General features: G+C 37.1%; 1 protein-coding gene across 2 annotated transcripts; it reads left to right on the top strand.

Moving 5' to 3' along the window:
• The first annotated feature begins 16375 nt into the window (after positions 1 to 16375).
• LIN54 (lin-54 DREAM MuvB core complex component) lies at positions 16376 to 98366 on the top strand. 2 transcript variants are annotated; one of them, XM_007495765.3, is made up of 13 exons: positions 16376 to 16620; positions 42523 to 43255; positions 47763 to 47883; positions 51282 to 51424; positions 59573 to 59798; positions 72931 to 73007; positions 73303 to 73500; positions 75895 to 75986; positions 77087 to 77158; positions 78758 to 78860; positions 79842 to 79979; positions 89025 to 89227; positions 94054 to 98366. In XM_007495765.3, exons 2-13 carry the CDS (start codon positions 42557 to 42559, stop codon positions 94253 to 94255), a joined length of 2274 nt encoding a protein of 757 aa, XP_007495827.1. In that variant the 5' UTR covers positions 16376 to 16620; positions 42523 to 42556; the 3' UTR covers positions 94256 to 98366. The 2 variants fall into 2 exon arrangements, with proteins under 2 accessions (XP_007495827.1, XP_001376980.1); XM_001376943.4 differs by having other exon boundaries at positions 16384 to 16620; positions 72934 to 73007.
• The last annotated feature ends 14886 nt before the right edge of the window (positions 98367 to 113252 follow it).

Genomic DNA, 113252 nt, shown 5'->3' with positions numbered 1-113252 from the left:
ATTCTTGTTAGACCAAGTATCTCCATTGTTACAATAAGGAAATAACTAAAATCAAATCTTCTAAAGTACAGTCTGAGTAGTTTTTAAGATTCACAGATGGGAGATACTGGGTTCAAATCCGGCCTCACTGGACAAGTCACTAACTACATAACATCACCAATCATCTGCCTTGGGACCAATAAATTGATTCTAAGACATGTAAACCTTAAAATTTCTTAGACTTACGAATGTTGGAAATTTCCCCATTGGGAAATTTCATACTTGAAAAAATCTCCTACTGATAGTAAGAACTCTATTGGAATATGAAACTCCTTGGCATGGGAAGATCCTTCTCCTCCCTACTTAAGACTACTTTAGGACAGAAACCTTTTGCTAAACAATGGAAAGGGCTTTGACCTATGCTTAAGCATAGAACAGGAAGTTCTTTGAGTCATGATTGATTTTAGAATTGATACAATAGAGATACTTGGAATGACAGAACTACAATCTCCACCCTATTCAGAGTAACAGGATTTAGGAAGGGCTGCAGCAAAGATCAAGATTTAATTATTTGAGAATATGACCTTCAACAGACATGTGCAAAGGGGACAGACCTCTGGGCGGTCCTGGGTTAAGCTAGAGCCACCATTGGCACAGGGGAGACATTGACAGTGATTGGTAGATGTGAGAACTGAGGGGAGGGAACTTAGATTGTTTGGTTAAAGATAGCAGGGTCTGAGGACTGAAGGAGTTTTTTGCTCTGAAGGAGGTCTGAGAGGAGAGAGGTCCTGGAGGGAGAGCTCCTGGAGAGGTCTTGAAGGAGGCTGTGGAAGGAGAACTCAGGAGGAGTCAGGAGGAGAATTCTCTGGAAACATTTCTTGAAAGGAGGCTCTCTTGAAGGTGGAGCCTGAGGTTGGCATGAGAAGCCTTACCTAGAGAGATCTTGGGTGAGTGATAAAACCAACTGATTGATTTATTCATTCTTATTCCTTTCTTACTTTCTCTCTTTTTCTATTAATTAATCAGTGTATTATAAATTAAATTTCTCTATAAAACCCAGTTGGCTTGGGCATATTCATAAGTTGGGAATATATTCCCTGGCGACCATCTTATATTTATATAAAACCAAGACACAGTAGAAAACATATTTCAGCGGTCATAATTGTTATATATTTCCCTTGCTCCCAAAACATTTTAATTATCACATGGTCCGGCTTGTACTGCAGCTCTGGATTCATGAAGTTCACGCAGTTTGTGCTGTAATTTCTGTATATAGGAAGCAATAGTAGTATCTCCCCCTAATAGTGATGTATATGCTGGGGAGATGCTTTTTGGATATCCTGTATAGGCTGTATAGGCGGATATCCAAAAAGCATCTCAAATGGTGAAATATGTAAGTCTCCTCTAGACCTGCTTCTAAGATAAAATAGGGCCAGAGGGAGAATTTCAGGCCTTTTTAAATGGGTCTTAGTGCATAATTTGCCAATCAGAGTTTCAAGTTCTTTATTCTTCCTTTCAACTTAGCCTGAGCTCTGGGGATGATATGGAACATGGAATTTGGGAGTTATCCCTAAGCAAGAATATATCTGATTTCGGACAGAATCAGTAAAATGACTTCCTCTATCTGAATCAATACATTCTGGCAGGCCAAAGCGAGGAATAATTTCTTTTAAAAGTACCTTAGCAACAAAAGCCACTGTGGCTCGGGTCGCAGGAAATGCTTCCTTCCAGCCATCTGGTCAGTTGATCTACTATGACTAGTCAAAATTTATAATGTCCGGCCTTTTGCATTGTTATGAAATCTATCTGTAGATGCTCAAAAAGTGTGTAAGCCAGAGGACACCCACCAAAGGCTTTGCCACAAAAGGCATGTTGGTTATATGTTTGGCAGGTAGAGCAGGCTGCACACACTTTAGAGGCAATAGTAGTTATACCAGGGGCAATCCATGCTCTCTTAAGGGGTTGACTTCTAGATCACAGTAATTTAAGATTGTCTAACCCAAGGAACTGACATCTTTCCTTGGCAGTTGAGTAGTCCTAAGATCCTGAAAGGGAGTGACAGTTAATGTCCCTGGAGGAAGCAGAGACATAAGAAATCATCTTGCCTCTCAAGGACAGATTGGACCTCAGAAGCCCTGGGCTCCTCTTAGGGAGGCATTTTGCCATCTCCCTGAGGCATTCCCTCTCTAGTCTCCTGTCCTCCATTTCCCAGAAAACATAGGGAGAAATACTCCCCTTTCAAGGAGACAGGACTTGGCTTATCTCCCCCCAGAAGGAAGGGAGAAGAAAAAGAATCTCTTCACTCTCTCACCTCCATTCCCTCTTTCACCCCATCATCAACATCTCTTCTCCAAATCCTTTCATTACAGTATGTATTTTGGAGTGTCTAGAACAAATTAATTGCATTTATAATGATCCATATGGAAATAATTATCTTGGTTTTAATTTGTTTTGTATTTTGCCAATTGTTTTCAGACAGATTATCACAAAAACTGAAGTATCATTCTATTAGTCTTATTTATTTTATTTAATTAAAATTATTATATTAATATATGTTATATATTATTATATAATACATGTAATTATATTAATATGTAATATTTAAGTCTGAGATTTTCATCTGGGAATTTGTGAACCTGGGTGCTTATGAACTGAACCAACCTTGTTTGCATCAGTTGTGCAAAAAGAAGAAATAACTGAGGAGAGACTGAGAGAAGTTACACAAGCCAAGAATGAATAAAACATTTGAATGTACAAAGGGTCAGCTAGGTAGCAGAGTGGATCAAGGGATTTCCAAGAGCACTGGGGAACAACAAAAATTCCCAAAATACTTCATAAGAAAAACAAAATTCCTCAGAGAAAAAATTAAGAAGCAACAGTATAAAGGGTAGCTCCATGGCTCAGTGGATAGAGAGCCAGGTCTAGACAGGATGTCTGAGGTTCTTCCTAGGGCAAGTCACTTAGCCCCAGTTGCTTAGCCCTTTCTATAAGTTTTTCTGCCTTGGAACCAATACTTAGTATCAATTCCAAGAAAGAAGGTAAGGATTAAAAAAAAATGAAGCAACAGTGTCAGAATTGATCACTCAAAGCAGAAATTAAGAAAGAAAGAAAAAACAATGGTAGATTAGAAAAATCTTTATCCACAGAAACAAGAGAAAATAACAGATTTGGAATACAAAAATACTTAAGTGTAAGAAATTATGCCAAAGAGCAACAAAAGGCAACAAAATGAAAACAATACATATATAAGCCAAAGCAACTGAGTCAAAGAAAGACTATGCAGAAGTAACTTAAGGATCACAGATGTCCCAAAAGAATATAACGTAAAAAAAGAGAGATAATACAGGAGATAGTAGAACAGAATTGCTCAGAATTTTGAATACAGAAAATAAAGCACCAATTGAAAAAAAAAAACCCACAGGTTATCTCCAGAAGAAGAAGAAAAAAAAGAACTTTATTCTTCAAACTTTAAAATACCAATGTAACAATTAAATTGAACATTTCTGCTAACAAAGAATACATTCTGCAAGAACACTTCAAATATAAAGGAAAGAAAATTCAAATAGCATGAGACTATTACCCATTCACTAGAAACTGCAAAAGGGAATGAAATAATATATTCTGAAGAAAAAACAGCAAGCTTGAGATCCAACCCAAAATGATATACTCCAAAAAGCTAAACCTATTCCTCAAAAAGGAAAGATAGATGTTAAACAAAAGAAAAGCATTTAAAAAATTCCTGGAAAAACACACAAACACTACTAAGCAGATTATTCAACTTTCTAAAACCCTAAACAACAGAACACAAGAAAAAGAAATAATTATAATTGTAAAGTATTAAAGAAAATTTTGAGCACAAAAGCAGAAACAAATTTATTAATGAAATAAATTCTAAGCATCTGTTTTGAAAGACAAAAACCCAAGAGTCAAAGACCCTCATGTCTTTGAAAATCTTGTCAGGCCATTTCCACTCATTTCTAGTATTCTCAAATAAAAGTCAAAATTCTGCAATAAAATAAAACATGGTTCAGATAAAATTTTAATGAGCCATTCTGCTCAATCAAACAGAATACTAGCCACCTTACTTTTAACAAATCTTGAAGAATCATTTTCCTAAAATCATCTTCTCTAATTATGTTTCTTCAAACCTTGTCAAAGATGGACTGAAGAGATATTTCTATTAATTGTATTAAATCAAGACTTCTTCCTTTTCTTAGTTGGATGTACCTTAATGAAGTCAAGGCTTAGGGAAAAAGTTGTACTTTTAAATGGACTAATCAAGATCCTTGACAAATGACTATCTTAAATCTCAGGAGGTAGAGATGAGGAAGTAGATAGTTCAAAGCATGGATGACAGTCAGTGAAATCACTCAGGGTTGGGATATAGACTCTTGTTGCAAGGAACAGCAAGAAGGCTGGTGTCACTGAATTATAGAAAACCTGGATGTGGGAGTCTGGGGTGTAAGGTGTAAGGAGACTGAAGAGTAAAAAGAAGCTAGTTTATGGAGGGCTTTATAAGACAGAGAATTTTATATTTGATTCTGGAGGCAAGAGGGAGCCACTGGACTATGTTGAAGTGGAGGTGAGAGGCAATATGGTCAGACTTACTTAAGGAAGATCAGTAACAGATGAGTTGAGACTGCCTTGGAATGAGGAGACTCCAGCTAGAGAGACCCACCAGCAGGCTATTGCATTGGTGTCATAAGAGGAAAGGGGATATTGATGAGAGATCTTACAAGGGAGAAAGAACATGACTTAGCAACTGATAATTGGACAGGGGAGGTGAGAAATAACAAAGAATGAAGATAACACTTGGACTATAAGCTTGGGTGACTAGGAATATGGTGGTGCCCTTGACAGTAATTGGAAAATTAAGAAGAGGAGATTATTTGGGAGGAAAGATAAGCTGAGCTTAAGATGTCTACAAAATATCCAGTTTGAGAATTCAAATTCAAAGGCAATTGGAGATGCAAGACTGGAGGTCAGTAGAGAGGTTGTCTAGACAAAAAAAAAATCTGAAAATCATCTGGATAGTGATGAAAGTTGAATCCATGAAAGCTGAGGAGATCATCAGGTTAAATAGTTTAGACAGAAAAGAGATAAGAACCCAGCACAAAGTTCTAGGTTAATCCATGGTGAGTTGGTGTGACCTAGATAAAGATCCAGCAAAGGAGACTGAGAAAGGAGGAAGAGATGGGGCACCAAGAACAGTGACAGAAAATCCAGAGAGAAGAGAGTATCAAAGAAAAGAGGTGGATTGACAGTGCCAAAGGCTACATAGAGGTCAAAAGGGATAAGAATTGATTATATCTGGGCAATTAGGAGATCACTGATAACCTTTGCAGACAGCAATTTCATTTGAACAATAAAGTAAAAAACTAGGCGGTAATGAGTTCAGAAGAGGGAGAGATGAAAAGGGAATGGAAGCTTCTATTGTGGATAACCTTCTCATGGTCTCCAGGCACAAAAGAGAGAGGAAAATAAAGTTCCTTCCTGAACTTTGGCTTTTCCCCTCAGAATGGGTTACAACAACCTAGAAAGATTAATGAACTGATGAAAAGTGGGCAGAATCAGGAAAACACTTGTATAGAGTAATAAAAATATTGTATGATGATCAACTGTGAAGGTCTAAACTATTATCAGCAATACAAGGTTCCAAGCTAACTAAAGGGATTCATGATAAAAAATGCTCTCTACATCCAGAAAAGAGACTGTTGGAATCTGACTGCAGATCAAAGATGTCATCTTTCACCCTATTTCCTTCATGAGTTTCCTTTTTAATCATGTGTGTTATGTGTCTACTGTCACAGAATGGGGAATATAGAAATATGTATTGCATGAAAGCACAGGTCTAACTATATCAGATTATTAACAGCATCAGGAAGGAAGGGGTGGAGTGAGGGATAGAATCTGAATTCTAAAATGTCAGAAAACAATTGTCAAAAATTGTTTCTATATGTAATTGAGAAAAAAGTAAGATTGTCTCCCCTAGTGCCCAGAACAGTTCACATCAATAAACATTTATTAAGTTTAAAAGAAGTAGAAATGAGTTAGGATTTTGAAAAGATTGTTAAAAGTATTTTAATCTGGGACACTGATTAAATAAGATTTTCTAACAAGACACTTAAAAGCTGCATAACCCTGTGCAAGTCACTTAACCCTGTTTGCCTCAGTTCCTCATCTATAAAATGAACTGGAAAAGGAAATGGCAAACTATTCTAGTTGCCAAAAAGATGCTAAAATGGGATCATGAAGAATCAGACTGAAATGACTCAATAAATACCACTACTAGTACCAGACCCTGTGCTATACACTTTTAAAAAATCCTTACCTTTGGCAATGCTGTGTATTGGTTCCAAGGCAGAAGAGTGGTAAAGACTAGACAATGGGTTAAGTGACTTACCTAGGGTCACATATCTAGGAAGTGTCTGAAGCCAGACTCCAGGAACCTCCCTGGCTCTCAATCTACTAAGCTTCCTAGCTATTAACACTATATACTTTTATAAATATTATCTCATTTTATCCTCACTACCACCCTGTGAGGTTGGTGCTATTACAAACACCATTTTATAGTTAAGGAATTGAGGTAGACAGAGATCAAGTGACTTTCTCAGTGACTGAAGTTAGATTTGAACTCAGATCTGACTGATTCCAGGTCTAGTGCTCTATCCACTGCACCACCAGCTGCTTCCAAGTCATCTTGTATAGCCCCCTGCTGGTCATTTAAGAAATTTTGGGAGAGACAGAGTCAAGATGGCGGTGTAGAGGCAGTGAAAGTTCAGACCTCTGAAAACCTTTCCTTACTTATTACAAATTAAATGCTCCTAGGGGACTGAAAATCAAACCTAACAACAGGACAGAGCCAAGGAACCCTCCTACTGGACTCAACTAAAAAGGTACACCCCCAAAAGCCTGGATTTGAGAACACTCGGGTCTAAGGGGAAGAAAGAAGGAAGGTCCCAGGACCCCTCCCCCACCTAGAATGCTAAGCCTCCAGTGGCAGCTGGAACCTCTGGGAGGGCAAAAGTGCTGGTCTGGAGAGAGTACCTTGTGGGCAAAGCTATGCCAGGCTCAGAGCATTGAACACAGGTGGAAGAAGTGCAGAGCTCAGAGCATGAAGCCTAGTTGCAGCAGTGGAGACATTCCATATTGCTCTCCCCTCCCCCCCCCCAAGTATCAGCCTCAGGGAACATCCAACTCTGCAACTCAGCTGGGCTTAATTTCATCAAAGCTTTCAGAGAACAGGGAAGCTCAAGCTCCAACACGCCTTCCTCAGAGTCTGCTCTGAGAGATTTGCTGACAAAACTCCAAGGGTGAAGGCTGACAGAAAAGCCCAAACCCATAAAAATTAGAGGAGCAAAAGTGCAGGCAACTGCAGGGAGTAAAGAAGGGGTAAATATGAACAATCAACAGAAAAAGAAAAAAGAAATTACAATTGACAGCTTATATACAGGCAATGAACAAAGAGCAAACAGAAGAGAGGATAAAGGAACACCAAACAAAAACATAGAAACTCCAGCAAATTGGATAAAGGCTTTGGAAGAACTCAAAATACAATTCAAAACACAATTAAGAGAGGCTGAAGACAACTGGGAAAAGAACTTTAAATGTAAGATAAGTCATCTTGAAACAGAAAACAGTGTCTTGAAAGCCAAAATTAATCAGCTTGAAAATGAGGCAAAAAAGATGAAAGATGAGGCAAAGAAAATGAAAGATGAGGCACAGAAGATGAAAGATGAGGCAAAGAAAATGAAAGATGAGGCAGAGAAGATGAAAGATGACCTCCCAATGAAATCATTCCAGAAGGAGAATGACAACCAAAAAGTCAGGGAAAAAATCTAGTCTTTGATATCCAGAATACAACAACTAGAAGCAAGCGACTTCACAAGGCAGCAGGAATCAAGTACCCAGCAAAACTGACTATATTCTTACAGGGGAAAGTATGGTCATTTAACAAAATGGAAGAATTCAAAGCATTTGTAAAGAAAAGACCAGACCTGAACAGAAAATTTGATGCCCAAGTACAGAACTCAAGAGAATCATCAAAAGGTAATTAAGAAAGAGGGAAAAAAGAAAACCAAAACCAAAAAAAACCCCACAACTTTTTTTTAAGAGACCCAATAAGTTAAAATGATATGTATTCCTATAAGAAAAGAAGTCATTGGTAACTCTTAAAAAATGTTATTATCACCTGGGCAGCTAGAAGAATTACACTTGGAACAGTGACAAACTGTATAGGATGAAATGCCCAAACATAAATATGTAAATAGATATATGTATGCATAAATATATACATATATATATATATATACAACAAAAGCTAAAAAAAGATTAATACTAAAAGAAATGAGAAAGGAAACAAATGGGGGTAAGTCTTTATGTCACAAAGAAGCTCATAGCGGGAGGAGGGAAAATATCAATACACTGGAAGGGTAAAGAAGTTGGAGATAGAAAATACCCCACTCTTATGTGCATTGAAATTGACTCAAAGAGGAAAGAACAATCCAATCCATTGGGAGTAGAGAATTGATCTGTGCCCTATAGGGAAGTAGAAGGGTAACAAAGGAACTGATTGGGAGGGAAGAAGTACAAGGGACGGAGAGGGTGGGGGGGGGGTAGTTTAAAAAGACTGTAAAGAAAATAAGAGGGGAATAAGAAGGGGGGTAGAAAGGGAAATAAAATGAGGGTGGGAATGAGGGGGACTAATTAAAAACAAAACATTGGTGTAGAAGGAAATAGCGAAAGAAGAAAAGGCAGGAATAGAAATAGAAATCAAAATGCTGGGAAATACATAGTTGGTAATTATAACTCTGAATGTGAATGGAATTAACTCGCCCATAAGCAAATAGCAGAGTGGATTAGAAACCAAAACCCCAACATATGCTGCTTACAAGAAACACACATGAGGAAGGTAGACATGCATAGGGTAAAAGTAAGAGGATGGAGCCAAATCTATTGGGCATCAACTGCTAAAAAGAAGGCAAGAGTCTCAATCATGATATATCTAACTAGACTAATAGAGGGAGAAATAGACTAGTTAAACAACCCCATATCAGAAAAAGAAATTGAACAAGTCATCAAAGAACACCCTAAGAAAAAAATCCCCTGGTCCAGATGGATTCACAAATGAATTCTATCAAACATTCAAAGAACAACTAATCCCAATATTATACAAACTCTTTGACAAAATAATCAAAGAAGGACTTCTACCAAATTCCTTTTATGACACAAATATGGTAGTGATGCCAAAGCCAGGCAGGTCAAAAACAGAAAAAGAAAACTATAGAACAATCTCCTTAATGAATATAAATGCAAAAATCTTAAATAGAATACTAGCAAAAAGACTCCAGAAAGTGATAACAAGGGTTATCCACTCTGACCGGGTAGGATTCATACCAGGAATGCATGGATGGTTCAATATTAGGAAAACTATCCACATAATTGACCATATTAACAAGCAAACCAACAAAAATCACATGTTTATCTCAATAAATGCAGAAAAAGCCTTTGACAAAATACAACACTCATTCCTATTGAAAACACTAGAAAGTCTTTCCTAAAAATAATAAACAGTGTATATCTAAAACCATCAGCAAACATCATCTCCAATGGGGATGAACTAGAAGCCTTCCCAATAAGATCAGGAGTGAAACAAGGATCCCCATTGTGAATCTTCTCAGACTTGTGAATGTTAAAGATTCTCAGACTCTATTTTAGAACATTTGGTTAAGACCATTCCCCATTTTAAACAATGAAGGTACTTGATCAGGAATGTGAGAACACTATAACATTACGCCACCCATACTTAAGCATACTTTAGGGGAAGATAAAGTTGTAAACTCCTTACTGAACAATAAAAAGTACTTAACCCATACTGAAAGTGAAGCAAAAACCCTTAAGCTAAGTCTATTTTTAGATCTAATACAAAAAGGGTGCTAAGTACCTATAAAGGCCAAATTAATCTCTAAAAGGTCAGGCAACTTGCAAACTTGCAAGGGACAAGCTTAACAAAAGAGGTGTGAAGTTTTAGTCTACTCAGGTGTGAATTACTCAAAAGTTTAGTCTACTCAGGTGTGAATTAAGAATGGTCAGTCCTGTGAAAACATCTACTGTGATTGGTAGATGTGAAAACTTAGGGGAGGTGACATAGGAGAGAATTCTCTTTAAAAGAAGGCCAGAAGCCCTCTGAATGGCAAAGGCAGCTTGCCAAAGCTCAATTGGAGGGCTCAGTGGCTGAACTTAGTTGAGCTGAGGAGCTGAACTGGTGGGTCTCTCTGAACACTAGAATCTTGCTTGGGACAAATCTTGTGGTGAGTGGATTAAAGACTAACTGATCTCTCTCTTAAGGCTTAAGCATAGGCTGGCCTAGCCCTTTTCTCATTATTTCCGCTTACTCTTTCTCTCCCTTTCCTTAATTCCTTTATTTATATTAATTCAATCTCCATAAAACCCAGCTGACTTGAGTATATTTAATGTTTGGGAATTTTCCCATGGCAACCACCATATTTTTCATTTGAAGCCATTTTTCCGCAGTCACAGCTTAAGGCAACCACTCTTTTAACTGTTACACCATTATCATCTCTATTATTTAACATTGTACTAGAAACAATAGATTCAGCTATTAGAGAAGAAAAAGCAATTGAAGGTATTAAAATAGGCAATGAGGAGACCAAGCTATCACTCTTTGCAGATGATATGATTGTCAACTTAAAGAACCCCAGACAATCAACCAAAAAGCTAGTGGAAATAATCAACAACTTTAGCAAAGTTGCAGGATATGAAATAAACCCACATAAGTCATCAGCATTTCTATATATCTCCAACACATCTCAGCAGCAAGAATTAGAAAGAGAAATTCCATTTAAAATCACCCTAGACAACATAAAATACTTGGGAATCTATCTGCTGAGACAAACACAAGAACTATATGAACAGAACTACAAAACACTCTCCACACAATTAAAACTAGATCTAAACAATTGGGAAAATATCAGCTGCTCATGGGTAGGACAAGCTAACATAATGAAAATGACCATCTTACCCAACTTAATTTTCTTATTTAGTGCCATACTGTGAACCTTAAAACCTGCTCAGACTGTATCTTAGAAGATTTAATTTAGCTATTTTTATATTGTAACAATTGATATAATTGGTCTAACAAGAATTAAGAATGTATTGGGAACTTTTAAAATTATTCCACCCTACTCAGACAGTGCCTTAGGGGAAGATAAAGTTGTAAACTCCTGATTGAACAAAGAAAGTCCCTAACTCATACCTTATAGTAAAGCTAAAAGCTTAAGCTAGGTCTATTTTGAGATCTAATACAAAAAGGTGTTAAGTACTTTTAAAGGTTAAATTAGTACCTAAAAAGGTCAAATAACTTACAAAAGGCAAGCTTAACAAAGAGGTGTGAAGTACTCAGAAGATTTAATCTAACCAGAGAAGGTGAAAACCAAAGAAGGTGAAAACTAAGAATGGGCAGTCCTGGAAAAAAGTGCCTACTGTGATTGGTAGATGTGAAAATTTAGGGGAGGTGACATAAGAGAAAAATCTCTTTAAAAGGAGGCGAAGGAACAGTTCAGGGACAATTGAGTTCGGTTTGGAGAATAATTTCAGTTCGGAGTGGAAGAAGGTCTTGCTGTGAGTGATAAAGACTGACTTGCTCTCCCTTAGGCTCAGGCCTAGGCCATTTGGCCTATGCCTTTTAATACTATTTTGCTCAGTCTGAGCCAGGGCAGTATTAATTAATTCTCCCTCTTTCCCTTAAATTCTTTCTCTCTTTATTAATTAAAATCTCCATAAATCCCTAGCTGACGTGGGTATTTTCATATTTGGGAATTTCCCATGGTGACCACTTATTTAGAATTTAAGTCAAAACACTAAAATTATCATTATAGTTTTGGCATTCACAATACCCATTGAACTACCAAAAAGCTTTTTTACTGAATTAGAAAAAACCATTACAAGGTTCATTTGGAAAACAAAAGGTCAACAATATCCAGGGAAATCCTGAAAAAAAATACAAAGGAAGGAGGCCTTGTAGTCCCAGATCTTAAACTATACTATAAAGCAGTGGTCATCAAAACAGTTTGGTACTGGCTAAGAGACAGAAAGGAGGATCAGTGGAACAGACTTGGGGTAAGTGACCTCAGCAAGACAGCCTATGGCAAACCCAAAGATCCCAGCTTTTGGGACCAAAACCCACTATTTGATAAAAACTGTTGGGAAAATTGGAAGACAGAATGGGAGAGATTAGGTTTGGATCAACATGTCACACTCTACACCAAGATAAACTCAGAATGGGTGAAGACTTGAATATAAAGAAAGAAACTATAAGCAAATTAGGTGAACAGCAAATAGTATACATGTCGGATCCCTGGGAAAGGAAAGACTTTAAAACCAAGCAAGAGGTAGAAAAAAATCACAAAATGTAATATCAATAATTTGGATTACATCAAATTAAAAAGGTTTTGTACAAACAAAACGAATGCAACCAAAATTAGAAGGGAAGCAACATATTGGGAAACAATCTTCATAACAAAAACCTCTGAGAAAGGTCTAATTATTCAAATGTATAAAGAGCTAAATTAATTGTACAAAAAATCAAGCCATTCTCCAAATGATAAATGGGCAAGGGACATGAATAGGCAATTTTCAGTTAAAGAAATCAAAACTATTAAAAGCACATGAAAAAGTGTTCTAAATCTCTGATAATCAGAGAGATGCAAATCAAAACAACTCTGAGGTATCACCTCACACCTAACAGATTGGCTAACAAGGAAAGTAATGAATGCTGGAGAGGATGTGGCAAAGTTGGGACATTAATGCATTGCTGGTGGAGTTGTGAATTGATCCAACCATTCTGGTTGGATCTTTTCAGACTGGCTGCCCTTTGATCCAGCCATAGCACTGCTGGGTTTGTACCCCAAAGAGACAATAAGGAAAAAGACTTGTACAAAAATATTCATAGCTGCACTCTTTGTGATGGCAAAAAATTGGAAAATGCGGGGATGCCCTTCGATTGGGAAATGGCTGAACAAATTGTGGTACATGTTGGTATTGGAATACCATTGTACTCAAAGGAATAATAAAGTGGAGGAATTCCATGGGAACTGGAATGACCTCCAGGAATTGATGCAGAGTGAAAGGAGCAGAACCAGGAGAACATTGTACACCGAAACTGATACACTGTGGTACAATCAAATGTAATGGACTTCTCCATTAGTGGCAATGCAGTCATCCTCAACAACTTAGAGGAATCTTTGAGAAAAAAAAATTATTCACATTCAGGGGAAAAACTGTGGGAGTAGAAACACAGAAGAAAAACAACTACTTGAATCCATGGGTCCAGGGGATATGGCTGGGGATGTAGTCTCTAAATGAACATCCTAATGCAAACACCAACAACATGGAAATAGGTTCTGATCAACCCAATGTAGTACATGTACTACCCAATGAAATTGCATGTTAGCTGCGGGAAGGGGAGGGGGAGAGGAGGGAGGGAAATAATGTGATTTTTTGTAACCAAGGAATATAATGGTCTAAATTGACTAAATAAATTCAAAAAATTTAAAAATTTAAAAAAGAAAGATATATGTGAAGTGATAGATGTAAAGTGATAGATGTAAAGCGCTTTAGAAATTTTAGTGTTAACATTAATGAAACGAATAGGGTTGGATTAGCTTGACATTCTAGCTGTGATCCTTTCTACAATTCCAGATCTGTTTGGGGTTCCTGGAAGGTGGACTCTTTTTCCTCCACTGCAAGCAATTTGGCGCCTAGAACACAATGCTTTGTCGCGTTTATTACTATTAATCATCCTTCTCCACCTTCCTTATGTCAATTGCTGAGCTGTCAAGTGGGACATAGCCAGGGAAGCCTTCCTTAAAAGGGGAAGGGGGAGCAAGAATGGTCTCTTCCATCTGGTATATTCCCCTCCTTTTCTCTCACCCACATGGAATCTCCCATCTGAAAGCTCGCAAGGGAGCGCACGCTCCTCATCACGTGGTGACCCCACGTCCACCGCAGTGACGGCGTTGCGGCTGGGTTGTTGAGGGGGTGGTAAACGACGACGACGGCGAAGGAAGGCGGGGGGGGCCGAATGGGCGTAGGGCTCAGCCTATTATGGGATGCGGCGGTAGAATGGCGCTGGGCGCGTGATTTTGAACAAACCCGGGTCTGTGTTTCACAGGCGCCGCCGCTGCCGCCGCCACGGCTGCCGGGAACTGAGGGAACGCGGGGCGAGAAGGAGGCGGCAGGGCCGCCAGCTGTGGTGGGGGGGGTGAGTGTCAGTCCCTAGTGGGAGGGAGGGGAGGCTAAGAAGATGGGGGAATTATGGAGGGGGAGACCCCGAGGCTGTTTAGGGTGGGAGTGAGGGGCGGTTCCGCGCGAATAGGCGGGGAAGGTGAGCTGTCAGTGGAGGCTGCCTCCAGCGCGTTTGCGCGGTCGCGCTGGGCCGGGCAAGGCTGGGCAGGGCAGCGAAGCGGAGCGGAGCTGCGCTGCGCCCACGGGAGGGAGGAGGCCCAGATACTCGCCCCATACTCGGGTCCCTTTGTGTGCGGCGTCTCCCCTCCCCCGCCCGGGGCCGGTAGGCTCATTCCCCTCCCCTCTCCCCTATCTGAGCCACGGGAGCCGAGAAATGACAGCTTCAAGTAAAGTTTGGGAAAGCAACACTCCCCACTGGGCGCGAGCCTAGCAGCGAGCACTGGATTGGGGTCCCTGCTGAGGATCCTAGATAACCTCACCGGCATTCAAGGAGCGCTGTTCCCAGCCCTAAACCGTGATTTGTACTTTACCTGTTGAGGTAGTGCACCGGAAAAAAAGGGAATGACACGGCTTCTGACAGCCCTTCCCTGTTCCTCCCTGCTTCCCGACCCCCGACTATCCGGAATTCGGAAGGTGTCGGTGGGGAATGGCTAACTTTGGAACCTTCTTATATTAGTAATAATTATGCTACTAGCTAAAATTTATAATGGCGCTTATTTTGCCAGACACTGTGCTGAATGCTTTACAATTTATACGCCCACTTCTGTATATGTATATAACCAACTTATACAGTGCTTATTATGTACCAGGCATTGTGATAAATGCCTTACAATCTGTAAACACAAACATATAAAATAGCTAACATTTATATAGTCCTTGGCTATGTGCCAGGCATTGTGCTAAGGTTTTAACAATTTTATATACATATACACACATAGGACTATATATATTCATATGTACGCCTATGTGTATGTATATCCATATATGCACAGCTATGTATACATGTATTTTATTAAATATATAATTAAAACATTTTGTAAATGTATTTTACTCATAAAGCATCTGCCATATGCCAGACTCTTAATAATCCAAAAACACTTCTACTGAATGTTGTAATTCAACATCATTTTTTTTAGGTTGTATTTCATAAACTTTGAAGCTTATGTAATAATCTCTTTTGATCATTTCCAATTCATCCCGTATAGATTTTGTTTTGAACATAGTTGTTTTCATGTAGTCTCCCCTGGTAAGACTGGGAGCTCCTTGAAGGCTGAGACTGTTTTGCCTCTGCCTTTTGCTGTGCATAGCTCATAGCAGTCACTTTTATCACAATTTATTGCCTTATCTAGGCTAAAGCCCAAAGAATGTTTCTTTGTATTTTAGACTATCTTAGGACCAATTTCAGTAATCGATGCTAATTATGCGCAGCTGACATAAGCTGAAGATTTTGTTTACATTACTGTAGCGGTTGCAAATTTATATTTTAAGTTGTTACTATGGAAATTTTGGTAAATTTCAGATAAGGGCCGACTTCCTTTTTTTTTAAATTAACAATGTTAACAGCTACATTTCAGCTACTGAATCAGATGGCAACTAGGTTTACTATTTTTTTTTTTGAGGTCCTAAAAGGTGTACAACACATCGAGTATTGAAACAGCTGGATATAGTTTGTAGGGGCAGGAATAAGCAAGTAAAAGGAAATGGACCGGAAACTTAGGGCGTTAAATGTGCCTTTTAAAGATCGGACTTTGGGATAAACTGTTAGAACAAGCTTTTGGCAAAGATGTGCATGGATCTCCCCACCTCTCCCACGGAAGGCCAGGGATGAGGAAGGCCGTCTTCTAAGGGGACGTAGGAAATCTCGACATTTAAGGGGTGCCGATCTAAACTAGTAAAAAAAAAAAGGCCAAAGCTGTGGTCGGCTTTTCCTCTGGGACAAGATGAAGTTATGGGCGGGGAGATCCCTCCCAGCCTTCCGTCTTTCCTGATTCCATAACAAAAGCCAGGAGCTCCGAAGTCGGCGCTGGTGGGCAAGCCCCGCGGTGCGTTTGAAGGTTGGCGCAGCGCAAAGGCGTGGCTAGGCAGGGGGGCGTGTCCTGGGTAAGGCGGGGAAGCGCGCGCGCGGCGGGGAGAAGGGGCGGAGGAGGGGGAGGCCGCAGAGCCGCTGCGGGCCCGCGCCGTGCCGTGCCGTGCTGCCGTCGCGCCGTCGCGCCGCCGCGCCTCTGATGACGATGTGAAAATGGCGGATCTTTCGAAATCCAATCCCGGCCCCTGACATCCCGGCGGCGGCGGCGGCGACAGCGGAGGAGGAGCCGGGCCGCTCCGCGAGCTGCTGGCCCGGGCCACCGGAGATCCCGCGGCCCGAGCTGCCCGGAGGTGAGGACGAGGCGGTGCCGCTGCCGGGCTAGCGCGGAGGGGGAGGGGAGCGGAGCGGAAGGGACCGGGCTGGAGGCCCCGAGCTGCGGCCAGCTCCGCGCCGTGCAGGCGAGCTGGCGGGCTGGCTAGGGGCCCGCTGTCCGCGTCCTGCGGCCCGGGCCGCTCTGGCAGCCTCGACTTTCGAGCTCTGCAAGTCTCTTTGTGGGTTGTCGTCGTCGTCGTCGTCGTTGTCGTTGTTGTTGGCTAGGGAGCGGGACGTCAAGTGCGCGGCGGGGGGTGGGGTTGGGGGGGCCACGGCGTAGTGACGGTACTTCTTGAAGTCGGGTTTTGGGCTGGTGACCTTTCTTAAGTGCTCGGGCTATGGACACACTGGAGGCGTAGCGGGGCGTTTCACTGGCCCTGCTACTCCTGTGCCCTCTGCTCTTGGGATCTGCTGGTCCCAGGGGCTCTGCCTAGGGGATCAAGATGAATAGGAACCTTAGCTTCTATTCTATCTTGGCAGGTCATTGTTAGGTATGGGGAACTTAGCCAGGTCTAGTCTTTTATAATATATATTACCTAAAAAATCTGTAAAATTCACTCTTCTCCAGGTCGTGGCCCTAGGGTCCTTTACAAGTGTGCCTCACTTTACACTTTTGAGTATAGTTCTGAAAAGCTATAGGTGAATCAGATTTTTGAACACTAATTTGTATTAGTCCCCGAGAGTTACTCTACTGCTCTCTTTTACCAGGGATTCGTTTACAACTCTAGACTTATACAGAGTTTAGTCAATGATTCTACTTGGTTGAAAAGAGTGTGTTCCAATAGATCTGTCAGTTCAATGATGTGGATATTCTTTTACAGTATTGTTGATAGCAACCCATCTTTGCTGGTCCATGCTATTTGACTTTTGTTTATATCCAATGTCTCAGTCCATGAGAAGAGGAATAAAGAAGTTCAAAGTTAAATTACCATTGACCACTTAAGAGTTAAATCCCACTTATTTTATTGCAGCTCTTCCTTAGTTATAAAGATTGTGATATAGCTACCAGTAATATGATGAGGACTTGGTATAGAACATCAGCTGCAGAAGGAGAGGATTGTACAGGAAGCTGAATCTCTGATGTAGAATTTGCTTCTCTTTTCAAGGACCTTGATTTTTAAATGTGATTTCCAAGGATAAATTTTATGTCATGGTGCTACTCCTAAACTAAATAAACTTGGATGCATTGATCAGAAAAGTTAGGCTGGAAATTGTAGATTATGTCAAAAAATTTTTTATTTTATACTAAATGTCCTATTTATGTGTATGCATAATATGTTATAAAACTTATTTTTAAAACTATATCCAAATTTGTGTGCATATATTATATACACAGGCACCTGAACATGCAATTTATTTTTTTCAATTTATTGATTTTTATGAGCTTTTATTATCTCACCCAGGCAACTCCCTTCACTGACAAAAGTACAAAAAAACCCTCACAGCAAGTACACATAGTCCAATAAAACAAATTTTCACGTTGCCAATGTCTAAGAATATGCTTATTCTCAATTTTAAACCCATCACTTCTGGTTTGCATGATTCATCTTCAGACTTCTGAAATTGTAGTTTGTGTTTGTACTAATCAGTTCTAAAGTCTGAAATATTTTTTTTCTCTCTGTAATGCCATTATGTAAATTAGTTTTGCCACTTCATTTTGCCTCTCTGACTACTTGGATTTCTTTACTGAATCTTCATTGAGGTCACAAGGGCTCTGTCCTAGACTCTCTTCTACCTTTTATTTTACTGGTGAACTCTTCAACTCCCAGGGATACAGTTATCTCTAGGATGATTATCAAATCTACTTATCAAGCCTAAACTATCTGCTGACTTCTAGTCTTGAATCTTCAACTGCCTGTCAGACATCTCTAGTTCTAGCTATTTTCTAGATGGAATGTTCTAAATATTTTCAACTCAAAATGACCAAAAGTGAACTTGTTATCTTCGGAAGCCCCTCTCCTCCCATTACTCTGAGGCCCCCTCCTCTCCTCCCAGTCCCCCCGGCTCACAAACTAGGGTCACCTTCTCTTCCCTCTTATCCAATCTGTTGCCAAGTCTTGTCAATTTCACCTTTGCAAAATCTGCCCAGCAGCCCTCATGTCTCCTCTGAAACTGATAGCCATCCTGGTGCAGGCCTTTATCACCTCACCCCTGGAATAACACAATAGTTGCTAGTGGGTCTTCCAGCCTCAGTTCTTTCACCACTTTAGTCCCTCTTCTATTCAGCTGCCAAAGTGATTTTCCTAAAGTACAAATCCAACCATGTCATTCAGGTAACTCCAATGGCTTGCAGCCATCCAAGATCAAATATAAAATCTGTTTAGCCTTTAAAGCTGAAGGTCTTTACCTGCCCTTATACCCCTCCTCCCACTCCCACACCTTTCCAGTCTTCAAAAGGAGAAGGGAGCAAGCCATGTTTTAGGCACTGTGTTCAGTGCTTTGCAAATATTATCTCATTTGATCCAACAATTATGGGAGATAGGTGCTAGTATTATCCTCATTTTACAGATGGGGAAGCTGAAGCAGACAGAGGTCTTTGCCCTGGGTCACCATGCTAATCCGTGTCTATAGCTAGATTTGAACTTCAGTCTTCCTGACTCCAGGACCAGCACTATATCCACAAGGTCACCTAGCAGCTTGTATCTCCTGACTGGAAGTTTTCAATGAATGGCCCTTGTGCCTGAAATGCTTCCTTCCTCACCTCTGCCTCCTGGCTTCTTTCAAATCCCAGGTAAAATATCACTTTCAACCTGAAGACTTTCCAGATCTTCTAATAACTTTCCTTTGCTGGTTATTTCCTGTCTATCTTGTAGATAGCCTATTTATAGTTTTTAGGGTATTCTCCGGTTAAAATGTGAGCTTCTCTGTATTCTCACTCTTTGTACAATGCCTAGAACATAGTAGGCACTTACAGCTTATTGACTGTTTTTCATCAGATCATAGAGGTCTTCCTAGGTTTAGTTTCCTGTGAAAATATGCATTTTGTCATTTCTGATGGCACAATTCTTTCATAGTTGAAAATTTGTTTAAATAGGCATACCTTTAGTTTTCTGTTTTGGGGCACATAATCTTAATGGTATAGAAACTGCAAATGTGTAAACTCCAGTGATTATTCTTGCCACCCATTGTTTTTGAAGTTTGGGCTTCTTCAGATGGGATAATTTGTGCCATTTCATCCTTGGCTGCCACATTTGTAGCAAGGCAGGAAGAAAACAGAAAACATGAGGAGAATGTAACTCAATGCCTCATCTCTTCAGTTGAATTCAACAGATATTAAGCCCCAACTGTTATTTGCAGGTGATAGAAAAAGATAAATGAAAATGAAGTGTCAAATGAGATAGATTGTTGAGGTTCAGGATTATTGGAGTCTGAGACAGTGATGCTACCAAAAAAAAAAAGACTTGGTTTTGTAGATAGAAAGTTAGCTTTGGATTAAGGAGGGGGAAAAAACTAACCTTAATTCAAATCCTGCCTCTGACACATAGTATCTAGATAATATTGGTTAAGTTCCTTAACCTCTTAGTGCTCCAGGCAACTCTCTTCAGGCTCTAAATTGTAGGGTAGAAGGAGCTCCCTTGTTAGAATAGAGGAAGCTTCCTTACCTGAAGTTCATTATTTCCAAAGAAATTAAGGTTCTGACCAAATAAAAGTCAGACCTGAAGGCTCATAAGATAATGACTATTATCAGTATAAGTATATATTCTATGATAGGGCTCGTTTTAGGTTATTCTATAAATGGAGAGATTTTTAATTAGAATTTGTTTATTCCATTCTGATCATGCTCTATCCCAGTGATGGCAGACCTTTTAGAGACAGAGAGTCAGATTCTACCCCTTACCCCAGACAGGTGAGGGAGGAAGTGTTCCCATTGGGCTGCTGAGCAGAGGGGTGGGTGATGTGAGAAATGTCCTCAGGTGTGTGGAGAGGGGGAGGGGAACAGCTTCTCCCTGAATCCCTTTGGCTTTCTAGTAATGAACTCTGGCTGGGGACTGCAGACATGTCCACAGAAATGACTCTCTATGCCCTTTTTGGCACACGTGCCATATGTTTGCCATCATTGTTCTCTTATTAGTAGCGATATGAAAAATTAATTTTTGTAAAAGAATGCTTTAAATTATTGTAGTAGGTTAATCAACATCTATTAAGGGCTAATTTAATGTTCTAGATCCTATGTTATAGGTAGGTGATATAAAGAGTCAAAAACATTCCCTACTCTCAAAGAGCTCACAGTTTAATGGGAGAGAAGCAAAAACCTGTACAAACAGTAGAGTAAATTGGGGGGCAGCTGGGTAGCTCAGATTGAGAGCCCCTAGAGATAGGAGGCCCTAGGTTAAAATCTGATCACAGACGCTTTTTGGCTATGTGACCCTGAGCAAGTCACTTAACCCCCCTTGCCTAGCCCTTACCACTCTTCCACCTTGGTACCAATACATTGTATTGGTTCCAAGGCATAAAATAAGAGTTAAAAAAAAAAAAAGAGAGTAAATTGGCAATAATCTAAGAAGGAAGATATATAGTTATGTATGTATGGAATAAGGTATGGTTAGAATGTAGAATTATAGAATTAAATCCAAATAACCAAATGAGTGGCAATCTAAAACTCTGAATGGATATCCTGTTTTTAAATGAAATTAAGTTTGCCATCTTCAACATGATGCACAACCATTAAACTCTTTTCTAGAAAAATTGAATGCTAAATATTTTCATATCCATTCTTCATTATTTCCCTCCTTTATTTCAAAAAACTTACGTGCTGTCTTAGAATTGATGCTAAGTGGTAAGGGTTAGAAAGTTACTTGCTCAAGGTTACATAGCTAGAAGTGTCTGAATCCAGATTTGAAACCAAGACATAGCATCTCTGGGCTTGGCTCTCAATTGCTGAGCCTTCTAGCTGTCCCCTCCCCCTATCCATTTTTTCAATAAAAGACTAGCTTTCTTTCTTTTTAACTCTTTCCTTCTATCTTGGAGTCAATACTGTGTATTGGCTCCAAGGCAGAAGAGAAGTAAGGGCTAGGCAATGGGAGTTAAGTGACTTGCCCCAGATCACACAGCTGGGAAGTGTCTGAGTCCAGATTTGAACCTAGGACCTCCCCTCTCTAGGCCTGACTCTCAATCCACTGAGCTACCCAGCTGCCCCACTAACTTTCTTTTAAAATAAATTTCATTAAGAAATTTGACAAATATCAACAAAAATGAATTATTTCAATATACAAAGATCAAAACAAGGGTTATATATGAAATGGCTTCTTTTCCGTAGTTAGGTTGTAATAGTTTATATTAAATTTAAGATAGGAAGAAAATGGCCTTGCTTTTCTATGTCCCTTTCTGAGCTTCTCTGCTCTCTTGTATATGTTTTTTATTTTTAATTTATTTTTATTTTTTTGCTAGTTATCCTTCCCTTGAAGTCTTTATTTTCTTTCTTTTTTTCTTTTTTAAAAAAATTTATTTAGTCAATTTAGAACATTATTCCTTGGTTACAAAAATCACATTATTTCCCTCCCTCCTCTCCCCCTCCCCTTCCCGCAGCTAACATGCAATTTCATTGGGTATTACATGTGTCCTTGATCAGAACCTATTTCCATGTTGTTGGTGTTTGCATTAGGATGTTCATTTAGAGTCTACATCCCCAGCCATATCCCCTGGACCCATGTATTCAAGCAGTTGTTTTTCTTCTGTGTTTCTACTCCCACAGTGTTTCCTCTGAATGTGGATAATGTTTTTTCTTGAAGATTCCTCTAAGTTGTTCAGGATCACTGCATTGTCACTAATGGAGAAGTCCATTACATTCAATTGTACCACAGTGTATCAGTTTCGGTGTACAATGTTCTCCTGGTTCTGCTCCTCTCACTCTGCATCAATTCCTGGAAGTCATTCCAGTTCACATGGAATATCTCCAGCTTATTGTTCCTTTGAGCACAATGGTATTCCAATACCAACATGTACCACAATTTGTTCAGCCATTCCCCAATTGAAGGGCATCCCGCATTTTCCAATTTTTTGCCATCACAATGAATATTCTTGTACAAGTCTTTTTCCTTATTATCTCTTTGGGGTATAAACCCAGCAGTGCTATGGCTGGATCAAAGGGCAGACAGTCTTTTAGTGCCCTTTGGGAATAGTTCCAAATTGCCCTCCAGAATGGTTGGATCAGTTCACAACTCTACCAGCAATGCATTAATGTCCCAATTTTGCCACATCCCCTCCAGCATTCATTACTTTCCTTGCTGTCATGTTAGCCAATCTGCTAGGTGTGAGGTGATACCTCAGGGTTGTTTTGATTTGCATTTCTCTGATTATAAGAGATTTAGAACACTTTTTCATGTGCTTATTAATAGTTTTGATTTCATTAACTGAAAATTGCCTTTTCATGTCCCTTGCCCATTTATCAATTGTAGAATGTCTTGTTTTTTTGTACAATTGATTCAGCTCTTTATAAATTTGAGTAATTAGACCTTTTTCAGAGGTTTTTGTTATGAAGATTTTTCCCAATATGTTGCTTCCCTTCTAATTTTGGTTGCATTTTGTATATGTTTTTTAAAGTGTTTCACTGATGCTCATTTCCTTCACAGTCACTACTGGCCTCTTTCACTCTCCAAAGAGGTTTTCTCTTGCTTTAAAAAAGGGGGTAATAGGAATCATATAGTCAAACAAAACAAATCAGCACACTGAAGTTGTGTGAAAATGTATGTCTTGTCCTGTCTTATTACCTTGCTGCCTAAGAAGCAGGAATGGTGATGCTTCATTAGAAAGACTCAAGAAATTTTCATTACTGAAGATAGTGTCTCTAAGAAAAGGTTTTACAAATTTAGTACATAAAAAGTAGCTGAATGGGGCAGCTAAGTGTTTAGTGGATTGAAAGCCAGGCCTAGAGACAGGAGGACCTGAGTTCAGATGTGGCTTCAGACATTGCCTAGCTCTGTGACGCTGGGCAAGTCACTTAACCCAAATTGCCTAGCCCTTACTGTTCCTCTGCCTGGATTCTAAGATAGAAAGTAAAGGGTTTTTTAAAAAACACAATTTTTCAAGTATTTTGTTGGCTTTCATAATGTGGTTTCATTATTTTATTTGAAGTGTTGTGATTTCCTAGTACAATGAACACAGCTCTGTTGAACTCTGTTGAAATGGAGGCATAAATAACATTTCAGAGCAAAATAGAAATGATTCTTGAATTATCTGTGGCATCATCCCCTTTTACTGCTCTGGATAGAGTCTAATAAATAGAAATTTGAAACCACCTTGAAGTCTTGAAAGCAGATGTACCGATTGACATGATATTTATTTTAATGGCTTACTATTAACTCAGACTTGATTGTCTTGTTATCTTCATTATCCTACAGCATTTTTCCAGAACTTTTGTTAACTAAAAATATAAAATAAAAGTTTTTTAAAATTTTATTTAATTAGATGATTTAGAATAATTTTCCATGGTTACAAGACTCATGTTACTTCCCTTCCCTTCCCCTACCCCCCCTCCCGTATTTGACACGAAATTCCACTGGGTTTACAATGTGCCATTGATCAAGACCCATTTCCTTATTAATATTTGCACTAGAGTGATCTTTTAGAGTCTACTTTCCCAGTCATAGCCCCACCGACCCATGTGATCAAGCAGTTGTTTTTCTTGTGTTTCTTTTCCTACGGTTCTAACTCTGGATGTGGATAGTGTTCTTTCTCATATGTCCCTCTGAATAGTTCTAGATCATTGCATTGCTACTAGTAGAGAAGTCCATTACATTTGATTTTACCACAGTGTGTCAGTCTATGTATAGTGTTCTCCTGGTTCTGCTCCTTTCACTCTGCATCACTTCCTGGAGGTTGTTCCAGTCTCCATGGAATTCCTCCACTTTATTATTCCTTTTAGCACAATAGTATTCCATCACCAACATATACCACAATTTGTTCAGCCATTCCCCAATCAAAGGGCATCCCCTCATTTTTCCATTTTTCCTTTTTTTTTTTGCCACCACAAAGAGAGCAGCTTTGAATATTCTTATATATCTTTTTCCTTATTATCTCTTTGGGGTACAAACCCAGCAGTGCTATGACTGGATCAAAGGGCAGTCTTTTAGTGCCCTTTGGGAATAGTTCCAAATTGCCCTCCAGAATGGTTGGACTACCAGCAATGCATTAATGTCCCAATTTTGCCACATCCCCTCCAGCATTCATTACTTTCGTTGCTGTCATGTCAGCCAATCTGCTAGGTGTGAGGTGATACCTCAGAGTTGTTTTGATTTGCATTTCTCTGATTATAAGAGATTTAGAAAATGTTCTCATGTGCTTATTAATAGTTTTTATTTCTTTATCTGAAAATTGCCTATTCATGTCCCTTGCCCATTTATCAACTGGGGAATGGCTTGATTTTTTTTGTACAACTTATTTAGTTCTTTATAAATTTGAGTGATTAGACCTGTCAGAGGTTTTTGTTATAAAGATTGTTTCCCAATTTGTTGCTTCCCTTCTAATTTTTATTGCGTTGGTTTTGTTTGTACAAAACCTTTTAATTTAATGTAATAAAATTATTTATTTTGCATTTTGAAATTTTTTGTTACTCTTGCTTGGTCTTAAAATATTTCCTTTCCCAAAGATCTGACAAGTATACTATTCTGTGTTCACCTAATTTACTTATTGTTTCCTTCTTTATGTTCAAGTCATTCACCCATTCTGAGTTTATCTTGGTGTAAGGTGTGAGATGTTGATCTAAATCTAATTTCTCCCATACTGTCTTCCAATTTTCCCAGCAGTTATTATCAAATAGTGGATTTTTGTTCCATAAGCTGGGATCTTTGGGTTTATCTTAGGCCATCTTACTGAGGTCACTTACCCTAAGTCTATTCCACTGATCCTCCCTTCTGTCTCTTAGCCAGTACCATATGGTTTTGATGATCACTGCTTTATAGTACAGTTTAAGATCTGGTCCTGCTAGGCTACCTTAGTCTGCATATTTTTTCATTATTTCTCTTTATATTCTTTTTTTTCTTCTCTGTTTACTTCTGTTCCTGGGAGTCTTTATTTTCATTGGATATTCCCCACTTTATTTCTCCTCAAGAATGAACAACAGAAAGCCAGCCTGCTTAAATTACACAACTTATGAATCTAAAGGCCATGAACAGAAAAATCATGAGGCCAATGTATTAGTAGAGACATTAAGGAAAGAAATAAAAGCTTTAGCTGAAAGATTTTAAAAAGAGAAAGCAAGTCAAGCAGTGGCCATTGACTCTTTGCAGGAATCCAAAAATCAATCATTTACATGTCATTCTGTGCAAAAAGGGGTCTCATAATGATGAACTGTAAGAAATGGAATCAAGCAATTAGAAATAATAACAATTATAGAAATAATAATCCAAATGTGGCAAATGATAACTCACACCAAAATACCCAACAACAATATATCCAAAGTGAGGCTCATCCACTCTGTAATCAGGGTAAAAATGCCCCTCATTGTGGGGGATCCCAGGGGAATACCCAAAGATCTTTATGAAGGTGGAGGGGTGGGCAAGGGCACTAGAATCAAAGAGTAAAACCTTTGGTTTCCCAGACCCTGATGTTTTAATGCCAGTTATCCCTATTTGCTCCCCCCCCCCCCCATAATAATGAATCTCATGTAACCCTGAAAGTTGGAAATCTATATTATGATTGCCTCTTGGACACTAGAACCTCCAAATCAGTATTAATGAGTATACTTGATTCTGATTGTGATTCCATTTACTCACTAAATGTAATTGGGGTTTCAGGGCCCCAAAACTTTTGCCTCTAATGGTGTCTATAGGACCCTTATCAATAGAACATTCTTTCCTTCTAATGTCTAACTCCCCAATAAATTTGCTAGGGAGAAATCTTTTATCCAAGCTTAGAGCCACATGCCCTCCAGATGGCTCTATGTCAGTAGAATTTCCTGAGCAATCCTTAAATTTGTTCCCTGTATTTTTTTCAGACAATCAGGAGATGAAGGAGCTTTTGAAATCCCAGGTGATATACCTGAGTTTCTCTGGACCACATGATCTTCTGATAGTGGCCTACTTAAGTCATCTGTTCCTGTTCAAATTAAGACAAAAGCTGGCCCATGTCCTTCCATCCCACAGTATCCTCTATCAAAAGATACAATTGAAGGAATTACCCCAGTGATAGATTCATTAATTGAGCAAGGAATAATAATTCCATGCAAACTTGAATATAGTACACCCATCCTACCTGCAAAAAAATAAAATAAAACAAAACAAAATTAGGCCCTTATGTGAAAACGGTCTATAGATTTGTACAAGATTTAAGGGCTGTGAATAATCATTTGATAAAGCGACATCCTGTGGTTCGAAACCCAAACCAAAGTATCTCCTCTATTCCTAGCACAGCCACATACTTTACTGTAGTAGACTTGTACTCAGCATTTTTCTCAATACCAGTTCATGAGAATCCAGGAATATATTTGCCTTTACCTGGAAAGATTCTTAGTGGACCTGATGTTGGCTGCCATAAGGGTTCATGGATAGCCCTACGTTGTTCTCACAAATTTTGAGCCAAGATAAAGATAATATTAAAGAATAGCCGTTTAATTCAGTACATCGATGATTTGTTCTTGGCCTCACCAAGTGCCACAGTGTACCAGGAAGTTAGCAAACATCTCCTTTTAGAGCTGCATAAGAGAGACTACAAGGTCTCAAAGACAAAGGTTCAGTGGTATCTCCTCAAAGTAAAATATTTAGAGTTTATTTTAACTACTGTTGTGAGCTTCATTTCCCCTAAGTCCATTGAAGGTATTAAAAAATTGAGTTTACCCTCCACTAAGAAACAGTTGAGGGAAATTCTTGGGGCAACAGGGTTTTGTAGGCAGTGAATTCCATGCTATTTTTTATATTCTTGATCTTTTGTTCTTCCAAATAAACTTTGTTATTGTTTTTTCTAATTCTGTAAAAAAGTTTTTTGGTAGTTTGATGGGTATGGCACCAAATAAATAAATTAGTTTAGGTAGGATTATCATTTTTATTATGTTAGCTCACCCTACTGATGAGCAATTAATATTTTTTCCAATTATTTAGATCTAGTTTTAATTGTGTGGAAGTTCTTGTAGTTTTGCCTGGCAATATTAGAAACATAAGGTGGTATTTATCTCTTATGTAAAAGTTTTCAGATCAACACTTTTCTTCATGGAAGGGATAGTACAAATGAAAAACTGACTGCCTTTGTTCTTAAGAAGTTACATGTTAATTAGGCAGGGATTCTTTATCTAGAATCTTTGAAATTTAAAAAAATTATAACCATTTCAATTTAATTATTTTCCTGTGTAATTGTATGTTTTTCTGAATTTAAAAACATTTTTAGGTAGAATGCATGAGCTTCACCAGTCTGTCAAAGGGGTCCGTGATTTAAAAAAAGTTTAAAAACTATGTTAAGGAAGTGGGAGAAATCCAATTTATTTCTATGGTTTCTAGAGAGTTGTGTGTGTGTGTGTGTGTGTTTGACTTTTTTTTTTAAATCAATTTAGAACATTATTCCTTGGTTACAAGAATCATATTCTTTCCCTCCCTCCCCTCTCCCCACCCTTCCCATAGCCAACACTCAATTCCACTGGGTATTACATGTGATTTTGATCAGAACCTATTTCCATGTTGTTGATGTTTGGACTAGGATGTTCATTTAGAGTCTATATCCCCAATCATATCCCCTTTGACCCATGTAATCAAGCAGTTGTTTTTCTTTGGTGTTTCTACTCTCATAGTTTTTCCTCTGAATGTGGATAGTGTTCTTTCACATAGATCCCTCCAAGTTGTTCAGGATCACTGCATTGTCACTAATGGAGAAGTCCATTACATTTGATTTTACCAGTGTGTGTCAGTCTATGTACAGTGTTCTCCTGGTTCTGCTCCTTTCACTCTGCATCAATTCCTGGAAGTCATTCCAGGTTTCTAGAGTTTTTAATAAAAAGGAATATTAAGTTTTCAAAATCTTTTGATGACATAGTTTTCATTACTTATATTAATAACATGATTTATTATATTTATGGTCTTTATGTTGAACCAATCCTACATTTCTGGTATAAACCTAGTCATGGCATATAATCATTATGATAATGTTGTGGCCTACTAGATAATATTTTAAAATGTCACATCAGTGTTCATTATTGGTCTCTAGTTTTCCTTCTTTGCTTTGTCTTTCCTTGGTTTGGATATGAAGACTATACTCTTACCATAAATGGGGATTAAAAAGGGTGCCTTTGATTAAAAACTCTCAAAATCATAGAAATAAACGTTTTCTTAATAAATAGTATTAAAACTAAGAACAATCATTACTTGTAACAGAGAAAAGTTAGTTACCTTTCTATTTAGATCCTGGATAAAGCAAGGATTCTCATTTTCTCCACGACTATTTTAGCACTAGAAATGCTAGCTGTAACAATTAGGTAAGAAAAAGAAATCTAAGGAATAAGCATAGGAAAAGAGAACACAAAATTATCCTTTTTTTGCAAATGTATTTAGAGAGTTAATTAAAATTGATTGCCCTAATTTCAGCAAAAATGCAGACTTTAAATCCTATGTATCATCAGCATTTCCTTATATAGTCAGTAAAATACAGCAAGAGAACTCAAAAGATAAATTCCTTGAAAAATAATTATAAAAGCTATAAAATACTAAGTAGTATGTCTTTCAAAATTCATCCAGGGACTCTGATGCAGACTATAAAATACAGAAATAAAGACAGACCTAACTAATAGGAGAAACATTAATTGCTCATGGGTAGGTTGAGCTGATATAATAAAAATTAAAATTCCTAAAATAATTTGCTTACTCAGTGCTATACCAGTCAAGTTCCCTAAAGAATATTTTATAGAGCTAGAAGAAAAAAAAAATTTATCTGGGGAAACAGAAAGTCAAGAATCTTAAGGGTAATAAATGAAAAGATAATAAGGAAGGAGCTTTATCAATGTCAGCTCTCAGTCTGTACTACAAAGGTACAATCATGAAAATAGTATGTTTAAAAAAGGGAGGTTAATTTGTGTAATAGATTCTGTATATGGCATAGTGAAGCCAATAAACATGGTAGTATTGTATTTGATAAGCCCAAAGACTCCAATAACTGGACAAAATGACTGATGATAATTACTGAGAATACTAGATAGCTAGCTACATGGTAGAAATTAGATTTAGACCCAGCAACTTATGCCATATTATCAAGATAAGCTTCAAATGGGGACATGACTTAAATATAAAAAGTCACACCATAAATCAGGACAATGTTTATCTTTATTTTGGATCTGTTGAGAGTAGAAGAGTTTGTGTTGAAACAATAGAGAAAGTCACAAGATAAAATGGATAGCTTTAATTATAGAAAATTTAAAAGTTTTTGTACAAATAGTTCTAATGCATTAAAAATTAGAAGCCAAGTCTTAACTGGGAAAAAAAATCTTTGAAACAAGTTTCTCTGATAAAGGTCTCATTTTCAGGATATATAAAGAACTGATTTAAATGTGTAAAACTAAAGGCCATTCCCAAATACATAAATAAATGGCTAAAGGATATGAATAGGTAGTTTCAAAAGAAGAAATTCAAACTACCAACAACCATAGAAAAAAAGCTAACTAATTAGACAAGTGCAAATTAAAGCGGCTTTGAAATTCTACCACAAACCAATCTAACTGGCAAAGATGACAAAAGATGAAAATGACATGATGAAGGGCTGCAGGAAATCTAATTAGAATACTGTTGGAGCTATGAATTGGTCTGACCATTCTGGAAAACAATTTGGAACTATCCTCCGAAAGTTACCACATTGCAAGTTCCCTTTCATTCAATTATGCCACTACTAGGCTTATACAAGGAGGTCAAAGAAAGAAAGAAAGTGTTTAAGTACAAAAATATTGATAGCAACTCCTTTTGTGGTAGTTCCAATTCATAAACTGAGAGCCTTTCTTCCTAATGGGGAATGGCTAAACAAATTGTGATATATGAGTATAATGGAATAGTAGGTGGCCTCAGAAATGATGAAATGAATTAAAATTTCAGAGAAAACTAGGAAGACTTTATGAACTGATGCAGTGAAGTGAGCAGAATTAGAACAGTTCTTTCAATGACATTATAGAGAAAACAACTTTGAAAGAATGCTGATCAGTGAAACAATAAACTACAATTCCAAAAGAATGACAGTACCATTTACTATCTGCCAAAGAGGCAATGAACTTAGATGAGAAAAGAAGCAGTTTGTACATGGATAACATGGGAATTTGCTTTGCTGAACTATGTAGATATATATTGAGTGATTTGGGTTTTTTTGCTTAATTTTGTTTTAATTAAAAATTATTCAGTGGGAAGACCATATTTTTTTTTTTAACCCTTACCTTCCTTCATGGAGTCAATACTGTGTATTGGTTCCAAGGCAGAAGAGTGGTAAGGGCTAGGCAATGGGGGTCAAGTGACTTGCCCAGGGTCACACAGCTGGGAAGTGTCTGAGGCCAGATTTGAACCTAGGACCTCCCATCTCTAGGGCTGGTTCTCAATCCACTGAGATACCCAGCTGCCCCAACCATATTTTTTAAATTAAAAGTTTTAAAAATTATTTCCTTTTGATTTTAAACATACATTCCTAAAATTATAAGATCCAAATTCTCGGCTTTCCTGATATGATAAGCAATTACTTCTGAATGGTCCACATGTGATCGTGTAAAACCTTTCCATATTGGTCATTGTTGTGAGAGAATACTCATAAAACCAAAACCCCAAAATAAAATAAAAAATAGTATGTTTTGATCTGCATTTAGATTCCAACAGTTCTAAAAGTTTGGGTTGTGTGTGTGTGTTTTTTTAAATGTTCTTTTAAAAGAAAATTAAGGGAGCAGCTAGGTGACTCAGTGGATTGAGATCTAGGTCTAGAGATGGGAGGTCCTGGATTCAAATTTGACCTCAGACATTCCCTAGCTGTGCGACTGTGGGCAAAGCACTTAATCCTTGTTGCCTATCCTTTACTGCTTGGAATCAATATTTTATATTGATTCTAAGACAGAATGCAAGAGGTTTTGTTGCCATTGTTGTTTTTGTTTTTAAAGAAAGTTAAAAAACTCTTATAAAAAGATACAACATATATATGGGAAGCTTCAACTTCACAGCTATTGGAAAGAACCAGTGGTTGTTGGTGTGCAAAGGAAAAACAGATGGCAGATGGTGGTACATTTTAAATTATAATAGCTGATTTAATATAGCACTTTAAGATTTTAATATAGCTCCTTACATGTGTTATCTCATTTGTGCCTCACAACATCCCTGGAAGGAAATTGATATTATTATCCCTATTTTCCAAGTGAGGAAACTGAGACTGAGAGATGTTACGTGACTTGCCTAGGATCACACAGGTAGTATCTGTCTGAGGTTATATTTGAAGTCAGATCTTCCTCACTTCTGATCCAGGCTTCAAACTACTGTACCACCAATTGCTTTAATCTTGGTTCTATTGAAGTAAGATATATCATCGATTTTGAACCATTTGACACTGAAGTTGCTTTTCTGGATTTTTAATGATGCACCCATAGAGGCATCTACCTACTCAAATCTCTATAAAATTTTGGTCCCCTGACTGCAGGGCCAACCTGGAAGTGGGTTGGGAAGGGGGAAGATAGAAGCTTGGGCCTAGGGTCCTATGCATGTACAAACTTACACACAATTCTTTGAAAACCTTGAAAGAAAGATGCTATAATAAGAATGACACATTGGAAGTATTATTGGTGAGACCTTCAGAAATCAGTACTATTTGCATGTAACTCAGTAAAAACTCAGTAGGGAGGGATTTCTTACCTCTGCTGTTTAACAGCTAATAGGATCATTTTTTTTATAATCTAGTAATAAGTATGTCGACTGTTCTGATTATTTTTCTCCCTCTAAAATCCACAGGTCATTTTCATGTGGAAGAAATGGAGATATGTAGGCCAAAAGATAAGTTAGGATGAACTGGTTGAATGGTCAGTTTCCAAGGGCAGTCATGAAGGGTTTGCTATTCTTTTTGGAGATGAATCCTGTGACAAGGAAATCACTTTGAAAGACTGATATATATTAATTTAAGGTCTCCAAGGAATTCAGCTATTCCTAATTGAATTCAGCTAATTCCTAAATGAAAACTCAAGTCAGCCGTCAACCTTTTATAGAGTTTAATTACAAACAGGAGGAAGAAAGGAATTAGAGATAGAGAGAGAGAGGGAGAGAGAAAGGGGAGAGAAGGGAATAGGGCTTAAATACCCCTTCGGTTTAGGCTGGGCCAAAAGGCCCAAGCCCTTAGATAGCTGGGGCAAAGAAAGGAGATCAGTCCCTATTACTCACGTGACCAAAATGGAGAAACAGTCTCAGGGGCCTCAACCTCCAGCTTCCTTCAGAGCAAGTTTCTCAGAGCACCTCTCCAACCACTCAGAGCCAAAACTCTCCAACCACCCCCCAGTCCTCAGACCCCTCTCTCTTTTAGGAAACCATCCAAGTTCCCTCCCCTCAGTTCTCACATCTACCAATCACTGTCCATCATTTTCCCTGTACCAATGGTGGCTCTAGCTTAACCCAGGACCACCCAGAGGTCTGTGGCTTTGCACATGTCTGTTGAAGGTCATATTCTCAAATAATTAAATCTTGATCTTTTGCTACAGCCCTTCCTAAATCCGGTTACCCTGAGTAGGGTAGAGATTGGAATACTTAAATTTTGATCTATGCTGCAGCCCTTCCTAAATCGTGTTAGGACTGAGTAGGGTGGAGATTGCAATTTCCAAGACCTGGTTCTGTCATTCCAAGTATCTCCATTGTATCAATTCTAAAATCAATCATGACTCAAAGAAATTCCTGTTCTATGCTTAAGCATAGGTCAAAGCCCTTTCCATTGTTCAGCAAAAGGTTTCTGTCCTAAAGTAATCTTAAGAAGGGAGGAGGAGGAACCTCCCATGCCAATGGGGTTCACATTCCAATAGAGTTCCCACTCTCAATAGGAAATTTTTCAAGTATGAAATTTCCCAATGGTGAAATTTCCAACATTTATAAGTCTAAGAAATTTTAAGGTTTACAACCCCTAGGTTCTAGACTCATCCTTTTGCACATTGATGTTTTTATCAATGGTTTGGGTAGTCATGCCTTTCAAATTTGCCCAGTGTTTGACAAGGTCCGAATTCAAATAATGTTGGATTGAATCTAAGAAGACAAAATGTAGTAGAGCCGATAAACTTGGTTTCTAAAAATCAGTAATACAAAAAAAAATCTGAGGTAGGTATGATTAGTCAATTGTTTTTTTTTTCCTAAAAACCATCGGTCTTATTACTAATACAAGGAACAAGTGTGCCAATTGATCCAAAACTTTTATTATAATTTTACTTTTAAAAATTCATCCTATTTCTGTTTGCTCTATGGGTAAAAATTCTTAAATTCTTGCCCTCTTGCTAGGCTGTCAAGATCTTATTGAATCCTGTTTCTTACCCAGTTTATCTGAGGATCTGATTTTTAAAAAATGCTTGCCGTCTGTGTCTTTTATTGATTTGTAACTGCTGAAGCCTAAGGACATTTGGTGTTCCACTATAGAGTACTTTCCAAGTTAATATCTAATCATTCATAAACTGTTCTTTAGGTCTGGCCATTCAACTAAATCCACTTAACTGTCAAGTCCACATCTTTCCATTTTCCTTACCAGAGTAGTATTTATCAAATGCTTTGCTAAAATTTGTCAGACTAGCCTAGCTAGCCAAAAATAGATGTCCTATACTGATGAATCTGTCTCTCTCTATGCACAACTTTGTTCTCAATGTTCACCAACCATCCCTCCAATAATCTCTTCTAGAATTTTGAAGTCAGATGCACAGGCCTGCAGTTTGTTTTTAACCACAGCAATATTTGCCTCTCACCTTTCCACTCTCCCAAACATTCTCCAAGATTTTTCAGAGATAAAGGACAGTGGCTCAAGTATCATATTATCATATCCTCCGGTTTTTTCAGTACTCTGGTGTATATATAGATGTGTGTGTGTGTGTGGATATAGTTTGATATAGTTTGTTTAGACCTGGTGACTTGATCTCTTCAAGGACAAATTAGGTGTTTTCTTACTGTCTCCCCTCTGAGAAGGAAATCTCTCAGTAAATGGGGATTCTTTGTGTTTGTATCTCTAGTGCATAGTAAGTACCTAATACATGTTTATTACTTAGTTATTCCAATTCTCTGTTAACCATTGTTGGTCCTTTTCTAGTCTAAAGGTTTATTTATTTTTAGCAAGGAAACTAGAAGCAGATTAAAGAGTGAATTTATCTTAATCCATCTGGGACTTCATTAATGTGGTATTAACTACACTCACATAGATGACTTATCTCTACATTTGTCCATGTTCTCTCATACATTACTGGCAGACATTCTTATTTCCTATGCTACATCTTCATCTTAATCTCTGCCTTTCTTGTGTACCAGGGTAGAACTTGAAATAGTCTATTATTCTTTGTCTTTTCTACATCTATTACACATATATTCAGTGAAATCCTTTATGCTATTTCTAGTGTAGTGAGGTCTTCATTGGAAATGTATTAGAATATATGTATATTCAAAGACATTTTTCTTTGAAGCCATTTTACAATCTGAGATTCTGCGATTTTATGTCTATTTCAGATTCTCCTCTGCTATAGGCTCCCAAGACTCATTTAGTTGTGTTTGCCACCTGAGTATTTTACCAAATGCTCTTGTACAGGTGGATTAGATATAAATTGAATATGCTGTCATCAATCTAGTCTCTCCTTTTTGTTCAGGCTTGGGTAGGTTGTGCTACTGAAAATGAAGTTCTTTTTATTCAAGATCCTTTCAGATTTTCATCATTCTTGAACAGAGTAATGACCAGCTTTTTTCCCCAACCCCCAAAAGCTTTTTCTTCTGTTGGTTTGTTACAACATAGGAAGTAAGAGAAAGGGGGAGGAAAATAATTTTTGTTTTCTTCAACCTCAGAAATCTGAAGTGCTTGCAAATAAATATCCAGAGAAGATCCAGACCTCATAAACATCTATTTGACACAGTTTTGGGACTTATTAGATTGAAGGTTTGGCTGATTTTAGTTGTCCATCCACAAACACATCGAAGCCCTTTCTGTCTCCTTATCCTGTGCAAGTTTTGTCCATATTCTATTTTAATTGGAAAATAGTAAGGAATTACAGCAGAGTACAATGCAAAGAACATTAGATTAGGAGTCAGAGGAAATCCTAGAATGCGAATTCAAATTATTCCCTGCTACTAAGTATCTTTGTTACTTCGGGTAAGTAACTTAACTTCCTTGGGCCTCACCATTTTACTAGGGGAGTGAATGAAATGGCCTAAATCTGATCCTGAAACTAAATTGTGTCTAGCCTGTAACAGAAAGCAGTCAGGGCACTTGAGTCTTTTGGACACTGATATTTAGTAACAGAGTAATATCCTCTATTTACAAAACATTCTAACTATACTTGCTTAAAGATTTCACTTTCTCAAGGTGGGAAATAATATGGTAGACATGACAACAATGTATTTTAGGACAGATCTCTAATTATCCCTTTCATGTGTGGAGTGATCTTTCCTTCCTTCCCTCCAGGTAAGACTACAAAGAGGAGAGGGGAACAGGAAGAAGACTCCCAACTTCTCTCAGGATGACTGTGACATGAAGGCTGCTCTGCCATTAGGCCTATTGGTGATGTCCACTTACCAGGCCAGGGCATGCAAGCTATGGAAGTTCAATTTTCCACTCAGCAGTGTCTGTACCCTGGCCAGTTTTCAAAAGGCATATACCTGAGAGCAGTATTCTCTCTTGGCCTTTACTCTATTTGTGTTATCATTGTAAGCTAGAATTGGGGGAAACACAGTTTTCCCCAGATGATAGCACACAATCTCTGTTAAACTTAATTTTAATGCTAGATATATCATTTAAATGAACCCATATTTGAAGACTCTAGATTTCGGTGTAGCTAGTTTCTAATATCAATTATTTTTGTAATAAAAGATTATCTTTAAATTTTTTAATTTCAAAAGATTATCTTTTCTACAACTAACTTAACATTTCCCTTTTGAAAAATTGTTCTCAAAGTTTTTCAATTTGTGATTAGTTGAAGTTTAAAAGATATTCCATTTGTTAATTAAACAAATATTCTTTGAGCTTTACAGACATATGCCTTAAGTCCTGATCTAGGTTTTTAAGAGACAAAGATAAAAGGGAAAAACAATCCCTGCTCTCAGAGAGCTGACTTTTTTATACAAGATGGACAACAAAAAAGTAAGTCCATGTTAATTTGAAGAGGGAGAGAGCACCAAGCACTAGGAAATTCACTTCTGATTTGCCATGGTTGATGAATGAAAACTTGAAGGAAGGCAGGGGTTCTAAGAGGGAGCCAGAGGACAGAGAGTATTCCTGGCATGACATGCAAGGAGATGGAAGGTGGATGTGGGGAGAACCACAGTGGACCAGTTTGGCAGGAATGGTGAGTGAATGAAGGGGAGTGATACCTGCTTAGGTAGGCAGGATCCAAGTTGTAAAGGGCTTTAGGAGTTTGCACTATCTCCTAGAGGTGATTGGTAGCTCCTGAAGATTCTTTTAGAAAAATGGTTTTGGCAGTTTTTTTAGCAAATGGATTAGGAGAGGGAAAGAGTCTAAGCCAAGAGGAGACTGTTGTAAAAATAGTCAGGTAAGAGGTGGGGGGCTGAACTAGGATGAACTACCTCAGGAAGAGGAAAGAGGGTTGATTTAAGAGATAACAGAAGTAAAATTGACCAAACTTGACAACTGTTTAACTCTTTCACCACCAGAACTCACTACCTTTCCCTCCCCTAATTCTCTTAGCCCCATTATATCTCAGCAACCTCAAGCATGTTCACTTTATCTTCCTTCATCTTCCTAACCACATTTTCCCTGCTCTACCCCACCCCCAATTCTGAAACCACAATCCAATCAATACTACCCTTACCCTACTACAAGAAAGGGTGTGTCAATTTAATTCTCCCAGAGGTCCACTCACCACCCATGTAACTTTCCCATGTACTTCTCCCTGGCTATGGCTACCTTATATGTATTGTTTCCTCATATTAGAATTTGAGCCTCTTGAGGACCAGTACTATCCCCACTTTTGTATTTTTGTCCCCAGCATTATCACTATTCTTAGCACATATTAAGTGCTTAAATGCTTTTTCATTCATTCATATGAGGAATGAAGGGAAGAGAAGAATAAAAGACAACTTAGTTTGTGAATAGCTCAAAGGATGCTGATGCCCTCAATAGAAATAGAAAAGACTGGAGGAGAGTTAGGTTAAGTAGGAGTTGTTAATCTAGGAGTCTAGGAACTTGCCTTTTAACTCCCTTTCAGTATAATTGGTTTACTATAATCCTATATATTTTATATTATGTATTTAATAACATAATTCTGAGAAGAGGCCCATAGTTTCTTTGTACTTGAATTGCTTCTTACTGACTTTATTGTTGTTCAATCATTTCAGTTGTGTGACCCCATTTGGGGTTTTGTTGGCAGATACTTAAGTGGTTGCCATTTCTTTCTCCAGTTCATTTTACAGATGAGGAACTGAGGAAAACAGGTTTAGGTGACTTTCCTAGGATCATATACTAGTAAGTATCTGGGCCATATTTGCACTCAGGAAGATGAATCTTCCTTACTCCAGACCTGGCACTCTGGCCCTCCTGAATAGTTGAAATATTTTTTTCCTTTGAGGTAGAATTTCTAGATTTTGACTGTAATGTTGCTAGGGCTTTTTCTTTGAGGCTCCTTTAAGGGGGTGAATGATGGATTCTTTATGGTTTTACCTTGCCTTTTGGTTCCAAAAGATCTGGGTAACTTTGATTTCTTGGAATACACTTTTTCTGGGGGCAGCTGAGTGGCTTAGTGGATTAAGAGACAGACCTAGAGATAGGAGGTTCTAGATTCAAATCTGGTCTCAGACACTTCTTAGCTGTGTGTCCTTTGGCAAGTTACTTAACCCCAATTGCCTAGTCCTTACTACTCTTCTGCCTTAGAACCAATACACAGTAGCAATTTTAGGACGGAAGCTAAGAGTTTTTTAAAAAAGAACGAAAGAAATAAAAAGAGAAATATAGTTTTCTGCTTTTTGGGGAGAGAGGGAATTATGGTTTTCTGAGAGTCCAGTGATTTTTAAATTAATCTGGAAGTCTGTTAATCCGGGAGTCTAGGAACTTGCCTTTTAACTCCCTCTCAGTATAATTGGTTTATCCTATATATTTTATATTATGTATTTAAAAATATTTTCCTTGACCTGTTTTTCAGTTTGGTTATTTTTTATGTCAGATATCTTCTATTTTCAGTCTTTTTTATTTTGATGTTATATTTCTTTCCTAATGGAATCATTATTTCTGTTTGATCTCTTCTAGTTTTCAAGCAGTCTATTTTGGGGATGAGGTTTACTTCTTTCTCTTATGAGCTTTTTATCCCCCTTCCAATTATTTCCTGCAAAGAGGTTGATCTCTTAATCTTTATGTGCTTCGAGCAACTCTCTAGGTCTTATATCTCTGTCGATAGGAAGAATTCTCACACCAGGATTTCGTTACCCAACCAAATCAAAGCTCTTTAGGATGCATTTCCTCCTAACATATTTTTTTTGATCATTTCATCTTAAAAAAACTTAATCCAAATAAAACTATAGAAATAGAATAGTATTTTGCTTTTATAACATTTCTAAACTAAGTCTTTTTAGTCTCCATCTTTCTTCACCTTTGTTTCAGATGTTGTTCAGTGACAAAATCATTTTTTCCCAGGGTTTGTTTTTGTTGATGAAACTCTGTTAGTGTTAATAATTTATAGTTCTTTTTGAATAATGATGTCATGATGTTTCCCTTAATCAGAAAGTATTTATTAGACACTAGGCCCAGAGATTGCAAAGCCAATAATCAAATGGTCCTTATTCTTTAGGAGTATGTATCCTATCAGGGAGAAAAACTTGTATACATAGAAGTAAACTAGTCAGTTAATAAACTTGTGTTAAAGTTCCCACCTTGTATGAGACCTTGTGTAATGAGTTGAATCTATCAAGATAAAATTGAAATAATCTCTATTACCCAGAGTTTACAGTCTAAAAACACACAGGCAGAATCTTTAGGTGACTGGAAGAATGGGCACTAACACTTAGAGAGAAGGAACCAAGGCCAGTTGTCTCCTGAAAAGCAGGATAAGTTATTTGGTTGGAATTATGTTATTGTAAATAATGCTTATCTATAGACTTTCAAGACATTTCTCTCCAGAAGCATTTCAGTGGCCTCTGGACAACAACAGGTCCAGATTGGTGAAGACTGTTGGTCTGTTCGCTTACTTTGCCCTGAGGCCTGGAGATTTCTCAATCTGGGCAGTTGAGGTGGCTGATGAGTTAGAGATGAAATCTAACCAAACAATAAAAATTTTCTGCATTGGGAGCTATATAACCAAACTGATTTCAGCCTAATCTATTTGACCTGTTCAATGAGTGAATCAAAAACTACTTATTAAGCATTTACTAGTTTGCCAGGTACTCTGACCTTAAAGAATTTATGTTCTAATGGGGAAGGCAACACATATATGGTAGTGGTGGTCAGGGAAGAGGTATTTTGGTTTGACTATATCTCTGGGATAGTAGGTAAAATCATAGGGCAAATACTGACACAATGATTGTGTTAATTTGATTTCTGTGCCTGGAACAGAAGGTGGAAAGGAGTTGGAATGAAGTGTGGTCAGTCAGTCATGGTGAACTTTCAATTACAGGAGCACAGCCCTAGGGCAGGTGGGTGAGCACCCTGAGCTGGAGAATTGTGGATATACAGTATAGCAGCAGCTGGCAGCATAGATTTGTATTGGGATTTCTCCATTAACTTATTTAGTACCCATATGGAGATGGGCGTGTTATTGACTTGGTTATACTGGGAAATATTTTTAAGTTATATTAAGCAGATAACATCTTCATTCTTAAATCACTTACATTCATGTGTTTATATACTACGTCATCAGCTTCTGTGAAAGGCACAAAATGTTCCTGGGAAAAGATAAGTGACATATACTAGGTATGAACATGCACATCAAGAAATAATAAGGCTAAGAAAAGTATACTCTAAATTGTGTAAAGTGGCATTACCCTCACCAGGTCTACGATCAAAAGAAAAGATCAATGAAAGGAGTAAATTCTTACTGTTGGTGAAATTGAATTGATCCAGCCATTTTGGAAAGGAGTTTGGAATTGTGCCCCTAATGTCACTAAACTGTGCATACTCTTTGTTTATACTCACAGAAAGAAAAAGACCACTATGCACAAAAATATAACAATGCTTTTTGTAAAAGAACTGGAAACAAAAAGGGTGTCCATCGGTTGGGGAATAGTTGAACAAATTATGATTTATAGATGTAATGAAACATTTATTGCATTGTAAGACGTGATGAATGAACTGATTTCAGAGAAATCTTAGAAGAGTTATGAACTGATTGCGGAGTGAAGTGAGCAGAAAAGGAGAGAATGTTTTACATAAAGTCATTGTAAAGAAAAGCATCTCTGAAAGACTTAAAAATTCTGATTAAAGAAATGACCAGCCAAGATTCCAGAGGACTGAGAATGAAAGAAGTGTTAAACTTATGTTGCAGAACGAAACATGCATTTGTTTTGCTCAGCTATTTGTTACATGAATTTTGTTTTTCTATTTTCAGTTTGGGAGGAGAAGACTAGCAGTAAGATTGTGTTTGTTTTTAAACACTTCTGTCTTCAAATCAATGCTATATATTGGTTCCAAGGCAAAAGAGCAGTAAGGGCTAGACAGCTGGGTAGCATCTGAAACCAGATTTGATCTCAGGACCACCTGTCTCTAGGCCTCGCTCAAAATCCACTGAATCACCTAGCTGCCCCAATTCAGTTTTCGTAAAGAAAAGGGTCATTGAAGCATTTACAGAAGAAGACAAAAGGAAGATCAGAAGAAAATGCAGTCAAGTGAGACAGCTTAAAAGCAAGCTGGTATATATACAAGAAATTCATGGTTTCATGTATAGTTCTCATTTCTGTTCTACTTTGCATTTAGAAATGTACATTTTATTTGGTGTTTGTGAAGTTCAGAATAACAAAAAATAAAATTGATTAAAAAAAACATAAAACCGTCTACAGAGTCCTGAGGAAAGAGTTCTTCATTTTGCTGAGATTATTATATTCTGGGTCTGCATTTATGACTCAACAGCTTAGGGTAAATGAACTCAAATTATATGGTTAATGTTGGGCTACCTAGACATTTGTAAAAGTTATTAATAAAATCAGAATCATGAGTTTCTCTCCCATTTACAGTTTAGTGTTGTCAGCATACAACTCCAGCTATTTTAGACAAGAATTACCTAGTAGTTATAGACTAGTCATAGGTTTTGTGTTTTGTTTTCCTTTAAATGAAATCAAGAATTAAGAATAGTTCAAGTAGATAAATCATGTAGGACAGCCATGCCAACTGAAGGTACAGGGAAAGGGGAGAATTGAAACCTCACTATCTTGTCTGATTTTGGGAACTGACAGTGGTAGATCCCAGTCATACTCATAGCTTTTGCTGTTAAACAGAAGCTGTGACTCTTGGAGCCACGCTGCATCTTCCTGCTCTGACCTCTCATGTCAACATTGTCATGGGCCTCAATTTCTCCAGCTGCCATTGTGCTGCTTTCCCCTTTCCAAGTACCCCCTGGAATCTCAAACTCAAACTCCCCACAGGAAAGGCAGGAAGGGGACTTGCTTTGACTGGCAACTACAATTCCCAGAAGTCTTTGGTGTCAGGTCTCAGAGCTTTTCCCTACATAGAGGGAAAACTGATCTTGAATACCCAGTTAAATTGGCAAAAACATTTTCCCTTTCTCTGTGGGGTACAGTTTTTTGGCAAATGATCATTTCAGTTTTGGAGCTTCATTGCTTCTTTTAGCTGATGTTTTTCTCTCATTTTTGTTCTAGTACTGATCATCAGCTTCCAGAGGGAAGAATTATCATGGAGGTGGTGTCAGCTGAGGTGAACAGCTTACTTCCAGAGGAGATCATGGACACTGGTATAACTTTAGTGGAAGATGATAGTATTGAGGCTGTTATTGTTTCATCCCCAATGGGAGATTCAATTCCCATGGAAACAGACCTGCAAGAAATTGTCAGCATAAATTCATCTAGTGATTCTGCAAGCACAGCCATGTCTATTACCACAGAACCAGTCACAGTGTCTAGTAACCACACTAACAAAGTTGTTGGGAATACTTTAGTTGCAAAAACGGATTTGAATACTGTAAAAACAGCCTTTCCAAGTGGCCTTCAAAAACTTGGTGCCCAGACACCTGTGACTATATCAGCCAATCAGATTATTTTAAACAGAGGATCTCAGACATCTGATCTTAAACTTGGCAATCAAACAATTAAACCAGATGGACAGAAGTTAATTGTAACAACTTTGGGCAAGTCAGGCCCACCAATTGTTTTAGCACTCCCCAATAACCAGCTGCCCCAAACTCAGAAAACCACATCTCAGACACAGTCTGGAGACTCTAAAGTGCAATCTCAGCAAATTAAAGTAGTTACTATTGGAGGAAGGCCAGAGGTGAAACCTGTCATTGGTGTTTCAACACTGACACCTGGAAGTCAACTGATTAATCCTACAGCTCAGCCTTCTGTTTTACAGACTCAACAACTAAAAACAGTGCAGGTAAAAAAAAAAAGTTTCTCTTAAAAATGCATGATCGTAAAACATTGATCAGTTGTAGGTATGTATTTAGGGTGGTTTATATCCAGATTCTTAACAGATCACTTTTGAATGTTGCTTTTAGTGTATACATTCAAATAATGTTGTCTATCATATATGAAGATTTTCAGCATGTAAATTTAGCTAAAGAACTGTTTCGGTTGAATTTCATTTTCAGTATTTAAATATGTATTTGGTGTATGTGTGTACTTTTAGCCTGTGGGTATATCTTGGTGGAAATTTTTTATGCATGAGAAGAAGCACTCTTATCTAACCAGTTACCAAAGATTCCTTTGCAGGAATGGAACAACATTTTGTATTCAGACAAAGTCTGCCATGCCAGAGATCACCAGATTTCTTTCCCTAGACTGTGGATTACTGGGAACCTTAGCTTTGGAGATCCACTGACATGGCACCTTTTTTTCTGTGTCACTGGTGAGACACTAAGGTGGAAGGTAATCTATATAAGGTGAATGAGATTTTTTTTTTTAAACCCTTACCTTCCGTCATGGAGTCAATACTGTGTATTGACTCCAAGGCAGAAGAGTGATAAGGGCTAGGCAATGGGGATCAAGTGACTTGCCCAGGGTCACACAGCTGGGAAGTGTCTGACGCCAGATTTGAACTTAGTACCTCCCATGTCTAGGCCTGGTTCTCAATCCACTGAGTTACCCAGCTGCCCCCTGAATAAGATTTTACTTTCTCTTTGGTAAGTTGCACCTATCACTGCCCTGGAGTCATTTTAGGTTTTGTTGTTATCCATTCACATTCATACCCACTCTCATCTCTGAAGCCTTAGTAAATAAAATCCCCTCAGATTTAATCTTCCAAGTAGGCCAGAAAGTAGAAACTGGAAATGAGGCATAGAAAAAAGGTCAGGTACACTGCATGACCTGGCTGATAGATAATAGGGATTTTTTTGGGTGATGTTTTGTACCTGGAACCTCCTTCTCTTGAATCACTATGATGGTGTTGTTATTATTAGACTATCTTTTTGTTCCATATTAACACCTGTAAGGAAACTTCCAAATTGGAGGTAAGCCAAAATATTTAGACCTATGGAAACTATCAGTCACAGTGATAAAATAATAATCAAAGCTTGTATTTACATAGATCTTTAAGATTTGTAAAGTGTTTTACTTAAATTATCTCATTTGATCCTCACAGGAACCTTGTGAGGTTGATACTATTATCCCCATTTTACAGATGAGGAAACTGAGGCTGAGAGAGGTTCAGTGACTACACAGCTAGTAAGTGTCTGAGGCAAGATTTGAACTCAGGTCTTTCTGACCCTGTATCACTTAAGCTGCCCTGATGTCTAAAGCCCATGTGCTTTATTTTATCCCTTTCCTTTTTCAGGTATATGAAATATTGACCATTTCACACAATTCCTGATTGTCTGGTTTTTCCTAGCAACCTAAAGCTGTTTTCTAGGATAGGGCAGAAGTCCAATGGCTTTTGGTTAGTGGACTAGGGAGAGGGGAAAGTAACTGAGTGTGGAGTATGGCACTCTCAAGTTTTAGTTATACCCAGACCCAGAGATAGCCCCCTACATTGCACAGAACAACAGGTTTTTTTTATGCAGAATATAAAATGTAGAATGACTAGAGCTGTCTGGAGCAATTTAGAGTTTCAGTAGTCCTACAGATAATACCATAGGACCTCTGAGGTAACTGTTGCATGATAATCACTATGATTATCTTTAAGAAAAAATTGAATTATGGACAGTTTACTCTGGCAGTATGTTTGCAAAGTGCTTTATGTAAAATTATTTCATTTGGTTCTCACCAAAACATCCCAAGTTATAGCTATTCCAGACATTATTTGCATTTTATGGATAAGAAAACTGAAGCCCTGTACTCCCTTATTTGTTTCAGCCTCTGAATAAAAGATAGCCCTTCTCATTAAGACCAAACCTTTTCTCTTTGTGCCTTTGATCCCATCCCCTCCTAGCTTCCTGGAACCCAAGACCTGAGTTCAAGTTCTTCCTCTGACACATATTGATGATATTTTCTCAGGCAAGTTGCTGAGAGTCTCAGTGCCCTAGACAACTCTCCAAAGAATTGCATTAGTAGAAGGAATTTACTCATTTGGAGTTACACTAATGAATCATTGGTCTAGACCCGTTTTTAAAAATTGTTTAAGAAGAAAGAGAAATTTGTAGCAGGCTTTTAATATTCTATTTTTAATCAATTTATCAATTACATGTAATATCAAATTTCCACACAACTTTTCCTAAGTTATATGATTGAACTTATTATTGAACTCCCTCCTTTCCTTTCCCCCTTCCAGTTACAGGCAAGTGATTTTATCTGGGTTATATGTGTATTATCATGCAAACATTTCCATATTGTTCATTTTTGTTAGTAATCTTATAAAACTAAGACCCCAAAACATAGACCCAAATAAACAAGTGAAAAAAAATTTCCACAAAAAAATTATTGAAATACTTTTTATCCTTCAGTTATCTGTAACATTCACTTTTCCAAAGTATCACATTCCAGATCAATAAGACTTAAGATGAAGAAAGAACACATTAAATGATTTATTTATTATTAATAATAACAGATGTTTACATAGCACTTTGTGGTTTCCATAATCTCATGTGAACCTCTTATGATTTTATTTCCACCCTTTTCTTGTAAGTGCTCTTTTTCCAATTTGAACACCCAGCATTTCTAATTTGGCTACCTCTTCTCCAGATTTTCTTATTGGTGCTTTTGTTCCATTTTCCCATTATAAAATTAAAGATCTTTTGTGTAGCAATCTTCAACTATAGAGGAAAGATAAGACTTTACATTTATTCATGAAGTTTTTAAATTTTGGGAACACTTTTTTTAAAAATGTTATTTAATTGGATGATTTACAGTGTTTTTCCATGGTTACAAGACTCGTGTTCTTTCCCTCCCCTCCACTTACCCCCTTCCCATAAGGGAACACTTTTAAATTAAGTTTTTTTGATACTTTTTTTTTTTTGATCAAGGTAATTTCTGGAAATTTTTTACTCTTCCCTAATAATTGACCATAGAAAAAGAGAAATTTCCAATATAGTGACCCTGTCTAATGGTGTATTCAAGCAGTTTGCCCCAGTAGTCCCTGAACCTCTCTGATGAGAGGAAGGAGGTATAACAACTTAATATTTTAAACATCTGATTTGAAAATATTTATGTTAGCAAACACTATAGATAGAATAGAGTTATAGAAAGTATGAAGACCTAAGTATTACTTATATTAAGAAAGGCAAATTATTTATTATTAATTTTTAAAGAACTTCAGTATATGATACCTTTTCTCATACATGAAATCCATTACTATTCAGCAGGTCAGTAAAATTCTTACCAGTTTTGAAATTTCATGTTTTTTAAAGCAAACAAGGGCTACTTTTCATTTCTTGCTACTACCATTAACCTGGCATTTACTTGGAGACTTTGCTTAAATCCAATTATGAACTCTAAATTGTTTGTAATATCAGTCACATTGTTATATTTTGTGCTCCATTTTCTGTTTTCTGCAGTTTTCCCAAAATGGGATTTTGCATTTATAATACAAAACACATTTCATTGCAGTGGTTCAGTTTGGATTTTGAGCCTCCAAAATAGGAAATTTTATCTATGTAGTGTCTAGTATATTGCTGTCTAATTTTTCTCATGATGCTTATTTGTTGTCATGTAGGATGTTATAAAAACATCTCTTTTTTTTTCCAGTTAGCTGTAGTTACTTACTATTATAGGAAGAGGTTTTCCTTAAAAATTAAAATAATTCCTTAACATATTTGTATTATGTATAGGCTTTTGTAAGCCCAAGTTTTCATTTATTTAGTTATCTAGTTAATTTTTTATAGCCTTTACCTTCTGTCTTAAAATCATTACTATGTTTTGATTCTTTGGCAGAAGAATGGTAAGGACTAGGCAGTAGTGGTCAAGTGACTTGGCCTGGGTCACACAGCCAGAAAGTTTCTGAGGTCAAATTTGACTCCAGCCCTGACTCTCTTATCTACTGAGCCATCTCAGTAGATGCTTCCCTGAATAATTATTTAAAACTGACTTCACTATTGATTAAAAATAGTATTTTTAGGAGTAATGGCTTTAGATTCTTTCTCTAAAGTGACTCCTGATTCTACCTCATTTTTTCCTTTTAACATTTCACTTCATATTTTTTGGGGGGAGAAAGCCAAATGAGTGTTTTACTTTTTATTAAATATGTTGTTAATCTGTTGGTGATTGAACATAAATTTATTCCAGGAATTTTAAAGATCATTCTAGAGGACAATGTAAAGAACTATACAATTTTTTCAGTTGGGGAAGGGATGTGACTATTTTAGTGATTGAAATTTATTACATCAGATTTTAATTTTCTCTTGTTACTGTTTGTGTTTTTTGCTAAGTAAATGGTTGTTATTTGCTAGATCTATCTGTAATGCCAAGTAAATGAGTGATGTATAGCCATCTACACAGTTATTTATACATTTCAGATTGCTAAGAAGACAAGAACACCAACTTCTGGTCCAGTGATCACCAAGTTAATCTTTGCAAAACCAATTAATAGTAAAGCAGTTACAGGACAGACAACTCAAGTATCACCAGTCATTGCAGGTTGTATTTATTTATTGTTTCCTAAGCTACATTTTTGCCTTCATCTTGTATGGATTTACAGGGAACTGTTCTTCATTCCTTTGGAAAGGCAGCTGACTTTAGCTTCAGTTAATTCTCAAGGAGTTATGATTGTGCCACACATCACAGAATAATATTGCTCAGCAGTGAAAAACTAGCTTGTTACCTAGTCTTCTAAATCAGAATTAGATTCCTCAAATAAAAATAAGAGAAACATTAGCAAATACCCACCTCAGAGGGCTGAATACATTTAAAAGAAAAAATCATGGTCCTTCCTGCCCTTGGAGAAGGTGGAGCATAATGCTTATGTAATAACATAAATGTTATGTGGTTGGGCTTGGGAGCAGAGTATTTCACTTAAAAATTAAAGGTCTTTGCTTTGAATTTTTTTCGTTAATTTTATTTGCTGCATCTTCTTTGGAGTTCATATCGCAAAAACTGCACATAAAAACTATTGCTAACTTGTCACATAGAATTTTAGAAAAAGTTGACCATTTTTGGAAGTATGCTTTATTTTCATATAATTCAGATTGCATTCCAATGAAGTCTCCATATTTTTTTAGACTAGAAAATTTTCATTTTGCATGTTGCTCCACCGCACATTGCCATCAGCTTTCTACATAGATGTAAAGAAGGTTTGCTTTTTCTTTAGCTAACAGGATTACTTTTAGCAATGCAGATTTTATTTTAGTACTTGGCAGTGAAACAAACTACTCTTGAAAATCATTAGAGGTCCTTCTAGTTCTGATTTCCCAATAGTCTTGTTCTTGCTTTGGTTGTTATAGTAGGAGTTATACTTGAGTTTTTAATTGAAAAGATATGATTTAATTTAGTGCTGAACCAATGATAATATCACTACATGTAACTTACTAATGGAATAACTAATAATGGAAATAATAGAACATGAGACTTAGAAGAGATCTCATTGGTCTTCTAATCTAATCCAAGAATGAAAAATCTCTACTATGTGTGAACTTGGAAATTACTCCACCCTACTCAGACAGTGCCTTAGGGGAAGATATAGTTGTAAACTCCTGATTGAACAATGAAATCCCTAACTCATACCTTATAGTGAAGCTAGAACCTTAAGAAAGGTCTATTTTTAGATCTAATACAAACAGGTGTTAAGTACCTTTAAAGGTTAAATTAGTACCTAAAAAGGTCAAGTAACTTACAAACAGCAAGCTTAACAAAGAGGTGTGAAGTACTCAGAAGATTTAATCTAACCAGAGAAGGTGAAAACCAAAGAAGGTGAAAACTAAGAATGGGCAGTCCTGGAAAAAAGTGCCTACTGTGATTGGTAGATGTGAAAATTTAGGGGAGGTGACATAAGAGAAAAATCTCTTTAAAGGGAGGCGAAGGAACAGTTCAGGGAATTGAATTCAGTTTGGAGAGTAATTTCATTTTGGAGTGGAAGAACCCAGCTTGGAGACGGTCTTGTGGTAAGTGATCAAGACTGACTCACTCTCCCTTAGGCTCAGGCCAAGGCCATTTTGGCCTAGGCCTTTTTCTACTACTTGGCTCAGCCTGAGCCAGGGCAGTCTTAATTAATTCTCTTTCTCTTTCTCTTTTTTTCTCTCTCTCTCTCTTTCCTTTAATTCCTTCTCTCTATATTAATTAAAATCTCCATAAATCCCAGCTGACTTGGGTATTTTCATAGTTGGGAATTTCCCATGGTGACCACTTATTTTAGATTTTAAGACAAAACACTAAAAATTATCCTTACAGTTTTTGCATTTACATATGATATATCTGTTTCTGCTTGAACACTTCCAAAGAGGCAGATGGAGGGCTGAAGTGAGGAAGACCTGAATTCAAATTTTGCCATAGGCTTTTAGCTGCAGAATTATGGAGCCTCTTTCAGGCATAGTTTCCTGTCTATAATACAAAGATCACAAGGTTGTTGTGAGAATCAAATGAGAAAATCATTATCATTGTTGCTGTTATTACATACATATCATCATTACTGATAATATTATTGTCATTATAAAAAATAGTAAGAGAGAACTGACTTTGCTGAGGAAGCCTTTTCCAATTTTTGTTGACTTGAATTGTTAAGAAGTTTTCCTGATATCAATCCTGAATTGGCCTTTTTGCAGCTTTCTTCCACCCCATCCCTGTTGCTGCCCTCTGGGCCCCACCCTTACATATGTAGTTCCTTCTTTTGAGGTCAATTATCATGTCTTCCCTGAGCCCTCTCTTCTTCAGGCTAAAAATGCCCCATTTCCTTCAACTGAGCTTCATACAACACACAACTCAGGCCCTTTGCCCTTTGCATGGCCTTCCACTAACCACCACTTTTTTATCCTTAAGTTTTCAACAACCCAAATAAATGTTAGAGTCAAAAATGTGAAAAAATGTGCTGTTTATTTTTCAATTCATGGTCTATATATAAAAAATGGAGAGGAAGATGACTTTTTTGGAAAAACTGTGTACTTTGTCTTTGTAACCGTAATCAAAGTTAAGTGCCATTTTCTCCTCCTTTTTCTTTTTCCTCCTTCCCATGAGCTCTATATCTGTGAATAAAACAAGATGAAACTTAAAAAAAAAAAAGCAACTAACCCACCAGATTATGGCATCTTAGATTTGAAGTTGGAAAGAGTGATTGTGTTAACACAGAATAAAAACATTCACTATTAGACTGGTTTAATATGCATTTAAAAAAACAAACTTTGGGATAATCCCAGTTGAATATTATTGAAGAAAGAAATATTTGCAAGTGTTAATACGAAACAAAATTTACCTCAGGCCTTACAAGTGACAAAAATGTAATGGCAACTTGTTTCCTTTTTTTTTCTTTATTCTTACCATCTGTCTTAGAATTGATACTAAGTATAGGTTCCAAGGCAGAACAGTGGTAAAGGCTACATAACTGAGGTTGAGTGACTTGCCTAGGGTTATGCAGTTAGGAAGTGTCTGAGGTTGTATTTGAATCTGGGACTTTCTAGGCCAGGCTCTTTATCCACTGAGCCAGCTAGCTGCCCTGCAGCTTGTTTTCAATGGCCACAATAAGAATTCATCAAATGAAATTCTGGGTCTATCTACTCTCATAGCACGTGTTGAAGTTCAGGGACAAAATTTTTTAAATTTTTTTAGTTTGTTGGGCAGCTTCTGATACCCAGATACCCAGATACCCAGATCCTGTTTAATTTCTTGCATGGTTTTTATTCACTTCTACAGATTTGGGGTTAAATGTGATAAATAAAAGTCATCAACTTATTGTTTGCTTATCCCTCTACTTGAGTTTATTCCCTTTGTCCATAGAACTTATTCAGGTTCTCCATATTGAAATAATATAAATATGGTGAGTTTTCAGGGAATGTGCTACAGAATACATCAGGAAGGTTCACAATACTATTTGACCTTCTTTTCCTTTGCAGGGAGGGTTCTATCACAATCTACTCCAGGAACTCCCCCAAAGACCATAACAATATCTGAAAGTGGAGTTATTGGATCAACTCTCAATTCTACAACACAGACACCAAACAAAATAGCCATCTCACCTCTGAAATCTCCCAATAAGGTAAAAAGATTATTTGGTGCGTTTTCTAATTCTAGATGCTGTGATAAATGTCATAAGGTTTGTTATAGTGTCATTTTTACTTTTCTATACCTAGCACAGTATCACAACAGGCCTCAGTGTGATCATAGAGTTCAGTTCTTAAGCTTTCCTGAGCCTCAGTTTTCTCATCTGTAAAATAGGGATAATAATGCTTGCATATCATAGAGTTGTTGAGACAATAGCTTAGTAAACTAAAATTCAACTTAATGTGTAGTACTCATGACCATAAATTGCAATATATAATATTTGTTGGTCTGGGTCTTCAAAAGGAAGCAATACCTTCTCAGTAATAGCCCAAGGCACACCTGCAGCTATCCTGTGTTTGATTCAATCAGCTTCCTCCTCCACAGGGAAGGGATTGGGGTCATTGCAGCCTTGCCCTTCTGCCCGCCATAAAGCTGTGTTGGTCCTCATTTCTGGAGTGCAATAACAGGCCCTTTCAGGGTGCATGCCATTGTTCACCTTCTTTATGGCTATAGTGCTTGTACTCTTTAGACACTGAAATACCTCCTTTTCTGTCCCCCACAACCCCTTAGTTAGCAGGTGTGAATTTCAAAACTACTCAACCCTATTCAGACCATTCTTTTTTGCATTTCTTTTTTTATTTTTTATTTTTATTTGGTCATTTCCAAACATTATTCATTGGAAACAAAGATCATTTTCTTTTCTTCCCTCCCCACCCCCCCCTTCCCACCACCTCTCTCATAGCCCACACGCAATTCCACTGGGTATCACATGTGTTCTTGATTCAAACCCATTGCCATATTGTTGGTATTTGCATTAGTGTTCATTTAGAGTCTCTCCTCAGTCATATCCCCTCCACCCCTGTAGTCAAGCAGTTGCTTTTCATCGGTGTTTTTACTCCCACAGTTTATCTTCTGCTTGTGGATAGTGTTTTTTAGATCCCTGCAGATTGTTCAGGGACACTGCATTGCCACTAATGGAGAAGTCCATCACCTTCGATTGTACCACAATGTATCAGTCTCTGTGTACAATGTTTTCCTGGTTCTGCTCCTTTAGCTCTGCATCACTTCCTGGAGGTTGTTCCAGTCTCCATGGAATTCCTCCACTTTATTATTCCTTTTAGCACAATAGTATTCCATCACCAACATATACCACAGTTTGTTCAGCCATTCCCCAATTGAAGGGCATCCCCTCATTTTCCAATTTTTTGCCACCACAAAGAGTGCAGCTATGAATATTCTTGTACAAGTCTTTTTCCTTATTATCTCTTTGGGGTACAAGCCCAGTAGTGTTATGGCTGGATCAAAGGGCAGACAGTCTTTTATCACCCTTTGGGCATAGTTCCAAATTGCCTCCAGAATGGTTGGATTAATTCACAACTCCACCAGCAATGAATTAGTGTCCCTACTTTGCCACATCCCCTCCAACATTCATTACTTTCCATAGCTGTTATGTTAGCCAATCTGCTAGGTGTGAGGTGATACCTCAGAGTTGTTTTGATTTGCATCTCTGATTATAAGAGATGTAGAACACTTTTTCATGTGCTTATTAATAGTTTTGATTTCTTTGGCTGAGAACTGCCTGTTCATGTCCCTTGCCCATTTATCAATTGGAGAATGGCTTGATTTTTTTGTACAATTGATTTAGCTCTTTGTAAATTTGAGTAATTAAACCTTTGTCAGAGGTTTTTATGAAGATTATTTCCCAATTTGTTGCTACCCTTCTGATTTTAGTTACATTGGTTTTGTTTGTACAAAAACTTTTTAATTTGATGTCAAAATTATTTATTTTACATTTTGTAACTCTTTCTAAGTCTTGCTTGGTTTTAAAATCTTTCCCTTCCCAAAGGTCTGACTGGTATACTATTCTGTGTTCACCTAATTTACTTCAGACCATTCTTTAGAAGATGGGATTTAGCTATTTCCTGATCAATAACAATAGAGGTACTTGGAATAACAGAATCAGGTCTTGGAAACTACAATATCCACCCTACTCAGGGTAACAAGATTAGGAAGGGCTGCAGCAAAACTCAAGATTTTATTATTTGAGAATATGGCCTTCAACAGACATGTGCAAAAAGGACAGACCTCTGGGTGGTCCTAGGTCAAGCTAGAGCCACCATTGGCACATGTGAGACACAGGAAGTGAGGTAGAGGATAGCTCAGGAGTTCTTGTGACTTCCTGGGAGGAGGGAGAGAGTGAGTTGGAGCCTGGTGCTTGGAGATGGAGGAACCCACAGACTGTTTTCTCCATTTTGGTCATGTAAGTGATAGGGACTGATCTCTTTCTTTGCCTTGGCTATCCAGGGCCTTGGGCCTGCTTTGGCTCAGCCTAAGCAGAGTGGATATTTAAGCCCTATTCCCTTCTCTCCCCTTTCCCTCTCTCTTTCTCTCCCTCTAATACTTTCTTCCTCCTGTTTGTAATTAAAACACCATAAAAATTGGTAGCTGACTTGAGTGTTTCATTTAGGAATTACATAGCTGAATTCCTTGGCGACCTTAAATAAATCTATATCAGTCTTTTAAGGTGATTTACTTATCACACAGGATGATGTGTGACTTCATTCCCTAATAGTTTAGTTGGGTCATGCACATCAGGGTCCAACAAGATCTTCAGGAGTTATTAAGCAACAATTTCTGCTTATGCCTGTGATCAGTACAGTGCTGGGCCCTTTCTGATGGGCATCTGTGACTTCCCACAGTGGATAGATCCGATGAGGCTTTGTTGGTGTTTTTTCATATGTCTTATCCCCCTCTATGGACTTCAGTCAGCTGCCAATTTTGTACATGCTCAATCCCTGCCCAGATGGCAAACTTGTCTGTACTGGTCCATGGGATGGAGGAAAGGATCACCTTCGGTACTTCTTTTTTTTCTCATCAGTTTTGTAACATGAGGCTGAGCCCTCTGCAGTGAAGAAGCTTTTCCTTGGCTTTCAGTGGGTTTGATGGCAACAGCATCTGTGGCTTTTGTGTCTCCATATTGCCAGGCAGAGCTGTCTGTAAACTAAGCCTTCCCTACTTATTCCGGCATCAGACCAATATCTGCAGGGAATTATTTGGCTATCAGGGGTAATGCTGGACTCCCTGATTGTTTATCTTCTCTTGGTGGCATGGAACCACCCGATTGAGCAAAGAGCTAGTTCTGGCAGGTATACCTTTGCCTGCTCATTGAAAGATCCATTTCTGTGTAATGATCAAGAGCTGTGGTACCTACTCTATTATTGTTTTTTGTTTTTTTTTTATTTCTTGGTATTTTTACATCAATAGGCAAAGGAGATAATTATCTTTTTTTTTTTTAATCTGGACACCCCATGTTTTCACAACCAAATTGATAAAATCACTTCATAGCAACACTTGACAATCTCCTTATTCTCATTCTCATTAGTCCCCTCTAGAACAAAATATAAAATCTTCTGTTTAACTTTTTAAAACCAATTTCAAGCCTCATTGAACATTATTCCATGTTTGGTATGTACTTGCTTCTCATAGAATGTAAGCCCATCATGAGTAGGGAGCTTTTCACTCTGTATTCCCTGTAACTATCACTGTGTCTGGTAGGTGCTTAATAATTCTCATTGATTGATTTTTTAGTTTTTACCCACCATTTATGGTACCAGTACCCCCAACCTCTGGTTAGAACCTCCTATGGCAGATCTTTGCATAGATAATAACCATGATGTTCCTTTAAAGAAGAATGAAACATGGGATCTCAATTGGAAAAGGCAGCTTTGTTCTAGATAAGGCATAAAAAGCCCAAAAAAGGCATTTGTAGATCATGTAAATACAATAAAGATTAATTTGGGCATAGCTCCCTGGCCTCTATACTCACCATTGAGGTGGGCCTGGTCACAAGTATGTATCAAGTGTAGAATAGAAACCTCTCATTCTTCATGCTCACTTTTGTACTTAGGTGACCAGGAAGCTGCATCAAAGGAATGAGTGACCCTTAGATTTCCAATGTGTGTCTTCTTGCCTTATGTATCCCATGCTTACCCCTTGAGTTGCCTCTGAAACTCAGGACTTGATTCTTTTTATTTATTTTTAACATTCATTTAAAAATTTTTGAATTAAAATTCTTTCCCTCCCATCCATAAAGAAGGCAAGTAATATGATATCAATTATACTTATGAAATTTTCGATTATAATGTCAATAACTAGTATTTACATGCTAGGTATTTGAAGTTTGAAAAGCACTTTAAATATCATCTCCTTTGGCATCTTCACAACAAAACAATCCCTATCTATGTGACATTAGTGCTATTATCATGCCCATTTTACAGATTGGGAAATCATGGCAGAGAAGTTAAGTGATTTGTCCAGTCACACAGCTACTAAATGTGTAAAGCAGAAATTGAATTCAGATCTTTCTGACTTTTGAGTCCAGTGCTTTATTCACTTTGCCACCCAACTGCCTCTTTAAAACCCAGAACACAGTCATGTGTCTCTAGTAGTCAAATATCCAAAACATTTATTTATTTATTTTTATTTATTTATTTATTTTTTTAATATATTTTATTTGATCATTTCCAAGCATTATTCGTTAAAGATATAGATCATTTTCTTTTCCTCCCCCCACCCCCCATAGCCGACGCGTAAGTCCACTGGGCATTAGATGTTTTCTTGATTTGAACCCATTGCTTTGTTGATAGTATTTGCATTAGAGTGTTCATTTAGAGTCTATCCTCTGTCATGTCCCCTCAACCTCTGTATTCAGGCAGTTGCTTTTTCTCGGTGTTTCCACTCCCACAGTTTATCCTTTGCTTATGAATGGTGTTTTTTTCTCCTGGATCCCTGCAAGTTGTTCAGGGACATTACACCGCCACTAATGGAGAAGTCCATTACGTTCGATTATACCACAGTGTATTAGTCTCTGTGTACAATGTTCTCCTGGTTCTGCTCCTCTCGCTTATCCAAAACATTTTAATCCCCCAGAGTTACCTTTCTGGTATGAGGTCTTTGGGTGTATACAAGATTCCCAAATCTCCACATAGCTTTTCCCTTTGTCCACCGTGATGACATTTAGCTCCATTAGTTTCCTGACATTGAAGTGTGTGCTATTTCAGGTTTGAGTTTGGAATGTAATGAGATGTTCCTTTCATCTAACAATGAACAGATGGAGGTTTACCTAGCAATAACTTAGAAAAGATGTAAAGGACACAGCATTGATGGAGTTGGGCACAGCTTCACTGCTCCATAATTGCCATGTAGATGCAAGGCCTCAAGGAGGAGCCCCTGACTTATATTTAGTCTACCAGGAAGGTATTCAAACCTCAGTTCCTATTCCAAATAAATTTTTATTGATATCTTTTAGTTTTTTCCCAGTATCCCTCCCCTTGAGAGCCTTCTCACATAAGAATATTTTATAAAGGAAAAAAGGGAGAAGAGAAAAATAGCCAAATCAATTAATACATTGTAAAAGTCAGGAAATATATGTATGCAATATTCCACTCTTGAGGACTTCCCACCCCTGCAAAGGAATAGAGGAAGGCATCTTCTTGTATTTATTCTTTGAGGCCATGCTTGTTCTTTGGAATTCATTGTAGTGATTCTTCCTATTGATATTGTTATAGCTGTCATGTATACTGTTTTCTTGAATCTTTGTACTTCATTCTGTATCAGTTCACATAAGACCTTTTTTGGTTCTCTGTATTCATCATTTCTTATAGCACAATAATATTCCACAATAATAATTATATTAATGTACCATAATTTGTTTAGCTCTTCTCCATTTCATGGAGAGCTACTTTGTTTCCGGTTCTTTGCTACTTCAAAAGAATGGCTATGAATATTTTGATCTATATGGGGACTTTCTTATCAATGACCTCCTTGGAGTATATACTTAGTGTAATCTCTGATTCAGAGAATGCTTATTATAGCCATTTTATTTTCATAGTTCCAATATCCTTCCATTATAATTATACTGTTGAATGAGAGTCTTGTCATAAGCTTCCAACATTCCATCTCTTGTCATATTTGCCAATTTTATGGGTGTGCAATGAGACCTCAGGATTGTCTTAATTTTAATTTCTCTATTAGTAATTTGTAGCATTTTAAAAGATTAACTTCATATCCTTTGGCCAGTCACTTATTGTGGAATGGCTTTTACATACTCTCTCTCAATAAACCATTATCTGAGACATTTGAATTTTGATGTTTTGTCATTTGAACTCTGTCCTTCTTTCAGTTTCTACGTTGCCTTACAATTAGGTCCTGAGTACTGTGAATAATGAATCTTGTGAATTGGTTACACAATTTGGATTCACATTATTTGAAGTTACAATTATATGTAAAATATAGCGATTGGTTCCAGCCCAATGGAAATAGGCAGTGTAAGTTTAAATAATAGGACCTGGCTTTTCCATAATTTGTTCATCCATCCTCTAATTGATGGATATTCCAGTATTAAAGTTTCCAATATTTTGCCATTACAAAAAGTAATTACTTTGAATATGTATGTGTCCATGTGGCCCTTTTCTTCTTTCATCTTTTTGTGACCTACAAGTCATATAATTAGGTCAAAGAGTACATATAATTTAATATCTTTAGGAACATAGTTCAAAAATGCTTTCTAGAAAAGTTGTACTAATTCACAGCTTTACCAAAAATGCACGGATAAACCTAGCTAATCTGCTGTACACCTTTCAGTTATTGTTTTCCTTTTTTTGTCAGCTTTACCAATCTGAGGTGTGTGAGGAACAACCTCAGAGTTGTTTTAATTTACATTTCTCTGTTATTCATTCAGAGCATTTTTTCATATTGGCTATTGATAGATTGAATTTCTTTCTATGAAAACTGCCTGTTATTATTCTTTTACCATTTTGTCATTTAGGGAATGGTTCTTATTTTTATTAATTTTAATATCTTTCTCATATGTATCTTGGAAAGAACCTTTAGCAGAAATTTCCTGCAAAGATTCTTCTCTCATTTAACCTTCTTCTCTTCTCTGAATTACATTCAATCTGTACCCTCTTTTTTTAATCTCATTTATTTATTTATTAATATTTTTCCTTGGTTATGTGATTCATGTTTTTTCCCCTCCCCCTTCCTGGAGCCAATAAGCAATTCCACAGGGATATACAAATGTTATCACTCAATATCTATTTCCACATTATTCATTTTTGTAATAGAGTAATCTTTTAAAAACCAAAACCTCAAATCCTATACCCATATAAACAGGTGATAAATCATATATTTTTCTTCTGTGTTTCTACTCCCATGGTTCTTTCTTTCAATATAGATAGCATTATTTCTCCCAGGATTGAGTCCCCCAGGATTGTCCTGGATCATTGCATTGCTATTAGTAGCAAAGTTTGTAAAGTAGCAAAGTAGCAAAAAAAATATAATTCCACAATATTTCACTTTCTGTGTACAATATTCTGGTTCTGCTTATTTCCACATCAGTGCATGGAGGTCTTTCCACTTCATAGCACATTAGTATTCCATTACCATCATATACCATAATTTGCTTAGCCATTCCCCATTCAATGGACACCCCCTCATTTTCCAACTTTTTGCCACCACAAAGAGCATGGCTATAAATGTTTTTGTGCAAACATTTTTCATTATTATCTATTTGGGGTACAAATCCAGTAGTGGTATTGCTGGATCAAAGGGCATATATTAAAAAAAATTTTTTTTTCCTTTTAAAGAAATATGCTTAGTCAAGAAAAGCAAATTTGTACCTTAGCTGTAACCATTCCCCTCTCCATTAAGAGGTATGAGTAGCATGTTTTCATCATGAGTCCTCTAGAATCCTGGTTGATCAATGCTTTCTTTTCCCTCTTTTTATGTTGCTCCCAACTTCTCTGTTTGTAGTTTCCATATAGATCTGGATTTTTATCAGAAATTCTTGGGAGACCTCTAATTCATTAAAAATTCATATTATCTCCTGCTCCTTCCCTTCCTTCCCCTCCTTAGCATTATGCTCAGTTTTGCTGGGTGAGTTATTCTTGTTTACAAGCCTAAATCCTTTGCTTTCTGGAACATCATAGTCCTAGCTCTCTCCCTTTTCTCTTCCTTTCTTTTTGAACAGGCTGATGATGATGTACAGTATGCTAATGCTTGTGAGGGATAGAGTGGAATAAAGGCCAACAGTGCAAATATTAAGTCTCTGATTAATGATAACTGTGTTATGTTTATTGCATAGGCAGTGAAGTCAGCTTTGCAGACCATCACTGTTGGAGGAGTGAGTACATCTCAGTTTAAGACTATTATTCCTCTGGCAACTGCCCCTAATGTTCAACAGATACAAGTGCCTGGAAGCAAGTTTCATTATGTTCGACTTGTTACAGCTACAACTACAGCTACCACCAGTAGTTCAGCCCAACCATCTAGTCAGAATCCCAGTGCAAACACTCAGCCTCTTCAGCAAGGTGAGTCCTTCTGTGGCCGCAGTGATGGCCTTAATGGTTTTAAAGTCATGTCATCTTTTTCTCGCTAAAACCATGATAACATAGTATTACTTTGTTGATGGAGTTGTGAAGTTGTTGAGCAGGAAAATATGACATTATAATTGCTACGCAGTTGTTAGAACCTTGAAGGGCATTGGAACGCTAGCTATTTCATACTTACTACTATGTTTTTAGACTCTTTGTTGCCATTACCATAAAGGACCATTCTGTTTTAATTTTTGGTGACTTGGATTCAGATGGAGCCAACTTCCCATTTTATTGTTTCATATATGCTGTTAAGGTCCTTGAATGTCTGAACTTCAGATCATCTTCAGCATCACTTAATTTTAAATCAAATATCTCATAAAAGACATTTAAATGATCAGGTTTGTCATTTTTTTCCAGGTATAAAACCTGTCACCATTATGTGTCTGTTTCATCACGGAATTTGTGTGTCTAATTCTTCTCTTTCTCTGGGGTCGATGAAATAGGGAATTTTGTAATATTATTCCGTTAAGCTAGGGAAAAATTTTCTTTATAAAGGCTATTTTCATGGATCCTCTGAGGGTCTGTTAAAAGCAATTGAAAAATCCTTAAACTGTTCTTTAGGAAATACTGTGATGAAAGTAAGTGGAAATTAAATTTAGTTTGTACTTCTTGCAGTTGCTTTTTATTACATCAATAAAGTCTGTGATTTCATCAGTTCATCACTCTTCTCTACCAGCACAGATAAAGTCCCTCTTAACCTTAGGACATAAGTCCTAGCAACCTGGCCTGAAGCACATTACTATCCTAGCAACTTGGCCTGAAGCATGATGGGCAGCATGTCTATAACTAATTGTCTTCTTTAGTTGCCTAGGGCACTAAGAGGTTAGAGTTCATATAGCCAATACCTGACTCTAAGACCAAGCTCTTCATGCATAGTACCTCATTATTATCTTTTAAGAGGAGTCAAGGTAAAAAAAAGTTTTCATTTTCTTTCTCAAAATTGAGTACTTGAAGAAGAGGAAAAAAAAGTATGAGAAAAAAGAAGGAAGGAAATCAGTATTTATTAAGCTTCTACTAAGCACTTTCCAAATATTATCTCATTTGATCCTTATAACAACCTTGGGAGGTAAGTACTATTATTATCTCCATTTTATAGTTTAGAGAATTGGCAGACAGGGATTAAGTAACTTGCCCAAGCCCAAGGTGAGATAGCTGATAAGGATCTGAGGCCATATTTGAATTCAGAGTCTTCTGATTCCAGGCCCAGCACTCCATCTGCTATGTCACCTAGTTGCCTTACATGAGTATTAGGGCAGACTTCTGTATCAGCTGTTACTCATTCCTTGGAGTCTAGTTTGAGACTTTATTTAGGCCTCTGTATCACTTATCCATCCTTTTCCCCAAAAGCAGTGTTAGAAGCTTCACAGCACTATCAAAGGCTAGGTGACCACTCCTCCTGAGACATGCAAGTTTAAATATTGGCTGTACTTCCGTCCTTCCTGAAATTGACAGTAAAATGTATAGAATACTTTTAAAGGCAAGAAAACTATTTATGGTAAGACTTGGTGTAGGCCCCACAAAGTCAACTTTTCAAATTTTCATTGAATTTTTGTGTAGATTTACTTTGATAGTCTTCTATTCATAAAGTTCTATGAACTCCTACTTTAACAGCAAACAAGCATTTATTAAGTATCTATTATGTGACAGGCACTTTGCCAAGTTCTATCTAACCATTAGTCTCCTATCTTAACACCTTTTTCTTCCATCCTGCCTACCCCTGCCTCCTCAAGCCCCAGATACCTAGTTTCACTGCCTCAGAAAAAACTGCATGTCTTTTATGCCTCTTCCTAAACCTTTATACCTTTTTTTTTTAAACCTTTGCCTTTTCTCTTAGTGCCAGTTCTAAAATAGAAGAGATGTTAGGACTAGGTGACTTGCCTAGGGTCACATAGCTAGGGATTGCCTGAGGGTTGATTTGGACTTTGGTCTTTTCAACTCTAGGTCTGGTGTTTTAATCCACTGTGCTATTTAGCTGCCCTCCTTCTTACCTATCCCTCCCAGGGCTCCTTCTGCCTAACTTTCAGTCTTCATTTTCTCTTCATCTCCTATCATCATCCTCAAGGAGTTGAATATTCATGTTGACAACTCTTCTGACAACCATGTCTCTTAGTTCCTTAATCCCTCTGACTTAAGTGACTACTTTCAACTGATTATCTCTCTATTCACTGACTTGTTCATGTTATAAATGTTGCCATCTCTGATATTGTACCACTGCTGCCATTTAGAACCTCTTTGAATTCTACCCTCTACCCCTTGTCCTCCCAGCCTTCTGCCTTACTCTGTCATGCACATTAAATGTATTCTCTCTTTTCATAACAGAGTTCTTTGACCCATCTCTGTTCTCCCAGGCTGGTTTCCTCTCTCTGGTTTCACTTGACTTTATACTCAGCTTTGAATCCATTTTAACATTTCTTGGATAAATCTCCTTGTATATTCCTTGTTCCTGCTTTAGGGCTACTGAAAAATCTGTTGGAACAAAAAAATCATAGTCTCCAGATTTAACTGCAAATTGTTCTACTAACTTGAGAAGGTGATTTTTTGCTATTACTCCCCTTCCGCCATTCCTTAAGATTTCTCAGCATCTTCTTCCTTCTCTCTGGTCACATAATAGTTCTTTATGGAAGTTAATTCCTCCAAATGTACTCTTGATCTCATTTCTTTACTGATCGCATATTAAATCTTACTAAAAATAATTGAGGCCAGTGGTCATGAATCCCCATTTTCTTCTTCCAGTCATGGGAAAAAATAGGCATTCTTTTTGACAAAATCAACTCTCTCCTGGCTCCTTCAGAAGTTTGCCCCTTTAAAAAAAAAAGAAGTTTGCCCCTATAATCATTTCTTCTCTATTTTTTACACTGTCAAATCACTTCTGTATTTTCAATTGAAATGCATAGTTTTACATTGACCCATCCTTAGCTTCAAACTTATATCATTGTTCTTATCATAATTCCTAAGCTTTTCAGATTTTTTTTGTTTTGTAAAGTAACTATATTGGAAGGATTTAGTTTGATTTACTTTCAGAATTTTGAAGTAAATACTTAATTTGATTTTATTAGGAGGTTAAGTAGTCCCTGCTCCTGGGCCCTTTCTCTTGTTTTGACCCTTGCAACCACTTTATTTGATTCTTTTCCTGACTTTTTGAATGACGTTAAGTCTCCTTTTTTGGATGTTATTCTTTCAGCCATCACATGTGTGAGAAAGAAGAGCTCTTTCCTGGATGCTCTTCTTTCTTTATATTCGTCCCTGTGATTTGTTAATCATCTTTGGGCAGTTGACTGCCACATCCACTTCCTTCCCTCTGGTCACATAATATTTCCAATGAAGTTAATTCCTCCACATGCCTCCTTGATCCCATTCTTACCTAAAAAATCCTGAACGAATTTCTTTTCTAAACTGTGATTCTTTATCACCTCTACTTTGATGCCATGTAAGAACCTTAGACTTGACATCCAAAATAGAACTGTTTACTTTTCCCCTCAAATTCTCTACCCTTCTCTAGACTTCACCATTAATATTGATCACACTATTACTTTTCTTCTTGGACTCTTCTCTCTTATTCCCACAACAGGTCTTGCGATTCTGCCTAGAAAACATCTTTCTCCTCTTTCCTCCACTAATATGGCTTTTTCTTTGCCTAGTTGAGGCTCTTGATGATTGCAGTAGGCTTCTAATTGGACAGCCTTGTCTCTAGGCACTTCCTTCTCCAATTCCCATACAATTTCCCAATTAATATTAGTAAAACAGAAGCTGACCATATCATAGCATCCTTTACTCAGAAATCTTAATCAGATCCCTCTGTTGCCTCTAGGATAAAATACATAATGTTCAGCTTGGTATTTAAAACTCTCTTATTTCTTAATACTGTGCTTCTTTATTCCATTTAAATTGCTCTTTTGTCTGTTCCTTGTATAAAACATTCCTAGCCAAACACCTCTTTGCCTTTGCACAAATGGTCTCCCAAGTCAGGAATGCATTCCCATAAAACCTATAGCTTTGTTTAAAATACAATTCAGGTACTGCCTTCTCTGTGGGATCTTTCATATTTTTAATTCTCCTCTATTTGTTTGCATCCTCCTTTGAGAAAATCTTTAGAACTAGTTGGGATGGTTGGACTAAAAAAATTAGCCATTAATAGTTAACAGTGTTCTTGGCTCTGTATTGTTTAACATTCTTACCAATGACTTAGATAAAAGGTATAGATGGTGTGCTCATCAAATTTGCAGATGATACTAACTTGGGAGAAATAGCTAACACACTGAATGACAAGGCTAGTATCCAATAAAACCTTGACAAGTTAAAGTTTCGGGTAGAATCTATTAAGATGAAATTAAAGATGGATTAAATATAAAACCTTACACTTAGGTAAAAAAAATCTTTATGAGTATAAGATGAGGTAGGTATGGTTAGACAAACTGTCTGAAAAAGATCTAGGGTTTTTCTGTCTAAAATCAAAAGCTAACATTCTATGTAATGGGTATAGAAGCTTTCACATTAATAGTCCTAAAAATAATTCAGTAGTAGAAAGGTGAGTGTGACATTTAAGGTGCAAAAATTGTTTTGTTTTGTTTTGTTTTTTAAACCTTGCCTTTAGTCTTAGAATGAATACTTTGTATTGGTTCCAAAGCTGAAGAGTGATAAGGGCTAGGCAATGGGGGTTAAGTGATTTGCCCAGGGTCACACAACTAGGAAGTATCTGAGGTCACATTTAAACCCAGGACCTCCACTGAGCCACCTACCTTCCCCGTGCAAAGATAGTTGAAGAGGATGCAAAACCATCTCTTTATTTTTAAACCCTTACCTTCTATCTTAGAATTGATACTAGGTATCAGTTCTGTAATGGTTAAAAAGTCCCCAAATTGTAATAATTAAAGGTTCGTCAAATTGTAATAATTAAATTTAAATTATGAGTCTGTTATTCGCTTTAACAATTTAGTTTTAATCAAAATAGAGATAGTAAATAGAAGGAAATGTAGGAAAGAGGCTAAATACCCTAATTGCTTTCTGATGGAAAGCACCTCCAACAAAGTCTCCTTCAGGTCCAATCTCCAGTCAGAAGTCAGGCTCTTCAGCAAGAGGCCCCAGAATAAGTATCTCCCTTCAGCAAGAGTCACCAGCACAATAATGTCTCCAGCAACAATGTCACCAATGCAAGAATGTGTCCAGCAAGAGTGGCACCAAAGCAAGAATGTGTACATTTAGCCCTCTGAAAATACCTTTATAAGCTGTTTTCTTCCACCCATTGGCTCTCCCATGTCACATCTCAGGAACCAATCATAGTTCCTTAATTTGCCTGGTACCACCCAGAGGGGCAGTGTTTATGAAATCAATTTTCTGTCTCTTTGGTTTCAACTTCCTTTCACTGTGGGCGTGTGTATCCTTGCACATCTCAAAGGACCTCCAAGTCCCTGATTGTTTAAATTAAAACAAATTCCCTTCTCACAGTTCCAGTGGGAGTTAAGTAACTTGCCCAGGGTCACACAACTAAGACAGATTAAAATTCAGGTCCTCCTATCTCCAGGCCTGGTTCTCTATCCACTGAGCCACCTTACCTTCCTCTCATATCTATTTGTTGATGATGTGATGGCTTAGAAAATCCTAGGGAATTACCAAAAAATAATAGTACTAACTTTCATAAAATAACAGGTTTAAAAATAATGCTTGCTACCCAATAAATAAATAAAATAACAGGTTACAAAATAGTTGTGTGCAACAATAAGAAAGTCCAAGAAGAAATAATTGAAGGATGTCCCATTCAAAATAATTACCAAATAAATAAAATATTTTGGAATCAGTCTACCACAGAATATTGAATACCTGTATCAATAAAGTTTCAAAATTCTCCTTAAAAAAATAAAAAGAATATCTTAAGTAGTTAGAGGAATAAGGGATGTTCAGTGCTCACAGCTAGGCCATGCCAATATAATAAAAATTACAGTACTAACAGAAGTAATTTAAAGATTTGTACTATCCCAAGCAAATTACCAAAAGGGTACTTTACAGAAATAATCAAAATAAAAGTAAAATTAATTTGGTGATACAAAAGATCCAAGTTGTCAAAGAAAATAATGAAAATAAGAGTTATATTTTCAGCAAAATGTGCTCAGTGCTTTGTAAGCTACAGCATAAATAATCATCATCATGATGATGATGTAAGTGTCCACAGGACTCATGTTTTTGGTGGGCTTTACAGTCCAACTGTAATATATTAAGTGGCACTCTTGTAATTAGTGTCTGACTTTCTTCAAGGGAGTGACTTTGTTCTAAGAAGAACCTTGGACGTTTATATTTTATCCCGTTTGGTACATGAGCATATGCATCTTCAAAAACATCATTCATGGTGGTTGCTTCCTCGTGTAAGGATGATACTAGAAAATAAGTATTGTTTTATTAGTTTAGAGATACAAAGTAAAGTGGCTAATTTGAGAAAAGAATTGTAGTTTGAAGCAGAGTTGAGAGAGCATGTGAATTTCAACTGCTGACAGTTATAACCATTTTTCTATGTCAATTACTGTCTCTGGCAGTTGGGAGTTGGTTTCTGGCAGTTGGCAGAGATATACTCTCAGAGACTCTCTCTCAAGGCTGGAGGAGGTAACATCTTTGCCTCTCTCTCCGTCTAAGGGGTCTAGAAGCATTTCCCAAAAGAGAGTAGCATACATATAAAATCTGAGTGCCCCTAAGACCAAAAGCCAACTCAGAGCTATCTTAGGAACCACAGGTTCTTTCAGACAGTGCATACCTAATTATGGTGAACTTACAAAACCACTGACTGCTTTAACAAAAGACACTGAAAAAGATCCACTGAAGCTAAAACTAGAGCATTTGCAAGCAATTGCAAAGCTAAAAGAGGCAATATTATCAGCTCCTGCTCTTGGTATCCCTAATTATTCAAAACCATTCTCACTCTATGTCCATGAGCGAAAGGGAATAGCTTCAGGAGTTTTGACTCAGAGCTTAGGACCAAACCAATGTCCTATTGCATATTATTCTGGTCAACTAGATCCCATAGCTGCAGGAATACCTCCATGCTTAAGAGGGGTGGCAGCAACTGCATTGCTTGTTACCAAACCTGTAGATTTAGTGTTAGGCTACCCATTGACAGTTTATTGTTCACATGAAGCTACATTATTACCTGATTTACCAGCACAGAGGGAACCATTGCACGATTATGAAACTGCTGTAGTGCAATTAATAGAAAGGCCTCGAGAAAATCTGTTAGACACACCTCTTGACAACCCTGACCTGATCTTATTCACAGATGGATCATCATATATGCAGAATGGAATAAGATTTACAGGTGCTGCAGTAGTAAGTGAATATGAGACCCTATGGTTTGCTTTACTACCCAGGAACCTAAGTGCTCAGGGAGCAGAATTAATCGCTTTAAAACATGCATGTGAACTTGCAAGAGACAAACATGCAAATATTCATACTGATTCCAAATATGCATTTGGAATTTGCCATGCTGTCGGTTCTCTCTGGCTTCAGAGAGGATTTTTAACATCTAGTAAGGAAAGAATTGCTCATGCAGAAATAATTCAAGAATTACCGTCATCTCTCCAACTACCAAAAGAGTTGGCAGTGATTCACTGCAAAGGGTATTCTTTAGGACAAGATTTAGTTGCCAGAGAAAATCGTATGACGGATATGGCTGCATGATATGCTGTGCAAAATGCTCCAGCTTGCATTATGAATCTCTCTGTTATAGATACCACAGATTTAGAAAAAGCATGCAATAACAAAGAGATTCAGCAGTGGGAGCAAAATTTTGGAACTAGAAAAGAAAATGGGATTTGCATAGTGTCAGTGGGAAAACCAATTCTTCCCAAAGCATTTTACTCATATCTTCCAAGCTATACACAAAAAGGGTCATTTTGGGACTTAAGCATTAATTGATAGTGTTAAAAGAACTTGGTTAGCTCTGGGAATTAGCACTGTGACAAATAAGATCTGCTTAGCTTGCTCTGTGTGTGCACAATTTAACCAAAGCATATTTAAGCAAAAGGCTTTTGGTGGTCGTCCACTGTTCACACACCATTTAAGCATTTGCAAATAGATTATGTCAACATGCCCAAATCAGGACAATTTAAATTTTGTCTCATAATAGTGTACCAACCAACTAGATGGCCAGAAGCTTTTCCATCTAGTAAAACCACATCAAGCTTTGTAGCCAAAATCTTGTTGAAAGTCAAGATCATTCCAAGAGATGGTATACCACTAAGAGTATATTCTGACATAGGGAGCCATTTTACAGAGTCAGTTCTAAAACAAGTTTATGAGAATCCGGGTATCACATCAAAATTTCATGTCCCATATCACCCCCAAAGTTCTGGGCAGGTGGAAAGTTTAAACAGAGAAATCAAAACTATGGTTGGGAAATTATACATGGAAACTCATTTGAAGTGGCCAGAGATGTGCATATCTCACCGTATGAAATGTTATTTTGACATTCACCATTGCAGGCAAAAAGGGTTTTTTAATTTAATTTTATTTGGTCAATTTCAAACATTATTCCTTGGTTACAAAAAGCATATTTTTTCCCTCTCTTCCCTCCCCTCCCCCTTCCCATAGCCGACGCACAATTCCACTGGGTATTACATGTGTCCTTGATCAGAACCCATTTTATGTTTTTGGTGTTTGCATTAGGATGTTCATATCCCCTTGACCCATGTAATCGAGCAGTTGTTTACTTGTGTGTTTCTACTCCCACAGTTTTTCCTCTGAATGTGGATAGAGTTCTTTCTCAGATCCCTCTAGGATGTTCAGGAACAATGCATTGCCACTAATGGAGAAGTCCATTACATTCGATTGTACCACAGTGTATCAGTCTCTGTGTACAATGTTCTCCTGGTTCTGCTCCTTTCGCTCTGCATCACTTCCTAGAGGTTGTTCCAGTCTCCATGGAATTCCTCCACTTTATTATTCCTTTTAGCACAATAGTATTCCATCACCGACATATACTACAATTTGTTCAGCCATTCCCCAATTGAAGGGCATCCCCTCATTTTCCAATTTTTGTAGGCAAAAAGTTTTAAAACAGCTTATGTATCTAGGCTTGGAGAGGGTCTTGCACTTGCTGAATATATAATGGAGTTATAAAACAGGGTTACAGAATTACAAGAAATGGGAATTTTAACTCATTCATTAGATTATACACTCCATTCGATAAAACCTGGGGATTCCGTTTACATAAAAAAAAAAAAAACTTTAATAGAATTAGCACAACACAACCATCATGGGTAGGACCTTTCCATGTTATTTTCACAACACCGTCAGCTATTTGTGTATTAGAGAAAGAAACATGGCTTCATTGCTTGCATGTGAAAAAAGAAGCAGCAGCAGAAGAGATTACTTCAGACAACATGGCTGCAGTCAAAAAGATGAAGAAGGTGAAGATAATGACGACGACGACAGAGTTTAAAGATCAAGACAAAGGAGAAAACATAGATGACAGCAAAAAGAACAATTGAACTGTACCAAAGACAATGCAGAAAAAAATCAACACAGAAAAGAGGAACACAGACTGATTATGGACATGAACTGTAAGATTTTTGATCCATTATAACACTACACACTTTCACTATGCTTGCAAACAAACACTACATATTAACAACATGAAGACAGAAGACAGTAGCAGAGGAGGTAACTTTAAAAATTTAGTAAGTATTCGCTACAAAATAACATATACATATAGCACACATTTCTCATACACTCTGCAACATCATAACCGGGTGATGAGTATCCATAGAAATAAATAAATACATATAAATCACCTTGGGAAAATAATAATTCTACACATTAAAATACTGAGATATTATCTCACAGGAAGACTTTATGTGTTCCTTGGAGATAAAATCAAGAAAACATAACTTTCTAAAGAAAATCTTTAAGGTTTTCTTAGACTATCTTAAAGGGGGAAATTTATTTTCTTCCTACAACATGTAAATAGTTTATACATAACATATACACAGCTATAGAAATTGTACAGTGTTGTCGTGAAAATTTCACCTTTTAAGATTGTTATAATATTGAACAATGGCCACCAAGGAATTTACTTATGAAATTCCTAAAATGAAACACTCAAGTCAGAATGGAGTTTATGGAGGTTTAATCACAATGGGAGTAGGGAAAAGGAGAGGAGAAAAGGGAAAGGGGTTACTCAACCTCTGACCAAGGCAGAGGGAGATTAGGCCCAAAGGGCCAAGATGGAAAGGAATCAATCCTTGACTCACGTGACTGATCTGAAGGGAAGCTGTCTGTGGGCCTCCTCCCTGTCCAAGCTTCTCACACGAACTGGCTTCTAGCCCTGTCCACAGGAAGTGAGCGAATTTCCGAGGCTGCTCTCTCCATCACTTCCTGTGCCTCACAAGTGCCAATGGTGGCTCTAGCTTGGCTTAGGACAGCCCAGGTGGGCAGTTAGTTATTTCTGATTTGTCATTGACTAGCACATGCCCGTGTAGTGTTTGTGTGCACAATTTTGGGTGCTAGACCAAGATGGAGATTTTAAAATTCACAACAGATGTGTATATTTATATAGATGTGTATATAGTTATATTATTTAAAAGTTTTTATTTTATTAGTATAGTAAGTTGATTTTGAGTTTTAATGTTTTGGTTTTCTGTATTAAGAATAGAATAAGGTCTTAGCATAGTAAAAAGTTTCATTTGAATTGTTCAAATAGGATTTGTAAAATGAAGTTTGCTTGAGTTTTGCAGTTATTATTTTAGATAGACTTCAGTTTCTTGTAAAACACAAGTTAGTTTGTAACTGTATTTTGTTTCAAAGGTTTTTCAAAAGTTTGCATTTTGTATTTTCCATTTTGAATTTCTGTAATTGTATGTTTTGCACTTGAATTTTTACAAATATGTTTTCATTGAAATTTTCTTTTCTTTCATTTATATCCCTACTACAGGTTAGCATAGATAAAGTGTAGCAATAAGAATAGTATAAGATAAGCATAAGATTAAGACTATTTTTAGGAAATATAATAATAATGTTAGGTATAGCTTTAGAATTACATAGTATAGTGAGCATACAGGAGAGATTTTTCATCTCGCCATATGCTTGAAGGGGGGGGAAATTATAAGGATGATATTAGAAAATAAGTATTGTTTTATTAGTTTAGAGATAAGTAAAATAGCTGGCTTGAGAAAAGAACTGGAGTTTGAAGCAGAGCTAAGAGAGCATGTGAATTTCAACTGCTGACAGTTATAACCATTTTTCTGCATCAATTACTCTCTGGCAGTTGGGAGTTGGTCTCTAACAGTTGGGAGAGACACTCAGAGACTCTCTCTCAAGGCTGGTAACATCTTTGCCTCTCTCTCTGTCTGATCTGAAGGAGCTCAGTGTTTTCCTTTCCCAACTTGGGAACACTAGTGACTATCTATTGTGGTTACCTGAGGAGACCAAAGAAAGATCTGGTCTTTGGTTTGGACTCTGAGTCTGTTAACTGAATTCTTGATGATACTCAACCAGCTAGCCTTTGCTATTTTACAATTTGAAGGCAAAGTTAAGATTTATAAGGAAAATAGTGGTAGTTTTTATTTAGATAGTATAAATTTAGGTTAGTCAGATCGGGGAGGAGTAGTGTAGCCTGTGAAACAGAGAAGTGGTTCCTTGCGGAACCTGGGAGTTTATTTGGGTGGATTTAGAATCCCTTAGAATTAGAAATCCTTTATTTATCTGTATATATTTCAATAAACATTTTATGTGTATAATAAGAGTCTCTTTAGCATCCTTGCGCCTGGCCCTGAAGTTCACATTTGAGCTTCACTTCATCACTGAGGATACTTTTGATTACTTCTATCAAAAGTATCTGAACAGTTTGAACCTGATTGGCGAGTTAAACAGTTTTGAAAAGTTTTGAACCTATATTGAAACAGTTTTTCCATCTAAATATTTTATTTTTTAACTCGCTAAATTTACTTTTACACTTAACAGCCAACTCCACATCTGGACATCTCAGAAGAATGCTTGTAAGCCTCATTTGTACACAACCTTTTACAAACTTGAAGGGGAAAAAAAAGAAGTATTCTAGTTTAAAACATTTTAAAGCCCAAAGACTGCATAGATAGCATTGTGCTGTATCTGGAGACTGTAGTTTGAGATTACATTGTGCCTCAGCATACTGTTGAAGTACAATGATTAGCATTGAGCCTTTAGCCAAAAGAAATGGCATTGGCCTTTTTCCTATGAAAACTGATTAACAGAGTGAGCACTGAGGGTTAATATATATTTGAACAGAACAAAATAGTACAGATACATTTAATTTAGTATATTTAAAAATACAGAGGAAAATTCTATTCACATTAATGGGTGGCTAGCAATTCCTTTTTATTTAGAATTTCCTTTCATGCAGTTTTAATAGTAATGTATGTTTATTCCAAATAAAAGTTAGTTGTTTTTAGTTCCTATGCATAAGTTCATCTTTATTTTAATCTTATTAAAATTAGTTAGGCTTTCCCACCAGGTGGGAAAGATGGCAAGGTGGTGCAGTGGATAGAGAGCTGGGCCTGGAGTCAGGAAGAGCCTCTTCCTGAATTCAAATCTAGCTCAAGCACGTACTAGCCAGGTAACCCTGGGCAAAGCACCTAACTCTTTTTACCTCAGGTTCCTCATCTGCGAGATGAGCTGGAGAAAGAAATGGAAAGCCACACAAAAAAAAATACTGATTTTTCACCAAGAAAACCCCAAATGGGATTATGGAAAATCTAATATGACTTTAAAAATGACTTTAAAAAACAACAACAAAAAAGGCATTCCCACACATAAATTTAAAAGATCTATTAGTCTAAATTTTATGTTCCTGTGGCAAAATGGATTGGTGACTTAAAAAATGACTTGGGGCAAAAAAGAATTCTAGGATCTTTTGTGAATGTAACTTGAAAGTTATTAACAAAATATTCCGAAGTGATCTTTAAGAATGTAATCTTCAAATAATGAATTTAACCATTTAAGTAGGTATAAGGCCATTTAGGAAAAAACTTTTTTTTAATGATCATAACTTCTACAAGGAATTACATGGCATTGATAAAAAAAGAATTAACTCTTCTTTTTTTTTTCTTTATAGCAGCAAAACCAGTAGTGGTCAATGCAGCCCCTGTTCGGATGTCAGTTCCAATCGTTTCAGCACAAACTGTCAAACAAGTGTGTATCATATGATTTTTTTGTTGTTGTTAAAACTAAAATATTGCTCCAAATGTTGCTGTTATACTAACTTAATAATGAATGGCTTTGGTGCATCATACCTTGTGACCTTAAGCAAATCATAAAACCTTTAAGCCTCAGTCTCCTGTGTTGGGATAAACAATCTCAAAGTTCACTTCCAACTTTAAATCTGTGACACTATGATCTTTGAGATCTTCTTGAAAAAAAACTTCTCTTTGAGAACTTTTTGAAAATTAATCTTTAAATCTCATGCTGCTTTTTTCCTTCATTTCAGGTTGTTCCCAAACCAATCAGTACAGGCTCACAAATAGTTACCACTAGCCAGCCCCAACAACGGCTCATTATGCCAGCCACTCCACTGCCACAAATCCAGCCGAACCTCACTAACCTCCCCCCAGGAACTGTTCTTGCACCAGCCCCTGGGACAGGCAATGTGGGCTATGCAGTCCTCCCAGCTCAATATGTCACTCAGGTATGTTGTAGACCTTTAGCCATTTGGATGGATCTGTGATCTTATTGCAGGGGTGGGATGGGGGAGCTAGTGTTCCCTCCAGTACTATAGACCCTCTCCTCCTGCATAGTTCTTGCTCACTTCAGCCCATGAATGTGACAATGCACGGTGTGCCTGGGCTCTTTGATAGGTGTTTTGACAGTAGAACCAACAGACTACCCAGTTATCCATCACTCTTTCTCACTGTAAGACTGATCTGACCATCCTTTCTATCACTCATCTTTCCTATTCAGCCCCTTCCTTCCACTTACACAGCTATGTCTGTAGTTTAGGCCTTCACTGTTATTTCTCACCCATGATGGCAAATACCTTCTAATTGGTGTCACTTCATCCATTCAGATCTGACAGTGCCACTTCCCTAACACAACCAATGCCTGTGGCTTCTCATTTCCTCTTGAATCAAATATAAACTCCCCTGGTTAGCTTTCAAAGCCATTCACAACCTGACTCCAACCTGTCTTCCTGAACATTCCTTCCCTGACCTTCTCTATGTTACCACCTGATGCTCAATCTCCCATCTCTTGAGCCTTTTCACTAGCCATCACTCTAAACCTCTTTCTTCCTGGAGCGCCCTTCCCCTCTACCTCCTCCTCAGAGAGTCCCCTAATTCCTCCAGCTGCTAATGGTCCTTTCTTTCAGACTATCTTATAAATGTCATCTTTGCATTTAGTTGTATTTATTCACTTTATGTTTAAGGTGGAGCCATTTTTATATGTTATTTAAATAAGAAGAATGTAAGCTCATTGCTGATTAGAATTATTTTGGTCTTTATATTGAAATATCCAACACCTCTCATAGTTCTTGACAAAAAGTGCTTAATAAATGTCTATTGATTGATTTTTCTTTTTTTACTTCTGTTCAACATGGTACCTATGGTGCCTACTTGTTTTGAAGATGAGGTGGACAGGGAAGTATTTAATAAGTAATTTATCCATTGACTGAAAAGAGCTTAATGCTTACTGAAATAAATTGTATTGAATTGCAGGCAACAAAATTGTGAGGTCATTGAGGGATTAGTTCTCTGCTATATAAAAAAGAGAAAGATACCAAAGGTATGATAAACATCTTGGACCGTATTATTAAAAAAAAAAAAGTGATTAAGAGTATATTAAAAGTATATACCTGTTTTCCAATCTACTAAATTTTAATGAATATAATCTACATTCATCAAAAGTATTTTTGGTGAAGGTATCAGTAGGGAATAGACAGGCTTTTTTATAAGCAGTATTCCCTAATAGAGCACCTATCTACCATCCTTCAGTTAACTGAGAGAATACCAGATCCCACTGTTATTGTGTATTGATTGTAAAAAGGCATTGTATTGGAGAAAGCAAAACATTGCCTTTGAGGCTCTCAAACAAACACATTGACAATCATACCTCATGCACACATTATAATTATTTGAAATTAAAGATGAAGTGACATCTTTGTTAAATCCTCCAATCATTAATTAGGTAATTAGGTAAGGAATAAAATAAGAAGACATATTTACCAAAGGTGTTTGATCTATGCTGGGAGAGGTCTAAAATAGTTTCCAAGTTGGAAATGGATTCCCTATAGATGATGTTTTTCAGATGACTGATTACATTAGCTGTTGAACATTGCAAAGCCTCCTGGTTAAAATCCATCACTATTAAAAAAGAGTGTGCTCTAACAATATTTACTCAGAAAAATCCAAATGGATGAAAAATGCCTGTTGTCCAGAAAATTAGGCAAGCAACATATGGAAAATATATGTATATACCCCTTAGATAGATTATGTAAACAAACAATGATTTGGGCCCAGGATATTGCAAAATTCTTCTAACAACCCCAAATTTCTCCTTGAAACATTAAGACTCATCTTTTTGAGATCATTATTATTCTGGAGTTATAGTTATATCACTATGAGGTGTCTAACCCTAAAGTCCCTAGAGAAGTGAAAATGAGTATAATGACAAGGGTAAAGAAAGGTGTGTGTTGGCTGTGAGTGGGCTTGAACACATTACAGATAGGTAATTACATAGGTGAACCAGAGGAAAAGATGAATCTAAGAAATATAAATGTGAAAAAGAAGGGCTAGTAAGAGGAGGATAACCAACAGACAGTGCCTTTGCTCCTTTGATGTCTTGTGATAACAAGAAAAATTGGGGCAGTTCCCCCATGTTGGGTGGGTGGAGACCCTTTGACAAACTGGCAAGAGTCCAGGGAAAGAAGGGCAAGATTTTCAGTGAATGGGTTGGGATCTACGTCACTGAATTGAGAACCCACTGATCATTGAGATCAGGAATGCACTCTAGTAGCTAACATTCTTTTTACTAAATTCATTGTCCATTTTTATGAGTCTTATTAAAATCCATCATTTTGTTTTGTTAGTTACAGCAATCTTCTTATGTGTCGATAGCAAGCAACACTAGTTTTACTGGGACGTCTAGTATACAGACCCAGGCAAGACTTCCATTCAATGGGTGAGTATCCCAAAAAGAATAACTTATTTTTAGTTGAAATTTAGTATCTGTTTAATATAACAGTTGATATATCAAGATAGATCCTAGTTGAGGTCATATACAAGTAAATGCCAGGCACTGTGCTAAATGCGAGAGATACAAAGAACAGCTTAAAAAAAAGTGGGAGTGGGGAGGTAGGATTAGATCAAAATTTCCATACCCTACAACATGGGAAAGCCACAAATTTTTGAACCATTGTTTAGGCTAATTAGTATTGAGTTTGTCTAGGCCCATGTTGGCAAAGGCAGGGCACGGGTGCTAGGACAGCACAGGGAGGGCTGCTCAATTCCCCATCTCTACAGCTCCAGAGGACATTTTTTGCATGGCCCACCTCTCTGTCCAGCTGCCTAAAATCAGTACTTCCTCCCTTCACGTCTGGAGTAATGCTGAAGGCTTACAGACAGCTTGAAGTTGCAGTTTGAGCATGTCATCTCAAAAATGTTTACCAGTCCTGGTTTGGGCTATCTCAGATACACTTCCTCTACTGTAATTTTATTTGATTTTTCCTATTGTAGATAGAAATTTTAAAAATCATAGCTTCTTAACTTTTCTTAACTGGTCAATCCTGTGTTTTTTTCTATTCATTTAATATATTTGTTTAACAATTTCACATGCCCTTTTTATTTTATTTATTTGTTTGTTTTAAAGCTCTTCCCTTCCATCTTAGAATGAATATAGTGTACTGGTTCCTAGATAGTGGAGGTTAAGTAACTTGCCCAGGGTCACACAGCTAGGAAGTGTCCGAGGCCAGATTTGAACCTAGGACCTGCTTGTCTCCAGGCCTGGCTTCCTCTCCACTGAGTCACCTAGCTGTCTCTTACTCTCTTTTTGCAATATAGATAGTTTTTGAAAATATTATAGAGGAGCTCCTTTTCCTTTGGCTAAATTGGCTATAAGCCTTCATGAATTTAGCTCTACTTTTCCTTATACAACAGACATACATGTAGATGTTCCCTCATCACTTTCCATCTTAGAAGGCTATATAGTTATAGTTTTACTAGCATTGCCTTCAGGAACCCAGGTCAACAAATAAAATAAAATATTTAACATTTCTTGTTTAGGATAATCTCATCAGAATCTGCAAACAGGCCCAGAAAGCCCTGCAATTGTACAAAGTCACTCTGTTTGAAATTGTAAGTGTGTTTATACATAAAGTTGGGGGTTGAGGTTGGAGGGGTGAGTTGGATAGTTAGTGTTTTTCACTTAAAGCAAAACCAGAAAAGTTTCTTAAAAATAGTATTAACTTAATGTTCTTGCATACAAATTTTCTTACAAATTATTTTAAATTATATTTGCAAATAAACTCATGCTTTCCCTCTTAAGTGTGATGATGGTATTAGTTGTTTTTCTGTACAGTGAAATTGTCACATGGGTGATTTTCATATTACTAAAATGCGTGATTATAATAATAATAATTAGCATTTACATAGCACTTTAAATTTGCAAAATACTTTTTCATATATTATTTTATCCTAACAACTACTCTGTGAGGTTAATGTTCCTATCTTCATTTTACAGATGAAGGAACTAAGGCTAAGAATCCTGAGGCAGAATTTGTACTCAGGTCTTTCTGACTCTTTAATATTCTGTTTCTAGTACTATACTGTATTTTGGCACCAAATAATTAAGGGAATTGCTTCATTAGAGTATAAAAAGAATCTCTGTAGCTCAGTCCAAATTTGATTAATTTTCCCAAAATCATTTCTAGCAACTCCTTGTGATAGATTGATCTGATTGTGTACGATATGCCTAGTATGTCTTCTGCTGGGCTTCTCTCTTAATGGGACAACCGTTTTTTTTTTGTTTGTTTGTTTTTTTAACCCATACCTTCTGCCTTAGTATGGCAATACTTAAGTGTCAGTTCTAAGGCAGAAGAGCAGTAAGAGCTAGGCAATTGGAGTTAAATGAACAAGCTCAGGGTCATATAGCTAAGAAGTGTCTGAGATCATATCTGAACCCAGGGCATCCTGACTCCAGGCCTTATCCTCTACCCACTGAGATACCTAGAAAACTTTTTTTCTGCAATACATCATAGAAACATATGAATGCTAAAAAGGCTAGACAGTAATTTATAAAACTTCTCTCAAGTCACTATGATGACTTGTAATAAAAATTTCCCAAAGAAGTAGAAAGTGGTAGCAATCTCACTTGGAAATCATTTATCCAAGAAGCTGGCTGAGAAAGGATATTTCTTCTAGTTACTATTCTATCGTTTTTTTCAAGTGGCATGATGTGACAAGAGACTTCTCTTTCTACTTAATTGTGACCAAGAGAAGAAATGACAATGGCCTGATTGAAGGGCTAGGGAAATTCTTGTTTTGATCTAATGCTAAGAAGAGCCAGAGGCTTCTTGCTGTAGGGAGCCCAGGGGCCTCTGGATTCTACTTGCTGTTGCAATTGGCTCAGACATGCTTTTGAAGGATTGTAAGTCTAATTCTTACCTCCAGCTGTTCCTTTTTTTTCTTTTTTTTCTCTTAAGCTGACTTCAGAATCTGAAGTGACCAGATAGCCTTGTGGTTGTGAGCAGCTGGTTGAGCTGAGTTACTAGGCCAGCACTCCATTAGCCTTGAGGTTTGAGCATATTATAAGTGCTTGATTAATGCTAACTCATTAATGAATAGCTATAAATGTTTTTCACAAAATGATTAGCATATAGTTGCAAATTGTTCAATCATTTCTAGTGCAAACTACAGCAAATTCATGGGCTATGTTTTATTTTTCTCACTTTTCAGATACTGTGATTGCTTTGCAAATGGTGAGTTCTGCAACAACTGCAATTGCAATAATTGTTTTAATAACTTGGAACATGAAAATGAAAGGCAAAAAGCAATAAAGGTGATTATTTCTTTATTTCGTCAAAATTGAAAAACAATTCTTATTTCATCTTTTATAAAAAAAAGCCCTTATATCTATAATTGACAAAAGCCATAGGGATATTCAACAAAGAATAACTAGAGTGATATACATGTAAAATATCCACGTTAGCTAAATCTTTAAATTATACTATAGTTTTGAGGTTCAGAATTTCATTAACAAATTAATTTCAGATAAAATTGTATGTGGAAGGAGGTACTTTAGAGTTTTTGAAACCCCAACTACTACAATATTTTTAAATTAATTGTTATTGATAAACTTTTGTATTGTATTTCCCAATGTGTTCCTTACACCTCCTCTCTCCCTCAAAGAACCATCCCTTATAACAAAGAATGCAAAAGAGGAAAGAACAATTTCCCAAATTAACCAACATTGTCAACATCTGACACTGTATTCCTGTGGTCCACATGGTCCTGTACCTCTGCATCAAAGTGGAAAGGAATGCCTTTTCACATCTCTTCTTTGGGACCAAGCATGATCAAACTCATCTGGTTTAAGTCAGTTTTGATTGTTTCAGTGTTGTTCTAGCACTGGATTTATTGTTTGCCTGATTCTGTTCATTTTACTTTTCATCCATTCATATAAATCTTCCCATGTCTCTCTTTATTCATCTTAGTCATTATTTCTTCAAGCATAATGTTTCATTATATTCATATACCAAAATTTATTTAGCAGTTCCCCAATCAATAAGCCCCTACTTTGTTTCCAGCTCTTTGCTACTGCAGGTGTTGTCCTAGGTGTCACACATAAGTGTACACAGCCCTTTTTTGTCTCTTATCACCTTGGAGGATATGCCTTGTAATGAAATCTCAGAGACAAATATCTGGTCCTTTTAGTCGCTTTTCTTGGAATGTTTACAGATTATTTCCCAGAATGGTTGGACTGATATTCAGCTCCATTAATGTGACTACCAATTTATTAATGCTTCTTCTCTTTTAATAGGCATGTCTTGACAGAAATCCTGAAGCATTTAAGCCCAAGATAGGGAAAGGAAAGGAAGGAGAATCTGATCGCCGTCATAGCAAGGGCTGTAACTGTAAACGGTCAGGATGTCTTAAAAATTACTGTGAATGTTATGAGGTAAGCAAACTACATTCTTCTGTAGGGTATACTAAATAGTGCACAATTTTTAAAATCTGCTTATAAATTGTAGGAATAGCTTCAGTTCACAGTTAATCTTTTTATTATGAACATTAGAGTATATTTTAATCTCTTATGTAGCTAATTAACATCTGTGTCTATAGTACAGTTAGCATTCCAGATACTTTAAGAATTGGATATAAAGCTTACTCAACACTAGTTGGGTCTGGAATAGTGACATTTCATATTTAATTCATTTGCAAGTTATTAATATGACCTTAATATCAAGCCATGAGGAGGCAGCTGGTGATGGGGGGTCCTGGCTTCAAATCTGCCCTCAGACACTTCCCAGCTGTGTGACCCTGGGCAAGTCACTTAACCTCCATTGCCTAACCCTTACCACTCTTCTGTCTTGGAACCAATACACAGTATTGTTTTCAAGATGGAAGGTAAGGGTTTTAAAAAAAAAAAAGCCATGAGACTGGAGAATCATTTGATTTTATTTTATAATAGCATATCATTATTAGTGATGCCCTTTGTGGTTTATTCATAAATTCATATTCTAGACTTATAATCAGTGCTTTTGCAAAATAAAAGAATGGACATTTTAAAGCAACAGCAGACATGTACTTTAATGTCTCTTTTTCATGCTCCCTAACTTGTTTCAGGCCCAGGAATCCCTGTTGCTTCTGATGAATCTGTAAATGAGCATTTTTTACTTCTCTAGGCTGCAGTCCACAGTTATATAAAAACAGGTTTTCAAAAATATATCATTTGTTGTAATTAATACAAATGGGGGAACGTCATGATGTAATGGATAGAGCTGAAGTTAGGAAGACCTGAGTTCAAATTATACCTTTCTACTCTTTCACTTAACCTTTCTGAGACACAATTTCCTCATCTGTAAAATGGGAATAATAATCTCACTTACCTCATAGAATTGTTAAAGCAGCTATGTAACCGTGAGCTGCTATTATTATTTTTGCTGTTGTCATTTGAATATTCTCTTTTTTAATGGGGTTCAGCATGAAATAGACCTGTGAAAAGTCACTAGTGTGTTAGTGATCTTCAGATTACTGCACAAATGGGTAAAATAATTTTTTTGTACTTGAGTAAGTATTGGGAATCCGGACTTCCGAGTAAGCATGGCTGCAGAGTAGACGCAGCTCACTTCCTCTCCTCAGACCCAACGACACAGATGACTGCAAAAGACCTCCCCCGCAAAAAACAAACAAACAACCATCCTCATAAGAAAGGAGGGACCCCACACTAAGGCACAGCACTGAAGGTAGGTGGGATTCCGGCATTTCCACAATATAAGGGAACAAAAAGCCGACCTACTCTCCCCCACCAACCACCCCACCACACCTTCAGAGCCAGAGTTAAAGTCGGCACTGGCCAGAATCAACAAGTGAGAGAGGGGCACCCCTGGACTGAACAACGGGCAGCCCCAGGTCTAGGGACCTGACTAAGACCACCAAGGACCTACTCCTGTGAGTAGTAACACCTGAAACCCCAGCAGGCAGGCAAGGGAAACTCAGATCTCGGGCGCCCAGAACCAGCGCGCTATAATCAACGAGTGTGCGAAGGGATCCCCTGAAGTGAGCAAGGGGCACCCACAGGTCTTGGGAGTTAACTAAGACCACCAAAGACCTTCACCTGAGAGCAGTAACACCCGAAAAGCTGGCAGGCAGGGGAGGGCAGACCCTGGACTCCCCCAGGAAGACAGCGTAGCTGCGGAGAACCGAGAATTTTCCCAAGGCTAAAGCCTCGATCATTAGACCCTTACACTGAGAGCAAGCCCTCCTCACCCGGATTTCTGACTGGAAAGGGGAGAAAATAAAACATAGAGATGGCAAACAATGCTCAGGAACCACAACACCCCAACACCAAGAAAATCAAAAAGAAGGGTGTGACTTTGGATACATTTTATGGAGGGAAAATACAGAATACAGAGGAAATAGAAGAGGAAACACAAACAAATGCTTCCAAACCTTCCAAAAGAAATGGAAATTGTCCACAAGCTCTTGAAGAATTTAAATTGGAAGTTATCAAAAAGATGGAAGCCTTCTGGCAGGAAAAATAGGAAATAATGCAAAAGGAACTCAGCGATCTGAGGGACAAAAACACGCAATTGCAGAATCAGCTTGAAGCCTCAAAAAGCAGGACAGACCAAAGTGAAAAGGAAAACCAATCTTTAAAGGTCAGAATCAGGGAACTGGAAGACAATGATCTTGCAAAAGAACAAAAATTAATAAAGCAAAGTCAAAAGACTAAGGAATTAGAAGATAACATAAAATATCTCACTGAAAAGGTGACAGACCTGGAAAACATAGGAAGGAGAGACAATCTGAGAATCATTGGTCTACCAGAAAAACCGGAAATAAACAGTAATCTTGATATAATACAAGATATCATCCAAGATATGCCCGGACTCCAACTGCCCGGAGATTCTAGAACAAGGGGGCAAAGTAGCCATTGTAAGATTTCCAAGTTTTTGTAAAGAAAAGACTAGAGCTCTGTGGAAAGTTTGACATCCAAACACAAAGAGCAAGAGAAACATGAAAAGGTAAATATGAAGGAAAGGGAAAAGGAGAAAAATATTTTTTTGTTTTTTTTTTATTCAAACTCTCTTCTATAAGGACTACATTTATATCAAACTATGTATATTAAAATGTGGGGAAAATGTAATGTGTAACTCAAAAATTGTATGTATCATTAGAGTAGTTAGAATCACACATAGGGAAATATTGGGGCATCAAGACGATATGGAAAGGGGGGGAATCGTTGATGGTACTAAGATATACTTCAAGAAGTAGAAAAAAAAACTAAATGGAAAAATTTTTCTCACACAAAGATACACATGGGAAGGGGAGGGGAAGAAGTCTCCTATAAGAAGGAGAGGAAGAGAGTGCGAATTGGTATTACTTAAACCTCTTACTCTCAATGAAATCAACTCTGAGAGGGAAGAACATCTAGATCCATTGGGATCTTGAATTCCATCTTATCCAAGGGTAAGAGAGAAGGGGAAGTTAAGGAGAGGGAGGGGGAAGGGAGTATAAAAAGGGAAGGAAGGAGAGGGGGAAGGGAAGTTGGGGGAGGGAAGTTAACAGACCCTAAAAAAAGAAAGAAACAAAAAAAAAACCCAAAACCAACCAACAAACAAAAAGGGAGGGGCTAGAAAGGGAAATATATCAAGGGAGGGGACTAGGGGGACTGATTTAAAGCAAATCACTGGTAGGTCAGATTTAGGGGAGGATATCAAAATGCCAGGGAATCCAGAAGTGACAATCATAACTTTGAACATGAATGGGATGAACTCACCCATAAAATGTAGATGAATAGCAGAATGGATTAGAATCCAAAACCCTACCATATGTTGTCTTCAAGAAACACACATGAGGTGGGTAGATACTCACAAGGTCAGAATTAAAGAATGGAGTAAGACCTTTTGGGCCTCAACTAATAGAAAGAAGGCAGGGGTTGCAATTATGATATCTGACAAAGCCAAACAAAGCAAAAATAGACCTGATTAAAAGGGATAGGGAAGGTAAATATATTCTGTTAAAAGGGAGTATAGACAATGAGGAAATATCACTAATCAACATGTATGCACCAAATGGTATAGCACCCAAATTTCTAATGGAGAAACTAGGAGACTTAAAGGAGAAAATAGACAATAAAACCATAATAGTGGGAGACCTCAATCAACCACTATCAAATTTAGATAAATCAAATCAAAAAATAGATAAGAAAGAGGTAAAAGAAGTGAATGCAATCTTAGAAAAATTGGAGTTAATAGACATGGAGAAAAATAAATAGGGACAAAAAGGAATACACCTTCTTCTCAGCACCACATGGCACATTCACAAAGATTAACCATACACTAGGTCACAGAAACATGGCATACAAATGCACAAAAGCAGAAATAATAAATGTAGCCTTTTCAGATCATAAGGCAATAAAGATAATGATCAGTAAGGGTACATGGAGAGTCAAATCAAAAATTAATTGGAAATTAAATAATATGATACTCCAAAATCGGTTAGTTAGAGAAGAAATCATAGAAACAATTAATGATTTCATTGAGGAAAGTGACAATGGTGAGACATCCTTTCAAACCTTATGGGATGCAGCCAAAGCAGTACTCAGAGGAAAATTTATATCCGTGATTGCATATATTAACAAATTAGGGAGGGCAGAGATCAATGAATTGGAAATGCAAATCAAAAGACTTGAGAACGAACAAATTAAAAACCCCCAGAAGAAAACCAAATTAGAAATCCTAAAAATTAAGGGAGAAATTAATAAAATCAAAAGTGAAAGAACTATTGAACTAATAAATAAGACTAGAAGCTGCTACTTTGAAAAAAAACAAACAAAATAGACAAAGTACTGGTCAATCTAATTAAAAAAAGGAAAGAAGAAAAGCATATTAACAGCATCAGAGATGAAAAGGAGGACCTCACCTCCAATGAAGAGGAAATTAAGGCAATCATTAAAAACTACTTTGCCCAACTATATGGCAAAAATATACCAATCTAGGCAATATGGATGAATATTTACAAAAATATAAATTACCTAGACTAACAGAAGAAAAAATAGAATTCTTAAATAATCTCATATCAGAACAAGAAATCCAACAGGCCACCAAAGAACTCCCTAAGAAAAAATCCCCAGAGCCTGATGGATTCACAAGTGAATTTTATCAAACATTCAAAGAACAGCTAATCCCAATACTATACAAACTATTTGACATAATAAGCAAAGAGGGAGTTCTACCAAATTCCTTTTATGACACAAACATGGTACTGATTCCAAAACCAGGCAGGTCAAAAACAGAGAAAGGAAACTATAGATCAGTCTCCCTAATGAATATAGATGCAAAAATCTTAAATAGGATACTAGCAAAAAGACTCCAGCAAGTGATCAGGAGGGTCATTCACTATGATCAAGTAGGATTTGTACCAGGGATGCAGGGCTGATTCAATATTAGGACAACCTTCCACATAATTGACCACATCAACAAGCAAACCAACAAAAATCACATGATTATTTCAATAGATGTGGAAAAAGCCTTTGATAAAATACAACACCCATTCCTATTAAAAACACTAGAAAGCATAGGAATAGAAGGGTCATTCCTAAAAATAATATACAATATATATCTAAAACCATCAACTAATATCATCTGCAATGGGGATAAACTAGATGCATTCCCAATAAGATCAGGAGTGAAACAAGGATGCCCATTATCACCTCTATTATTTCACATTGTATTAGAAACACTAGCAGTAGCAATTAGAGAAGAAAAAGGAAATGAAGGCATCAAAATAGGCAAGGAGGAGACCAAGTTATCACTCTTTGCGGATGATATGATGCTTTACTTAAAGAATCTAGAGAACCAACCAAAAAGCTAATCGAAATAATCAACAACTTTAGCAAAGTCGTAGGATACAAAATAAACCCACGTAAGTCATCAGCTTTTCTATTTATTTCCAACATAGCTCAGCAGCAAGAATTAGAAAGAGAAATCCCATTCAAAATCACCTTAGACAATATAAAATACTTAGGAATCTATCTCGCAAGACAAACACAGGAATTATATGAACACAACTACAAAACACTCTCCACACAACTAAAACTAGACTTGAGCAATTTGAAAAACATTAACTGCTCATGGGTAGGACGAGCCAATATAATAAAAATGACCATCCTACCCAAACTTATTTATCTATTTAATGCTATACCCATTGAACTTCCAAAAAATTTTTTTACTGATTTAGAAAAACCATAACAAAATTCATTTGGAAGAACAAAGGATCAAGGATATCCAGGAAAATAATGAAAAAAATACAAAGGAAGGTGGCCTTGCAGTCCCAGATTTCAAACTCTATTATAAAGCAGTGGTCATCCACACAATTTGGTACTGGCTAAGAGAAGAAAGGATCAGTGGAATAGACTTGGGCTAAGTGACCTCAGCAAGACAGTATATGACAAACCCAAAGTCCCCAGCTTTTGTGACAAAAACCCACAATTATTCAAAAACTGCTGGAAAAACTGGAAGACAGTGTGGGAGAGATTAGGTTTGGATCATTACCTCACACCCTACACCAAGATAAACTCAGAATGGGTGAATCACTTGAACATAAAGATGGAAACTGTAAGTAAATTAGGTGAACACAGAATAGTATACATGTCAGACCTTTGGGAAGGGAAAGACTTTAAAACCAAGCAAGACATAGAAAGAGTCACAAAATGTAAAATAAACAATTTTGATTACATCAAATTAAAAGGTTTTTGTACAAATAAAACCAATGTAACCAAAATGAGAAGGGAAGCAACAAATTGGGAAATAATCTTCATATCAAAAGCCTCTGGCAATGGTCTAATTATTCAAATTTATAAAGAGCTAAATCAGTTGTACATAAATCAAGCCATTCTCCAATTGATAAATGGGCAAGGGACATGAACAGACAGTTCTCAGCCAAAGAGATCAAAACTATTAATAAGCACATGAAAAAGTGCTCTACATCTCTTATAATCAGAGAGATGCAAATCAAAACAACTCTGAGGTATCACCTCACACCTAGCAGATTGGCTAGCATGACAGCAAAGGAAAGTAATGAATGTTGGAGGGGATGTGGCAAAGTTGGGACATTAATTCATTGCTGGTGGAGTTGTGACTTGATCCAACCATTCTGGAGGGCGATTTGGAATTATTCCCAAAGGGCACTAAAAGATTGTCTGCCCTTTGATCCAGCCATAGCACTGCTGGGTTTGTACCCCAAAGAGATAATAAGGAAAAAGACTTGTACAAGAATATTCATAGCTGTACTCTTGTGATGGCCAAAAATTGGAAAATGAGGGGATGCCCTTCAATTGGGGAATGGCTGAACAAATTGTGGTATATATTGGTGATGGAATACTATTGTGCTAAAAGGAATAATAAAGTGGAGGAATTCCATGGAGACTGGAACAACCTCCAGGAAGTGATGCCGAGCAAAAGGAGCAGAACCAGGAAAATACACTGTGGTACAATCGAACGTAATGGACTTCTCCATTAGTATCAATGCAATGTCCCTGAACAATCTGCAGGGATCTAGGAGAAAAAACACTATCCACAAGCAGAGGACAAACTGTGGGAGTAAAAACACCGAGGAAAAGCAACTGCTTGACTACAGGGGTTGTTACAAGGGAATCACTTTAAAAGACTGATATATATTAATTTAAGGTCGCCAAGGAATCAGCTATGTAATTCCTAAATGAAAACTTAAGTCAGCCGTCAATCTTTTATGGAGTTTAATTACAATAGGAGGAAGTAGATAGAGAGAGAGAAAAGGGAGAGAAGGAAATAGGGCTTAAATACCCCTTCTGTTTAGGCTGGGCCAAAAGGCCCAAGCCCTTAGATAGCTGGGGCAAGGAAAAGAGATCAGTCCCTATTACTCACGTGACCAAAATGGAGAAACAGTCTCAGAGGCCCCCACCTTCAGCTTCCTTCAGAGCAAGCTTCTCAGAGCCCACCACGAACCACACCGACCAACTCCTCAAAAACCCCTCTGGAGTCTTCAGACCCCCTATCTTTAAGGAAACCCCAGTTGCCTCCCCTCAGTCCTCACATCTACCAATCACTGTTCATCAATTTCCCTGTGCCAGTGGAGGCTCTAGCTTAACCCAGGACCGCCCAGAGGGTTCTGGCTTTTGCACATGTCTGTTGAAGGTCATATTTTCAAATGATTAAATCTTTGCTCCTTTGCTACAGCCCTTTCTAAATCCTGTTAACCTGAGTAGGGTAGAGATTGGAATAATTAAATTTTGATCTAGGCTGCAGCCCTTACTCAATCCTGTTAGGACTGAATAGGGTGGAGATTGATTCCAAGTATCTCCATTGTATCAATTCTAAAATCAATCATGACTCAAAGAAATTCCTCTTCTATGCTTAAGCATAGGTCAAAGTCCTTTCCATTGTTCAGCAAAGGGTTTCTGTCCTAAAGTAATCTTAAGAAGGGAAGGGAAGGAACCTCCCATGCCAATGGGGTTCCCATTCCAATAGACTATCAGTAAGAAATTTTCCAAGTATGAAATATCCCAATGGTGAAATTTCCAACATTTATAAGTCTAAGGAAATTTGAGGTTTACAGGGTTAAGGGGACATGTCTGAGGAGAGACTCTAAATGAACACTCTAATACAAATACCAACAACATGGAAATGGGTTTGAATCAAGGACACATGTAATACCCAGTGGAATCGTGTGTCGGCTATGGGTGGGGTGGGAGGAAAAGAAAATGATCCTTGTTTCTAATGAATAATATTTGAAAATGACCAAATAAAACAATGTTTAAAAGGGGGGGGGATAATAAATATAAATATAAAAAGCTCTTAAAAAGTATTAGGAATCTGCACATTCTCTGAAAGCATCTTGAGCATAAGTCCTGAAGTAGATGGGAAATAAACAAAGACATAAACCTTATCTTACTTCCACATGCCTTTGATTCCTTCTACTACTCTTTTGGAAAATTTTCATTCTGTGTAATTGGGAGTTTAGGAGTATTTAGTGTGGTCATATCTTCTTGAAAATGTTGTTAAACATGTAGGGATCTGGACTCTATTCCAGTGGCTTTGGGCACTCTCTTAGATTCTATTTCCTTTCTTTTTCCCTTTTTATCCCTTAGGGACGGGAAAATTTGTTTTACTTTGAGCTCTTCCTTTCCTGATGGAATTTTCCCTCCCCACCTTGATTCCCCATTGAATTTGGCCTGGAGAAGTTCAGTGATTTGCCTTGGGTTGTCACATAGCTAAGGAGTGTCTGAGGCAGAGACCTGGGGAGCATTCTCACTGACTAGCTAGCTTGCCCCTCATTTGTATTTTAGTTATATTAAGTTGGGAGAGAGCTAACTAAGTTGATTGAAATAAGTGCCTGATTTTTAAAATTAGTTTAATTAGTCAGTTCCATAGTAGAATCTGCAGTCCTGTTTGCCTTGCCAGTTTCTTGGTTCTAGAAAATTAATGAGATAGCCATAACTTTTCTTTTTTTGATCTTTTAGGCGAAAATAATGTGTTCCTCCATATGCAAATGCATCGGATGTAAGAATTTTGAAGAGAGCCCTGAACGAAAGACATTGATGCATTTGGCAGATGCAGCTGAAGTCAGAGTACAACAGCAAACAGCAGCGAAAACTAAGCTGTCCTCTCAGATTTCTGACCTCCTAACAAGACCAGCACCCACCTTAACTAGTGGAGGGGGAAAGTAAGCTAATGTTTTCTTTTTTGATGGCTTATTTGAAATTAATAGTAACATGATAAGGAAGGAAGAAAAGAAACACATAAAATGCCAGGCACTCACATTTGTTGTGTGAGAGGTAGATAGTATTATTATCCACATTTTACAGTTGAGAAACACAAGTAGACAGAGGTTAATTGACTTGTCCAGAGTCACACAGCTAGCAAGCATTGGCGAAGGGTTTTCAACTTGAATCTTCCCAACTCCAGATTTACTTTTTTATCTAACTACTTAAGAAAATGTAAGGTGCTGTATTTGCTATAAAAAACAAGTTATATGGACAACAGGAGAGATTAATTTAAGCATCATTAAACACCCTGAGAACTTTGACCAAGCCAAAAAAAGTATAAATAAAAATTTCCTAGAACTGGGCATAGTAAAAATAGAAACAAACCCCAAAATGACAGTTCCTAGGAATGTCATGGACAAAATTCAAGGCTTCCAAGTAAAAAAAAAGAAATAAAACAAAGATTAAAGTATTGCAAGCAACCAAGAAAAAATTGTTTAAACACACCAAGCAATAAAGACTTGGCAATAGCAATTTCAAATGAGGGAAAATCTTGGAATTTAATATTCTTCTTTTTTTTTTTTTACCAATTACACATTATAACAATTTTCCGCTTAAGTTTTCCTAAGTTTATATGATCAAACTTATCTCTCTCTCTCTCCCTTTCCTTCCCCTTCCTGGTGCTGGCAGTTGATGTAATCTGGGTTATACCTGTATTATCACACCAAACATATTTTGGAATATAGTACTCTAAAGGGCCTATATCTAAGAATCAACCTTTAATGGAAATCTTTCAAGTATTCCTTATGAACAGATCACAACTAAATAGAAACTTTGAAATACACACACAAGAATAAAGAGAAACCTATGCATTTACATTTCTTTGAGCATAGATTTGGAGGAAGTTAGCAAAAAGTACTTTCTAATGGGGCAAGAATAGGGGGGCAGCTGGGTAGCTCAATGAATTGAGAACCAGGCCTAGAGACGGGAGGCCCTGGGTTCAAATCTGGCCTCAGACACTTCCTAGCTGTGTGACCCTGGGCAAGTCACTTGACCCCATTGCCTAGCCCTTACCACTCTTTTGCCTTGGAGCCAATACACAGTATTGACTCCGAGATGGAAGGTAAAGGTTTTTCAAAAAAGAAGAAAAAATGTGTCTTTGGAATCCTAATTTCTCAAAGATAACAAAGTTAAATTAGACACAAAGCTGGGGAGTAATTTTGTTAGAAGAGAGAAGAGGAAAGGAAAAAGGAATACATTAGAGAAAAAAATGAGTAAGGGAGAAGAACTTGAGTATTACCCATAATGAGGGTATGAGAGATACATGTCAAAATGGAGGGAAGGATCAACCAAACAACACAAGAACCTCTCTCCAAGCCAAACCAGAAAAAGAGAGGATTCATGTAGCCATCAGAAATTCAAAGAATTGAGTATGTGAAAATGAGTATGAGAAATGTGTTTTTCTCACCAGGGAAGGAGGTGGGCATAGAGGGACCAAAAGGGGTAAGAGAACCAGGGAAGAAACAAGGCAAAACAAGCCAGTTTCCAACTGGAGAGCAAAGTGATAAAAAGTTAAAGGAGGATATGATAGGCAGAATTAATAACCATAACTGCAATGGGATGACCTCACAATCAATAAACATTAATTAGGTGCCAGTTATGTGCCAGCCACTGTACTAGTAGTCTTTGGGAAATTTGGAGATTTGAGATATTAGGAATGGTGTTAGTAAACATTGATGCAATACATACTCTTTGCCAGGCCCAGTGCTAAGGGCTGGAGGTACAAAGAAAGATTGTGCCTGCTCTCTAGGAGTTCTTAGTCCAGTGAAAGAGACAACATGCATTTCATGTCAAGGGGGCTGCATACAACGAGACTGTCATGTGTCAGGAACAGAAAAAGGCCTTGTTTGGCTGGGTCACAGTGTATAGGAGGAGAGAAAAGATCAACAAGGCTAGAATGACAGAATCATGAAGGGTGAGTTAATATTTGATCCAAGAGGCAATAGGAAACCACCAGTCATTTACTGAGTAGGAGAATGACCTGGTCAGACCTGCACTTAAGGGAAATCCCTTTTAAAGCCATGCAAAGGATGAACTGGAATGGGTAGAAACATAAAACAAGGAGACCAGTCACAAGGCTGTGGGAGTAATCTCCGTGAGAGACAACAAAGTTCTGAGTTTAGGTGGCAGCTATTTGAGTGTGGAGTTAGAAACAATGAGATCAGCTGGGCATGTGGGGCAAGGGGGAGTGAGGGGTCAAGGATAACACTGAGATTTAAAAACCTGGGAATCTAGATAAATGGCACCACCTTTTGCAGAAATAGAATGGAGAATTACTGGCTAGGGACATGTGAGTTTTTGATATTTCTAGGACATCCAGTCTGAAATGTCCAGTAGGCAAATGGTGATGTAAGTATGAATCCCAAAACAGAAACTGGATCTGGATCTATCCATCTTTAAGTTATCCATTCAGAGAAGATAAGACTGTGAAAGTTGATGAACTTACCAAGAGAAGGGGTTGCAGAGTAGGAGGCGTCGAGCAGTGCCTTGGGGGCTGCCCACAGTCAGGAGAGCTTGATCTGTAAAGTGAAGCAGCTTAGGGTGTTTTAGATAGGCTAGAAGAACCAGGAGAGTTTGGGTTCTGAAAACCTAGAGAGGAGAGTGGTCGGTATTATCCAGCGTTGTAGAGAGGTAAGGGTGGGTGGGTAGGGGAGCAGAGTTGTTAGATTTGATGAGTAAGAGATCACTGCTACCTTGGGGAGAGCTGTTTGAGACTAGGGATGAGGTAAGAAGCCATACTGAAAAGGGCTGAGAAGTGAGAGAGGAGAAAGGTGAGTGTGAACACTTGTTTTTTCCCCCCAAGGGTTTGAAGAACATAGTTTGAGAAGATGGGGGTGGGAATTGAAGGCTTTTTAAGGATGGAGGAGATTTGGGCATGGTTGAAAGCACTTGGGAAGAAACCAGTTGCTAGGGAGAAGCTAGAGATTATGGGTAAGAGAAGGAAGAGATTGAAGGCACTGTCTGAAAAGGGTGAGATGGGATCAAAAACATATGTATAGGGACAGGTAGGCAGCTCAATTGATAGAGTCAGGCCTAGAGATGGGAGGTCCTAGGTTCAAATATATGACCTCAGGCACTTCCTAGTTGTGTGACCCTGGCCAAGTCACTTAACCTCCATTGCCTAGCCCTTACCACTCTTCTGCCTCGGAACCAGTACACAGTAGTGATTCCAAGATGGGAGGTAAGGGTTTAAAAAAATGCAGAGAGTGCCCATACCAAAAACAAAACCTCTAAACTCCTAATCCCATTGATAAGTCCCTGAACTTGGCTGGCGACACCTGTAATTTCTGTATTATTATTGATTCCAAGACAGAAGAGCAGTTGGGGTTAAGTGATTTGCCTAGAGTTATACATATAGAAAGTGTCTGAGAACAGTTTTGAATTCAGGTCTTCCCAACTCAAGCCCTGGATCTCTAGGTGCCCCCATAACCCAGAATTTCAAAGCCATAGGCCTACCTGGGCAGTGGGAGAGAAGTAATGAGGACTAGTGATGGGAAAAGGGTAGTAATCTGCAAATGAGGTTTGAGCTTCTAAGACAGAAGTAAGGGTTTTTTTTTTTAAATAAAATAAATTGGGTTCTGTATTGCTTTTTTAGCAAACAGCCTGTATTTAAGGATTTGAGTTTATGTTTTGCTTCTTAGTCACTAGTCAATAAATACTGAAGCCTTGCTATGTGTCACACATTTTGCTAAGCAGTAGGTACCATCTATTCAGCCTCAGAAAGAGCTTAGAAACAGATCAACACGTGCCTGAGTGTGACAGAATACATTTTACTAAAATTAAAAGTCAATGTTTAATGAAGCTTTGATGGGTGGAGTTGTATTTGTTTTCAAAGCAGTTTTCATTTTTTCCAGAAGATACTGAAACACGTAAAACTCTTCCCCTTTTCATGTATTTTAGCAAAAACTATTAGTTGTTTGTACATATCACCGTTCACTTAGCACAGTTTCATTGTATCACCTGTTTTTGTTTTTGTTTTGTTTTTTTAATATATCTAATTCTGTATTGAGGAGTTAATTTATCACAGCATACTTTTGGCCGATGGAATGAAAGGTGACCAACCACAGTGCTGTGTTCTTTATCCTGGGCATTGATTGACTTAGTGACTGTAGGTTAATAGGAGTGTCCAAAAGGTTATAGGAGAGTGGGAAGGGTTTATAAAACCTTAAAATATATATAAATAATAAAATAAATATAACACCACCTCTTCACGGATTTTCACCTATCATGGGCATCTCTGGGATGTAACTCCCGTGATAGGTGAGGGATCACTGTGCTTCCTAAATGTTATCTTAATTTTAAAATTTAAAGGACTTTTTCATTATGAGAATTTTTTAGAATCTGAAATTACTATAGTAAACTCTCTTATCTTTCATTCATTCAACAATTATTTGTTTTAAATGCCCACTGTCTCTACCAGCCTTCCCCCTTCTACACCCAAACTTGATATTCTGCAAGGCAGAAATTAGAACTTACTTACATTTATAGCCTCAATGCCATGCAGAGAATAGCAACTAAAGAATCAATGAATGACCAGTTCTTATTTGTAAAATATTATGTTTTGATACTGAACACAATTTGATCTTTGATTTGCAAGTTAATTCAGAAGCATCTGTTTATTGTTTTGATGAAGTGCAGTCTTATTGATTAAAAGATGATTTCCATCCACTGTTAGACCAAGCACATTTTGCATCATTACTAATTTGTTTGTCTCTTGCCATTTCAGATTACCATTTACATTTGTGACCAAGGAAGTAGCAGAAGCAACATGTAACTGTCTTCTTGCCCAGGCTGAGCAGGCAGACAAGAAGGGAAAGTCAAAAGCAGCAGCTGAGCGGATGATCCTGGAGGAGTTTGGACGATGCTTAATGAGAGTCATCAACTCTGCAGGAAAGGCCAAGAGTGACTCTTCTGCCATGAATTGCTAACTATTGCACAAAAATGAACAGTGAGGAACACTTATGGCAAAGGGACGCTGGGTTTTTCAGGAGAGAAAAACATGACTGCATTGTGAATTCAGTGCTCATTTTAAAAAGTGCTAGAATTCATAATACTGAAAAAGAAGACATTTTTAATGAGGAATTCGTTCTTTTAAATTAGGTAAACCTACTTAGAACTCTCTAAATTTGAATTTTTCTTGTGTTGTTTTACTTTTGAATTTATTTGCTTGAGTTTCTTAGAATTAGATCGTCTGTCATTCTGATTTCTTTTACCTGAAGAGCATTTATAAATTATCTGTTATTTATAGTGAATAGTCTTGCATCACTTTATTCAAATGGAAGTTGAAGAAATATTGGTGAGAAATACTTATTTGGTCAAAGGCTTGATCTTAGAACATCCATTTAAACTAATTCTGAAGAAAAATTCTCAAGAAACTATTTTGTTACAGACATGTCAGTACTACCTTTTAAAAATCAGCTCTGTCAGATAAAGAGTGGAGTAATGCCCTGTTGCCACTTTTTAAGTGTGAGAAGGATAATAATCCACCGGTACAGCTTTTAAAATGAATATAAATTTGTTTTTAAAAAGATCTTATAATGTATTAATAAAAATTGTAAGCTAAATATCAGAGGATGGGTAATATATTTCTGTATAATGGGACTGATTAACAAGTGCTCTGGGATTTCCCTAGTTTCTTTTTCAAAGGGGTGGTTATAGATTTAGAACAAGAATAAATGGTCAGTATGTTTCCTAGATATTAATATGGAAATACTAGACATGATTAAAAGTGAACATCTGTTCATGTCACAAACTAGTCATATTTACATGTGTTCATCAAGTATATCTTTTGCTGAGGGTTGACAGATCTAAATATCAATACTTCTGAATATTTGTCTTTTCTCTGTGGAAAGAGAACTTTTCAAACAACTTTTTGAACACTGATCTGTCGATCTGTTTTACAGATGTGTATGCCTCCTAACAAAGCTATTGTAATTTGTGTTTCTTTTAAAAGATAAATTTAATATGACAGATGTTTTTATCCAAGATGTTCTAGTACGTTGGTAAAGAATCAGGATTATTATCTAAACCAAGTCTATCATTAAGAAATGGTAGCATGATGCCTGAAGGTCTGATTTTTTTCATAGAATTACTAAAAACATAAAAATCATTTTCTGTAACTCAAAACCCTTTTTTATTTAAGGATCTGGTTCAATAGAACTCTAGGTTTTATGAAAAGAAATAACCATGTTGGAATTCAGCCATTTTTTAAGCTAGCTTACCTCCTCGGTAATTATTACATGTACATGATTGTTATATTTCTTACAATGGAATCTGTAGCATGTGTGAAGTACATACATATGTGTGAGCATGTCCACTCAACAGATAGAAGATAGACATTAAATAATCCTTAAGGGGATAATCCGTTATTCATTAAAGTATCTTCTTTTTCTTAGTTGGACTTTCAAAATTACAGTGCAGTAACTTTAAATATAGATAGTGCAACTATTCTTATTAGCACATCAAACTAGTATGTTCAATTTAAATTTGTATAAATGTAAATTAGTGTAAGTGGATAAAATAATACATAATCAAGTTATTTTTAAAAAGATTACAGTAATTTTTTGTCTACAACTAAATCTCTGTGTTCATTTTGTACATATTCTATGTTTGATTCTAATTGCACCTTTGTGATGTGTATTTATATATATGTATGCAGAAAATGTTTGTGAAATTTGGTTTATAATTGTAGATTATGTATGATGGCATTGTTGAGAATGTTTTTCTTCTAAAGAGTTGAAGGTGCAATCAATTGCTTTTAGTTTCTCTGGTTTTTCAACAAGCTATCAAAAGTATTAAGATTTTTTTCCTCCCCATATAGTACTTCATAAATGTTTTCTTTTGTATTTAGCCATTTGCCTCAAATTGCTCAATAAGATTAATAATCACACTCATTCAATTATTTTAAAAAAGAATATTTGGGGTGGGCTGGGTATATCATTTTCTAGTTCTATTTACATCCAAAAGTAGAAAAGAATAAATTTATATTTACTAGAGCTATTCAGAAAATACACTTTTCTATATTGTAAAAATAAAGCAGCAAGATAAATCATAAGGAAAAATAAACATTTATACTATTCTGTAAAAAAAATTTTGATTTTGCATTTTTCTTTAGTTTCTTTAAAAATACTATATTTTTATTACATTTGACAGTTTAATAGGTAATAAAGCTTTAAAATATGTAGGTGATATTTATTAAAAGTAAAAATAGCTTTTACTTTTTAAAGGAACCCACAAGTCAAAATCTATCACTTTGCTTAATTCTTTAAATCAGATTATTGATTGTGAAAATTATGATCATTGTCTTTTTGGCTTTTTCCCCCCCCAAATGATAAAACTCACAATTTTAGTGTTTTCTAAATTGTGATAGCCTTATTAAGTACCTTGGTGCCCCTTTCTCTTACAAACTAATGTACCTTCCCAATATCTTTGTGATGAAGAATCTACTTTTTTTACCCTTAACATACCAGAGGCTACAAAAGACAAATCACTGCTAAAGCTTGCATTCTTAGGGTTATTTCCTAGTCACTAAATATACAATCTCCTAATAAATAATCATCATTATTTTTCCTGAATCTTTTCTTCCCATTTCCTTAATTAAGGGAGCAATCTGTGATTTGGATGGTAGACAATGGTTCAAATGATTTTGAGCTGTATATTATAACTCTATGGGGTATTTTTAAGTACCTACATCTTCCCCTGAATGATGTATTTTATTAAAAGACTTAAAAACCTTTTGGAGTTTCATTGCATAATATTGTTAAATGAGTTTGACAGCAGCACCATTCTTGCACATCTTAATTTGGAGTTGAAATATTAAGTACATCATAATGACTCCGTGAAGTATAGCTTGACCTGGCTGAGACTAAGTGAAGCTTGGGCCCAAGCCTAAGATTTTTACAATCATGACCCCTTTTACTTTTTTTCCTTTGAACAAATAAGCAAAGTAAAGCAAAACAAATTCCCACTTTGGCCATGTCCAAAAAATAGATATCTCAATCTACACCTCAGTTCATGATCTGTGTCAGTGTGTCAAGAGGTAGACAGTATGTTTTTCCTTGAGCCCACTGGAATCATTTTGAAAGTTTTTCAAAGTTGTCATTATGGTGTGGTTTTTATTATATAAATTGTTCTCTTGGTCCTGCCTATTCCACTCTGCATTAGTTCATACAGTCTTTCCAAGTCTTTCTGAAACTATCCCATTTTTTCCCCATTGCATTTACATACCACAATTTCTTTAGCCATCCAGCAGTCAATGTTTCCAATTCTTTGTCAACATGAAAAGAGCTGCTATAAACATTTCTGTATTCAGAGTCCTTTTGCTCTTTCTTTTATACCAGTAGAGGCATACTAGTAGTGGTATCACTAGGTCAAACAGTAAGCACTGTTTAATAACTTCTGGGGCATAGATCCATATTTTCCAGAATGACCAAACCAGTTTACAATTCCATTAACAGTAAGTTAATGTACCTGTTTTCCCATGGCCCCTCCAGCATTTGTCATTTCATCAACTTTGTCAGTCTGGAGATGAGGTGAAATCTAGAGTTGCTTTAAATTAATAATGTATTAATGATTTGAAGCAATTTTTATGTGGCTTATTAATAGCTTAGATTCTTCCACTGAAAACTACTTGTTCATGTCCTTTTATACATTTATTGATTGGGGAATGGGTCTTGTAAATTTATCTTGGAAATGGGACCTTTATCAGAGAAACTTGCAAATATTTTTCCCCCTTTGGATATCTGCTTTCCCTCTCATTTTAGCTACATTGGTTTTGTTTATGCAGTTCTAAGTTTTATCTTTTGGTTCTTTTTGTCTTCCATATCCTCCCTATCCTAGTTTTGGGTAATGACCCTTTTTATAATTCTGCTACAAAAAATCATGAAATAAAGGATGACTTATCTTGCTATCGTACAATTTTGTCAGAAAAATTACATTAAAAAACCCAGCACTTGATTCTCTGTTTATTTTCTAAATAGCACATAGTTGCAATTGTAACCTAAGTTTTGTTAAGTATAAAATAAAATAAATTTATTTTCATAATTTTTAGTTTCATTTTTTTCAACAATTGAGTCACAATCAAACTTTTTTCACTATTCCCTCTGTTAATACTGGCCCCTGATTTTTGTGATTAGTCATGTTCAATCACTTTTGACTCTTCCTGTCCTCGTTTGGGGGTTTCTTGGCAAAGATAATAAAGTTTGCCATTTCCTTCTCTAGTTCATTTTACAGATGAGAAAACTGAAACAAAGTGTTAAGTGACTTGCCTAGGGTCATAACAGCTACAAAGTGGCTGAGGGGTCAAATTTGAACTCAGGAAAATGAGTCTTCCTGACTTCAAGCCTGGTATTCTGTCCACTGGGCCACCTAGCTACCCTAGGGTCCCTACTTCGTCTTTTCCTGATACCAATTACCTTTAGATTCTGAGGACCTCCAAGAATAAATTTCGAAGCTGAGATTTGAATTTAGGTCTCTTCATTCTGAGACCATACTGTTTTCACTACAACATTCTGCCTTTTCTTGAAATAAAAGAATGGCTAAACCAGAGGTAAAGATATGCCTGTTTAGAGATGCCCTGTCTTAGCAAGTATTTTAGTAGAAGCTGGCCTATGAACAACTTAATGATTTGCTTTCCAATGAGAACTTTCTCATATTTAAAAATGCAATTTTTAAATTTTTAAAAAATTTTTCATTTTAATTTTTAAACATGAATTTGTTTTTATTCCAATGATAACTTTGCATTTTGTTGGCACAGGAAGAAGGAAAATACTCAGCAGTCAGTAATCAGTAAAAGAAGAGGCAAAGGGAGGTATACTAGCCATGCCATTTTCTATTTTATATATGAAATCCAAAAGGTTAAATTTATAGTTACTAATTTGATTTATACTGGATGCATTAGCATTAGAAATTTCCTTGGCAGGAACTCCTCCTATTTGCACAATTAAGTACCTACTGGCTCTGAAATTTATTTTGTATAGCACTGGGAATTTAAGTGACTTGTCTAAGGTTAACTTGGACTCAACTCTAAGACCAGCTCTCTATCCACTACACCACACTATTGGTTTACTACGTGATGCACAAATAATGCACTTCTTCCTGATAAAAACAAAGCAACAAGATCAATAGTTCATTACCCAGCATATTAGCAATTCATAGAAAAGATACTAGAAAACATTTCAAGTTAGGAGGCTAGGAAGAATTTTCTTTACCTAAAAATTTCCTCTACTTGAGATATCTTAATTTGCCCCCCATTTTTTTGTTGTTGATTTGAATATTTGTTGACATTTTGATTTTTATATTACACTTCCCAATAATACTTCTCCCCTTTGAATAGACACTAACAAGTCATTGTCTAGATATTCTTCAATCAATGTGCATCCACTTTGATTCTGTGTTTATTTTCCCTACCCAAAAAATGCTCCAACATGGAATGCAGGGATTGCATTTCCTTCATAGGAAAAAGAAAACACCCATTGATGACTATTTCCAGCATAGCTATTTCAGGGGGTGCTAGATGGGAGAATGAATAATCCTTTGAAACAAAACTCAATTTTTTTAAAGCAAAAATACCTCATGTAGTTATTGGATCTGAAAATGTATACAAATGTAACCTTCTGTCCTAATAGTTCCCACTTCTCTTCCATGAAGGTAAAGATTATTTATTCTTTAGGGCCTTTGATTTTTCAAATAGTTTAGCTTTCTCTTAGGAATCTTTTAATTTACTTTCTTGTCATCACTGCATTTTCGTAGGGGGGGGGGTTATTGTGCTTACTTATTCTACAATCATTCATACAAAATTTTGCTACTTAGATTATTTATATTCATCACTTACTAGACAATTATTTTTATTAATATTCATATGCTATAGTCATTACAGTTACCCAGTATACAACAATTCCATATCTCTGCTTCCACATAAACTGTCTCCTAGGAATAATTTGATCTATATTGAACCTTTGTTTTTATACTGATTCCCCTGGGGGGTATATGTATACAAGTGACATACCTAATTTAAAAAGTATGGACACACTTTCATTATTCCAAGTAAATATACAAAAAACTAAAGTAATTAACAGTTCCCATCAACAGAGATTAATGTTTCTACCATTTAAGAAAATAATATTTCCCCCAATTACATGTAAACACAATTTTTAACATTCATTTTTATCATCTTTGCTAATTTTTAGGCTATGAGGTGAAATTGATGACTCATTTTCATTTGCATTTCCATTATTAGTGTTCTGGAGCATGTCTTCAAATGATCAGTTTTCAAAACTCTTGAAAACTTCATATCCTTAACAATTTACCTATTGAGAAAAGGCTTTTGTTATATATTTGTGTCAATTACATAACCATAGTATCAGATTTTTATCAGTACTAGTTGATTCAATTATTTTTCTACTTAAAATTTTTATATCTTCATTGATTTTATTCATGCAAATGCTTTTTAATTCTGTATGATCAAAATTGTTTATATTGTCTCATGATCTCCATTGGTGATTGGGTTAAAAATCTCTCTTGGGTTGTCAAATGTACCTCCTCATACTCTTGTCTTTTTAAGTGATGTAACCATTTATATTCAGTTTGTATATTCCATTTCAACTTATTGTGGGATAAAATACTATTCTAACATGAATTTCATTTAAAATTTTTTCTTAATTATGAAGGTAATTCTTAACAAATATTCCAATCTACAAAGAATATTTTTAAAATTAAATGTAATAATGTAGGCTGCTGTTACATATAACTAAAACTAATTTCTGCCATCTGTTTCCAATCTTTCTGGGCAACTTTCCTATATGATTTGCTAAATTATAATGTTCAAGTATTCCTTATAACTTGGGAAAGGAAGAATGCTTCTAGTTCTGCAATTTTTTTCATCTCATCCTATCATCCGGTTTAGTATTTTTGTTTTGTAATGCTCTCGTATTCTTATAATCTTTGTGGGGTTTTTTAAGTATTCAATTAAATTTCCTTATACCTCTGAAGGACGTCTGTTATTATCTTTTTTAGTGAAGTTACTGAATGAAAGAAATAATTAGGATTTAATTTCATTCTTAGGAACTCTGATTTCTGACCTTATTTCTTAGATATCTTCACAGAATTCTTTGATTTCCCCCTTCTTAATTATTCTGGAGATTTGATTCTTTGACATCACATCAGGCAAACCTGAAGAATTTGTTTCAAGCTCTTCACTATCCTTAAGATTTTTACTCCATTTCTTTTGTTGCAAAGTACATACTTGTTTATTGAGATGACTCTTTTCTTTGTTCATTTCTCTTCCAGTCATCTTAGAACTGTTCTTTTTGATTGCAGAGATTTCTGGGACTTCCTTGTTTTTACTTCTTACTGTCCATATTCTCTCTTCTGTAAAGGTACAGTGCTATTCAGTTTGCCCTTCTTCCAGCTAAAGGAAGCTAGGTAGCACAATGGGTACAATGCTGGACCTGAAGTCCATGGAAATCTGGCTTCAGACACTTGCTATGTGACCTTAGGCAAATCACTTAACCCATCTGCTTAAGTTTCCTCCCCTGTACAATAGGGATAATAGCACCTTTTTCCTATGGTTACGAGGCTCAAATGAGATAATATTTGTCTCAAATGAGATAATATTTGTAAAAGGCTTTGTAAACTATAAAGCACAATGTAAATACTAGCTATTGTCATCCTTTTAACAGTCCCTGTTCCTATTCTCTGTTCTATCTTGGCCACAGACAATGAGGTCATTATAGTTGGACTTATTTTCTACCTGAACTGAAATTTCATTTTGTATTGAAATTTCATTGTAATGGGTCTCACCCTCTTCTTTCATTGACTTTCTTTAGTCCTTTAATTAACATTGGTGCACTAGTCATTAACCAACCCTAATACCCTAATAGGAAACTCTTAGAAGATTAGTCCTTGGGTCTTTTCTCTATCTTTTTCTGACTCTTTCTGTTGGCTGCCCATTTCCTCCCATACAATATTTTTTCTATAACCCTCACCTTCTGTCTTGGAATCAATAATATGTATTGGCTCCAAAAGTTGATGCCTACAACTTCAACAACAACAACAACAAAAAGCCTTCAAAAGGGATACAGTGCTTTCCTGGCCATGATGGCAGAGTGGTAAGGTTCTGAGATTTGGTTCAGGAGTCTCTCAGAAGGTGAGGGTGTACTTCATCTAAGTGTGATGATCCAGATGAGTAATGGAGATAAGAAACACTATGTGCTCAGTCCTACATGCAGAGGTGTCACATAGCATTCTGCCATAGCACGGGAGGTGCGTTTACTATATAGGTTAGTGTATGCATACTTCTTTGGCACACAATCAATTTTCAACATATGTGTTTCCATGGAAATTAACAACAGAAGTGTAGCCTAAGGAAATAGTCAATGAAGCATTGTTGCTATAGATGAATGACATAAACAGGGTGATATAGAGGTTAGTTCTCCATGACCTAGGAGAATCATTGTTACTTTTGGTCAGTTTTCACAATCACAATGACTTAGGAGATGGGCAACAAAACATTTCATAGAGGACAATTTAATGACAGACCAGATTTGGGGTTTTCCTCAATTTCCAAGTCACATTTTTCTTGTGTTTCACTCAGTTACTTGGAGATGTTGCTCTGGCTATTGTAACAACAAAACAGCAAAGTGTGTCCTGTTTACCTGGGCTTGAAGGTGATTGATGTTCTTGGCTTACCTGGCTTGTAATAGGGAAGGGGGAGGTGGGTAATGATCTTTAGGTTTTAATTCTATGAATGTAACCTTTTAGGGTAATAATCTGGGGGATTAAGGTGGAATATATGTTTATTCTATAACTCTTTGCTCTCATATCATTTCTTTTGTGTTGGAGAGAGAACAATCATCATCCATTAGTAAGGGAAGTTAAAGAGAAAGAAGTCACAGAAGGGGACCAATGGCAGCCTCATTTTCTGGAGGTTGCCTTGCAACCCCCATTTCCCACACTATGACTTTGTCAGCCAGTGAGGGTTTGATGGCTCTCAACAATAAGGATTAGTAGTATTAGGGTGAGAAACTGGTATTCAGGCATTTTTCCTATAGGAATTACCCGAGCCATTGTCTTTTTTCATACCACCATCCATGGTAGGCTAAATCCATCAATACACAAAAGGCAGAATTCAATGCCCAGGCTATCACTTAAGGATGGGGCTTAGACACTGGCCATCATCAGTGAAGTTGTTCCCCTCCACTCTCAAGACCACCATGCTCATCTCCTATGACCAGCAAACATGCCATCATACCCCTCAGATGCCCCATTGCAGTTCTGCCTCTTCCTTCCATTATCCTTTATAATTTTTATTTCTTGATTGACAAATTTTTCATCTTAGACTCTAATTTTCATTCCCCTTCCAGCTCCTGGCACTCATTGCCAGAATACACTGAATTCCAGGCCAGTCTCTTCAGCAATGACTGCTCTTCCTCTCATTCTACTTCCCCAACCCCCAACACAGTGGTCCTGTAGAGGGGGAGTTGGAATACTCCTTGCTCCCCAGTACTGCTTCCAGATTCTCCCTTTGCTGTCAATACTCTCCTCTGGAATTCCTCCTATCCACATTTATGACTCAGCCTAGATCCTAGTGATAATTATTTTTCTATTCACTCATAAGGCACCCATTCTCCTTTTCTTCTACCAGAAGTTCAGTGCCTGGTTCATCATCTTCTACATATCTACTCCTGCCCTTACAGCAATATGTTATAATAATGTAACTATAAACATAAATGTCTTATTTTTTACATTAAAAATAATTTTATCTGTCTTATCTCCAAGTTTATTGTTAAGCAGGTCTCCTATCAAGAATTCTTACACTTGTTTTCTCCTCTCTTCTCCATCTTTTATAAGGTAGTACTGCTCAGAATCTTCCACTCTCTTCCATTTTTTTTTTAACCTTTACCTTCATCTTATAATCAATACTATGCATTGGTTCCAAAGTAGAAGAGTGGTAAAGACTAGGTAATGAGAGTTAGTGACTTACCCAGAGTCAGACAACTAAGAAATGTCTGAGGCTAGATTTGAACCCAGGACTTCCCATCTCCAAGTCTGGCTCTCAATCACCTAGTTGCCCCACTTTCATTCAATTTTAAAATGTATTTTCTAAATTTATATTCCACAGACATATTGATATCCTCTCAAACAGCTTATCTTGCCAATTCCTCAGTCTCCCAGCCTAACATGATCTCCTATAATTCACATAAGGCTGTTCACACTCTTGATCTAACCATCACCCTTTGCTGTTACACTTCCCTGGTCAAAAGTCCAAAATTCCTTTGTCATAGAAACATCAATAATTTTATCTCAATATTTTTTCCCTATGCCTTACCTCATTTAAATCTATTCTTCATTCCCACTAGATCCTCCAAAGCCAGTGATGGCAAGCCTTTTGTAACCTTCTAAATACTCTGTGCCATGCCCTACCCCTCCCAGAGATGGAGTGCCTTTCCTTACCCCAGACAGGAGAGGGAGAAAAGAAGGGAATGGCCCAAGTGCTTCACTCGGGGGAAAGAGTAAACACTTCCACTGGGCTCCTGGGCAAAAGGGTGAGGAGACTTGGTGGAGAGGGGGAAGGGAGCAGCTCTGCCTGAGTTCTTCTGCCTTTCTAGTAACTAACTGGTAGGTGATGATGGCATGTGTGCCCACAGAGAGGTGTCTGTGTGCCATCTTTGGCATGCATGCCATAGGTTTGCTAATGTGGCTCCATTCCTCAATACTCTCCTAGGCCATCATCTCTGCTATAACTTCAATTTGTGTTGCTATTTAGTAGTTTTTAATTGTGTCCAACTCATCATTATCTTGTTTGAATTTATTATTTTTTTTGGTAAAGATATTGGAGTGGTTTGTCATTTCCTTCTCCAGCTCATTTATAAATAAGAAAAATGAAGTAAACAAGATTAAGTGACTCGCCTAGGGTAGCTAAGGAGTACCTTAGGTCATATTTGAATTTGGGACCATGAATTTTCTTGATTACACGTTGGGCACTCTATCTACTATGCCACCTAGCTGGCCAACTTAAATTTACTCCCTTCCTAATATCAATTCTATAATTAACCAGATCAATTGTACACTGTTGACTCTAAGTGTAGATTCTTACCAAGCTACAATCCTGGATTATTCTCACGATGTGCTAAAATGTTGCTGAGAAGAGCTGGAAGAAATCATATAACTACAGGTCTGGTGACTATATGGGTTTTGTAGAGAGGAGAGGGAATAGATAAAAGACTTTTCTGTGCCCTGCTTGAGGTTATCAGCCCAAGAATCTACATTATCATTTCTAATTATTCTGATTGCCAGAAAAAAAAAAGTGAAAATAAATCAATAAATGTGGCCATATGTTTTACTTAACAGGAATATGTGAAGATTGATTTTGAGGAACTCATTGATAAATTTGTACAACCCAAACCACAAATTGTAATATTATTATTCATTACTTCAATAGACCATATGGAGGAGTAAATTTTTTTTGTTCTTTTACAAAATACACTAATGTAATTAAAAAGTATTAATCTATGATTTTTTCTTTTTCATACCATAATATTTATCCTATTTTATATGCATATCATATATGTATAAAGTAAAAGAAAATTTGTGCTGACTAAATTTTTATTCTAATGTTTTTCATTTTATGATTATTACCAAAATAATTTTATTATATGGGAGAATGTTAAAAAATTATCCATTCTGGTTGCTAAATATACTGAGGTATATTACTACAGTAAAGTTCAAGGAAGTAGTGTCCTGAAAGGCCAGGTTTTCTTAAAAAAGTGTGAATCAGCAAAAACAAGTTTGACTAATATACTCCAGTCCCACAGATGTATGTATGCAAGGTTTTAAAAAGCAAAACAGATAATGGGCATTACTCACCCTTGACCACCCAGGCTCTTGCCAAATGGCAAAGTTAGAATTACCTTCCCTATTTCTATATCCTTCATTTTGGACTCTATTAGACAATTTAGAAAATTGTCTTTTATTTCGATAGTCTAGTTCAGTGACAGTGAACCTTTTAGAGGCCACATGCCATGTCCCCCGCCCCCCCAGACTAAAGTGCCATTTCTGCCTGCTCACCTCTTACCCAAGACAGGGGAGGGAGAATGGGAGGGTATGGCCCAGGTGCTCCCCTTGGAAGAGGGAGTAAACTCTTCCTTTGGGCTACTGGGCAGAAGGGCAGGGAGGTGTGGTGTAGAGGGAGAAGGGAGAACCTCTACTGAGTCCCTTTGTCTTTCTTCTTTTTTTTTAATTCCTTTTTTAAAAAAAATTATTTAATTAGTCAATTTAGAACATTTCCCTTTGGTTACAAGAAACATATTTTTTCCCTCCCCTACCCCTACCCTCTCCAGTAGTCTATGAGCAATTCCACTGGGTTTTACATGTGTCCTTAATCAAAACCTATTTCCATGTTGTTGATGTTTGCACTAGGGGGATCATTTAGAACAGGGGTTCCCAAACTTTTTACACAGGGGGCCAGTTCACTGTCCCTCAGACCATTGGAGGGCTGGACTATAAAAAAAAACTATGAACAAATCTTTATACCGCTGTCTGGGATAGCGGAGGCTGTGGTGTTGGCTGTGATGGGCCTGTCACACTTTGCACAGGTCCATCACTGCCACCACTATACTGGACATTAGTATACACAGTGTGGAATCCCCTCCCCCAGATTGTTGCTCACCATACTGAAGTCTTCCATTGTGTAGCCACATAATCCTTTGCATGGCACCTTAGAGGTATCACTGGAAGTAGTATTGTACATGAGTGACACCACGCTTTGTGGCCACCAATGAAAGAGGTACCCCTTCTGGAAGTGTGGTGGAAGCCAGATAAATGGCCTCATGTGTCTCACAAGGCCGCATGTGGCCTACAGGATGTAGTTTGGGGACCCCCTGATTTACAGTCTACATCCCCAGTCATATCTCCATCAACTCATGTAATCAAGCTGTTGTTTTTCTTCTGTGTTTCTACTCCCAGTTTTTCCCCTGAATATGGATAGTGTTCTTTCTCGTAGATCCCTCTGAATTGTTCAGGATCACTGCATTGCCACTAATGGAGAAGTCCATTACATTTGATTGTACCACAGTGTACAATGTTCTCCTGGTTCTGCTCCTCTCACTCTGCATCAATTCCTGGAGGTCATTCCAGTTCATATGGAATTCCTCCAGTTCATTATTCCTTTGAGCACAAGATTATTCCATCACCAACATATACCACAATTTGTTCAGCCATTCCCCAATTGAAGGGCATCCCCTCATTTTCCAATTTTTGGCCACTACAAAGAGCGGAGCTATGAATATTCTTGTACAAGTCTTTTTCCTTATTATCTCTATGGGTTACAATCCCAGCAGTGCTATGGCTGGATCAAAGGGCAGACAATCTTTTAGTGCCCTTTGGACAGTTCCAAATTGCCCTCAAGAATGGTTGGATCAATTCACAACTCCACCAGCAGTGCATTAATGTCCCAACTTTGCCACATCCCCTCCAGCATTCATTACTTTCCTTTTCTGTCACGTTAGCCAATCTGCTAGCTGTGAGGTGGCACCTCAGAGTTGTTTTGATTTGCATCTTTCTGATTAAGAGATTTAGAACACTTTTTTCAGGTACTTATTAATAGTTTTGAATTCTTTTTCTGATATTGCCTATTCATGTCTCTTGTCCATTTATCAGTTGGGGAATGGCTTGATTTTTTGTACAATTGATTTAGCTCTTTATAAATTTGAGTAATTAGACCTTTGTCAGAGGTTTCATTATGAAGTTTTTCCCCAATATGTTGCTTCCCTTATGATTTTAGTTACATTGGTTTTGTTTGTACAAAACCTTTTTATTTTAATGTAATCAAGATTATTTTACATTTTGTGATTTTTTTTTCTAACTCTTGCTTGGTTTTAAAATCTTTCCCTTCCCAAAGATCTGATATGTATACTATTCTGTATTCACTTAATTTACTTACAGTTTCCTTCTTTATATTCAAGTCATTCACCCATTCTGAGTTTATCTTGGTGTAGGGTGTGAGATGTTGATCTAAATCTAATATCTCCCATACTGTCTTCCAATTTTCCTAGCAGTTTTTATCAAATAGTGGATTTTTGTCCCCAAAGCTGAGATTTTTGGGTTTATCATAGACTGTCTTGCTGAGGTCACTTACCCCAAGTCTATTCCATTGATCCTTCTTTCGCCAGTACCATATTGTTTTGATGACCACTGCTTTATTGAGATCTGGTATTGCTAGGCCACCTTCCTTCACATTTTTTTCATTATTTCCCTGGATATTCTTGATCTTTTGTTCTTCCAAATGAACTTTGTTATGGTTTTTTCTAATACAGTAAAAAAGTTTTTTGGTAGTTTGATGGGTATGGCACTAAATAAGTAAATTAGTTTGGGTAGGATTGTCAGTTTTATTATGTTAGCCTGTCCTAACCTTGAGCAATTAATGTTTTTCCAATTATTTAGATATAGTTTTAATTGTGTGGAGAGTGTTTTATATTTGTGCTGGGGGCCATCAAGCAACGATGTTTTGACACTGTCACTCATGGTGATCAGGAGGTCACAAAGTGGATCCTAGGAAGGATGAAGACATCCACTCATCCCCCCCTCTGTGTGACTTCTCTCAATAACATCCCCTTATTATTGGAATTGCTATTATTTTTCTCCAGGAATAATAGATGAGAGCAACATTCTTGCAGGGTTAATATAGATGTCCCACTCTGTCCTCACAGAATATCAACAGGAGATCCCACTCACAAAATTAAACCTAAGGATACTTATGTACCCACTTAGATAGGACCCTCTTTTCTAGGCATAAAAATTCCGGCAAACCTGTGCTCAGAATTTCCCAACCTAAATCTGGGTCATGTTGATTCTACCCTCTCACTTCACACTTAGCAACAGTGTTTTTGTTGACTATCTCCTTAGACTTCTCGTTTGTTGTTAGGATCTATGGAAACATGTATGTTGAAAATGAAATTGTGTGCCAAGTAGATATGTGACCATGAGGGTATAAAATAAAGCCAAGTCTCAGCCAAGGTGGAGCAGCTTTTCCTGTGAAACCTGTGCCCCATTCATCATTCCACTGACACAGTCCCACCTCCAATACCACATGCCCTGTGGAAGGCAGGACCACCCCACCACATAGTTGTGTTCATATAGTTCCAGTGCTTGTCTTGGTAGATAGATTCCTAAGTGTTTTATATTGTCTAGGGTGATTTTCAAATGGAATTTCTCTTTCTAAGTCTTGCTGCTGAGATATGTTAGAAATATATAGAAATGCTGGTGACTTATGTAGGTTTATTTTGTATTCTACAACTTTGCTAAAGTTGTTGATTATTTCCACTAGCTTCCCTTTGCCTTTCTACTAATTAACTCTGCTGGGATGGCATGTGCCCTCAGTGAGGTCTCTGCATGCTATCTTTGGCATAACATGCCATGATGTTCACCATCATGGGTGTAGGTTATTATCTCCTCTAGGATTACAAGGCAGTCTTCTTAGGTCACTTTTGGTCTAAAATTCTATATAGATTTCAGCTCTGCGGGGCTCTAAGCCTCCAGCCAGAAGGCAAAAACTATTTTCAATGTTCCACATATCAGAGGCAATGGGAACCACAGCAGGACTCTCCCTTGTTGGCACTAGTTCTCTGGTTTTCTTCCCTTCTGAATAGTAATAACATTTTATTAAGTGCTCTTTATCTGAACTCTCCATTACTATATACAAGGGCAGGGCCTGGAGTTGAAAGGAACACGAACAAGGCTGCTGGTGGCTAGCTGATGAAGGCCGATGAAACCAGACTCCAAGGTAGAGTGGTTTCTGAGGGAAAACTCTGGGGGTATCAGGGAGGAGATATTCAGCAGGCAAGTTACTTGAAACACTTTATATTTTCTTCCATTTTTTCATTCTTTTGACTTTGTTTTAATGTCTTGTTGCCTCATTGGCTCTGTTTGGTCTATCTGAATTTTTAGGGAGTTTTTTGCTTGGGTATCATTTTGTTCCTCTTATGCCAAATTGTTAATTTCCTTTCCAATTCTTTCTTCTATGGATCTTATCTTTTTTAAAAATTTAAATTTTATTCTGCATTTTTTTAAATCACAGAGATTTTTTTTTATTTTGTTTTTTAGCTCTAAATTTCTCTCTTTCCCATGCCATTCAAAGAGAAGGGAAGAAAAAACAATTCTATTACAAAGATTTATGTCAAAAGAAATTTCTGCATTAGCCATTTCCCCTCCACTCCCTCCCCCCCAAGGGAAAAAAAAACAAAGTTTAATAAAAACATGCTTCAATCTACACTTTGAGCCCATCATTCTGCAAAAATAGACTCAAATCCAGGACTTCAATCCCCACAATTCCTTGCTCCACTTCCCCAAAATGCTTTGTAATCTCACTGAATTCTCACGTGGGCCAAGATGGAGAAGGTATTTAACCTGATCGCGAAGGCTTTTGGGTCTCTTTACTTCCTGTCTCCACTGGCAAACAGACGCGTCTCATGATGTGAGTGAAATTTTGGGTGGGCCTCATGGCCCATCTGGCACATGCCTTTTCTTACTTGTATATTCTTAAATTCTCAACCTTTAATAAACCTCTAAAATATGATACTCCTCACAGAGAGAAACTAATTTCTACCTGCCTCAGTTTCCCTAAATTTTAATCTTTACAATTCTCTGTCACTCCCATCCTTCTGTTATCTGGTAGCTAGTATTTTTTATACATGAGTCTTTTGCGATCATGACTGATCATGTTGATTAGTTTTTCAAAGTTGATTTTTTTACAATATTTCTGTTACTGGGTAGATTATTCTCCAGATTCGATATACTTCCCTTTAATCCTATGAATATTCCTAGATTTTCCTGAAACCAGCCCTCTTCATTCTTTTTTTTATTAACATTATTTTATTTGGTCATTTCCAAACATTATTCATTGGAAACAAAGATCATTTTCTTTTCCTACCCTTCCCCTCCCACCACCTCTCCCATAGCCGACGCATGATTCCACTGGGTATCACATGTGTTCTTGATTCAACCCATTTCCGTGTTGTTGGTATTTAATTAGAGTGTTCATTTAGAGTCTCTCCTCAGTCATATCCCCTCCACCCCTATAGTAAAGCAGTTGCTTTTCCTCGGTGTTTTTACTCCCACAGTTTATCCTCTGCTTGTGGATAGTGTTTTTTAGATCCCTGCAGATTGTTCAGGGACATAACATTGACCCTAATGGAGAAGTACATTACATTCAATTGTGCCACAATGTATCAGTCTCTGTGTATAATGATTTCCTGGTTCGGCTCCTTTCCCTCTGCATCACTTCCTGGAGGTTGTTCCAGACTCCATGGAATTCCTCCACTGTATTATTCCTTTGAGCACAATAGTATTCCATCACCAACAGATACCACAATTTGTTCAGCCATTCCCCAATTGAAGGGCATCCCCTCATTTTCCAATTTTTGGCCACCACAAAGAGTGCAGCTATGAATATTCTTGTACCAGTCTTTTTCCTTATTATCTCTTTGGGGTACAAACCCAGCAGTGCTATGGCTGGATCAAAGGGCAGATAGTCTTTTTTTTTTTAAACCCTTACCTTCCTTCTTGGAGTCAATACTGTGTATTGGCTCCAAGGCAGAAGAGTGGTAAGGGATAGGCAATGGGGGTCAAGTGACTTGCCCAGGGTCACACAGCTAGGAAGTGGCTGAGGCCGGATTTGAACCTAGGACCTCCCGTCTCTAGGCCTGGTTCTCAATCCACTGAGATACCCAGCTGCCCCCGGGCAGATAGTCTTTTATCGCCATTTGGACATAGTTCCAAATTGCCCTCCAGAATGGTTAGATCAATTCACAACTCCACCAGCAATGAATTAGTGTCCCTACTTTGCCGCATCCCCTCCAGCATTCATTACTTTCCATAGCTGTCATGTTAGCCAATCTGCTAGGTGTGAGGTGATACCTCAGAGTTGTTTTGATTTGCATCTCTCTGATTATAAGAAATTTAGAGCACTTTTTCATGTGCTTATTAATAGTTTTGATTTCTTTGGCTGAGAACTGCCTGTTCATGTCCCTTGCCCATTTATCAATTGGAGAATGGCTTGATTTTTTGTACAATTGATGTAGCTCTTTGTAAATTTGAGTAATTAAACCTTTGTCAGACGTTTTTATGAAGATTGCTTCCCAATTTGTTGTTTTCCTTCTGATTTTAGTTACATTGGTTTTGTTTGTACAAAAACTTTTTAATTTGATGTATTCTAAATTATTTATTTTGCATTTTGTGCCTCTTTCTAAGTCTTGCTTGGTTTTAAAATCTTTCCCTTCCCAAAGGTCTGACATGTATACTATTTTGTGTTTGCCTAATTTTCTTATAGTTTCCTTCTTTATGTTCAAGTCATTCACCCATTTTGAATTTATCTTGGTGTAGGATGTGAGGTGTTGATATAAATCTAATCTTTCCCACACTGTCCTCTAATTTTCCCAGCAGTTTTTATGAAATAGTGGATTTTTGTCCCCAAAGCTGGGTTCTCTGGATTTGTCGTATACTGTCTTGCTGAGGTCACTTACCTCGAGTCTATTCTACTGATCCTCCTTTCTGTCTCTTAGCCAGTACCAAATTGTTTTGATGACCGCTGTTTTATAATATAGTCTCAGATCTGGGACTGTAAGGCTCCCTTCCTTTGTATTTTTTTTTGTTTCCCTGGATATCCTTGATCCTTTGTTCTTCCAAATGAACTTTGTTATGGTTTTTTCTAAATCAGTAAAAATTTTTTATTCAATGGGTATGGCACTAAATAGATAAATGAGTTTGGGTAGGATGGTCATTTTTATTATATTGGTTCATCCTACCCATGAGCAGTTAATGTTCTTCCAATTGTTCAAGTCTAGTTTTAGTTTTGTGTGGAGAGTGTTTTGTAGTTGTGTTCATATAGCTCCTGTGTTTGTTTCGGGAGATAGATTCCTAAGTATTTTATTTTGT

This window comes from Monodelphis domestica, chromosome 6 (assembly GCF_027887165.1).
Source record: "Monodelphis domestica isolate mMonDom1 chromosome 6, mMonDom1.pri, whole genome shotgun sequence".
NCBI classification, from domain to species: domain Eukaryota; kingdom Metazoa; phylum Chordata; class Mammalia; order Didelphimorphia; family Didelphidae; genus Monodelphis; species Monodelphis domestica.
This window is presented reverse-complemented; position numbering and strand designations above follow the sequence as displayed.

Coding starts and splice junctions, on each gene's coding strand:
- LIN54 (XM_007495765.3), top strand. CDS start 42,557: ATGGAGGTGGTGTCAGCTGAGGTGAACAGCTTACTTCCAGAGGAGATC. Junction 47,884..51,281: donor AGTATCACCAGTCATTGCAG/GTTGTATTTATT, acceptor TTTCCTTTGCAG/GGAGGGTTCTATCACAATCT. Junction 73,501..75,894: donor CAGCTCAATATGTCACTCAG/GTATGTTGTAGA, acceptor TTGTTTTGTTAG/TTACAGCAATCTTCTTATGT.